This window comes from Vombatus ursinus, unplaced genomic scaffold (assembly GCF_900497805.2).
Source record: "Vombatus ursinus unplaced genomic scaffold, bare-nosed wombat genome assembly UNPS02009573.1, whole genome shotgun sequence".
NCBI classification, from domain to species: Eukaryota; Metazoa; Chordata; class Mammalia; order Diprotodontia; family Vombatidae; genus Vombatus; species Vombatus ursinus.
In genome coordinates this window covers 9,777,014-9,921,192 of record NW_020949351.1, presented here as the reverse complement: position 1 = coordinate 9,921,192, position 144,179 = coordinate 9,777,014, and the positions used below count along the sequence as shown (strand labels likewise).

Here is a 144,179-nt window from a genome sequence, read left to right as displayed (position 1 = left end):
AACTGTTCATTTAACTATTTACTCATTTTTTTTCAAATCTGGTCACCCTGAATGTGGTTCTAAAAAAGAAAGAATAAAAAACCTTCAAAAGATCCTTCTAGCTGAATAGTTTAATCCCATGGGAGGGTGAAGAAAAAAAAAGCAATGATTATTATACTAGAAAAGAATTATAAGAAAGGCAACTGCGCCATGTCAATTTCAACTGGCTCTCATATGAAAAAGGAAATCAATAATAATGGAAGCTTTGAATGTATAACCAAATACTACCACATGGTGTCCCTCTAACGTAAGGAATTAAAAACTGAAATGGTAAAACCTTTTGTGTTCCGATGGGAAAATCTCTATGAATCCTAAATTGTCCATAGATCAGATTTTTGAAGGTATAACAGAAGATGCTTTACTAAAAATGTGCTTTTACCATTTAGAAAACCTTCACAAAAACAAATGCTGTTGTTTTCATCTTTTGGTAGCATTCACAAATTTTAAAAATCTTAAAATAAATCTTAGATTATAATAAAACAGCATTCTTTAAATGTTTCAGTCATTCCGCAAATTGGAAAACTTGGGATGGAAAATCACTTTTATAAGATCTCAGTTTCCTTAACTATGAATAACTTTATATGTTTTTCCCCCAGTGGAATATGCATATTTTTCTCTGATTAAAACAATTGATTAATCTAAATATTCCTACCATTATTTTTACAAAAAGAGTAGAAACTTTCATCTCCCATACTTAGAAACTACATTTCTGTGGATGACTATATATAATTTTGAAAATTGATAGAGTTTACATTACAAAGATAGAAGAAATTCAGTTAAACCATGTAGGAAAATTATTTTCTTGTTGGGAGAAAATAAAAATAATCCCTTACAAATTTATTTATTAGTGCTAACAAGATAGTTCCCTCAAATAATAATTACCTCTGAGTAACTGTATCTCCTTAGAGTGATTATCAAAATCAATAAGGTTAGATCAAGAAATTTTAATGGTTACATCTTTAATACAATCTTTTAAAATTAATCCCATAGGAATTTTCCAACAATGAAATAATTTAGAAATTTAAGCTAACAAATGACTATGATTTTGAGGACATCTTTCACAAGAAGACAATATTTTAGAAAAATGTGCCAACAATAATGCCCCTCATCCGATATATTACCAAAAAAGTAACATGTTACAAATGAAATATCTACTTCCAATTTTCCTTCCTTCCTCCTCATTTTTACCTCCTTCAGGCCCAGATGAAGGTTGCTATTTCTTTTTTCTGACTTGGGATCTTTTCCTAATTCTACACAAAACACTGGTGGGCCTTACTGCGGAGAGTAAAGTTGGCCAACCAGTACTTTTCTCCTTCTGCTCCCTCCTCCCTGTTGGATAGGTGCAGGGCTAAATCCTTCCAAGGCCTTTCCTGTCTCATTCCTGGCACATCATTTAGAATGTGGTCTTTTCTACAGTAGCCTATTATTCCTGTATCTTTTGTCTCTGGAGAACCATTATTCACATCCTGTTAAAACAATTAGCTCATTTTTTTAGACTAGAACACAAAATGTGCTAGATGTTTGGGAACATCTATAATACGTGTATCTGTGTACATGCACAGATACGCTTGTGTATATACCTATATGTAAATATGTATTGTATATGTGTGTACACACATATATACATGTATTCACACACACACACACACACACACACACACACACACACACACCACTTCCACCCACATGACTTGCAATTTATAGGTGTGAAAACAATAGCATAATGGTAAAAGTTTAACACATGGTCCTGAGGGGAGAATTGTATATATTTATGTATGTATATATACACACATAAGTTTATTATAAATGTTACTAATAAAAAGGATGTACAATGAACAATTGACAAATAATAACATTGATACTTTTTACTGTAAATTCCATAGAGCCAATTGATTCTTATAAAATACTTTCCTTGATTTTTCACAACTCTTGTATCTTAGTCAACCTGTGGTTGCAATTTAACCATGATTTGACAAAGAAAGTTGCATCCCAAGCTGTTAAATTTTCCCCATAAATTTATTGTCATTAAATCTGATATGTAATCTACTGTTAAACTATTTCTCATTCTCATACAAATTGTATTCATTAAACTGATACCTCATTCACAAGTACTGATTGCAAAAGTACTCTTTTTTAGCTTTTTGTAAAATTACAAGGATTGGACCTTTATGTGATTCTTAATTATTATCTATAAAAATCCCCCCAAATAATTCCAAATCAATTTTATGTTTTAAAACTTCACTTAAATTATATATTTTTCCCACCAACTATCCATGGTGAAGTTAGTTGTTCTACATAAGGCCAACTAGATGGTTTTAATGAATCAAAATAATTAAAAATACTTTCATCATATCTTCTGTTGAATAAAATACATAAATTCATGTGTTGAATTATATTTTCTAGTAACATTCCTAGGAAAGACATTAAATGTATTATTTTTACTAAGTGGAATGTCCTTAATCTTGCATGACTTAAATCTTTAACTTGAGATTTAAGCTTTCTAATACCAATATTTAAATTTTTCAGAGTTCTTAAGATGTGTTTGATTAATTCTTGAACTTTTAAAATGTTATTTGGTCATCTTGACTGCAATGCAGTTGAAAGTAACGAAAATTTTTTAAGAATGTCAACCATCAAAGGAAAATCCTAAAAGAATGTTTTATCTAATCTCTTTGTTAAACCAGACTAAGAACAATGTGTGTGTGTGCTTGTGTGTGTGTGTGTGTGTGTGTGTGTGTGTGTGTTTGTATTATCCATGATAAGTGTGCCATACAGCAGTGGCAGCTCCTAAACTACATGCCACCCATCTCATTCTCCATTTTAATAATTTAATTTTCAAGTCTTTAGGCTACAGTTTCTAACTCAATTTGTTGTTGTTTTTTTTTCAGATTGGTAATAACTAGAGTAAATTTTTCCAAGAAATATTTTAAATGATTAGCTGTTTCCTGTCATATATTGAATTGTCAAATAATCATCAAAATCAATTACTTTAACTGTGCCAAATTATGATTTAAAAAAATTTATAACAACTTCATAGCTACTCCAGACTTTCTTCCCAGAATTGTTTTAGCAACATCAGGATAAAATGCAATTAAGTTTACTTTCAAATATTCATTATTAAAGTCACAGTCATTGAAAGTAGACAATAGTATACTCAAAATGTGCTCTGCTGTGTTTGATAACAAGTATTTTAAAGCAAAAATTAATATAAATGGTCCAATAGCTGATTGAACTGTGCATTGTGTTTAACAACTAGCTCACACTATTTCAGAAAATTTTTGCCATTGATACAAAATGCCTCCAGGAAACCATTGGTTAAAAGTACCAAACACAGTTAAGTATAATATCTAACATTATGTAAGTTCTTTTAAAGAGTTATAAAGTTCATGCAGTTCCTATTTTATGGAGTTCATATGAGATAAATGGTATTAAGAGTATCCCAGAGTTCTCAGGCAAAGAAATTCCTAATATTGAAGGGAAGTTTAGCTCTCTATCCTTATTTAAATTATACATATTTCTAACCCCTGGTCTCCATGTTTCAGGCAAAATCAGGGTACAGGAAAACTTTCAGGTAAAAGCAGCATGCAAGGTATATTACAGCATCTATTACCAGAGGTACCAGTAAGAAAATTTGGGGAAAGGGCAGACTCTTTTTGGACTTCCCTCAGTCCTTGAAAAGGTACATAATACTGGTAGCTTCAGTTGATGTCTTGTTTGAGATGCCTGCAGGGGTCCAATAGTCTCCCTTGATATCTCCTTTCTTGGCCACACCTCAGCCTTCTTTTCACTTTCTTCCTTCAGTATCTTCTTTGGCTTATTGCCTCCTTGAGGATGAATCTTTCTATCTCAGTTTAAGTCCCAGGTGGAGTTGCAGATCTGTCTCTCCCATTGCTGATGTTACTCAGTTCCTGTAGTCCCCACTTCTTCCTCTCTGTTTTCTGAAGATTGTTTGTGTCCCTTTAAGAACTCCCAGCTGTAGATGGCAGAGTAAAAGCAGTGACTTGCTTGAGCTCTCCCCCAAACCCCTCCAAATACCTGTAAAAAATGACTCTAAACAAATTCTAAAGCAGCAGAACCCACAAAAAGACAGAGTAAACAAATTTCCAGCCCAACACAACCTGGATGGTTGATTGGAAAAGCCTATTGCACTGGGCTGGGAGAGGAACACAGTTCAGCGTGGATGCACATGCAAACCAGTCCTCAGAGAAACTGGAGCAAGCCTCAGGGGACTGAATCACGGGCAGCTGCGGTGGTTTCCAGACATCTCAACCCACCAATGCCAAAGAGAACTTAGAAGGTCAGTAGGAAAAGTCTGTGACCACAGTGAGAGAGAAGCTCGGTCCCAGCGCCAGTCCTGGTGCAGCCCCGGGGCAGCAGCTGCTTCTAGAGCTTCCAGCCCACAGACTGAGGGGCAATTGAGTGACTGATCAGAGGGGGATTGCAGGAATCTCTTTGCTGGTGCTGAGGCAGGATTCTCTTGCTTTGCCTGTGCTTGGATCTGGATCACAGATCTGGGTGGTGGTCCTGGGGTGAGAAGGAGTGCTGGCACGCTGAAGATTGTAGTGGCATTAAAGAAAGCTTCCTTCTCACAGTTCCAAGGCAGAAAAGAGTGCTTGTGGTCCCTCATAGACCAGAGTACAGGCCAGAAAAGGAGTAAACACCTCGCCCTTGATATTACCACCTTGGAAGAAGTGAAAATTTACAGGTCCCTAGAAGTATCTCTGAAAATACCTGCACAAAACCCCCAAAGCTTGGGACAATGCATTATCCACACTGGAAGCAGACCCCTACCTTAACAAAGAGTTTATAACTCAAGTAATTGGCTGGGATCAATGAGCAAGCAGCTCAAAAAGAGTCAGACTATATTATCTTACTTTGGTGACAAAGAAGATCAAAACATAAAACCAGAAGAAGACAACAAAGCCATAACTCCTACATCCAAAGTCTCCAAGAAAAATATGAATTGGTCCCAGGCCATGGAAGAGCTCAAAAAGGATTTTGAGAAGCAAGTAAGAGAAGTAGAAGAAGAACTGAGAGTGATGCTAAAGGAGACCCAAAAAAATATTGAAGAAAATAACACCTTAAAAAATAGCCTAATTCAAATGGCAAAAAGAGGTCCAAAAAGCCAATGAGGAGAAGAATGCCCTGAAAAGCAAAATTGGCCAAATGGAAAAGGAAGTCAAAAAGCTTACTGAAGAAAATACTTCCTTAAAAATTAGAATGGAGAAATTGGAAGCTAGTGACAATTTGAGAAATCAAGGCACTGTAATACTAATACAAAAGAATGAAAAAAAAAAAAGAAGAGAATGTGAAATATCTCATTGGAAAAACAACTGACCTGGAAAATAGATCTAGGAGAGAGAACTTAAAAATTATTGGACTATCTGAAAGCCATGATCAAAAAAAGAGCCTAGACATAATTTTTCAAGAAATTCCCAAGGAAAACTGCTCTTATATTTTAGAAACAGAGGGCAAAATAGAAATGGAAAGAATGCACTGATCACCCTGAAAGAGATCCCCAAAGGAAAATTCCTAGGAATATTGTAGCCAAATTCCAGAATTCCCAGGTCAAGGAGAAAATATTGCAAGCAGCCAGAAAGAAACAATTTAAGTATTGTGGAAACACAATTAGGATAACACAAGATTTAGCAGCTTCTACATTAAGGGACCACAGGGCATGGACCACAGGATATTCTGGACAGCAAAGGAAATAGGACTACAACCAAGAATCACCTACCCAGCAAAACTGAATATAATTCTTCAGGTTAAAAAAATGGTTATTCAATGAAATAGGGGACTTTCAAGCATTCCTGAGGAAAAGACCAGAGCTGAATATAAAATTTGACTTTCAAATACAAGACTCAAGTGAAACATGGAAGAGGTAAACAGGAAAGAGGAATCATAAGAGACTTATTAAGGTTGAACTGTTTACATTCCTGCAAGGAAAGATGATATTTGTAACTCATGAGTCCTTTGTCAGTATTAGGGTAGTAGGAGGGAAAAAATTATATGTATGTATAGATAGATGGATAGATAGAGGAGGGCACAGGGTGAGTGGAAGATGAAGGGGTGATACCTGGAAAATAAAATTAAGGGGTGAGGGAGGATTATACTGGGAGAAGGAGAAAAGGAGAAGTAGAATGAGGGAAATTATCTCCCATGAAACAGACAAGAAAAAGCTTTTACAGTGGAGGCAAAATGGTGGAAGGTGAGAAGAATGAGTGAATCCTATTTTCATCAGATTTGGGTTAAGGAGAGAATAACATACACACACAATTGGGTATGGAAATCCATCTTACCCTACTGGAAAATAATAGGGGAAGGAGACAAGAGAGCAGGGGGTTGATAGAGGGGAGGGCAGATTGGGGGAGGGGATAATCAAAAGCAAATACTTCTGAGGAGGGACAGGGTCAAAAGAGAGAATAGAATAAATGGAGGTAGGATAGGATGGAGGGAAATATACTTAGTTTTTCACAACATGACTACTATGGAAGTGTTTTGCATGACTACAACCTGTATTGAGATGCTTGCCTTTTCAATGAGTGTGGGTGGGAAGAGAGGAAGGGAGAAAATTTGCAACCCAAAGTTTTAAAAACACATATTAAAAATAAAAATTTAAAATTTAAAAAAAAATTAGAATCAATTGGAAGCTAGTGACTTTATGAGAAATCAAGACATTGTAAAACAAAACCAAAAGAATGAAAAAATAGAAGACAATGTGAAATATCTTACTGGAAACACAACTGACCTGGAAAATAGATCCAGGAGAGAGAATTTAAAATTTTTTGGACTATCTGAAAGCTATGATCAAAAAAAGAGCCTAGACATCATCTTTCAAGAAATTACCAAGGAAAACTGCCCTGATATTTTAAAACCAGAGGGCAAAATAGAAATTGAAAGAATCCACCTATCACCTCCTGAAAGAAATCCCCAAAGGAAAACTCTTAGGAATATTGTAGCCAAATTCCAGAGTTCCCAGATCAAGGAGAACATATTGCAAGCAGCCATAAAGAAACAATTCAAGTATTGTGGAAACACAGTCAGGATAACACAAGATTTAGCAGCTTCTACAATAAGGGATCAAAAGGCTTGGAATATGATATTCTAGAGGGCAAAGGAGAAAGGATTACAACCAAAAATTACCTACACAGCAAAACTGAGTATAATCATTCAGGGGAAAAAATGGACATTCCGTGAAATACAGACTTTCAAGCATTCTTGAGAAAAAGATCAGAGCCGAATAGAAAATTTGACTTTCAAATACAAGACTCAAGAGAAACATGAAGAGGTAAACAGGAAAGAGAAATCATAAGGGATTTATTAAGGTTGAACTGTTTACATTCCTACATTGAAAGAAGATATTTGTAACTCATGAGACCTTTGTCAGTAATAAGGTAGTTGAAGGGAAAAAATTATATGTATGTATGTATGGATAGATAGATAGATAGATAGATAGATAGATAGATAGATAGATAGATAGATAGATAGATAGATAGATGACACAGGGTGAGTTGAAGATGAAGGGGTGATATCTGGAGAATAAAATTAAGGGGTAAGAGAGTATTATACTGGGAGAAGGTGAAAGGGAGAGGTAGAATGGGCTAAATTATCTCACATAAAACAGACAAGAAAAGGCTTTTACAATGCAGGGGAAATGGGGAAGGTAAGAGGGAATGAGTGAATCTTATTCTCACAGGATTTGGCTTAAGGAGGGAATAACATATACACTCAATTGGCTATGGAAATCTATCTCATCCTACAGGAAAATAGTGGAGGAAGGGGACAAGAGAGCAGGGGGATGATAGAGGAGAAGGTAGATTTGGGGAGGGGGTAATCAGAAGCAGACACTTCCTTTTTTTGGGGGGGGGCAATTGGGGTTAAGTGACTTGCCCAGGGTTACACAGCTAGTAAGTGTCAAGTGTTTGGTCTGAGGCCAATTTGAACTCAGGTCCTCCTGACTTCAGGGCTGGTGCTCTATCCACTGTGCCACCTATCTGCCTCAGAAGCAAACACTTCTAAGGAAGGACAGAGTCCAAAGAGAGAATGGAATAAATGGGGTGTGGGATAAGATTAAGGGAAATATACTTAGTTTTTCACAATATGACTACTATGGAAATGTTTTGGATGACTACACATGCATAACCTGTGTTGAGTTCCTTGCCTTTTCAGTAAGGGTGGTAGCGAGGGAGGAAGAGAGAAAATTTGGAACCCAAAGTTTTAAAAACAAATGTTAAAAAATTAAAAAAAAAAAGAATTCCCAGCTGTGTGTCATGTCCACTTTCTGGTTCAGGTAATGATAGAGCTAAGCAGCTAAAATGACTGAGAGGAATTATTTATCCCTCTCAACTACAATAAACAGGATACTAGACAATTCTGTAACACACTCTGCATGTAATGTTGACCTGAAAGTTGGTTAAAGAGGCAACAAGATAGGTGATTAAATAAATTCATATTGTTTATTCCCTTAAGTTAGTCACATGTACATGGAGCCAGAGCTTTTACTCTGATTGTCTCAAGCAATTTTAGGAGGATATTTAAATCCTGACTCAGGTTGTCTGTGTTATTCAAAAAAAAAATAGCCACCATTTTTTAACATATAGCATGAGAAAGGAAGTTTCTTAGTTGGATAGGTGGTAAATATAAAGACAGGAGAAGTAACAAAGTGTCCATTGGAATTATAGTCCCAGGATATCTTTGTTTCCCCTAAATAACATATGTCCATAGGATACCAAGATAAGAAAAGTCCCACTATTCAAGACAGTGTCTGGTCCCAGGCATCCTGTCCTTAGTGATCACAAACAGGAAGAATGCTGGTCAGTTTCATCTGGCCCTGTAATTGCTGACACAGGAAGGGGCATTTTTAGTTCACTCAGAGAGAAAAGATTAATTCAGATTTTTGGCCCTTCTTGAGGCTCAATTGATCTTAAATGATTATCAGTAAATAGGTACTAAAATAAAAACTCCCATACCTCCCACAGAAAGACACTTGTACAGGACATTGCTTTTCAGATAACAAAAAGAGCAGGGGTAGGGAACCTGCAATAAAGTCTAAGTTTTTTAAAAGCTGGATCTGCATCATTTTTGTATATGTATTCCTATTGCTTAGCACACAGTACCAGCAATAAATAAACTAGTGGTGACTAAATTAAAGTGAGTACAATAACTTAAAATTCACCCAAAAAACATTAACGTTACAGATATGGATAATCCTATTTTAAAGCTTATATAGTCATATTTTGACCACACAGAAAATAACACCAATTTGTTTTTTTTTTAAACTGAATGCCCTACCGACAATATTGTTTCACCAAAAGTATTTTTTTCCCGTAGAACAATTTACTAATTTCATATAGGGCATTGCTTTATGTTATCACACTAGAGTCTAAATGGCATGCAATAGTTATGTGGTTCTTTTGATTAATGATGATTATAAACATGGCTGCAGTTAAAATATTATGAGATCTAAAATATCTTTAAGTCAATTAAATGACTTTTTCATGTCATAATAAAATAGTTTATACAATTTAATACGTTCATCATTAGTGGAGGACTATTCAATATGCTTTACTCTAATCAACAATCTTAAATTTTAAAATTTCATTGTAATATCAGGTACCACAGGTTGTAAGTGGCAGGGTTGGAATTTGTACCCTTATCTACTTCTGCCATATCTAGCTTGCTTTCCACTGTCCTACATCATTCCATAAACATTTATTAAACACTTACAATATTCATTATCCAGTCAAATATTTCAAGAGATATAAAATTAAAGAAACTCTCCTTCTCTTCTACTTATAGTACTTATAATACATAGCATAGGAAAGGTTGTTTTGTTAGCAGTGTTAAGGATTCATTGGAAAGAGTAGAGACAGACAGACCTTTTAGGGGCTGTTGTAATAGTCTCATTTGTGGTGGTAAAAATAAAGAGAAAGGGATCATTGTGAGAGATGTTGAGGAGATGGGATTCACAGAAAATAATTGATTAGATAAGGGAACTGAGGAAGAGGGAAGAATCGACGTAACACAAATGTTATGAACATGGAAGATAGGGTTACTGATGGCAGAAATAGTGGTCACAAAAAAATAGAATTAGGAAGAAAGATAAGCTTCCTTTTGGCTTCTTGAGTTTGACTTGATAAGATTCGTGGATCTAAATATCAAAAGAGAAGTCAAGATTATATGTAGATTTGTTAGTCAGTAAATAAGACAGTCATGTATTTATTAAGTACATACTATGTCCTAGGCCCTGTGTATTAGATTTATTCTGCCTGACCTCACAACAATGGGCAATGGCTCAAAGTTGTAAATGCAGATGCATAACTTGGTATCAGGGAAAAACTTCCTAATAACTATTTCTATCAAAAATTGGGATAGACTTCTTTCCTCAGGAAACATTTAGTTCCCTCTTAATAGAGGAAAACAAAGACTAAATATCAAATGTAAGGTAGAGGGGATTGTTTTCAGAAATGGATTGGACTGGATAGCCTTTGAGGTCTCTGTGAGGTTCTATACTTAACGATTTGCAAATTAGGTTTATAAACCTATAACCTGTAACTGGCTCAAGTTGCAATCTTAAAAGGATACTCAAAAAATTTTTGTGGCTTATGCCCACAACTTGGGAAGTCCTGAGAACATCAGCATTAGATTCATGACCCATGTTGCCCAAAATGGTTGTCAGGAAATCCCTCCTTTTCTTCCATATAGAATAAAGCAAGTCTCAGCTGTTCTTTTATCTTGTAGAATGTATGATGATGATGATGATGATGATAATGATAAGGATTTTACTTCACACTTTATATATGTTTTACATATATGTTTAATTTATATATTTTACATGTATGTTTTTATTTTATATTAGTAACAGTGAAAGCATATTCAGGTTTATCTTTGGTGCATCTGATTCTCTATAGGACATGCATAGATACATATAGTAGGCCTCTCTCTAGGCCCATTCAGCACCTTTATTTCTTATCCTTATAGTTAATATATTCTCTTATATCTGGAAGCAGATTCCTTCTTGCATATGTAGCCCAAGAGCTTCCAAGGAATAAAGAGTGAAAGGCTGATTTCACTATACCACTATTAGATCAGTAGCATTAGGGAAATCATTTGACTTAAGAGTCTCAGTTTCCTCATCAGTAAGATACTAATAAAAATATCAGCTCTTATTACCTTGGAAATTTGCTATGAGGATCAAGTGAATTATTTTGTTATTGGTGAAACAACTTTAAAATCTTTAAAACTTTGTACTATATAACTGTATCAAAGAGTCTCTCCCAACCTGAAGAGCCCAGAGACACTTTAGGGAACTTTCACTGGTTTGGCTTTTTCTCTACACCCAGGTAGAATTTATGAATATAAGTATCTGGAATCCAAGTCTTGGATAAGTATTCACTAACTTCCCTTTCAAATGCTCAGGCTCACAAGACTCAAAATACTGAACTATTTTATCTTTTTATTGTTTAATTTTTTTTCAAATTAAAGGACACAGAAAGATCTCTCATCCAAATCCATACGGTCAAGAGGCCATCACAGTAGGAAACACTTTTTTCAGACACCTATAAAATCTTTATGACTTATAATAGTTCATGGTTAGAAACCAATCAATCACTAAGGATTATTAAGCTCTTGGAATAATGTTAGTGCATATGCCAAGTTTATAGAAAATATACAAACAGACCTCTAATTGCTCTCTGTACTTCAAAAAACACACTGCCCGGGTACTAAGGGACTTTCTCCCTTAGTACCCGGGCAGTGTGTTCTTTGATCATTATATCCCATTGAGCCTGGAGGATTTGGAGGGATACCCCTACTCTCTATTTCTGCTAATTGTTTCAAATCCTATGATACTCTAGGGCAATTTGAACACATTATGCAAATTACTCTTGGCCTGTTTTATGAAAGATTGCCAAGTAAGAAATGAGAGAATTGAGTTAGCCGCTTTGTATATAAGCACTTGCCTCAACTTCAACAACTGATAATCCTCCCTAGACGTGGTATAAATTTGTATTCTTGACCTTATTATCAATGTTTACATATTCTGCCAGTCATAATTTCCAAGTTTTTAAGGTTCAGTTAGTAGCAGAAGTTAATTTAAAATAATGTTATAAAATATCATTCTATTTATGATTATTAAAGTACAAAAAATTGAGTTTAGCACAGGGTGTGGGGAGGAAGGAACAGAGTGTTGGGGATTAAAGTTTATTTATTTCAATAACTAGGAGTTCAGGCTGGATCATTTATCAGTTAAAGTGGGCAGCAGCAAACAGTAAGGTGGAAAAGAAGATTAAAATAAATAACAGAGAAGATAGAGGCAAAAGCAGAAATGGCAACTAAATATAGCAGGAAAGGCACAAGAAGTTTAATTTGAACAGGAACTTTCAAGGCATTTCTTATTCATATAGGTAATAATGTTTTCCTATTTCTTCCCTTTTCTTTCTCCTTTCAGTTTCAGTTTACTTGCATAACCTTCCTTTGAGAAATAGGAAGAGCCACCAGACTGTGACAAACTTTGAAAACAATTAGGAAATGGTAGTAAGTTCTCATGAATGATTTATGAGGATCAAACTATTATCGTTAAAATATTATTTCTACATTTTAAGATTTATTTATGCTTTTTATTCTCTAGCACATGTTCAGTTTTTATAAATAGATCATGTGATAATGGGAAATATTTATATTCTTTAATATCCTAATTCAGAAATTATCAGAGATTTTTCCATTCTAATTTTTCTAATAGTGTTCATCTTTATATTTTCCTTTTTTGTTAAATATATTCTGTTGTAAGAAAGAAACTTTAAGTCTCCGCAATTATTGTGTTACTAACAATATCTTTTTTTTTAATTCCTCTAGCATTTCTTTAAGAGATTCATACACAATTCCATTTAGTGCCCTTATGTGTAATAATGATATTGGTTTACTGTCCATGGTACCTTTAGATATAATAAGGTTTCCATGTCTGTCCCTCTTCACATTATTAATTTTATTGTTATTACATCTGAAATCATGATTGCAGTTTCTGATTTGGGGGAACTTCCTAAAACATAATACATTTTTTCAGCCTCTCACTTTCATTCTGAATGTTATCCATTCTTTAAATATGTTTCTTATTTGTAGCAAACTGTTAGACTTTGTTTTCTTAACTATCCTTCTATTACTTTTCATTTTATTGGGGCTGTTCAATTTTAGGGTTATGATTAAATTTATGTTTTCATCCTTTAAATTCTATTACATTATTTCCCTCTTACAATTTAAATTGCAGCTTCTCCCCTGCAGTTTTGTTTATAGTAATCTATTCCTAGTTTTGTTTGGCAATTTCTCCTCAACCTTTTTAAGCTACCCAAAATTCCATGCCTCAGTTAAAATCATATATGATTCTTTGACAGACGTAACTACAGAGATAATTTTGTTCAAAGGCTTCTGTCTATTAAGGTGAAGTATAAATCTGGGATGTGTACTCATTTTAAGTGGTCACTATTTTCATCAAGGATGTCCTAAGCAAAATCTAAATGGAAGAGGGCCTGCCTATAGATGGCAAGGTTGTCTAAATACTTCTGTTTGTGTTTAGCATTGCGCTGAGTGGATCAAACCACAGACTACTAAAGACCAGCCCAAGTAATTGATTAAGAAATGTTTTTTTTTTCCAATTCATTCATGGCCAAAACCAACTAGAAGGACAAATATCTCAAAGCAGCTTAATTAAAAAAAAAAGTTGGCATTGATTATAACCATTATGAACAAATAAATTTTTCCACACTACTTGACAGAAAAAGTAAAAGTATTTCGGGATCTGTACATAACACTGTAGATTGTGGCTGATACCATATTAAATACTATACAGGGCTTCTTAAACTTTTCCCATTCATGAACCCTTTTCACATGTCAGCAGCATTCCTTGGTGCAGCATGGCCTGACAGCATGTGCAGTGCTAAGTGCACATGCACAAGACTGCAATAAAATTGCCTATGCAACACAGGCAAGCACTGCCAGAAACACCTCAGATTCATTATGCGTTTGATTTTTAATTAATTTTTGGTTGTTGTGTATTCAGAAACCTTTTACTGTTGCCAAATTTTTCACGACTCCATGCAGGGTCATGACCCATAGTTTAAGAAACCCAGCATATAGGAGGAAAAGTATAGCTTACAAAGAAAATTCCTAACGTATTAAAAACACCACCATGGCAGCAGAGGCTTGAGATTATTGCTGTAGACACATAGAAAGATATTGGAAAATTATATCATTATCTGGTTCATACAGTAAAAAACTTGAACATCATATTGCTTAATTGAAGGCAACAACAAAAAAAAAGTGTAGAAGTGCAATCTGGAAAACAAAAGTACATATGAAATTCTATACACTTTCCTCAATAACTGAAAATGAAAGCCAAAAGGTTAAGGCATGCAAGAAGGCAAAATAACACAAAGAACAACATAGAAAGTTCAATACCAACTTAAAAAAATATTATGGGGGCCTGAGAAGAAAAGAATTCAGAGGAAAAAGAGAAACACTTGAGAAGAATGGTGTGGAAAATGTCTCGTTTTCTCTAAAGACACAAAAACTGCAACATAATGAAAATGGAACTGGGATCAAATATGAAAAAGAAAGCTTGAATACTGCTGATATAATGAACAAAAACAGAATGATTATGTCAAGGGAGGTGACTAATCATTAGCTTCTGTGCAAAACTGGCAAGCAGAAGTAGCCCAGAGAAGATTCATAGACTGGTCAAATGCTGCCCAGTAGCACATTGATTACTTGCAAAGAACTTTAGCATGTTCCTCAGACATGAGCCTGATCCCACATAACTTAACAGAAGATACCCCATCTCTATTACAAAAACTGATGTTTCCAGTATAGGTCACCAAGATAGATAGATAGATAGATAGGTAGATAGATGGATGGATAGATAGATAGATAGACAGATGGATAGATAGATGGAGAGATACACATATACACATGTATGTGTGTATATGTATATAATATATGTATACACAGATAATATACATATATTTATATAAATACCTTAGGCAAAGTACTCACCTTTTGGAACAGTAAAACGCACTACAACTAATTTGAAAATTATTACAATATTAGCAAATATAGGGCCCATGCCCTGACAAAACCATAAAAGAATTAATAATTCCTCTTTAAAAAGGAAGGAGAATATTGACACAGTTTCTCAGGTCACATTAGAAATGGTTTTTAAATTTACAGAAAGTCATCTCACTAACAGAGACCACTTCATACAGCAATAGTAAAGTCTGACAATAGGTATACATCATTGGATTTATTGAATATAACTGATATTAATTGACCTCTGGATGGAGAATATGAATTGGCTAATATCCAAGAGCAGAACCAAAAGGCCTTCCATGGGTCAGAGTCACAGGAATTCTAGCACTGTGTCAAAAATAAGCATGGAAAAATGATTGAGTCATATAGTTTTGTTTATAGAAGTGGAGCGTTCCATGATAGTAATATAAAACCAAGTCATTGTCACCAGAAATTACAAAATAGTCATCCTTAAGAAGACCAGATTTATTTATTGGTGTACATTTTTACAAGGAAACAGCAGAAAGTATTCTCTGCAGGTTCAGAAATTTAGCACCTGCAGAATTCCTGGAAAGGCATGATTAAGTGGCTAGAATTTTATATATGAGAAGCATACTATGCCTCATACACAAAAAGATGATACATTCCCATACCACAAATACAAACCCCCAAATATCCTTGAGAATTCAGACAAATACTGTTCTGGAGTTCTGGAACAAAGGGGAAAAAAAAGACCTGTTGCCTCCAACTACGGGGGCAGAGGCATTGACCCATAAATAAGTAGTAACAACAATATATTTAATGTATACTATTGCGCCGCATGACTTCAAACCTTTAAACTATGTTGAATTAAGAACTTTCAAAACATAAAAACTTAGCCAAATTAATCAAGACCATGTGGGAACAGAATCATGTAGATATCATTGCTATAATCTGCTATTGGTGATGTCCCAAAAAGTTTTTAATAAATCTATAGAAGCTATGCTTACATCCTAACACTTTTATTAAATTATAAAAATTAGTCATTTTATTCACCATTGCAACATTAAACACAAAAGAACAACAGTAAAATAGTGACTTGTTCCAGGATCTTTTTTTTTCTCAATTCATTTGCATATAATATCAGAAGAATGACAATGATAATAATAATAACAACAGCATTAACAATTTCAACTGGCATTTATCTAGGTCTTTAAAACTTGTTGAAAGTTTGTGAGTATTAACTAATTTGAGCTTTCTAACAACCTGTGAAGTAGTAAAAATATCCCATTTTACAAAAAACGACTCAGAGCTATTAAGTGACTGGACCATCATCACACGGGCTGTATGCATCAGATGCAGGGTTTGAATCCAAGATTTTCTGAATCCAAAGCCAGAACTCAACACAAGATACAAGTTTCTGCCAGGTAGATTTATATGAGCCAATATATCTTCAACAAATTCAAATACTGGCTCTGTCACTAATTTCCTGTATGACTTTGGACAAATCATATCATCTTTTTGGGCCTCATTTCCTAATCTGAAAATGCTGAAAGGCAGCATAGTACAGTATAGAGGGCCCAAACTGGAGTTGGAAAGACTGGGATTGAAATCTTGCCCCTGATACATACTAATCCTGCTGAACATGGACAAGTAATTTCACTCTCTGCTTCAAGGCAATTTTCTAAGACTATAGGTAACTCCCTCACCTGGAGTTCTTTATGCTGATAAAACCACAAAAACAGATTTAAGAAAAATGCATTTCAGCACTCAATTTCTAAACTGTTTTCTATTTTTAATTTAAGCTCATAGAATTTGTAGTTAGAAAGAACCTTTGAGATTATCTAGCCCAACAATCTCATTTTAAAGATAAGGGAACTGAGGCTCAGATAGGTGATGTGACTCTCCCAAGATCATATAAGCTACTGGAGCCAGAATTTTCTTTAGTGTATTTATTTATTTATTTTAGTTTTCAACATTTTCTTTTATAAGATTCTGAGTTCCAAATTTTTTTTCTCCCTCCTCTCCTCTCCCTCTTCTCCAAAACAGCAAGCAATCAGATATAGCCTATACATGTACATTCATATCAAACATATTTCATATTAGTCATGTTGTGAAACAAGAATCAGAACAAAAGGGAAAAACCTCAAGAAAGAAATAAAAATTTAAAAGAGAAAAATGGTATGCTTCAATCTGCATTTAGCCTCCGTAGTTCTTTCTGTGGATGTGGATAGCATTTTTAATCATGAGTCTTTTGGAATTATCTCAGATCATTGTATTGCTGAAAAGAGCTGTCTATCAAAGTTGTCATCTCACAATGTTGCTGTTACTGTGTACAGTGTTCTCCTGGTTCTGCTCACTTCACTCAGCATTGTTCATGTAAGTCTTTCCAGGTTTTTCTGAAATCCACCTGCTCATCATTTCTTTTTTTTTTTAAGTGAGGCAATTGGGGTTAAGTGACTTGTCCCAGGTCACACAGCTAGTACGTGTTTGGTCTGAGGCCAGATTTGAACTCAGGTCCTCCTGACTTCAGGGTTGGTGCTCTATCCACTACACCACCTAGCTGCCCCTCATCATTTCTTATAGCACAATAATATTCCATTACATTCATATACCACAGCTTGTTCAGTCATTCCCCAATTGATGGGCATCCCCTCAATTTCCAATTCTTGACCACAAAAAGAGCTGCTATAAATATTTTTGTACATGTGGGTCCTTCTTCCCCCCTCTCTTTTTGATCTCTTTGGGATATAGATCTAGTAGTGGTATGACTGGATCAAAGGTTATGCACAGTTTTATAGCCCTTTGGGCATAGTTCCAAATTGCTCTCCAGAATGATTGAATCAGTTCACAAGTCCACCAAAAATGCATTAGTGTTCCAATTTTCCCATATCTTCTACAACATTTATTATTTTCCTTTTTTGTCATATTAGTCATTCTGATAGGTATGAGGTGGTGCCTAAGAGTAGCTTCAACTTGCATTTCTCTAATCAATAGTGATTTAGAGAATTTTTTCACATGACTAGAGATAGCTTTAATTTCTTCATCTGAAAACTGCCTGTTCATACCCCTTGATAATTTTATCAATTGGACAATGACTTGTATTCTTATAAATTCTTATAAATTTGACTTAGTTCTTGGAGCCAGACTTTTAACCCAGGTCCTTCATCTATAAACCCAGTGATCTTTCTACTAACTGTGAAATCCTCATATAAAAATTAATTTAACCTCATTTTGGGTAGTAGCCTGTCAATATGAATGGGAATAAATGGTTGGTCTTTCTTACAAAACTGTTTCATTGAGCAGAATCTTTAAACAACAACAAATTGTAGTGTTTAGGGGAAAACAGCCTAAACTTATAATGAACTTTGTTTCAGAGATTTGGGGAGTTGTTATGAACTCCAATTTTTTAATTTATTTTTCAAATTTAACAAAATCTTTTTTTTTCTTCTTCCTTCTATCCTCCTCATTGGGGGAAAAACTCCATATAAATGCTTAAGCAAATTCCTATATTGGACATGTTGAAAAACTTTGTCTGAATGTGCACCCTGAGTCTGTCATCTCTCTATCAGAAAATGAGTAGCATATTTCCTCATAATTTCTCTGGAATTGTATTTGGTCTGTGTGTTGATCAAAGTTCTTAAGTCTTTCAAAGTTGTCTTTACAATGTTGTATGTTTTGCTCACTTCATTACATACATGAGTTCATACAAGTTTTCTCAGATTTCTCCGAAATCATCCACTTCATCATTTCTTACTATCATGGACTTTGCGTTGAAGACATAGAAGATCCTGAGAGGAAGGGTTTTTTCCATTGCTATCTTTGTATCCCAGGGGGCCTAGTGCAGTGCCATCATATAAAAGACATTTTATTAAATGCTTGCTGCATTGTGAAACCCTGGGTACCTCTCTTGACCTGTAGAGTTGTGTACTGAGGAATAAAGTTCTGATAGAGTGGAATTCTTTGGCATATGAGGACCAAAGCCTGCAGAGTAGTTGTGTCTAGAGGGAACAGTGATATTTTCTTCTGGACTTAGAAGGGACTACGAGGATCTCCCAAGAGACAGACTGTATGAAGGAATGGGAGGAAGATGTGATTTGATTGATTTAAGGATGCATGAGTATTTTGAGGGATGGTAGGTTGAAACACTGTGAAAGATGGGAGTAAGACATAAAAGGCAACTGCAGGGGTTGAACCACCACTGGGTGGCCCAGAGCCACAGTCAGATTGGACATGTCTGGAGCTGAGGCAAGAGGCAGGTGTAATTGTTCATTAACTTTCTCTTGGGAGAGGACTGATTCTAATGGGGGCATTTGAGAGGACAGAAGCAAAGTTCTAAGCCTCTCTGTTCTTTAAAGTTACATTTATAATTTCTGGATAATTAGTTGTGAATTTGCCAGCTACATAAAGTGGCCAATTATAACTATTTTATCTCTGTGTTTTATTATTTGTCTAGGGGGAGTTACAAAAAGTGGAAAGAACAGTGATTGACATCTGTCAGAGAGTGAAAGAGACAGAAATGCAAACTACGTTCAAACTCCCAGAGGTGGGAGAAAGTCCTTCCATACCACTAATGGGGGCTCAGGAGCTAGAAAAGAGTAATATGTATACACACACACATATATAGTTATATATAGTAATATATATGTGCACACATATATAAGTAGTAATATATAGTAATATACTTATGCATACACATATATATACATATATACATATGCACACACATATATGAGTATATGTATATATATACATATATATATATTTATTGCATAAATGTTCCAAAGCAAAGTAAAAGCTAAATCCAAGGTACCACTCCCATCTTAGTTCAGAGGTTCTTCAGCTGTGTTCTATGAACTTCAGTGCTTTTTAAAAATATATATTTTGATAATTATTCAATATAATTGATTCCTTTGTAATATTATGTTTTTAAATTGATTTAAAACATTACTCTGAGAAGAGACTCAAAGGATTCATCAGAATGTCTAAGGGAGCCATGATAAATACATATGTATTTATACATACTTATATATGTGTATATGTATATAGATATATGTGTATACATAAATGCATATATGTATGGGTGTATACACCCATACATACATTTCCTTCTTAGGTAAAAGCTGAGAAAGGAATTATAATATTCACATTAATGAATATGATATGTATAATGAATATAGTAATAATTTCATTTTCTCAAGAGCTCACTCTCTGGCTCAGGAGTCAGAGTTCACAATGCAGTTTAAACTGATTAGTCAAAACTCTGACAACTCTTACAATCACTGGACCTTAAGAGAAGCGAATTAAAGATTGTAGAAACTGTTCCCATCACAGAACTCTGGTTCTGTGCTGTAGGGGAGGTGGTCACAACCCCAAAAGACTTGATTCCAGAATTGTTGTATTGTATTTGTGGGTTTCTCAGGGGAACCGCTAAATGATTATAATCTACTTTCCTCCTTCCTTCTCCACTTGTGATTTAAGTATATAACCTGTGCTTTTACTTCAACTAAGAAAACATTTCTCACTCTGAAAATGATTAATTAAACTACTTGATTACTGGCACTCCTGTCTCTAGGCCTCCTTTGTGCTGCATGGAGCATTCTCTGGTTAGAGACTGGCTCAGTAAAAATCCTGTTAAAAAAGCCAGTCAATTCATTCTCATCAGGTAGTGACTAAGAATTATTGAGTCTTGCTGTCTTTCCACTGTCCCCTCCATATCATCTTCCATGCACCCCCATCTCTTTGTTGGGGAAGTGCATAGTGACTAGAGAGTAGGTCTTCCCAGTAGAAGGTGAAAGAAAATGACTGGAAAAGATTGACTATACCATTACAAAGGTAGGGCCCTCTAAACTTTCCTCTTTCCCTTATATAGGCAACTCTCAGGGACACCTGGCTATAACTAAATTGAATTTAATTGAATGCCTCTAACTCATTATCCTGATAGAGCTAAGAAAGCTAAGCAAAAAAACAAAGCAAAAAAAGCATATGTACATGAGGAATGAAACCATGATCATCTGTATCTGGAATAATTCACTTTAACAAAATCTAGAAAGACACAAAGAGCTGGGGGAAAAAAGGTTTAGAAGGAAAATATATATTATGAAGGGCTTTCTTATCAGGCTAAACTAAAATAATTGGGCTAAAGAGAGTAAGGAATGAGATTGGTAACATTGTGTAAAGGAAAATTGAAGCTATCCCTGAACCAGGGACATATCTTAAAACTTGAAAGTTTGTGACTGGTACGTCTGAACCACAGTGAAAGAAATCCTCTTACAGTAAGTAGATCATTGATTTCTAGATTTGAGCATTTCAGTGGATGCATTCTTTTCCCACAGCAGTCTGATGTATTTTGTTACTCTATTTGTGATAACTTGGCATTCAATACTTTAAGGTACATTGCATTATTAAATCTTTTTCTAAACTGCTATGTACCTATTTTTATGCTCTACCAATTTAGCTCACTCTTAACACTGCTGCTGAGGCTGTTTGATTGATCCAGCTTCTGGGTGTTAAAAAGTGCCTACAGACAAGTTTTTTCTAGTAATTTGTCTTATCACCAAGTGTTACCTTTGTCTACCCAAAATCTCCCAGATAAGCTTCCCTAATTAAGGAAGACAGGCTTGTTTTTTGCTATCATAGTAACCACTATAATTTTTTTCTCCTCTTTGAAACTCTTTAGCAATATAAGGATTTTTTTTTTTGGCATAAAGTTACCTATTAAATAGGCTGGATGCTTTCAGTTCCTACCAAGCCTCATCTTAAAACCCTTATACTTTGCTTCCCCCCCCATTTATTATTGGTTCAATCCAATATTTGGAGATTTGTCCATTTGTCTTGATGCTTAGAACTAATTTAAGAATAAGGAAAAAATATCCTACAGAACTGATTTTTTTAGTCATATTATCTAAAAGTCAAAAATGGCCACACCTGGTGTAATAAGAGAATTTCTGGCTAAACTTGCTTACCACCATTTACTCGAGGGGCCAGCAAGTGTCTCTGGATCACAGAGTGTTTTGTTGGGGAGTAAAGTGTAAGAAGAATGGAAGTGAGGGAAGGGTCCAGGTTCACATATGTGAAATTGAATTGAAACTGAGGAGTGGAAGGATTGGAGGTCACAGTGAGGACAAAGAATAGGGTTAAAGGTTGCAAGTAGGAAGGAAAGGTGACATGACAACAAATTCATTATGTAAGGTAATTTCAGAGTTCAAGAAAGTTGATGTGGAACAATTGCAGGTGAAGGCAACATCAAAGGTATGATCATTTGTATGTATAGCTGAGGTGGGGCGGGGGTGGAATAAGTCATGAGAAATAAGTAAAGGATTACTGCATGAAGGTGATTCCCAGAGAGCCCAGAAGTGATTAGAGGGAGCAAGGATTATAAGACTATTGAGTTAGGAAGAATATGGATCAAAGTGCGAGGAGTATTGGAAATGGTGGCCAGAGAGGTTATATCAGCAGGAAGAAAAAAATCCAGGCCTCAATGAAATACAGAGAATGTAAGGAATGGGAAAGAAAAGAGATTTAAGATGAAAGTAGGCATATTACCTATGGAGCAGATATTCCAGAGAGCATGGTAGAACGGGTAGGTAGTTTTAGAATGGGAGGTTAGAGAGTATGGAAGGGAAAGCTGGGTTGAGAGGGTTGGGAATAAGGGAGCAGGTAGTAGGAGGCTTTGGAGAATGGTTTTTGAACAATGGCAACTGGGGATTCAGAATCACTGGATTGGGGAGGTAGTTTGTTAATCTTTCAGGAATGAGTTCTCTTAGTTTAGTTTTGTTTGTTTTTAAATGTCCCTAAGGGTTAGGTCTTAGGTGTTTGGCAGAAGTGAATATATAGAAGGGGGTATAGGTACCCACATGGGGGTAAAGCAAGGTGCAACTAATCAATCAATAAGCTTTTTTTTTTTTTAGGCAATTGGGGTTAAATGACTTGCCCAGGGTCACACAGTTAGTAAGTGTCATGTGTTTGGTCTGAGGTCAGATTTGAACTCAGGTCCTCCTGACTTCAGGGCCAGTGCTCTTTCCACTGTGCCACCTAGCTGCCCCTCAATAAGCATTTTTAAAGCATCTATTATGTGCCAGGAACTATGCTAAGTGTTGGGAATACAAAAAGAAGCAACAAGTAGTTTCTGCCCTTAAGGATCTCACAAACTAATGGAGATACATGCTCCACAGTCTGGAAAATTCTGTCTTAAGGATTTCCACTAGAACCTATCCCTGAAATTCAAGGCTTTATCTTAGAGTGTAGAAATTGAAGAGGGAAGGGAATAAGCATTTTTTTATAGCACCTACTATGTGCCAAGGACTTTGCTAAGTACTTTTTACAAATATTATTTCATTTGATAGTTACAACAGCTTTCCCAGCTAAGTATTATTTTATCCCCATTTTACGGTTGAGGAAAAAAGTTAAGTGATTTGTCCAAGATCTCACAGCTAGAAAGTCTGAGGCCAGAAACTTAGGTCCTTCTGATTTCAACCTCAGTACTCTATCTACCATATCACCAACTGCCTCTGACCAGTGGGGTTTACTGGAAAGATCAACAAACTTGGACTCCAAAGAACTAGTTTTGATTTTTGGCTCTTCATTTTACTCCTTGTGTGACCTTGGCAAATTCATTTAATCCCTATGGGCATCAGTCTCCTAATCTGCAAAATAACAGGGTGGACCTAGATGAATATTGAGTGCCCTCCAGCTTTAAATCTATGATCATATGAACCCTCACGTTTGGAGATATTTACTCCAACCTCAGTAGATATGACCTAAAAACCCAAGCATACATTTCAGGAATCTATTAATTAGTTTATTGTTAATCTATTAATTAGTTTAGGAATCTATTAATTAGCTACTTGATATAATTAACTTTTCTCTAAGTGGGTTCATTTACTAGGGAAGCAAGTCTTGAAATAAAACCTTTTCTTTCTTTAGCTACTCAGAACTCTATTCCAATTGCAAATCAAATCTTAATGACTATATTAAAAGACAGCAATCATTTGGTCCCACTCTATTCCCTTTACTCCTTTCTGTCCAATGAAAAAGAGATTGACTGTGAAGTAGTCCTGTGCCCATCTACCCTCCTGTTGTATTCTCTTTCCTTTTCCTTTTGGCTCTTTAATTATTCAAACAAAGAAAAGAAACACTATTACCAGTTTATCTGACTAAAATGAGTATGGTTCTAAAGGAAGATTTATAAAAGTGTTACTTTTTCTTTTGAGCAGCAAAATACCTTTTCAAAACATGGACTATATTTTATACTTTTGAAAAAGATACAGATTTTACAACCAGTGTCTCTGATAAGGCCTCATTTCTAAAATATATAGAGAATTGAGTCAAATTTATAAGAATACAAGTCATTCCCCAGTTGATAAATGGTCAAAGGATATGAACAGGCAGTTCTCAGAGGAAGAAACTAAAGCCATCTATTGTCATATGAAAAAATGTTCTAAATCACTATTGATTAGAGAAATGCAAATCAAAATGACTTTGAGGTACCACATCACACCTATCAGATTGGCTAACATGACAAAACAGGACTACGATAAATGTTGGAGAAGATGTAGGAAAATTGGAACACTAATGCATTGTTGGTAGAGTTGTGAAATGATCCAATCATTTTGGAGAGCAATTTGGAACTATGCTCAAAGGGCTATAAAATTGTGCACACCCTTTGACCCAGCAATGCCACTATTAGGTTTGTATCTAAAAGAGATCATAAAAATGGGAAAAGGACCCAAAAGTACAAAAATATTTACAGCAGCTCTTTTTGTGTTAGCAAAGAATTGGAAATGGAGGGAATGCCCATCAATTGGGGAATGGCTGAACAAGCTGTGGTATATAAATGTAATGAAATACTATTGTGCTATGAGAAATGATGAGCAGGCAGACTTCAAAAAAACCTGGAAAGACTTAACATGAACTGATGAAGTGAAATGAATAGAACCAGGAGATCCTTGTACTCAGTAACAGTCACATTGTATGATGACTGACTTTGATGGACTTGGCTCTTCACAGCAAAGCAAGAATCTAAGACAACTCCAAGACACTCATGAAAGAACTATGGAGTCCGAATGCAGATGGAAGCATACTATTTGCTCTTCTTTTCCTTTGTTGTTTTGTTTTATTGCTTCATTCTCATGGTTTCTCCTATTAGTTCTAATTGTTCTTTACATCATGACTAATGGGAAAATATGCTTAATATGAATGTATATATAGAGCCTGTATCAGATTGCACACCACCTTGGGGGTAGGGTAGAGAGGAGTGGGAGGGGGAGAAAATTTAAAACTCAAAATCTTATGGAAGGGAATGTTGAAAATTAAAAATAAAAAAGAAAAAGATAAAGAACTATTGTATCTACTAGTTCAATCTTGTTAAAATCTAGTTTAAACATAACCACCTTCATATATTTCCTCATTACACAATATCTTTTACAAAGTTCTTTGTTTTGTAACTTCTTCATGCACTTTTCATAGATTATAGTTAGTTATCTGTGTATATGTGATATCCCTCTACTATAAATACCTCTAGCTTTTCTTGTGGCAGTGAGTTACAGCTTACCTAGGCCCATCATATGGACCTCTCCATTGCCTTTCCAGTGATTCTCAGTTTCACTTCTTTGGAGACTGGTGCTCAATCACTCCTGGCCATATGATATCATCAAAAGAATCCTGAGGTTAAAAAGATGGGTATTTGTTTTGGAAAGAAACTTGGATCATTAAAAACACTATATAATTTTCCAGAAGTGATATAGTCTACTTTCCTCCTTTTCAATTCTGAAATCAGCTGACTATGGATCAAGCCAATAGGCATCCTTCATATGATTGATTGAAAAATAAAATGGGTTGGCAATGTGGCAAAAGCAAGGGAAAAGTAATGGACAGCAACAGAGATCTACTGTATCAACACAATGTTAAGAGAATTAGAGGAAGCCTTCCCATCCTTTATCTCTTGGGTAAAATCTCCATGGAAATTTTATAGAACATGTGTACTGATCAGGGCAGAGTAAAAAAAAAAAAAAAAGATAGTATTTCTTCACTGTTTCTGGAGTCGGCCTCTAGATGCCCAAGGTTACGTTAGACTTTTGGGTTGCTACATCTAACTCACTCACATTGAGCTTGCAATTTCAAGGTGGCTTGAAAGCCAGCTATGTCTTTATTTCCCATCAAGCTTAACTCCTCTGGACTTCATAATGTCCCTTTCTTCTCTCTCCCCTCCCTTTTCAGCTGCCTTTTATGTGTTGTCTTTTCTATTAGAAGGTAAGCTCTTTGAAGGCAGAGATTGTCTTCCTTACTGCATGTATTTGTATTTCCAGCATTTACCACAGTGCCCACCACACTGTAAAGTGTTTAAAAAATACTAGTTGACTGTCTAAAACCTCCAGATTTTTTCCAGGCAAACTGCTATCTAACCATGCCTCCACCATCCTGTACTGGTGAATTCTTTTTTTCCACTCTAGTCAGTCATTTGCTTCAAAACATATTATTGAAAATTGTGTAAAATGCTCCTTGATTCATTTGTACTGGCTTCTAACAATCCAGTTAGCAGTGATACTACCTCATTTGACTGAAAGATTTTAAACTCATTTTTGTATACTTCCTACAGTGCTAAGATTACCTTCTTAACAGTAAAAATAAAACAAGCAAAAGGCTTAGGACTTGATGCTTAGAAAATTACTTTCAAATATACTATTGTAGAATACCTAACCTAAGGAGTTGATAGGGCTATGCAGTGATAAGAGCACTACATTCATCTTCTGAAGACAATATTGCAATAGTATGTGAGGATAGCGCACAAGATTTAGAGACAAGATAGACCTAAGTTCAAATCCTGCTTCAGATACTCACTAGTTGTATGACTCTGGACAAGCTACTTAATTTGGCCTCAGTTTTCTCTCCTGCAAAATGGGGATAATGATAGCACCTATATCATGGAGTTGTGTTGAAGATTACATAACATATGTAAAGTACTTTGCAAACTTTAAAGCATTATATAAATGCTAGCTAGTAGTAACAGCAGTAATAATACTGAGTAGCAGCAGCAGCAGTAGTAGTGGTGGTGGTGGTGGTGGTGGTAATAGTAGTAGCAGTAGTAGTAGTAGTAGTAGTAGTAGTAGTAGTAGTAGTAGTAGTAGTAGTGGTAGAAGATATTGGACCAGAAATCTGAAGACCTAGATTCTTGGCCCTGTTGAGCCTGACCTGATGAGGCACTTAACTTATTTAAGTTTCATTTTCCTCTTTTCCAAAATGAGAAGCTTGTACTAAATCAGTTGTTCTCAATCATTTTTATCTCAGGACCTCTTTATCCTTTTAAAAATTATTGAAAACCTGCTAAAGAGCTTTTATTAAGGTGGGTAATGTCTATCTATATTTATAGTATTTAGAAATTAAAAACACCTTAGTTTTATTATGAAAAAGAATTAATGAGCTTGTGGACTTGGGTTGGACTTGTGGGTTGGAAATGAAGCAGGTTGAAGTTTCTTCGTTGACCATTAGTAGGATCAAGCCTGTAAGTGTTCAATCGGGGGAGAAAGGGAAATTGAATATCTAAAACTTAAAAAAAAAATAAAAGATATGCTCAGATGATGGGAACAAAGATATCCCTCATATCCAATCAGTTACCAAGTCCTGTCCATTTTACCTTTGTGACATCTCTGAAATTTAAAGCCCTCCTGTATTTCCAACCTTCTTACATTTTTCTCATCACCACATACCCTGAGAATCAGTGACACTGGCCTCCTTGCAGTTCCTTGCACTAGACACCATCGCTCTCTTGATTCTGGGCATTTTCACTGGCTGTCCTCCATGGCTGGAACTCTCTCCCTTCTCATCCCTGCCTCCTGACTTCTCTGGCTTCCAGAGTCCTAGCTAAAATCTACTTTCTGCAAAAAGCCTTTCTTGATACTCCTTCATGCTAGTGCTTTTCTTCTGTTGATTACCTTCAATTTATTCTTTCTATATCCTATTTGTATGTAATTGTTTACATGTTGTTTCCTCCATTAATCTTGTGCAGTTCTTGAGAGAAGGAAATATTTTTTGCCTTTCTTTGTATCTCTGCATTTAGCACAGTATGGGCCACATAGCAGGCTCTTAATACTTACTGAATTGCTCTTCCCTGTCACCATCCCCTTTAAATCCTATAACTTGCAAGAATAATCCCCAAATTCTGAAACAGTTTTAGAAAGAAATTTATTGTGTCCTTTGGTAGGAAGAGAGCTGGAAAGAAAGCATGGCTCCCTCTGCAAGTCTTTGTTAGATTACCTGATAAAGAGTTCAGACAAGGGTGTAAGGACATTTGCCTGATTGGCCTCATGTAGAGAATTGGTAGTCTCCAAGACACAGGAAGCCTGAGATGTACTTCAGCAGGTAAATCAATCTAATTTGGGGAACCCAAAACACAAGCTTTAGGTGGAACCCAAAACAAGACCCGAGTGGACTCAAAACAAGCACGGGGTGGGATCTAATAATTTCTTACAACCATCTAGCTTCTCTAGAGGGTCTCTGAGGTTAATTTGACTTCTACAGTAAGCTTTCTGGATTAGACAATTTTCTAGCCACATAAAGCTAGGTTCAAATAATATTAATGAATGATAAATAAATATTTTCTCCACAAACTGCAAACATTGCCATCTGCCCTGCAGCTGAGCCCTAAGGACTAATGGGCCTTTCCATCTTCTCCATAGCTTAATCTTTCTCTCTCTCTCTCTCTCTCTCTCTCTCTCTCTTTGTTTACTGTCTTCTCCAATTAGAGTATGACGTCCTTGAGAAAAGGAATTGTCTGGCTTCCCTATTTGTATCTCTGTGCTTAGCATAGTGCTTGGCACATATAGTATATTTAATAAATATATTTTTATTCATTCATATGTATATAGAAGAGATACATACTGGAGGTGAAAGAATTATGAGGGCATCTAGGAATTAATATTCATGTTATCCGAAAAGTAGAAGATACCAAAGTTGTGGGAAAAGCTGAAACCATAATACCATTTAGAGATTCTCTTATAACAAGATGTCTCCTATTCATACATTAAAATTAATCAAGATTCATTGAAAGATGGAACAGAGATAATCTTTTCTAATGACCATCTGTTGTAATTAATATCAGGCAGGGCATAAAACAGGGAAATGTGTTTTCACCAAATGCATTCACCATTGTCTTAAAAGAGTTCTGCCACAGATTTAAATTTGAAGACATATTCCTAGTGGATAGTGAGTTCATTCAGATACTCCGTTCTGCAGATGATACATGTTGTGCTGATTGCAGCATGCCTCTAGAACACTGAAAAGCCTTTTGGAAGATACCTGCAAACTCTCAAGAGTTTGGTCTAAACATCCACATAAGAAAAATGAAGTAGCTAAATAAAGTATATTGCTCAGATTATTACACACAACAGTTGGATGAACAACATTTAGAAACAGTTCATCAGTGTGCACACACATACCCACCTCTCACAGTATAAATGGACAAATTGTTGGGCCTAGAAATAAACAGGAAGAGAACAGTGAACAGGATTGCCTTTAGGAAATTGTGAAACTCTTTAATTCTTCCAAACTTCTCCCAGAAACAAAGGCCCATCTTTTCAATGTCAGTATTTTATAGGTACTGAATAGCTGTGTCTTAGAGTGTAACAATTTTCAAGGAATTAAAAATGAGTATCACACAAAGTGCAACAGAAAGGTTCATTTTGGGTATAACCTGGATGCAACAAATTAAAATTCAGGAACTTTGAAAAACTAGAATAAAGGATATCATCAGGGAAATACAGGAGTGAAAAGATGAGTCGGTCACATGGTATGAGTGAGGGGATAACAGGTGTACAGTCTGAGGGCTTCTGTGGTATCATCACAATGTCATTATGGATAAGTCATTTATTAAATGTTAGTGGTATGCCAGGCACTGGGCTAAGTGCTGGGGATTCATATACAAACAAAAGTCCCTTCCCTCAAGGAGCTTACATTCTAAAGATGAAGACAAGCTATAAAGAGGTGCTGGAGAGGAGTAGGAGAGAGGAGGGTACTGGAAGGTGGCATAGCAGATAGAGTACTAGCCCTTAAGTCAGGAAGACCTAAGTTCAAATATGAACTGACACTTACTAGCTGTGTGACCCTAGGCAAGTCACTTAATCCGGCTTGCTTCAGTTTCCTCATCAGTAAAATGAGCTGGAGAAAGAAATGGCAAACCACTACAGTATCTATGCCAAAAAAACCCCAGATGGGTTCACAAAGAGTTGCACATGATTGAACAAGGAGAAAGGAGAAGGAACTGCAACAATTGTCATAGAGTTTTGGTTTCTGATAGAAAAGAAAGCAGAATATTGCTACCTGTTCCATGCACACCGCATGGTGAAATTTTGGGAGGATAGTAAGAGTTTCACGGGATGATCAGGCAACGACAGTTAGTGATCTGTAAATTTGTATCATCATGGAGTGGGGGTAGAGAAATGGGGCATCCAAATTGATTAGACCATCGGTCCAGCTGAGTATAATTAAAGAAACATTCGGGGCCCGACATCACTGGGTACCAAACTCCACATGCCTCTGGACAAACAGATATCTATCCCGGCAAAGGGCCTATCTACTTCAATGCACCAAAGTGGCTCAAAACGTTTTAGTGTAATTAAACAGACTGATGAACGACAACTGCAATCGGGTTTAGTTATAAGCCTGTACAGCTGGGCTCGGGCTGTTCTGCTTTCTGGCCGCCTCTCTCAGCTCTTGTCCCGGGATCTACTTCCGCCGCCCAACACCCTGCCTGGACCCGGACTCAAAAAACAAGCTCCCGCACTCCCAGCGCCACGGGAGGGGCGGAGAGAGTGAGGGACACCAGGAGAACTGCGGAGCATGCGTAGAGGAAGTGTTCCACGCATGCTCAGAAGCCGGGGCAGCTTCCTGAGGCGGTTAACGGAGGCGTCGCTCACACCTTCACTCCTCTTCCGCGCAGTGACAGCTGAGCTTCCCCTTCCGGCAGCCGCTGCGGAGGCGGCGGTGGCCTTTCTTCCCAGCGTAGTTACCGGCTATCACCATTTCTTCCTTCAGAGGTCTCCATCTGCAGTGGTGACTATGGGAGCTGGAGGCGCTCGGCATCTCCTGCTCCTCTATGCGGCAGGTAAGCGCGGGCGCTGGTCTGGAGGGAGGCTTCGGGGCGGCGAGGGGACGGAGGACTGGGCTCGCCCCCGCCCTGGCCCAGCTGCCGAGAGCGGGGGCGGGGGGGGTTAGGGGATAGGAGGTGGGGGAGGGACAGGCGGTGGTGAAATATGGGGGAGGGGAGTAAGAGGAGAAGCGCGTGCGCGCGCGCTGGAAGCTGGGTTGCCATCCGGGGCGGGGGAGGGAGTAGTGTGGGGGGTGATTGCGCTACCCGACGTTCCGCAGTTGTCCTCCCCCCTTTTAGCCTAGGCCTCCCCTTTAGTGCACCCCTTCAGTCACCCAAGTGAAGCCAGGTGCCTTCTGAGCCCACCTGCCCATTATCTTTGCCTGAGATGCAGCCTCCAAAGAGAGGCCTTGTGATGTAATGGGAAGACCCCTGGGAGTGCCTACTTTTAAGTTTGGGATGTGTGATTGGGTATGTCACTTCGTTTCTCTGCCCTTGTTTCTCCCTCTGTAAAATACAGAAGTTGTATTGAATATTTTGTAATCACCCAGCCCTGCAGACTTCTCTCCGCTTCCCATGATTTGCATATGGTAGGAGCTTAATAAATATATTGCAATGAATTCCAGGGAGGATGAAGGCTCTTCATTTGGTTTAACATGGAGGGAGAAGAGTAGAAGGAATGAAGCTTCGGGTGGATCAGAATCCCCTGAGAGTGAGACCGGGCAATAAACAACCTGCCAACTTGAAGCAAATCTTCACCTTAGCTTCTTAAATGTTTAGCCTAGCCTTATAATGGGGAAAAGTTACTGTGGATGGGGCTAGGCAGGAATATATCTGAATTTGTATAAAATTAGATATTGCAGAGGAAAAGTGGCAGCATGCATCACTGAGTTGACTTGAACCTCAGGTAAAGCGATCCCATAAATATAGAGCTTTTGTTCTAGTACCCCAAATTATTTTCTTCCATTAAAAGAGGGAGAGATGTGACCATAAGTAGGGTGAAGGACTTTAGTAGTTAGGTAGTCAGAAAGAAGCCAGAAGAAAAATTGTATGGTAGAGAACAGCAGGTTGTATATTTTGGGGAAGAGAAACACTGGAAACCGCTGTCACTTATACACAAAAGAGATGCATAAATACAGTGTACAATGCCTTAAAAATATTTGTTGAATGGAATGAACTCACTCTGTATTTTAGTTGTATACTGCAGTAAATTAAGATTTCTGCTCATTGTGGGTGATGAAACTTTTTGCAAAGAATATTGTTTTGCCTTAAAATACAAAGCTAGTATATATATATATATATATATATTGTATTCCTCTTCTTTTTTTCAGTTGCTGTATTTGGTCAGACTTTGGATGCAGATGTTGTAGAAGAGTTAGATGAATCGTGAGTATATGGATATATGTATATACATATATACGTGATTTAAAAAATTACCTATTAGTTACTTCCTAACATTACCTGTTAGTACTTCCTGAATATTGGTACATTTATAACACTAGGCAATAGGTGCTTTTGGAAGGCAGGCATCATTGAATCAATAAGCATTAATTAAGTGCTTACTATGTGCTAAGTTCTGGGGATATAAAGAAAAGCAAAAGACAGTTCCTGCTTTCTAGAATCTCAAAATTTAATATGCAAGTTACTTCAAAGGAGGTTGAGATTGTCAAAGAATTAATTTTCTTAGTATCTTAAACATGAAGGTGAAAAAAACCTAACTTATGTTAATTGTAGAAAGATTGCATAATAAATTTGTTAAATGGTGATTTATTGAAGAAATTATTCCATTCTTTAAATGTAGACAGTGACTGTTCAGTGATATGTAGTTCTCAAATTACTAACCTTTTTGGAGCTCATAATAAGTTTTCTCCTAAAAATAGTATTATGGATTGTAGGATCATAAAAGCTTATTTAACTTCTAGTATAACTTAAGTATACTATTATTACTAGTATGACTACTAACCTCTGGGCCCTGTGTTACAGAAAGAGAGAAGAAGTTTCTGCTTTCTTTCCTAGAAGCAGGAACAGTACTCGACATATTTTAAGAAAATATCCCATTTATTTTCAGTATTTTCTCATGTTCTTTTATGCTACCCTAATCCCTGCAGCCCCTAATTACTTCTATTCCATCCCTTAATAACACACTAATAATATGGTACAAGTGCTTTCACTTAAATTAGCTAAATCTGAAGTTACTCCCTTCTATTCCTAACCACACCCCAGACATTCCTTTAATTTAGATTTTTGAAGAGAAGCAATCAGATTTGACTAGTTGTGTAGTGTATTAGAGTGCTAGAGCCAGAGTGTCTTTGTTTCAATTCCAGTTCTTCCATTCTTATACTTATGCCTTGATCATAGGCAAATCATTAATATCTCTGGGCCTCAGTTTCATCACCTTAAAATGAGGGAGTTGAGCTAGATTTTTTCTAAGGGCCCTTCCATCTCTAAAGCTGTCATCCTAGAATGATATTGGAAATAATAGGGAGTTACTGGAGTTTGAGTGAATCAGGTAATGACATAGTCAGTGGACAAGTATTTATTAAGTACCTTCTACACGTCTTGCACTGTGCTCAATGCTAGGATATAAATTAAACAAAAGATAGTCACAGCTCACAAGGAGCTCAGACTCTAATGAAGACAACATGAAGCAGCTATGTCAAAATAAAATATATACAAGATGAATTGGAGTTAATCAACAAAGAGAAGACACTAGCATTAAGGAGGGTCAGGAAAGACTTTTTGGAGAAAGTGGGATGTTAGCTGGGACTTGAATGAAACCAGAGATAGAGAATTCCAGGGATAGAGGACGGGTAGTGAAAAATCTTGGAGTCTGGAAATTGGATTGTCTTGTGTGAGGAACAGGAAGGAGGACAGTGTCACTGGAGCTCAGAATATGTGATGAAAAGGTAGGAAGAAGTTAAGTTCTGTCCAAAAGAATGTTTTATGTTTGATTTTGGAGGTGTTTGGGAGCACCTGGAGTTTATTGAATAAGGGAGTGAAATGATCAGACCAGCTCTTTAGGAAGACTGCTTTGAGTGTTGAGGGGGAGTGGACTGAAATGGGGAGAGACTTGACACAGGGAGACCAACCAGAAGACTATTGCGCTCTTCCAGATGTGAGGTGGTAAGGGTCTGCACCAGTTTTGTGACATTGTCAGAGGACTTCACGGTGAAGATGTCCGGAAGGTTAGTTAGTGATACAGATCTGGGATTCAGGAGAGACATGAGGGCTTAATAATCATCTGCATAAAGATGATAATTGAATCTGAAGATATCATCAAAAGAGAGAGTGTGGGGAGAGAAGCAGTGAGAGCCTCTGATAAAATCTTTGAACACATCTCTGATTTCCTCTCACTTGTTTCTTAGTTCATTATAGTCCATATTTCAAAATACTTAGTGCTTCACTGAAACTCAAAATTACCAATGATCTCTTCATTGTCTAATCCAGGGCTTCTGAAACTTTTTTCACTCATGACCCCTTCATCACTTCTTAAACTGTGATTTGAGACCCACAGTTTAAGAAGCTGTAGATGGCCTTTTCTCAATCCCCATCCTTTTTGAACCCTTTGAAGCATTTGATTCTGTTGGCTACTTTTTCCTCTCTGGGTTTACATGACACTTTTGTCTCTTGGTTTCCCTCCTACCTGTCTGACAACTGCTTTTCAATCTCCTTTACTGTTACTGGATCATCATTTATATCAGCCCTATAACTTTGGGTGTTCACTAAGGCCAAGGCTCAGTCCTAGGCACTCTTCTTTTCTCTTTCTATACTATTTTCTTACTTGATGATCTCACCACCTCCCAAGGGTTCTTTTTGCATAAATGTGGATATTGCTTCAGTTTTCCTCATTTATAATATGATGAGTTTGACTCCATGACCTCTTAGCACCCTTCTAACTCTAAATTTATGATCCTATGTTGCATTTAAATGTAATTAGCTTAATTTTATTAGAAGTTCTGATGTTACTAGTTTGTTTTTTTTCTTTTTCCAAAACACAGTTAGGAATTTTTATGCTTAAAAAGGTGGTTTTTTTTAAACTATCCTATCTTGACATATAAGCATTAATATTTTATGTTTTTTCCTTGATTATCTAAAATTAGATTTAATTTACTAACTATAAATGGCCTGTAGGTCAACTGGAACAAATTTTTAAAATGAAATGAAATACAATCAATGTTGATGTGAGCGATGGACAATCAGTGTGTTTGGATGGAAATTTGCATTTGGTTTCATGTCAACAGTAGGAAAGAATGGCTATTAGATCGATTCTCTTGTTTTTGCTGCTTTAGCAAAAATATGAAATGTTTCTCTTAAAAGTCAGATTTGCCGTCTTCCTTAAAGCCACTCTGGTAAATAATAAATTTGAATGTTAAATTTTGCTTTCATAAGTAGGCCTTTTGCTGTTTTTACTTATGTTTTTACAAGTCTTAAAAAATGTTGTTAGAGATAAAGGTTATTTCAGGGTCTTGAAAGACAGTTCATTTTAATATCACTTTGCTGATGTGATTATAGTAGGTTTTATTGACTCATCTTGTAAAAATTAATGTTTTTACAAGTCCTGCTTTAAGTCAGTCTATTTAATAAAGTTGTCCTTTTGGTAAGTTATTTTTGTCCATTAACTCCTTGTTTAGTCTCCAAGTATTCTAAAAGAACTTCATATGCACACACATTTTCAAAGTATGTTGCCACATTACCTTAGTTAATGAAGTAAATGCATTCAGTAATGGCATTTAGTTAACCCAAATTTGGCTACTTGAGATATATTTAATGTAAGAGGCATAGTGATAATTTCCAGGACTTCAAAAAAAGGAAATTAATATAATTTTAAACCCCATTATTTTTTCCATTGAAAATTAGGACATTTGCCCTCCTCTGGTATTGTAGAATTTCTATAGTTCAGTGACAGTAACTCAGCAGTTGTATTTGCTATTATCTATTCCCTTTCATAGGTTAAAGACAGTGACCCATGAGTTTCATCTGTCCTGTCTATTCCTTTCCTTTCACAAATAAAATTTCTACCCTAGGTAAGGCCCTCTTGTGTGGACTATTGGAGTAGCCTCCTTATTGGTTTCCGTGCCTCCAATTTCTTTACTCTTGGTTCCATCATCTACACTGATAGAAAATTGACATTTCTCTCCTTTATATACTCTACATTTTAGCCAAGCTCGTTTGTGTATTTTTTCTAATATCTACATCATTCTACCTCTTGCTCAGTGCCTTTATACAAGTGGTACTCCATATCTGGAATATACTTGGTTTTCATCTTGGCATCTTAGAATCCCTAGCTGATTTCCGAGTAGAAGTGAGGTGTCATCTCCTGCACTGGGTTTTTCCTGATATTTCTAGTTAATAGTATTTTCCCCTCTTGAAATTACTGTGTATTTCTTGTGTACATGTTGAGCCCTCTTCTTCCGCCAAACATATAAGGTCCTTGAGATATGGACTGCTTCATTTATGTTCTTCTATACCTGTGCCTAATATGGTACTTGTCACATAGTAGGTACTTAATGAGGACTTGAATTAAATTTAACTAGTCAAGGGCATTCTTCTTTTACTTTCTTCCTCCTCATCTTGGATATTGACATCCTATTGGACATTTTTATTGTATCCTTTCTCACCAAAAAAGTCATTCTCCTTAAGAATTGAGCTTCCTTGCTTTCTGTCAGCCATCGTTATCTGTTATTCTAGGCAGCTAGATGGTGTAGTGGATATAGAACTTGAGAAGCCCTAATACCAATTCAAATCCAGCCTTAGACACTTAACTGTGTGACCCTGGGCAAGTCACTTAACATATCACAACTTGTTCAGCATTCCCCAATTCATGGGCATGCCCTCAGTTTACCCATATATAAAATGGGAATAAAAATAGTTGCATTTACTTCCTAGGGTTGTTGTGAGGATCAAATGATATCTTATTTGCAAACTTTAAAGTATTATATAAATGATAGCTATTATTATTACTGTATGGCTTAACAAAATATTTTTATTGTCCTTAGCTTTCTTTGACAGCATTATTTACTTTTGAGCTTTGGCATTCTTAACACTATTTGGCTGGGACTGGAGGTGGGGGCAGGAGCGGCATGCCAGGTTTTTGCATTCATTATTTCTTTCCTACATTTCAATCTTTTATGCTTCTTAAACATTTTATTGGTGTCTTGTGTTTTTATTTTATATTCATTTTCAAATGCTTCCTTTTCCTTCCTCTACCCAATAAGCCATTTCCTGTAAAAATGATTAAAAAAAAGAGAACAAGATAGTTCATCAAAATCAACCAACACATTGATTTTATCTGGCAGTATTTACAGTAGTAGAATTTTGATTCCCCATCTATAGACTTATAATTCTTTAATGAAAGGTGGATGGAGTTTTCTAGGGACTAAGTTTGGCCATTATAATTATAAGGCATTCAGTTTTGTTTTGTTCTTTCTAATTATATTTGGTTGTAGTAGTTTATGATTATTTTCTTTTTTAAAATTTTTATTGGTATCTTTTGTCTTTTGCATCTTCATTTCCAAATATAACCTTCATCTCTTCCTCACACAGAGACTATGTTCCTTATGGCAAACAAAAGCGAGAAAATAAAGCAGTTTAACAAAGCTAATCAACAATCAACTGAGTTTGAAAATATTTGCAGTACTCATAACTATAATTCCCTATGACTACAAAAAAGGCTGAAAGGTGCATTTTTCATCTCCTCAGAGCCAAGTTAGCTCATTAAAATTTCACTGCTTTAAGTTTTGATTTCTTTTTCTATGTACACACAACCATGTAAAGCATTTTGCAAATTGTAAACTGTTATATAAATTTTAGCTGTTGGTATAATTGTTTTCTTGGTTCTGCATGTGTCAGTGTGCATCAGTTCATGTGTTTGCATATTTGTTGTTTCTTATGACACAGTAATAATTCCATTACATTTATGTACAACAGTTTGTTTAGCCATTGTATGACTGATGTTTATCTACTTAGTTTCCAGTTCTTTGCAACTACAAAAAGTGCTGTTATGTATCAAGTATTTTGGTATATATGAAACTTCTATTTTTATCTTTGACCTCCTTGATGTGTATGCCTGGCAATGGGATCCCTGGACCAAAGGCTATGGGTATCTTAGTCATTCTTGAAGCACAGTTGCTATTTACTTTCTAGAATGATTTGACCACTTCATAACTCTACCAACGTGACTTTCTTTTTTGTGTGTGTGCTGCAGTTTGAAAAAAAAAAGCCTAAATAAAATGAGCATTTATTTACAGAATAGAATAGAAAAGGAAATTGTATGTGAAACTGTGAAACTTTAATATGCAAAGATTGCTTTTCCTTTTAGGTATAAAACATTGAACATGTAATTTTCAGAACCATCTGCATGTCTGTTTCTTTCTGACCTTTGTTCTGTTACTTTTTGTGCTTTAAAAAATTCTTCAATTATTCTTTTCTTATTTTTTGGCAATACTACCACTATCTCCCCTTTTCTTTTCTCCTGCCCCCAAGGTGAAAAAAAAGAAAGAAGGAAAAAAGAGCAAAACCTTAGTAACAAATGTCTATAGGCAAGCACATCAAATTTCCATTTTGGCTATGCCTGAAAATTTTTCTCATTCTGTTTGTCTATTTTCAACAATCTCTCTAACATTGACTATTTTCAGGTCTTCTTTTGAAAACTATTCTTGCTTTGACCACTTATCCATTGGAGAATGGTTCTTGTTTTTATATATGTGTGTGGAGAGAGAGAGAGAAAGACTGACACTGACTCTGTGTGTGTGTGTGTGTGTGTGTGTATGTTTGTATAAAATATATGTATGTATGTATGATGTCCCCAAAGCCTTAATACAGTATTAAGCTATTAAAGCTTAAATCTGCACTCAGATTTTGGGACTGTGTGTGTGTGTGTGTGTGTGTGTGTGTGTGTGTGTGTGAGATATAGGCTATCAGATCATTATCAGAGACATTTGTTGCAAAGATGGCTATTTTTGATAAAAACATTTTATATTTATATTTATATAACTTTTATGCGTGTCTTAACTCACAGGTACTATATACTTTTTGTAAATATTTCAAATATAATTTCTCTTTCTGTCTCTTTCTCCAGGGTTTTGTGGGAAATGCTAAGGATTTATTTTATACTCAATTTTACTGAATCTATTTGTCTTGATTATTTTTTTGTTGATTCTCTGGCGTTCTCTAAAGAACCCATCATATTGCCTTCATATGGAATTAATTTTGCTTTCTCTTTGCTTCTTTCTCATATTTTTTCCCCTTTTTTTGCTGTAGCTGTCATCTCTTTAACTATATCAAATAATAATAATGGAGACAATATGTATTCTTACCTTACCCTGGATCTAATTTTCTTGTATTTCTCCATTGCAAATAATATGAGATGGAGTGTCAATAGGTATCCTTGCCTTACTCTGGATCTAAGCTTCTCATATTTCTCCATTGCAAATAATATGAGATGGAATGTCGTGAATGAGGAATGGGGAGAAGGCCAGTTTATATGGATCAGAGTGTAGAAAGGCGACTAATGTCTAGTAAGCCTGGAAAAATAGATTGGGGCTGTCATGTAATAGGATTTTAAACATAATCACAGGTGTTTATATTTTATCCTAGAGATAATAGGAAACCATGCAATTTGGTTGTTTAGAGGAGTCATGCAGTCATGTCTGTGAGGAAAATTACTGGCAAAAGCATGTAGGATGTATTGCAGCGGTAAGAGATTTGATGCACAGAGACTAATTAGGAGGCTAATAACAATAATCTGGGCATCGAAGGGCTATAAAAATGTGCATACCCTTTGACCTAGCAATAGCACTTCTAGGGTTGTACCCCAAAGAGATCATAAAAATAGGAAAAGGACCCACATGTACAAAAATATTGATAGAAGCTCTTTCTGTGGTAGCAAAGAATTGGAAATTGAGGGCATGCCCATGAATTGGGGAATGCTGAACAAGTTGTGATATGTGAATGTAATGGAATACTGTTGTGCTATAAGAAATGATGAGCAAGTGGACTTCAGAAAAACCTGGAAAGACTTGTATGGTCTGATGCTGGGTGAAGTGAACGGAATGAGGAGAACGTTTTGCACAGTAACAGCCACATTGTGCTATGACTAACTTTGATGGACTTAGCTCTTTTCAGCAATGTAAGGATTTAAGACATCTTTCAAAGCCTCATGATGGAAAACGCTATCCACATCCAGAGAAAGAACTGTGGAGTGTGAATGCAGATGGAAGCATACTATTTGCTCTTTTTTTTTCCTTCTGTTTTGTTTTATTTCTTCTTTCTTGTGGTTCCTCCTGTTGGTTCTAATTCTTCTTTACAACATGAGTAATGTGAAAATATGTTTAATAGGAATGTATACGTAAACCTGTATCAGATTGCATGCTGTCGTGGGGAAGGAGGGGGAGAAAATTTAAAACTCAAAAGCTTATGCAAGCGAACATTGAAAACTCAAAGTAAATTAATTTATTAAAAAAAAAAAACAGTAATCTGGGCATGACATCAGAGCCTGCAGTAAGTAGGTAGCTGTATGAGTAGAGAGGATGAGTCAGATGTGGAAGATGTTGTAGTGGTAGAAGTGGCAAGATTTGGCAACTGATTGGTTGTGTGAGGTGATAGAGAATGATTAGAGAATAATTGTAATGGAGCTGGCAAGATAGAAACAGGAAATTTTGGTAGAAGGTAGGTTTTAGGGGGATGTATGGCATTTAAGAAGCCTTTGGGACATCAGGCTAGAAATATTCATCAGGCATTTGGTGATAGAGTACTGAAGGTTTGTGGAGACAGTGGGGCTAGATATGTAGATCTAAGAGTCATTTGTATAGAGGTGATAGTTAAATTGCTGGGTGCTGATAAAGTTACTGAGAGAGTCTAGAGAGACAGAAGAGGGCCCAGGACAGAACCTTGGGGAGCACCATTAGTTGAGGGGGCATAATATGGGTAAAGAATCAGCAAAGAATATAAAGAACGGATCAGACAGTAGAGGGAAGTGAACCAGGGGAGAGAGTAGTGTCACAAAAACCAGAGAGGAAAGAGTATTCAGGAGAAGAGGTTATTCAGCACTGTCATATGCAGCAGTTAGGTGGAGAAGTATTAGAGCTGAGAAAAGACCATCCAATTTAACAATTAAGAGATCGTTTTTAAATTTGGAAAGAGCAGTTTCAATTGTATTATTAAGTTAAATCCAGATTGCAAAGGGAGTGAAAGGAGAGGAATTAGAGATTTAACAAATGCAGACAGCTTTTTCTAGGAGTTAGGCTGGGAAAAGAAAAGAAGAAATAGGACAGTAACTTGTAGGTTTAGTAGCATCTACCATAATAGGTAGAGTTTTTAAGGATGAGGGAAGCCTGATATCGTTGAAGACAACAAAGAAGAAACTATTCGATGCAGAGAGGTTGAAGATACAAGAGAGAAGGGAATGATCAAGTATATATTGTAATAGGCAAGATAGGAGGGGATGGCATCCAAGTATGCAAATAGGGAGTTTGTTCATTATAAGAAAGGATGCTTTATTATCACAGACTAGAGGAAAGGAGGAGAGATTATAAGGTGATGTCAAGGGGTTCTGAGGTAAAGAGAATGGGAGAAGGTGGGGGTCACATTGAATGGCTTCAGTTTTTTCAGTAAAATAAAAGACAAGGTTGTCAGTTCAGAAGGGAGAGGGGAAGAGAGTATAGAGGGTGAGGAGGAAAGAGAATGTTTGGAATACCTTTTGTAGGGAGTGAAATAGCGTATCAGTTAGGGAGGAATAAAAACATTTCTTTGCTGTAGTAAGGTCCCAGTTGACCTTGGATAACATGAATTGTAATGTACCTAGTTAGCATGATTGGAGTATTTCCTCCAGCTTTGTTGAGCAGCTCAATAGGAATGGAGGAAATTAAGATGGAAGTACTCCAGCCCTGTAGTTTTACAAAGAGAAGAACAGCAATAGGAAAAACAGTCAAAGGATTCAAGAGCAGTAGAGAGTTGAAATGGCTAACTACTGATTGATATTCAAGAGAGGTGAGAGTGAACTCAATGTAAGGGTAAAATGCCACTGACTAATTATGCCAGGGATAAGAGGAGAAAGAAGAGAAACCAAAGGGATAATGTAGTAATGGGTTGCAGGTAGAGAGTATTATAATGCGTTATAGTGTAGGTAGTAATATAGTATGATTTCCATATATAGAATGTATAAATATATATTTATCAGAGTTTTTTAGTTTTCTCCTTTGGGAAAAATGTATTATAAAATTCTAATTTGAACACATCCATAAATCAGATGTATTTTTTTTTTCTCTTTTAGATTTAAAGACAATCGGAAAAATAGCATTTGGCTTGTAGATGTGAGTATATGACTTCGTAGCAGGTTTTCTTTTGGTTAATACTTTCTGTGTTACTTTCTGCCATTTTTTTCCTCCCTGAAAGAAATGATAGGGGACTTTTGAGTTTTTTATCTGAGTAATGCTTAAGTGTGTTGAATCAGTACTTGTATAGACTAATAAAGTAGAATAACCTGAGAATTATACCTAATTTTTCCTAATAGTGCTGACCTCAGAGTCAGTGCCAGGAAATCAATTTATTAGGTAAAACCATTTTATAATGTGGCCCTTTTGATACATCATTGCTAAACCCTCCTTGGATGAGGTCCACGGTAGGTCTGTCTTATACTGAACTCAACTTTGTAATAAAAGTGTCATAGTGAGATTATAGTATAATTTACTTATATACCAGACCTCCATTTGTCTCAACCTTAGCAAAGAGGGTTAGAATAAATCAACAAAGTCCACTAATGAGCCCAGACCTAATTTTTGTCACTTGTTTATAACCAAACAGTTTAGTCTCTTTCTTACTGAGTATTTTGTTAGAGCTGCAAATGATGAGCAAAATTGAATTAATTTGAGTTTTATCTTACCTTCCTTTCCTCACTTTCAGGTCAGGGGATAAGTTTAAATCTTATGGCATGGAAGGGCTACGGACAATTTATTATGGCTCTTCAACAGGTGGACCTGGCCAAGACCCCAGCCAGCTGGTGGCAGAAAAGGTCAGGTCCCTACCTGGTTGGGTGGTCAATGGATATTTATTTAAACAGGCCAGCTTTTTCCAGTTTCAAAACAGAAGCCCTGGAAGTTCCCCTATAGATATGGGGGGAAAGTCAGGGAAGCCCCTAGCAGTGTGGGGATATAATGAGAAATCTAATCTGAAGAAAAGAGCTGTAATTATCATCAACTATTAGTTTTCTTTTTGTATTAATTTGACCCCAGTGAATATAAAATATGAGCATATTCACTTGGGATTAATGACATCTGCACTATAGTGTAAAAACAGGTATCTGTTTTAAATGAACCTGGTATGATAATTTTTGAACATTTATGGAATACAAATTAACAACAGGTAATTTAGTCAGAATGGAATTCTTGATAGTTCAGAGGCCCTTTAAAAAATCAGTGTAATATTTTGCTAATGGTTGCTTTGACATTAGAATCACTGACTTTTTAAAAAAGTTTTGTTGCTTAATTCTAGTTCTATGCGCCATGGTGTGCACACTGCAGAAGATTGGAACCAGTTTGGAATGAAGTTGGTTTAGAAATGAAAAGGCTACGGTCTCCAGTTAAAGTTGGAAAGATGGATGCTACTTCCTATACTAGTAAGCCTTCCTTCTCTAGATATTTTAATGTGCTTATTATCAGGAATATTGATATTATACTTTATACACAACAATAATAACTCACAGTGGTGACAGATTAAGCAGTATCATTGTCTTTACCCTGGAATCTTCTTATACAATTAATATGTTAGTAATTTCTGAGATTATTTTTACATTAAATCAATTCAGTTTGTCTTATTAAACTACTGTTTGTTGAATCTTGTGTTAGACACTTTGGGGTTACAGAGGGTAAGGCATAGTTTCCATTCTCAAGCTGCTTGCAATTTAACTTAAAGAGGTAGAATTTCTTGTGAAACAATTTGAGAACAGTTAAATGTTCGACTGTGAGATCTTAGCTATAAGTAGAGTAGAAGTTCAGAGCAGGAGATCTCAAAGAAGGTTTGATGAAGAATTGAGATTTGAGCTATTTCTTAAAATGATTTAAATAAATAAGAGAGGAATGAAAGTATTCCAGGTAGGGAAAATAGCTGAGCATAGGCACAGAATTAAAATGAACATAAGGTACATACCTAATCTGTTCTATTGATTGAATTCTCTTGTTTTTGATTTAGTACCAAACAGTTTCGATGATTTCTGGTTTGTTTTATAGTTTGAGATCTGGTACTGCTGTATCTCTTTTGATTGCACTATTTTCCCAGAATTACCTTGTTTCCTGACTTTTTTTCCTTCCAGATAGGTGTTACTATTTTTTTCCTAGCTACCTAAAATAATATTTTCATAGTTTCCCATGGTGCTGGATGAGTAAATTAATTTAGATATTAGTGTCATTTAAAAAATTATGCTAGCAAGTCCTAATCATGGCCAATTAATACTTCAGTTATTCTGCCTTTATCTTCTGTAAGGAGTGTTTTGTAGTTATATTTATGTAATTCCTTTGTGTGTTCTGTGGGTAAACTTGTAGGTATTTTGAATGTTCTCTTATTATTTTGAATGGAATTTCTCTTTCTTTCTTTTCCAGATAAGTTTTATTGTTAATATATGGAAATACTGATGATTTTTATGGATTTGTTTTTTATTCTGTACATTTTAAATGTTATTGTTTCACTTAATTTTAATTGAATTTTAATTAAAATTCTTTATTTTGACCATCATATCATCCTCATAAAATGATGGTTTTGTTTCCTTTTTGCCAGTGCTTTTCCCTTGAATTTATTTTTCTCATCTTAAGGCTATAGCTACTTTTAGGCAGCTAGCTGATGCTGGGTCTGGGGTTTGCCTTAGTTTCCTCATCTGTAAAATATACTAGAGAAGGAAATGGCAAACCACTTCAGCATCTTTGCCAGGAGAACCCCAGATGGGATCACAAAGAATCAGATATGGCTGAAATGACTGAATAACAACAGTTACCTTTTTTAGAACTATGTCAAATAATAGTGGTAATAATGGTTATCCTTGCTTTATTTGTGCTCTTACTGGAAAACCCTCTAGTTTTTCTCCTTTTTTATATTCTTTTTAATTTTTTTATTCTGAACTTAAACACCAAATCAAATGGGCATTATTATATATAGTAGAATATAAAAAAGAGGATTACACATGAAACTGTTAGAACTCTTATGTAGAATTTAATTTTCTTTTTATGTACATAAGTTCAGCCTGTAGCTTTCAAAGCTGTCTTGTTTGTTTCCTTTAGCCTTCCTTCTGTTCTCTTCTTTACATTTAAAAAAAAAAAAGATGCCTCGCTCTCTTTCTCCACCCCTCTTTCTCCACCCCCTCTTCTATCCATCATCTTTCTGGCAAGAGGTGGGTAGCATGCTTCATCAGTCTTTTAGAATCATAGCCACTCAGTGAATTAATTAGAATTCTCAAGTCTTACAAAGTTGTTTTTTCTTTATAATGTTGTTATTGGTATAAATTATTCTCTTGTTTCTTCTCGTTTTACTCTGTATCAGTCCATTCGGATCTTCCCAGTTTTCTCTGAAAATGTTTATTTCTTTATTTCTCATAATATAATATTCTGTTATATTCATTTCACAACATTTTTGCATCTATTCCCCTATTGATGGGCACTATCTTAATTTCCAATTCTTTGTTATTAAAAAAATTACTATAAATATTATTGTATGTTTGGTCCTTTTCCTCCTCTTTTGATTTCTTTGAGTTATAAGCTTGGTAATCTTATCACTAGGTCAGAGGCTTTTCACAATTTAGTACTTTTTTTTACATAGTTGCAAATTGCCTTCCAGAATGGCTTAACATGTTTACAGCTTCACCACTATTGCAATAGTGTGCTTGTTTTCCTTCAGCCTCTACAAGTTGTCATCCTTTTTTGTCATCTTTGACAACATGTTGCATATGGAGTAGAAGCATAAAGTTGCTTTGATTTGTATTTCTCTAGTTAGGAGTGATTTGGAACATCTTTCCATATGGCTGTTGATTGCTTGCATTTTTTCCTTTGAAAACTGCCTATTAATATTCTTTGACCATTTATCAGTCTTGAAGAATGTCTCTTGTTTTTATAAATTGGAAAATCAATTCCTTATGTATGTTGGATATGAGACCCATATTTGAGAAACTTGGTGTAAAAAAGTTTCCTCATTTAATGATTTCCCTTCTAACTTGAGCTGCATTGTTTGTTTGTGCAGAAACTTTTATGTCATTAAAATTATCCATTTTATATTCTCTGATCTTCTTTATCCTTTGTTTAGTAATGAACTCTTCCCCTATCCATAAATCCAAGAGTTAATTTCTTTCTTTCTCCTCTGATTTGCTTATGATGTCACCTTTTACATTTAAGTCAGATATACATTTGGATCTTCTTGTGGTATATGGTGTAAGGCCTTAAACCATACCTAATTTGTCAGACTACTTTCATTTTCCAGCATTTTTGGTGAAATGAATCCTTATTTCGTATGTGGCCAATGTTTGCAAACGTGGCATACACAATCGAGAAACACATATACCACTTTATGTTCCCATTCAGTAATCTCCAGTGATGTAGCATATTAAATTTTCCAAAAATATTTGTTTTGTTAAACTTCTTTCTTGTTTATCTTGTCAGATTTTTCTAGGAATAAAAGGGATACATTGAAATTCTTCCATTATTATAATTTGTTGTTTATTTTCTGCTGTATTCATTTATCTCTTAATTATTTAGATGGTATGTCTTTTGGTACATAAATATTTAGTATTAATCTTGATTATTTTAAAGATAATATAATTTCTCTGTATATCTCTTTTGAATTGTGTCTATCTTAACTGTTATGTTGTCTGAGATCCTGATTACTATTCCTGGTTTTTGAGTTCACCTGAGTTATAATAGAGTATGTTCTAGCTTCTTATTTTAACTATATGAGAACCTTTGTTTCAGGTATATTTCCTGTAACAATATATTGTTGGATTCTGCTTTCTAGTCCATTCTGCTATCCTTGTCCCTTTTATTGACAACCTTATCCCATTCACTCTTACGGTTATCATAGTCATAGTAGCAATAATACAGTGCTTTAAGGTTTGCAAAATATTTCACATACATTACCTCATTTGATACTTGAAGCAGCCTTGTAGTAGGTGCAGTTTTATCCTGATAATACAGATGAAGAAACAGGCTGAGAGAGTTTATGTTACTTGCTTAAGAGCATACAACTGGTAATTCTCTGAGACAGGATTTGAGTTTGTTTTCCTGTGTCCAAGTCCGGTTCTGTATTCTTTACTCCACCTAGTTGATTTATCATTTTTAGTTATGCATTTCCCTCCATGATGTGTCTTTTTGTACTTTTTCCTCTCTTTGTCTCTTGTCTCCTTCTTTACAAAAAAAGGTGGTGCAAAAGGATAGTGCTTTAACAATGTTGAACTACAAAAAATTTGATCTGTTTTATTTATGACTAATTCTTCCATTACATAATTTACCCTCTTAATCTACTTATCCCCTTTTCTTGTCACTCTTATTTTTATTTCTCTGAAGAGTTTAATGTATTCCTACACCAAACTGTGTCTAGACGTCTTTTGTGCTGTTCATATGTGAGTTTCATGTGATTCCCATTCTTCCACCCTTCCTCTGTGTTTGTATATTGTTCATCTTATTTGACCCTACTATGTGAGACATTAAGTTCCCTCCCCTTTTTCTTCCATAGTAAATTCTCTTTGCACTCCTACCCTCTTTTTTTTTTAATTCTCTTAAGAAGATCAAAACAAAATTACATCAGTTCAGGCCTCTGTATTATTTAACTCTCTCTGTGACCCTTGAAGATAGTGGGCTGCCTAAATGCTGGACTGACTCAGCACTGGTTTGGGTCTGTCTCCTGCTGTGACTTGTGCAAGATTACCTGAGCATTATGTTTCCTGGGAGCTGAATCCAGTCTGTTGCCAAGTATTGTCAATTTTACTTTCATAACGTCTCTCATATAAGCCACCTTGTCTGCATTGATACAGCCACCATCTTATAGGGCCTTATCACCTTGTATCTGTACTATCAAAATAGCCTGTTGGTCTCCCTGCCTCCAGCCTCTCGCTACTCCAGACCATCCTGCGTTCAGATGTCAAATTGATCTTCCTAAAGCACAGGTCTGTCCATGTTATTCACCCTTCTTACCCACCCTCCTTCATTCAGTAAACTCCAGTGGCTCCCAGTTGCCTTCGGGATAAAATATAAAATCCTCTGTCTGGTATTCATAGTCCTTCATAAACTGGCTACCTCTAACCTTTCTAATCTTCTTGTACCTCACCCCCACACACTCTGAGATCTAGTAACACTGGCCTCTTTTCTGTTCCTTGCACAAAAAACTCTGTCTCTAGATTCTGGTCATTTTCACTGGCTATCTCCATGCCTGGTACTCTTTCCCTCCTCATCTTCATCTCCAGGCTTCCTTCAAGTCGTAGCTAAAAATCTCATCTTTTCCAAGTCTCTTTCCTGATCTTCTTTAATACCAGGGCCTTTCCTTTGTTGTTTATCTCCAATTTATCTTATGTGTTTGTGTGTGTACGTTTGTGTCTATCTGTATGTTTATATCTTAATTTGACACGTCTCCCCCATTAGATTGTGAGCTTATTGAGAGCATGAATTATCTTTTGCCTTTCTTTTGTTTCTCTAGCACTTTGCACAGTGCCTGCCATGTAGTAGATGCTTAATGAATGCTTGACTGACTGACCTCTACCTCCTAGAGTTCCTTACTTCTTTCAAGACTAAGCTCACGCGCTGCCGTCTGCATAAAGTCTTTCCTGATCTTCTCAATCACTAGTGATTTCTCTCTTTAAATTACCTTGTATTTTATTTACACACACACACACACACACACACATACACACACACACACAGGCCCTCAATATAACAATGGTCACTGTTGAGCAAGTAAGTCCCAAGAGCCCTGGAAATAGCAGTGCTCCCCGGAACACAGGCAGTTCTTTAAGCCTAGCCCCTACAGCCAGTATCCAGGGAGGCAAAACCTGTGGAGAAGCAGCTCACATTCTCACCAACAATTACCACTACCGTTAGGACAGGCAAGCCATCCTAGTTAAAACAGCAAGTCATCCTGAGGGAGAGACAAATAGGGGAGACAGGCCTAGGACTTAAACCCCAAGAACTCCAGGACATGGAGTGTCCCTTAGACCAGGGCTTCTTAAGCTTTTTCCATTTGTGACCCCTTCAGCACTTATTTAAATGTGAGTCGTGACCCGACAGTTCAAGAAACGCAGCCCTAGACCACCTGTCCCACCTTCAGCCCTGAATTCACCCCCATCATGTGAGAGAGAAATCTTAGTCGAGAAGGGGCCCACAATCCTTACCACAGAACCTACCATCAGTTGCTGGCCAACTATCTTTGATTATCAGGTAAGCTCTAAGAGCCGCCAGAATAGCAGTACTCTTCTCCCCTCCCTTCCCAAGAGCGCCAATTGTACTCCTGGCCTTGTAGCCATCATCTGGGTACCTCCTCACCCTCACCTCCTTAGAGTTACAGCAGCTGAAGGCTTGGAAAAAGAATTTTGTCACCAAATTCCTTGATACTTTCAAATTATTCAAATTTAGAAATCAACATGATTTTATTTTATTATTAATTTATTTAATTTTAGTTTTCAACATTTACTTCCATAAGATTTTGAGTTTTATATCTGATGGGCTTTACCTATACATTCATGTTAAGCATATTTTCCCATTAGTCATAATGTAAAGAATAATTAGAAGTAATGAGAGGAACCACGGGAATGAAGCAATAAAACAAAACAACAAAGGAAAAAGTAGAGCAAATAATATGCTTCCACCTGCATTCAGACTCCATATTTCTTTCTCTGGGTGTGGATAGCAATTTCCATGATGAATCTTTTGGAGTTGTCTTAGATTCTTGTGTTGTTGTGAAGAGCCAAGTCTATCAAAGTCAGTCATCCCATAATGTGACTGTCAATATGATTTTATCAATGAAACAACATTAATGAAGATGCTTTTTTGTGTGCTTTGCTGCTGTACTTATAAGGACCACTGGACCTTTCCATCTGACTTACAGCCTAAACCTCTGATACATATTGTCTCCTTCTACTAGAAATGTGACCTCCTGGAGAATATGGATTGTTTTGCCTCCATTCTTCCAGTGTTTAACACCTGCTTTGCATGTTGTAGCACTAAAATGCTTTCTCTTTTATGCTGTGTGTGTGGTGTGAAAGAAGTAGGGTAATAATCTATTGCTGGAAGAGACCTCAGAGGACAAATAGTCCAAAATCATCATCATATAATTGAGGAAGCTTAGGTACGTGCAGGGAGGTAGAGTGACTTGACTAAGATCACAAATCCTACCACTTATGTCATAGGCTCCAGAACTTGTGATCTTTCCATTGTACCCATCCTGTCTTCCTTTATGTCCCTGGTATACATCTAACATACTCATAGTAATGAATTTTTTAAGTATAATTGCTGTAGACTTGGATGGCATTTTATTTAAATTTTTTGCCTCAATATTCATTAGTGATATTAGTCTATAATTCTTTCTGTACTTTTTCTGTAATTTTAGGTTTTAGGAATAATTTTGATTCATGAAAAGAGTTTGTAAAGTTCTTTTTTAGTTATTGAGAACAATTTGTTTAGCTTAGGTATTAATTATTTTTTCAACTGAAAAACTAGACAAAGGGAATGTATTTCCCGCATTGATAATTCCTTTATATTGTGTTCATTTTCACTATATATATATATTTCATGTATATATATAATTCCTTTATAATGTGTTCATTTTCAATGTTCAAGTTTGAGTTGTTTCATGTCACTAGTTCACATTCTATTAATTTGACTGTTTTATGTTTGAGTGGGTAAAAATCCATTTTCTTTAATGTCTGTTTTGTTATCACAGAGTTATGTATATTTAGTGCTGGTAATTTTAAATATATGTTGTCGTTACGAATTTACCTTGTTTGTTTATGTTTTTTGGTAATTTTTTTTTTCAAGTGAGCTAGAACCTTATCATATTTGTTAGTCTTTAATGTTGGAGGGATGTGGAAAAACAGGTACATTAATGCACTACTGATGAAGCTGAAAATTGGTTCAGGCATTCTGGAAAGCAATTTGGAACCATGTTCGAAAAGTTATGAAGTGGTTCTTGCCATTCCTTAGCCTATACCCCAAAGAGATCAAAGAAGGAAGAAAGGGATGATTTACATCTCTATTTATGTCTCTATAACTCCATCTCCAATATGTGTGTGTGTGTGTGTGTGTGTGTACACGTACACACACACACACACACACCTGGGAAGACTTGTATGAACTGACACATATAAAGTGAGCAGAATAAGGAGAGTATAGTAACACCATTGTAAAGGTAAACAGCTTTAAAAAACTAAAGAATTCTGATCAACAAGATGACAACTGTTATTCCAAAGGGATCTCCAAAGGAAGCTTCTAAGAGATGAAGCATACTTCTTATCTCTTGACAGAAAGGTGGTGTATTCAGGATGCAGAATGAGATTTTTTTTGGACATGGCCAATGTGAGGATTTATTTTGCTCACCCATTTATATTTGTTAAGAGGATTCCACCCTTTCCCCCCATGGAAGGGGTGAAGTAGAGAAAAAAATAGATTTTTGTTAATTGAAATATATTTGATTTAAAAAATTTTTGTTAGTCTTTCCAAAATAAAAACCAACTCGTTTTGCTTATCATTTCTCTTGTCTTGTTTTACAGTTCATATTTCCTTAATTATCAGAATTTCTTCTGTGCTCATTTTAGGTTCATTTATTGATTTTTCTGGTTTTAAAATTGTATATTCAATTCATTAATTCACCTTTAAAAATTTTGTTAATGTGTGATTTCAAAGATACCATGTTTCTTCTGATGAACACTTTAGTTCTCTAAAGCAATTTTTTAAAAAGTGTATACTCATTTCAACATATTAGTTCCAAAGATGTCTCACTTGTCTGTTTTGCTCAGCCTCCTTTTAAGCATTTTATTTAAGTGTTTCATTGATGCTCTTTTCTTTCTTCCTTTTTTAGGGGGGAAGAAGGGGATCATTATTATCATTTGGTCCCATTCTTCTTCTGACTTCTTCCCATCTCCTCTACCAAAAAAAACCAAAAAACCAAACCACAAAAAATCAACAACAATCCCTGCCATGCAACAAATTAGCATAGTCAGAAAAAAATCTATACATTGGTCACATCCAAAAATGTATGTGTCATTTTGCATTTCTTTGCCATCCCTCTCTCTGTCAAGAGATATGGGGATCATTATTCATCATTGGTCCATAAGAGTCTTGGTTGGTGATTGCATTGTTCAGAGTTCTTAAGCATTTCAAATTTGTTTTTCCTTACAATGTTGCAATCATTGTAGAAATTGTTATTGTTTTCCTCAGCCCATTGTGCATCAGTTCATACAATTTTTTTCAGTTTCCTCTGGATCATTCCCTTTTGTCATTTTATGTTAATATTTCTTTACATTCATGTACCACATTTTCTTTTATCTCTTTGGGGCATGTTCCTAGAATGATATCTGGTGTCACTGGGTTAAGGGGTATGCATAGTGTTCTAGGTTGGGCCTGACTTGGTTTAGTTCCATTGTGGTTTAGCTTAATATTAGAACAAAATTAGATACTCATAGATCATTTAGAAGTCAACAACAGGTGCTTTACTTAGCCATGGGAATGTAAGAATATTCAAAAAAAAATATGTATTGAGGATGCACCAAGTTCCTTCAGCTGATCGAAGCTCCCTTTTCCTCAGTTGCCCAAGAGCTTTGCTTGGCTGCTTTGTACTCAAGTAACCAGAAAGTGATGTCAGCAGTATGAACATTTAGTCTCCTGAGCCAATTAAGTCTCAAGAATGGTTTCAGTATCTTGCCTAACTTACATAGGGAGAGGGTAAGGATGTTACTAGAGTAGGATAGGATATTAATTCTACCACTTTATGGTGACTTTTATGGATATAGTTCCAAATTACTTTTTATAATGGTAAACCAGTTCATAGCCTCACCAACAGTGAATTAGTATGCCTGTACTCCCAAGGAATTGTTTGTTACCTTTGCTTTTTTATTTTTCTGCATCATCTTTGTGAGTCTGTTGTGTGTGAGAAAAAACCTCAGTTATTTTCTTTTTTCTGCGGGTGGGGGTGGAGGTGGCAAGGGGTTAAGTGACTTGCCCAATGGCACAAAGCTAGTGAGTGTCTGAGGCCTCATTTGAACTTGGGTCCTCCTGACTCCAAGGCTGTGCTCTATCCACTGCGCTGCCTATCTGCCCCCAGAGTTGTTTTAATTTGCATTTCTCTTATTAATGATTAAGAAGAAAAATATTACTGAAAATCATGTGAAAAAATGCATTTTTTCACATGATTTTCAGTAATATTTTTCTTCTTTTGAGAACTAGCTGTTCATATCCTTGCACCATTTATCTATTATAGTTATATATGTATGTTATAGATGTGTATGTATGCGTGTTAAGCCTATACCGTGTGCCTGGTGTTGCTGGGTTCTGAGAATATAGTACAAAGAATGGAGCAATCCCTACTTTCAAGGAGTTTACATTCTTGTAATGTCTGAGTTTATTGCTTGTATTTCTAGTGTTAATTACTGTTTTTATTATGTTTTAATCTGTAAAGGATGTGTTTATTATTTCAGTTAGTACGCAAGAATTTATTAAGTGCCACTATCTTACAGGTATAGGATACAAAGAAAGACAAAAGAGTCTGTGCTATCAGAAGGCTTGTGAAAGCTTCTGGTGGAGATGGATTTTAGTTGAGACTTGAAAGAAGCCAGAAGGTGGAGATGAGGAGGGAGGAGAGCATTCCTGGCATGGGAGATAGCCAGAAAAAATGCCCACAGTGTCTTATTCATGGAACAGCAAGGAGTTTAGTGCCACTGAATAGAAGGGTATGTGTAGGCCATAAAGTGTAAGAAGACTAGAAAAGTGGAAGTGGGAGTAGGTTCTGATGGACTTTGAACACCAAGCAGAGGATTTTGTATTTGATCTTGAAGGTGATAGGGAACCACTAGAGATTATTTATTATGGGGGAGACATAACTGGACCTATCTATGCTTTAGGAAAATCACTTTGGGAACTGAATGGAGAATGGCCTGAAGTGGGGAGAGATTTGTGGCTGTCAGACAAACTAGCGGGTAATTGAAATAGTCCAGTGAGAGGTTATGAGGGCCTGTGCCAGGGTGGTGGCTATATTAGAGAAAAGAAGAAGATATATTGGAGAGATGTTGCAGTGGTGAAATCAACAGACCTTGGCAACAGATTAGATATGGTGGGTGAAAAATAGTGAGGAAGCAAGGGTGACAGTGAACCTGGTGGACTAGTGCTGCCCTCTACAGTAATAGGAAAATTTGGAAGGGGGAAAGATCTAAGGGGAAAGATACTGTTTAGTTTTAGACACGTTGAATTTAAGATATCTATTGGACAGTCAGTTTAGGAAGTCTGAAAGGCAGTTGTTGGCAGAGTTTAGTCTATAGTCTCCAGCTGGGACACTTTTCTAGATTCATCCTTCACTATTCATTCATCCACCATTTTTCGGTTCATAATTATTTTCTTCCCTCTTTGCTTCTTTGTTTTTTGCTATCTTGTCTTTTTTTCTATACTCCAATCTCCTTCAGAGTCATCACACTGGAAATCAGTCTTGCAAGACTGCACTTGATGGTTGATCATATTTGCATTTAGACTGGAGTTTTTTCTCCTCCCTGATTAGGCCAACACCTAAATCCTTTCTTACACTAATAGCCCCTACCTAGCAGGGTTGTTGTGAGGTTCAAAGGAGATCATAGATGTAAAGTGTTTTGCACATCTTAAAGTATGATATAAAATGTTAACTATCCCTACTGATACTATTACCACAGTTTGTAGCTAACACTGGAGTAAAGAAGCTCGTTACTGTAGTCAGCTGTATGGGTGTGCTGTTCTTTAACTTCACTGTTCTTGACTGACTCCAGAAGACGATACTGGGATCTCAAGACTGCAGCCTAAAGAATACTGCCATAAAACCAGATGAGTGGCATGTTCAAGTACTTTTTGAAGGATGACTTTCCTTTGTGTTAACCTCCTTGATGTTAGATGGCTTTGGGGCTTGCCTTCAGCATGGGACACTGTGAGAATATCCTGGGTGAGTCATGGTAGGTCCTCATTACTGTTCAGAAATGAACTTTAGGCTACCCTTTATTTTTGAATCCCTTGTATTTGTCTTTTCCTCCCAGTTATGTTTTGTGAAGCTTTACTCTTGGATTATTGCCACTTTTCATTCCCTCTTCTATTCAAGTGCACCTAAGTAGATCTAAAAAACCAATCACAAAATGAAGATGATGATTGGGCCCGCTACAAATTTATGTTAATGTAATCTCAACTAGGCCTTCACTGCAGCAAGACAAGGCAGTCATCCTACTTCTCTCTGATTGATTTGCTGTCTCTCACCTTACTACAGCTGTGTATCATATCACCACAAAAGCTGGAGAACTTGATTCATACTTCACTAATAAAATTAAGGTGAATAACTGATTCCCCCTTCTTTTTTCATGTCTCATACATCTCCCACTGCCTTCTCCAATGGAGAAATGGCCCTTCTCTTTCCTGAGGCCAATCTTTTATATTTACCCTGGATCTCATTCTCTGTCGCAGATAGCCCTTATTATCTCCATTTCCTTTCTAGGTTCTTCTATAGTGTCGCTTGTCTACCTCTTTGTCCTAGTCGTGGCCCCTCCCCACCCCAACATGTTTCCTTGTATACATTTAGAAATAAGTCTTTTACTGGACTCTCTGTTACCAGTCTGTTGCTGTCTTTGCCTTCTGCATTTATTCACTCTTCATGCATTTCAGTCATCTGAGATGTTTGAGAAGCAAATAATCTTCAGTTTTTTTTTTTTGTCTAAAACCATTTCAAAATCTTCTTTATTGAATGTTCATCTTTTTTCACGTATAGTTAAGCTCAGATTTGCAGGGTAGGTCATCCTGGGCTGCATCTTGAGTTTCATTGTTCTTCAGAGCACATTGTTCCATTCTTTCTTAAAATTTCTAATCAGCACAGATAGTTTTGTGTTATTGGAATGTTCTTTCCTTTATATTTGAAGGTTTTCTTCTCAATGACTTGTAGAACTTGTTTCTGAATTGAATTGTTAAATTTAACCTCTATGTGTCTCAGGCTTACAGCCTGGAATTTTTTGTTATTGTCATTTTGTTTTGCTTTTTCTGGAAGCACTCTGAATTCTTTCAATTGGAATTTCATTTTCTGTATTCAGAAGTTCAGGGCAATTCTCTTTTGTTGTTTCTTTATGACTCTTTTTGGTTTGTTTTTTGTTTTTGTTTTTTAATTTTGACCTGACATGTTCTCCTGGGAGACTGTGATCCTTAGGGTTGTTTCTACATATCTTTTCTTCACGTTCAGTATCTTTTGTTTGCATAATGAGCATATTTTCTTTTAATGTTATTTTTTTGTGTGTTTGTTTGTTTCCTTTTTAGATTACCCCTCACAGTGCAAATGTTTTGCATTCCCAATATATTGTTCTTTCTTTTGTTTCTTTAGTGAGGCTTACCATTGCAGATTCTAATTTTTTCTATTCTGTTAATTATTTTTGCTTTGCAGCCCATAAATTCTGCACTTATAATTCTCTTTTCTCTTTTGAATCACTGAGGGACAGTGTATTGTGATCCCATTTTCTCCTCAAATTCTCCAGGGTCCTCTGTCTCTTCAAGTGTTGGATAGTTTTCCTTTGTTTTCCAATGTTTATTCATGGATGACTGAATTTGTTTAGCAGATTTGAAGCCCATAGTTCCTTCTGTTGTTAGTGTTTTTCTTGTTGATTTATCTGCTTATTTTTAAGGTCTTTTGAGTTTTCTTCTTCCTGAAATCTTGGATAATTTTAAGTTACCTTGTACCCTCATTTTCTCCTATTGCTCACTTTCTGACTCTCTTCCTTTTGGTTGTGGTTTCCTTGGGGGCTAGGTCTCAAATCACTTTAAGTCTCTTCTCCTGCTGGGCAGTTCATGTTTCACTGACTTAGCTGTCTGCCCCCAAATAACTTTCAGGTGCTCAAAACTGGCCCCACTGGTTGCTGTGCTGTTTTCCTCAGGCTTGGTGGAGTGCTGCAAAGTGTTTCTGTCCTGTTCTCCTATCCCTCTCCCTCTATTCTTTAATTCTTTGGCCCAACACCAGCAATTTGGAGCTTTACATTATTGTTGCCATAGGGTTGTAGCCCCAGGCAGGCTTTTGCTCTCGTGGGTCTGTGCCTGCCTGGTAGCATTCCTTAGCCTGGAGCCTGGGTCTTCAAGAGACTGGAAAGAGAAGGGGGGTGGGGAGACTGGAATGTGGGGTGGGGGTTTATTGTAAGCCTGTGTTGTGTCCTTGAGTGTGTTAGCAGAGCCTCATTGTTAAGGAGATGAGGGAGGGCTTCTGAGTGAGCTCAAGGTTAGTCCTATAATAATGAAGTGGTATTAGATAATTCTAATAATTAGATAATTAGATAATAAGATAATTCAAAGTGATCAAAGTAGTCTCTGATACCTTGTTTGACCAAAGTCTATTTCCAAACCATCACCACTGTTTTTGTTTGTTTGTTTGTTTGTTTTGCCAGGCAGTGAAGTTAAGTGACTTGCCCAGGGTCACACAGCTATAAAATGTTATGTGTCTGAGGCCGGATTTGAACTCAGGGCCTCTTGAATCCAGGGCCAGTGCTCTATCCACTGCGCCACTTAGCTGCCCCCATCACCACTATTTTGGTCAAAAATAAGTACTGTCAGATTCCCATAGTCTAGTGAACCTTTAATTGCAAAGGTCTCTAAATTACATAGTCTTCCACATTGCTTTTTTCTTCCTACTCCCTGAATTTGGGGAGGTGTTAGAATTTTCTCAGGAAATGCAGGTAGTTTTAATTAATCTTTATTACAGAAACATTACAGAAAATTGTTACTTAAGACAGTTAATTTGACAGCGGAGTGGAGGATGGGCTGGAAGAGGGAGAAAACTTGAGGCAGGGAGTCCAACCAAAAGGGTGTTTTGGTAGTCCAGATGTGAAGTGAATGACAGTCTGCACCATGGTGGTGTCAGAGGAGAGAGGTTATGAAGGTAAAAATTATGGGACTTGACAGCAGATTGGATGTGGGGATTAAGAGTGAAGGATTGAGGTTGACCTTTAGGTTGCAAGCCTGAGTGACTGAGTGAATCTTACCATTCTCTCACACTATCTTATTTCTCTCTTCCTCTTCTCAGTTAAGTTGGTAGAAAAAGCTGTCTATAGTCATCTTCACGCTAGTGAAAACTGGTGTGCAGTAGTTAGGATGAGAGGATGCTTTGCAGGGTGGGGGAAACAATAATGAGTATAGTTTTGGACACCTTGAGTTTAAGATGTCTATGGGATATCCACTTGGAGAAGCAAGACTAGACTTGGTCGGGAGAGAGGTTAGGACATATAGAACTGAGAATCTGGACGTACATATAAGAGAATCTTCTGCATAGACCTGGTAGTTGGACCATTGCAAGCTGATGAGAGCTGATAGTTGGGCCCCTGTAAGGTGATGAGAGTGAAATAATAAAAGAGGGACCAAGACAGAGCCCTGAGGGGATGCCCACTATTAGCAGGTATGACCTGTTTGAAGATCCAGCGAAGGGGACTGAGAAACAAAACAAGGAGGAGAACCAATGCAGAGTAGTGTCACAGAAACCTAGAGAGAATGAAGTATTAAGGACAAGAGGGTGATCTAGTTTCAAATGTAGAGAGGTCAAGAAGGATGAGGATGGATAAAAAGTTGTTAGATTTAACAATTAAGATATCAGTAAGTCCCAAAGACTGTCAACTAAGGAATTGTGATTCCTTAATACCCATACCAATAAAATTACAAATTCTTAGATAAGTATAAAATAAGTGATTTGTTTTTGTTTATATCAGTGTGACCCATTTTGCTTTAACATTTTAAAATTCATGAACACAAATATAAAGTAATTTAAATATATAATTCCCATTTACTCATTTGTTGCCTACTTATTAGTTAATAAACATTTATCAAGTTATTAATATTTATCAGGCACTGTGCTAAGCATTGAGGATACCAAAATTAAAAAAAAAGGCTAAAGCAGATGAGGGTGGAGTTCCTTGTGTAACTTCAGGTACTCAGAAGTGGAAAGGGGCTAGTCCTAGCTTTATCAGTTCCCTGCTCTCAAGAAATACATCAACTACTTCAGAACTTTAAGGATCAGGGGTATTCTCTCTTCTTATAATAATTCAGAGTTGTAAGTACTGTCATAGTTTTTTAAAATAGCATCACATCTGTGCCTTGATGAGGCTTTTGGATTAGGACTTTGATGGAGGATTGCTATATAAAGAAGATTAAATTTATTTATTGTTCTTTTAATTTTCCAGGCATTGCTTCAGAGTTTGGAGTTAGAGGATATCCAACTATTAAGCTGTAAGTTGAGAGTCAAATGTGGTTGTTAAATGTGCATTTTTATCACTCTGCTTGCTGTAGCACTTTACCTTGGAAAGTGTGTTTCTTAGTAAATCGTGAGACAGAGGGACTTTTATTCAGCAACTATTTCTAAAATATAACCAATACTAATAGCATGTTATGATTTACAGAAAACTTTCTTGACAAAATTTTTGAAAATTAGATAATGAAAGTAGTATTGCTCATATTTTATGGATTATTGTGCTGAGGCTCAAAGAGATTTATGGAATTTGCCTGTCACAGAGCTAAATATCATCAGAGCCAAGATTTAAGCCCATATTTATTTCTCTGAGTCTTATGTTTCAGTGCAGCATATTTTTAGATCCAGCTTGGCACGGCAGGGTATACTATCACATCATGATACTTAAAAAAAAAAAAAGAAAGAAAGAAAGAAAGAAGTGAATATATTTCTTAATTACAAACCAGGGCCTGTGGTTTAGTGAAAAGAACACTGTACCTGGAATCAGAAGACTTATGTTTCAGTCCTGCCTTTCCTACTTATTTTTTATGTGTCCTATATCAATGTCACTTAACTTTGAAGTACCTCAGTTTCTTATCTATAAAGTGAGGATAATAGTGATTTTACTACCTGCCTCTTAGCATTGTTGTAAGAACTACTTGAGATAATACATGACAAGTGATTTGTAGAATATAAAATGCTAAATATGAGCTATTATGATGATTGGAAATTAAATGCTTAAAGGAAATACTACCTTGACTTAACTTTGGAATTTTGTGTTTAAATAAAAACTGTTCATCTGGATTAATCAAAATGTGAGTTAAATAATACTTTGTATTTGTTGATCAAGCTTAACGTAGGCCACCAGAACTGAAACATATCCTCTGGGACCTGTAGAGAATTAATTACATCATTTTAAAAAATCTCTTTCTTAGACTTCTTTGCTGTAAATTTATTTTATTGCTTAAAGAAGGACAATATACAATAAAGCAATTTCATTTTAATTGATTTAGCAATTTTCATTGCTATAATTTTTAAAAAGGAAGAGAATAGTCTGCAAACTATAGATCAGTAAGTTTGTCTGTAATTTCTTGGAACATTCTAGGACACATGATTAAAAAGGTGGATGGCAAACATCTATAAAGTGAAGTCATGATAGATTCATCAACACCAGGTCATGCCACACTAATTTAATTTCCTTCTTGACAGGATTACTAAACAACCAGTAGAAGAGAGGAGTGATGCAGATATATAGTTTATTTGTATTTGAACAAAAGCTTTTTGTATGTCATGTAATTCTTTTGTAAAAGATGTATTTGTGTGTGTGTGTGTGTGTGTGTGTGTATAAAAAGTGAGAGATTGAGATTTAACAGTAATATAATAAGAGGGATTCAGAATTAGTTGGATGCAAAACTGTTAACTTCCCACTTCCTCAGTCTATCTCAGTTCCCCTGATCTACTCCTCCATTTCACTTCAGCTGTGTAACAGAAATGGCCCTGTCCTTGATCTTGCCAAAACCTACAAAGTGTCCTACTTCTATGTTCACAAATTATGAAACTCCTTTATTTGGTAAGTCTGTTATCATGATATAATTCCTTACCCTTTAAGTACTTTGCATCTCTCACTGTGACCTCCATTCCTTCATCCCTTAGTTCTTTCCCAGGCTATCTGTTCTTTGTTGTCCTTATCTTCTGTTTCCTTCCTTGCTGCCTACAAACATTCCCAAGTTTCAGCCATCATTAAAAAGAAACAAAAACAACTCTAACTTCATCTGACCATCCCCACATCCTATATATCTTTTCTCCCCTTCTAGGCAAAAGTCCTTGAGAAAACTTTTTCTAATAGGACCTTCTATTTCCTCTACTCTCTCTTCTTAACCACCTATAGTCTGGTTTCTTACTCTACCCTTCAATTGAAACTGAGCTCTCCAAAGTAACCGATGATCTTTTAATTGTCACATTTAATGACTTCAGTCCTCAGCCTTCTTGACCTCTCTTTAGCACGACACTAATAATTGCCCTCTCCTTCTAGATGTTCTCTCTTAAGGTTTTCCTGACACTGCTTTCTACTTATCTGACTGCTCTTTGTCTCCTTTGTTTGTTGTTCATCTATGTCATACTTCCTAACTTTGGATTTCTCATAAGACTGCTCTGGGCCTTTTTCTTTTTTTCCCTGTGTTATCTTACTTGATCTCATCAGTTCCCATGGTAGATTCAATTAACATTTCTATGTAGATGATTTCCAGATCTTTATATCCAACCCAGTTCTTTCTCCTGAGTTCTCGTCTTAAATCACCACTCATGTCTTTTGGATATTTCAAACTGTTGGACCCTAGGCATCTCAAATTTAACACGTTTAAAACAGATCTTATCTTTCCCCCAAAACCTTGCCCTCATAACAGCTTTCTCATGATTTAGTGTATCATCATTATCATTATCCCAGTCACTCAGTTTTACAACCTTGAATTCACACTCTCCTTCAAATCACATATACAACCCATTGCCAATTCTTGTCATTTACTGTCAGAACTTCTCAACCATGTGTTTCTTTTTCTCTCTTCACATAACCACTACTCTAGTTCAGGCCTTCATCCCCTTTCATCTAGACTTTAGAAGTAGCCTTCTAACTTGTGTGTTCTTCTTGTCTCTCCCCAGACCAGTCCATCCTCAGATAACAAAGTGATTTTTCTGAAGTACGGGTTTTCTAAATCCCTTCATGTCCCCAACTCATTAAATTCTGTTGTCTGTTTCCTACATTATTATATGAGGTCTTCTATTTGCCTTCTCAAGTAGGTTTACCTTTCTGGTCTTCTTAAACTTTACTCACCTTCCTGTACTCTCTGATGTAGCCTGCATGTTTTGCCTCACACATGACACTCCACTTAACATGCCTTTGATTTTTTTTTTTTACTGGATGTCCAGAATGCTCTCCCTCCTCACTGCTTCCTCCTTCCTTTGCCTGGTTTTTTTCAAGATCTGGCACAAATCCTACCTTTTGCAGGCCTTTTTCGGTGCCCCTCGCCTTCCCCTTGTATCATCTCTCCCTCCCCTCCCCCCAAAGCATGTTCCTTCCCCTCTAAGATTATCTTCTGTCTGCCTTGTACTTCTCCTTGGCATCTGTGCCTAGTATCCCTGTGCCTTTTCACATTTTTATCAACAATTTGTGTTTCATATGCTCATCATTTTCAAAGAAGACAAAGCTAGGAGGGCTAGGTAACTCTGTATTAGAGTCAGGATCCAACAAGAAACTAGAGGATTGGACTGAATCTAGTTGGATGGAATTTTGTAGAAATGAATATGAAATCTTATTCTTGGGTACAAAAAAATAAGCTTCACTAATATATACTGGGAGAGTCATGGATGGATGGCAGTTTATTTGAAAAAGATCTGCCAGTTTTAGCAGACTGCAAGCTTGTTGTGAGTCAGCATTGTAATTTTGCAGCCAAAAAAAGCTAATATGATCTTGGGAAGCATAACTTTGAGGAATAGGAGATGATAATCCTGTTGTACTCTTGTCTTAACAGATCTTATCTGTAATTTTATATTCGATTCTGCATGCATGGTTTATAAAGGACGTTGTTGACCTGTAGTTTCCAGAAGAGGGTAAGAAGGATAGTGAAGGGCCTTGAGTTTAAGTCATATTAGGATCATTGGAAGGAACTGGACATGTTTAGCCTGGAGAAGAAAAGTCTCAGGGGAAGTGATAGTCATTTTCAACTCTTGGCCCAGTTCCTTGTATTATCTATACCAGGTATACATATTATTAGACAAGCTCTATGGGGTGGCCATTCAGATTTATACTGAAATTTGGGCAATAGGCAGTCTTCGTTGATTGATTACAGAGCTCTTCCTGGAGGTCCTTCAAAGTCTTTGGGTTTGATGAAATCAGCTGATGTCATTCACAGACCAGAGCATCCAGATAACCTCACCATCTATAGAGTAATTCCCTCTCCCCATCCACCTAGAATCTGTGCTGAATCTCCTTCATCACAGTGTTGAATACTTTAGGGGTGCATATATCTTCCTGTTTTATGCTTTGTCCGATGTTTATTATCAGAGGGTATTTCTCATGATAAATCTTCCATGAAATCTTGAAAGATCTTGTTGTATGGATGGGAGACAACTTATTGTAAAAGAGTAAAGCCAAATGCTTCTTTTTTTTTTGTAATTAAAAAAAGTAATCACAATGGTATCTGATATTTTCTACATCTTTTAGTCAATTATGAGATGGTAAAAATTTTGTCCTTTGTTAAATATCATTTGGGAAAGCCCACTTGTTTAATGATACCTTCATCAAGGATATCTTCACTTAGTGTATATATCCCTCATAGAGATTTTGTATAGATAGGAAAATACATATGTATACATCTGCATAGATATGTATATGTGTGTGTGTGTGTGTGTGTGTGTGTGTGTATACACACATATATATATGTCTCTACCTGTAGAGGTAAATGTGTATTTGTAAACTTCTTTCTTCTTTCCTTCCTATCATATATTCCGTAGATGTCTATATGTATTTAGTTAGATCTGCCTTATTGGCAGGAAGACAGAACCCTAGGATACATGTGAGAGAGGTGCCCTTACTCCCAAACCCAACAAGGGAGGGACAGGCAAGGACCCCCTCCCCCCAACCTCAGAATGATTTGTAGTCTTACTTGCCTTAGTGGCACACACTATCTACCCTCTCTCCAGTGAGGAAAGCCATAAAGAAAGGGTAGAGGTATGGACAGGGGAGTGAGGGCTTGATTTGCAGATGACACTGTCTTTTCCCTGTTTCCCTTTTTTAAATATGTGTGTGGGTGTGTATATACATACACATATGTATGTATGTTTGTATACACACAGTTGTATGGATGTATATTTTATATATAAATGACTATATACATAGATACAGATATATATTTATATACACACACATACTTTTCCCTCCCATGTATGCAAAAATCTTTTATGAGGTACCTGTACACTAATTTGTTTGGAATATATTTTTCTTTGCAATTTGGTTGAGCTGTTCTTCTAAATTCAGTTGCTATTTAATGTATGCCCCTGTAACTGTTACTTCTAATATATTACCTTTGTATTTGTATTTTGGAAACTAGCTTTTTTTTTGTTTGTTTTTTTCTTAAGTGAGGCAATTGGGGTTAAATGACTTGCCCAAGGTCACACAGCTAGTACATGTCAAGTGTTTGGTTTGAGGCCGGATTTGAACTCAGGTCCTCCTGACTTCAGGGCCGGTGCTCTATCTACTGCGCCACCTAGGTGCCCCCGGAAACTAGCTTTTCTTAACTACAATCAAATAACAATTTCTAATTAACAAATCAAAACCATATTCAAATATTGAAGTAATCAGAAACCCAAATCAATCTTTTCTTTTTCTTTTGAAGATTAAAAAATGACCTGGCATATAACTACCGAGGGCCCAGAACTAGAGATGATATCATTGAGTTTGCTCATAGAGTATCTGGGTAAGTATTTGTTCTTCCTTGAAAATAATTTAATGTAATAGGGTCCAGTGTGGAGAATTGAAGTATTAAAGATATTGATTACTTCAAACATTTTTGTGTTTTAATTGTATAAATACAATTTACATTTCTTTTTGAAAACATAAGTTTATGTAGCAGAGATGTAAGATACAGATGAGTTACAGAAAAATACTGTTTTGGAGGGGTCCTTAAATCATTAACTTTGTTTTTCACACAGTCCTGAAAAAATATGTTTAAAATGTCATTATATATAGTCATTAGTGTATTTCCTTTCATTGTAATTTCAATTATATACTTCAACATAAAACATAATAAATGAAAAAGTGATAAAAGCTATCTTAGTAATCCTGCCTTTATTTTTAATGAGCATATCCCATTTATCACTATAGTTTTTATTTATTTAATATTTTCAAGAAAAGTTAGGTGGACAGATTTCATTTAATCTTTTCTCACTTAAAATATATTATGTAAAAAAATGTACCCCACATTTAATTCTCATATTATTTAGAGAGACCATTGATTCCACAACCTTAAACACTGATTTCTCTTTGCCTAGACACTAAAAAAGCAAAAACAAAACCGACCCAGTAACCCTTTGGAAATGTGGCTAAAACAGTTTCTTTCAAATGGAATTTTTCATATAAGGTGTAAAGATGCTTTATTAAAAGTGTGTTAGGACCATAATAGGGCACAATGATGGCATAACATTATTGACATTTCACTTAGTTTAATACCTCATTGCAGAATTTTGAAGTTTTGAGGTTTGTTTGGTGCTAACTTGTTGATAGGGTCACAGACACTCTGGAAATCAACTTTTCAAGGTGGTCCGAATTTTTTTCTTTTTTGTTGCATCCAGAATGGCTGCAACTGAAGCATGTGCAGTGTGAGACCTCATGTATGTAAGTCGATCATTGACATTTATTAAATGTGTTAATGTTGAATTTCATAAAAGTACTATTCAGAAAGCAAAAGTGATCAAAATTTGACCATGAATTGTGAAAGTCAATACATAAAGTTTGATCTTATTCTCTGATTCAACATTCATCAAATACTGAGCACCTGCTATTTGGAGAGCACTATGCAAGGTCCTCAGGGACATTCAGACTTTAAATGAGATACAGTGCTTATGCTCATGGAGCTAACAGTACAGTAGATGGACATATAAGACATAATTATAATACCCACAATGCGTGCTTAATTTTGAGAGTTGTAAAGTATTATGTGAAGTCTAAGATTAAAGATTATGTAACCTTAGATGTACAGAGGTTGTGGGGTAGAGGATGGATGAGGCAAGACTTTATTGAAAAGATAGACCTTAGGGAAGGAGAGAAGGGAATAAGCATTTATATAGCATCTACTGTGTTCCAGGCACTGTGCTAAGCACTTTATAAATGTTTAAAGACATTTGAAATGCGAAGAAGGAAAGAAGGGACATTACAGAAGTAGGGATGCAGAAGGGCAAATGATAGAGCACAAGGTAGACAATATTTCATTTTGGTTGAAGCAAAGAGTATGGAAGGAATATTATATCTAGCAGTTAGATATGACTTTAAGGTTTGCAAATATTATCTCCTTTATCCTCTCAACAAGCCTGAGAGGTCAGTACTATTATTATCATCTCCATTTTGCGATGAGAAAATTGAGAAAAAACAGAGTTTAAGTGACTTGCCCAGGGCCACACAGTAACTCTTTAAGGCAGATTTGAACTCAGATCTTCTTGACTCCAGGTCTAGTGTTCTATTTACTATGCCATCTAGCTGCTGATGGCTGGAAAATGAGAGTTTTTGCAGATTTTTAAGACCTTGAATATTAGTCAAAGGAATTAGAACCTTTTTGAATATGTAGTATGGAACCCCTGAATATTTTTTTAGTAGAGATTTAGACTTAACAAATTCAATTCAATTAATTATCTATGAAGGGCTAACCATATGTTACACTTCTCAAAGAAGCTAAAAATATGAAAATGAAATACTCTGTTATCAGACAAGTTTATATTCTCTTAGAATGCATAAAAAATTAGTCTAACAGTGTGATTAATTGAAGGATTGGGGATAGAAAAAAAAAGAAGTGGGAAGAGCCACTCATCACCTTTTATAAGAGTGTAGTTAGGTGATAATTAAGACCTGTCTCAGAGTGTTGACAGTGGGTGTAGTGAGGAGGGCACAGAAGCAAGAGATTTTACAGAGGTAGAAATGGCAGGATTTGATAAATGATTGGACGTGAAAGGCAAAGGAAAGGGAAGAATCAAAGTTATCCGAGAATGAATGGTGGTTCCGGTGGGGGAAAAAAATGGAAGTCAGAAGGATGGACATCTGTAATGGGAAAAATACTAACTATGCTTTGTTTTTGACATGTTGAATTTAGGTTGTGCTAGAAAATCAAGGTGGTAAGATGTAGGCATATTTAGAATTGTAGCGCAGAAGGAAGTTCAGAAAAAGAAATTTCGGTCTTCTTAGGTGATATCAAGCTGTGGGAACAAGAAAGATTGCTACTTTCAATGACCCCACAGTATAATGGAGAAGGCAACATGTAAACAGCAATGTACAACTGAGATACATACAGAGCAAGTTAGAGATAATCAACAGAGGGAAAGGTTCTGGCACTAATGGGGATCAGGAAAGAATTCTTGAAGAAGGTAGGATTTTAGCTGAAACTTTAAGGAAGCTAGGAGACATAGATGAAGAGAGAGAGAGAATTCCAGACATAGAAGATTGCTAGTGAAGATACCTGTGGACAAGAATTATCTTCTGCAAGGAAGAGCCACTGTCACTGGGTCTCAGGGTATATGGAGGTGAGTAAGGTGTAAGAAGACTGGATAGGAAGGAGGATAGGGATATGAAGGGTTTTAAAAGCAAAATAGAGAATTTTATATTTGATATATACTATTATTATTATTATTATTATAATTATTTGATAATTTTGATCCTGGTGGTCATAGGGAACCACTAGAGTTTATTGAGTAGGGGGATGTGTCATGATCAGGCTTGTACTTTAGGAAGCTCACTTTGACAGCTGAGTGAAGGATGTATGGGAGTGGGGAAAAACTTGAGGTAGAGACACAAACCAGAAGACTATGGGCAGTACTGTAGGGATGAGATGATGAGGAAATATATCAGCATGGTAGCAACAACAGAAGAGAGAAGGGGGCATATATGAGGGCTGTTATGAAGTACAATTGATAGGATTTTTCAGCAGATTGGATTTTGGGGAGGGGTGAAAAAATGTGAGGAATTGTAGATGACCCCTAAGTTTTGAACCTGGAAAACTGGCAGGTTGTTAGAATGAGAAGAAAGGAAGTGGAGGTACCAAATGGATTTTTTACAAGGTATATCTGGCAGGTAACATGAGCATGTTTATAGGCAGTAGTATGGAGTATAGCAAGTAGATGGGGAGAGCCTGAAGATTAGCAAGAGTATCATTGATAGAAGAGACCATCTGCTGCAGAAGACTGAATTGAATGGAATCATTTGTACATACAGAAGGATTTTCCTTCTCAAAAACAGAGGCTACCTGACTCCGAGTTGTGATACTTGGGTTCCTATCTGTGTGATCATGAACTACTCACCTAATCTTTCAGCCTTAATTTCTTCAGAATAAAAAAATGATATGATAATACTTGCAACAACTCACAGGGTTGTTATGAGTAAAGTTCTTTGCAAACCTCAAATCATTTTATAAATTTGATTTTATTATTAAGATTCACTAGAGGGGAGCTGAATGTTGGTATAGACCTGTTTAAGAGGGAGTATAGTTGGGGAACTTAGCCTTAATTAGGAATAGGGCTGCCACTTACAGAATAAAGAGAAAAGAATGAACAAATAGTGCTGATAAGTTTTGAGGAAGGGAGAAAAAAGTAGGTTAATGATCTGAAAGGATATATAATTTTAGCAAGCTAAACACTTATATTTTGGTAACTTTTGGCTGTAGGGTTTAGGGAACTGGAAGGTAGAGACATTCAGATATTTTAGGACAATTACTCAGGAAACTGTTTTTCAGTATAGCCTGACACTATCTCAGCAGTTTCCTTGCTCTTAATTCCCTCGTTATATTTTCCTCACTGCAATAATTTTAATTTTTTTTATTCAGTAGGTGATTACATAAACATTTAAAAATAAAATCAACTAGGCTTATGAGGAATTTTTTTTCCCCGAAAAGATATGATATTGGGATCTTGGTAGGTTTTTTGTTGATGTTTGTTTTACAAATTTCTATTGAATGTAATAAGAGATTTTTCTGATGCAACTGCTAATGAAAGTATTGCAACCAAAATTTCAAGATTAATTTCTGTAGTTGCATCATTGTCCAGCTAATTGTTAAAGAGATAAAAATAGAATACAGAGTAACGCAATACTTCACTTAGAGAACTGCCTATTTTTTAAACCATCAAATTTTAAAGAACATTTTGTCTTTCTAAAACTTGTGGATGGGGAAGTTTCAAATAATACATTACTGGTTATATAGTTTATGTATAATAAAATAGTCAGGTCTTTTGGATATACTCATAATTTTCCTTTTTTCCTAAAAACATTTAAATAATTTAGTCAATTTCATAATGTTTTAATGTCAGTTTTTACACAAAGCATAAGTCCATTAGTACGACATTTTAACATGAATAAATTTAATATGAATAAATGAATAAAAATAAATTTAATATGAAATTTTAAGAAATAAGATTTATTTTAAATGTTACATTGTATCTGCCTAAGATAATATTTGAATAAAGATACAATTAAATAAAATACATATAAGCAGGAATAAAATTAAAGAACAATAAAAGATTTAAAACATTTAATTACTTTTGAAGCAATTATCTTAAATGAAGGGTATAGTTTAAATTAAATCACATTGGTTCTACTTGCTTAATATTCCCCATATATCTATTCAAACTTTTATGGCCTTTGTATTACGGTAGTCCTCTTTAGAATCAGTAAGACTTGGAATAATTATTATCTGATGTTAATAACAATGTTATTAAAATTCAATCAAGTGAGCTCTTAAAATTTTAGTACTATAAGTGACCTATTTTAATTTTAGAATATATAACAGTATAGTTATTTCACTTCCCTTTTTACTTGTTTTTATTTTAACATTTATTTAAAATAATGATGTTTAATTTTGGCTATCAAATTAACTAAAACAGTAATATATTTCAGAATGTTTGTCTAAAATTTTTTAAAACTCTTGTTGACATTTTGAATAGGTTAGAATAGATTTCCTTTATTTTTGTAAGTATAAAGTCCTTAATTATGTTATTTATAGTTCACCCTTGTATACATACGTACTTATATGTATGTATACACACATATATACACATATTGGGTGATAGGAAACTTTAAAAATATATGTCAGATGACTTTTTTGATTTGTTATTTTTTAAGATGGAGACATTAAAATATTTTAAGCCTTGGATAATTGTGAAGCAGTATAACATGCACATCATATTAATATAAATGTATAACCATGATTTATAAGTTGGACAGTGGGTCTTATTTTAAATTTAAAAGAAAAATTGCCTTTTTAAATACAGGGCTCTAATCCGTCCACTTCCAAGTCAACAGATGTTTGAACATGTGAAGAAGAGGCATCGTGTATTGTTTCTTTATGTTGGAGGAGAGTCACCTTTAAAGGTTTGAAATGAAGATAAATTTTGAATACCAAGTTAAAATTTTTGTTGTGTTTTAAGTAAGCCATAGTTCCTATAGCATATCAAATTCTAAATATTTGTGCAAGAAACCTTGATTCCAGATATTTTGAAAAATATATATAATTTATATATATATAGGCATTTTCTCAAATATTAGAAGCTAATTTCTTACTTTACCTTTTTGTTATATCTGAAAATAAATTTTGTAATTATTTAACAGCATACATATTTTCCAAGGTCATAGATCTTTAACTGAAAATTATCTTAAGGGCAAACTAATATAATCCCCTTATTCTTCAGATGAGGGGAATTGAGGCTCAGGGAGGTTAAGTGCCTTGCCAAAGATCACACAGATGTTAATCATCAAAAGTAGGATTTGAACCCTAGTATTTGACTACAGAGTTCTTTACTCCTGTTGTTTGACTCAGTGTACCACAAAGCACTCCCTTTTTGTGATTAGTATTTAGCAAAGTTCGATCTTGTCAGTTAATAATATGCTTAACCCATAACTATTTTAATTCATTCAGCAATATATTTTCTTACTTTCAATTATTTCTGGCATTTGCTTATCTTAGAAATGAGGAAACAGGTGAGAGATGCCAAACTTCCCCTACGTAGGTATGAGTGGTATTTTTTTTTCTAGACTTAAAGTTTTATTGGTATAGGGAATTCAGTGAGGAAATTCTCTCTAACAGTGAAGGTCAGCAGTTGTTCTCCAGTTGATAATCTTGTTGCCTGAGGCACTGAGAGGTTAAATAAACTCTCCCAGGATCAAACAGCCACTTTATATCAGAGGACATACTTGAATCTAGCCCTGTATGGCTAAAGCTGACTTTCTGTCTGCTATTCCACTGTTGTCTTGATTAAATGTATACCTTATTAGAAAAAATAACATAGGTAATGAAGGGGTGCATTGTGTTTTAAATTGATGTATTCCATGAGGAAATGGAGGAAATAGATTAGGGAAATTTAATAGAAAACATTTGAGTTAAGATTATGAATACGGAAACAAAAGCCATTTTGTCATTGGAGTATACTGCTGGCCATTTTAGCAAGAGAAGAATTAGAGGAAGAGTTAGGGATACATATAACCCTGGCCCCGGGGCAGTTGGGATGGGGGACTTCAATTGATATATGCTAGAGCCGTCCCCCCTGCCTAAAGTAGAATAATCAGTCAATGAATAGGCACTTACTAAGCACTTAATTCTGTGACAGGTGCTACATTAGACACTGGAGATACAAAGTTCCTGTCATCAAAAATTTATTTTCTATTAAGGGAGACAAAATACAAGTATATACAGAACATACATAAAGCAGATGCAGGGTAATCTTGAGAGAAAGAAAAGGCCTTAGTAGCTGAGGAGACCAGGAAAAACTTCATACAGAAGATGTCTCTTCAATTGAGTGTTCAAGGAAACCATGACTTCCAAGAGCTGTGGAAGTGAGGAGAGACAATGCAAAGCATCTGAGATGGGAGTTTGCTTGTCAGGAGCAAGAAGGCCAGCATGGCTGTAAAATACAGTATGTAGTAGGAGTATTGAGTAAAAAGGGAGAAAAGGTAAGTTGCATTCAAGTTATGATTTAAATGCCAGTCAGAAGTGCTTATATTTGATATTACAGGGATAGCTAGGGAGCCACTGAAATTTATTAGTGCTTATTTGTATATTTGGGAGGGAAATGATACAGATCTGTTCTTCCCCTGCTTTAAGAAGTTCACTTTGGAAGCTATGTGGAGGATGGATTAGAATGAGGAACAGACATGAAATGGATAGAACAATTAGGAAGCTGTTCCAGTGGTCTAGGTGCAATGTAAGAACCTAAACTCAGGTGGTGCCTGTGAAAGTGCCGAGAAGGGGTCTGTATGCAAGAGATAGTACGGTAAAAACTACAGGACTTGGCAAAAGACTGATTTTGTGAGAAGAGTGAGAGTGAGGAGTAGAAGATGACACCAAGATTATAAACGTGAATTACTGAAAGGACAGTGATACTTTTGACAAAAACAGGGAAGAAGAAAGGCTTTCTGGGAAAAATAATAGGGACTGTTTTTTGTTTTTTGGTTTTTTTTTTTTTAATTTTGTTTGTGTACATGTTAAGTTTGAGATATCTGTGAACCATCATTTTTGAAATGTCAGTAGGTGGTTGGGACTGGGACTGAAGAGAGTGGCCAGGAGCTAATACTTTATATAGTTTGCCCTAATGATATCTGTCCCTTTCAGAAGGTGAAGGAACCAGTGAGGGTAACTGATGTTTTAGAACTGACACTCACCAGCAAGGAACAGTAGTTTGATTAGGTAGAAGAAGTAAGATTGATTATTCCATTTCAGAATTTGTGATAGGGAAGAAAAGCAAAGGCTTAGTCTGGTTCGTATTCTAGTTGTAAGTAGTGCAGATTTCAAAAGGTTCACAATTCAATCTCTTAAAATTCTACAGAGAATTTCAGCTTGGAAAGGATGAAAAGCTCTCAAGAACAAAATCTCAACACAAAGAAAAAAGATTATTTTAGGGGGAAAAAGCTGTTTAAATAAACTGGAAATTTGAGGATTTGTTGACCAACATAGATGTTTAGAAATTGTTCACAGTCGACGAAAGCAAGGTTTTATCCTGTAGGTAGCAGAGGAACATGGAATAGTGTCAGAAGCATTAAAGCTCAGAATGAGCTGAGGGCCACAAAAAATGGTGTTTTGTTTTGTTTGTTTTTTGTTTCAGATGTAGGGGAATAAAAGGAAGGATAGGACTGCTCCTTGGGGGAAGAAGTAATGATTATAGCTCATGATGGGAAGAATCAAGAACTATTTAACATGTTTTCTGTTCTAAGGAGAATAATCTTTGGATTTGAAAGGAAAGACCAAAGAAGGTGAATAGTGAGTCCACAATGCAAAGAAGTAAGCTGATATTAAGGGAGATGAATTCAAGACACTGGACCCAAACAGTTAGTTCCAGGCCAAAGCCTTTGGCAGATATGATTTTTGAACTGTTATTAGTGGTCTTTGAAAGATTGTAGAGATGAAGAGAGGTGTTGTAGAATTAGAAGGATAAATTTTGTTCTAATTTCCAGACAAGAAGGATTACAAGAAGAATGTGAGTCTATAAACTAGAGGCAAATGAACTTGATTTTAATTCCTAACAAAATTTTAAAACATTTCATTAAATTGGTAGTTATTGAACATTTATAAATGAAAGTAGTTTCAAAAATAGGTTATCTCAGAGTAATATTTTCTTTTTTAACAGGATTATTAGACTAATTCATAAGAGGAATGCTGTAAATCCAGTTTACCGAGATTTTAGAAAAGCATCTGAAAAAATTTCTTACAGTATTCTTGGAGAGAATAAATGGAGAGATGTAAATTTAAAAAGAAACTATAGTTTGATGGATTCTCAACTAGTTAAATATCTGTACATCTCTAATTGATGTTCCCTTGGGATCTATGCTTGGTCCTGTATGGTGTAGCTTTAATATATATGGAGGGGTTTGACTAGCTGACCTTTTATGTTTTTTCTACTTCTAATTTTATGATCATGAACAATATTTAAGTTTGTTCAGTTAAGTACTAGAGGGCAGAACTAGCCTAGTAGTAATGTGTGGAAGAGTCAGAGAGGTAGATATCAGTTCTTTTAAAAGAACATCTTCCTGTCAATTAGAGATATCCAAAAGTGGAGTGCCATGGGAGGTATCACATCTCTCTGATCAAAGACTGACTGGTTAACTACTTGTTAGTTATGCTGTAAAGGAATTGCGTCTCAGGTACAAGTTGAATTGGATAAACTCCAGAATTCTTTGAAATTCTGACCATTTGTGAATTAAATATGACCTCACTAGAATACATGTGTGAGTTATATATAAAGGATTGTATGAGATTGGGGAAGGTTTCAAAAACAAAGTGAAGGAGTTTGTTTGAGTCTTAACATTTGTACAAGATTGTTTATTTTTTTTTTGTGAGGCATTTGGGGTTAAGTGATTTGCCCAGAGTCACACAGCTAGTAAGTGTTTTGTGTCTGAGTCCGCATTTGAACTGAGGTCCTCCTGACTCTAGGGCTGGTGCTGTATCCACTGTGCCACCTAGCTGCCCCAAGATTGTTTATTCTTGATCAGAGGAATTACATAATAAAAATGGTAATTTAGAAAGGCTTGTCTGACATTCATATATAGGGTAGATTAGAAATTATAGAGATACTGAAAATGGGAAATGAGGAGTATTTTTTTCAGTAATTTAGTTTGCAAAGTAATGGTGGTATGGGATTTTTGTTTCTGTGCAAATGAAGGGAAAAGATTTAATTTTACTGCAAACATTTCAAAGGGAAGCATGATAAATCTTGTTGACAGAATACAAGAAATAAAGGAGGAGTCGGATAATTCCATAATTTCAAACTTAGATGACTAAGAGAATAGTGGCAATGGTGTCATTGATAAAAAAGGAAAAAAAAGTTTAAGGGGTTCCTTATTTGTTGGAAGGGAGAGGTGAGAGTGAGTTTAGTGATGGTAGAATTGATTTTGAGGTAGAGCAGATTCAGGAAGTAGCTGAAAATATAGGACAGTATCCAGAATTGAGTGTGGAGGGGAAACAACAAAATTCCAAAGGTCATTATGGGGTACCCAGAGTTGGAAGGTAAGAAGGTAAAGGGAAGCTTTGATAGGGTGCCAAAAAAGATCAGTCCATGATAGAAGAACCAGGAAACATTCTATTATTTCAATCTCAAAAGAATATTTTAAGCATGAATAGGTATTTGACTAAGAAATAAAACTGGTTGAGAAGGACTTGGGAATTATTAATAATTTTTGAGATAAAATTTTTGGGAGAGTGGTGAGGTTAGAAAGCAGATTTCATGGAAATTAAATGGTAAAATAGAAAGGGTAGTGAAATCCAGTAAAACGGTTTTTTTTTTCTTTTTTCATGTCTCTTGGTATTCTCATTTAAATTGTAACTTGAAAACATAAAATTAATCTAAATGGAGCATACTTCACAGTTCTCCTTGGATAGTGAAATTAATGTGGTTTGTTTGCTATGTCCAAGGGCTGGCCATAGGAAACATCATTTCAGTAGTTTGCTTGACCATCTTAAATTGTGTTCATCATGAGCACAAGCCAAAAAGAATACTATGAATATAATTGCAACTTATATTCCTACATCTGATGCAAAGGATGAGGAGGTAAAGAAATTCTTAAAATACCTTGACAAGATACTCCAAACTTAAGTCAAATGTTCTCAGTCCTTGGTGACTGAAGTAGAAAGATCTCAGTGGGGAAATTGGTGAAGAATGCATCGGAATATATGACTCAAGATAGAAAGAGGCCAGCAGCCTGTGAACTGCAGAAACCTCACATCTTGGTACCATGAATGTTTTATTCAAGAAAAGAAAGAGAAGACACTGGACATGGTGAACACTGAATGGTATTAATACAATAAAAGAATTTGACTATCATAACAGACAGGAAGTAGCTGGCTAGCGATATGGTCATCATATCAGAATAACCTATCTTTGTGGTCTGACTTGTTAAAACAAAGGTCAAAATTGACACCTGACTAGGAGAAAAGTAAAAAGCTTGAGAATAAGATAGTTTGTGCAAGTATAACTCCAGCCTATTTAAACAAACTATTAACTCCAGAAAACAGATAAAGGAAAAGACATCAAAAACAATTATCTCCATGTTCTACAGAACTTTAAATGACATGAGGGAAGCTCTATGAGAAGGCAGCCAGAGTGCCCAAAAACCATCTCAGACCTCTTTGCTGGATGGAGAAACATGTTAGTCAAGGGCAACAGGGGTTAAAAATACGTTATTTTCAGAATCTTATTGAGCAAGATGGTTAAAGTTTATGAGCAGTTCTATGATCACTGGAAAAGAGGTTGGGCCAGTCATATGGTAAGAATTAGAGATATTTGATAAGTAGTAACTTCATTGGCCTCCAAAAAATGATGAGATCTAGAGGACATCTTGCAGTACTTTTTGTGGGCATCCCATGAGTAGTTCAAAAGAACAGGGATAAAAGTTGTGGCACTATTGGAGCCAGTGCCCACATTTAATGAGATCACAGATCAGAATATGTCAATAATATCTGATTTGATGATGCTTTAAGGTTTTAAGTTTATGCCTTTTAATAGAGTTATTTTTTGAAAAGCAATGCACGATAAATTGTGATGTATAAATTTGTGGGAGTTGTGGCTGATCTATGATCCTAAGTTTATAGCAAAGCGTGCCCAACAGTTTGGCTGTGAAGGACTACTATGAAGGTGAGGCCATTCATGGGACCATGAATGTAGGAGACAACTTCTTTACAGGTGAATCAATTCCCCAGAAAACTAAAACATTGATTATCTATGTATTTGTTTATCTAGAATTCTAGAATCATGTGGGTGATAGCTTTGTGATGGTTACTATACTTCCACTTCATTTTAAATCATTCATGAATCTCTGTCACCTTTCCCTGTTTTAGATTATTGGATTGAATTTGTCCTCAGTTCTGAGCTAAGTAAATAATAGTCTCTGAATATTTAACTGAAATACTGATTTTGAATTTGAAAATGGGATTAAAGTGAGGTAAATTTGGTATGTGTTTTATGAATTGTTAAAGTCATTTGAATAATTCAATTGTTTTAATTTTTTTTAAGTGTCATTTTGGATTGAGTACTTTGAGATCCTCCTACCCTAAATAATATACTAAAATGAGTAATTAAAAGTAATCGGTTGGTAGACCTAATTACACTTTAATTTCAGTGTAATTTATAATAGTGATACCTTGTAACATACTGGTGTACATAACAATTAACGTGTGTATGTATATATATGTATATATACACATATGCACACAAACAAATATGAAACCGGCTCATTTTTTTTTTCCATTTTCAAATGTTTCTACAGGAGAAATACATAGAAGTAGCTTCAGAATTAATTGTTTATACCTACTTCTTTTCGGCCTCAGAAGAGGTTATACCTGAGGTATGTGACTTTCAAATGCGTTTTATAACAATTTTGTAAGTTTATTTGAGATATGATTTTATATTTAATGTTATTTGACATATTTAATAAAATTATAAAAAAAAACTTGACCTGCTAACTAATTGTAATATAGTTATCCCTTCCACATCATGACTTTTTCTATTGTGGTTTCGATATAGCACACATCATCATAAGAAATTACTGTAGTATTTCATATTTTAAAAATTTCTTTTTTATGCATTATTTTTACTTAATATTGACCAAACATAGCCTGTGAACAAATACTTAACAAAATTTTAGAGTAAGGTACTGTAAACAACCTATAAAAAGAAAAAATTCAGACTTCTTCTCTGGCATGAAGGGAGGGCCAAAAATTTTTATGCAGATTTTCCATATCGCCAAGGGTTGGGTGAGGGGGGTTGAGGGATACCATCCCCCTAAACCCTACGATATAGAAGGGATAACTGTATAGCTGGTTGTTCATAGCTATCAGGATAGATGATTGTGAACTACAACTAGTAAATATTAATGGAAATAACATTTAGGTAATAGAGGTACTGTTTTACTTTTTTTTTTTTTTTTTTTTTTTTGCTTCAAAATAACAGAAACATTGATTTTTGTTAGACCGAATTCTTAAATTGTATTATGAATAAAGTTATCCTGATCATTGAGATGTTTTAACTACCCTTTAGTTTCTGGGTGGTAGTTTCCTAGAGTGCATTCTTGTTTATCAAAAACTTATACTCCACACTTAACTTTCTATTTGCTGTGCAATTCTTTGTGCTAAAATTACTTTACCTTGTAAGCATATGGCTATTCATAGCATTAGGCAAGAACAAACAGAAGAGTTTTGTGAAATAAGAGGAAGGGAACAAGCATTAATAAAACCCCTGCTATGTGCCAGAGACTTTGTTAACCTAAACACTTTACAAATATTATCAAATTTGATCATCACAACAACTCTTGAAGGTAGGTGCTATAATGTCACCACTTTACAGTTGAGGAAAGTGAGGCAGGCAGAGGTTAAGTGACCTGTCCAGAGTCACACAGCTATTAAATATCTGAGGACAGATTTGAACTCAGATCTTTCTGAATGCAAGGCCAACACTTTTATCTACTATACCACCTAGCTGTCTCTCTAGAACTTTTAAGTTCTAGAACTGCAATGACCTACAGCTAAAGAAGCACAGGCATTATATTTAATATTAGAACACTAGAATCTATGAAAGAATAAAGCTTTATGCTTGATGTATTTTGTTGTTATTGATTCCTAGGCCTTCTTCCCTTCTATCTGTATGTGTCTTGATTTGTTTGCCTCTGGGTTTTGGATTTCTTTTTTCCTTTAAATTTTTTAAAGTTGAATGGAACATAATTGAGACCAATGTTTAATTTCATTATGCAAAGGCAGTTAACTGAAAAGTGAAATATTAAGAACATTTAACAAAGATCTGAAGTTTGAAACCCAAACATGATAAATGAAAATACAGCAAGATATGGCATAACTCATTAGAAATATGATTAACTTTAACCACCATGTCTGCATCAGAACTACCAACACATTGCCATTCTCAACAAATCAAGTATTGTTAGTTTTTTTTTTAATTTTCCCATTCAATTTTTGTTGACTCTCTGTACCTTATACAGAAGTATATACATATACATAATGGATTAAGAGAGATTATTTGGAAAGCTCTTTGAAAATAGGCCAATAAGTTTAATATGAAAAAAGTACAGAGAGAAAAATTGTTGATATAAAATTAGACATGATGAATTTATTTGTGATTTGAGACTCAGAACTTATATCCACGCATCTATATTAGGAATTATCACATTTTCAGTGGAAACAGTATGTGAGACAAATATTCATATCATGTTAACTCATAGTTTTTACTTTCCAACTAATTTAGTTTTTTGTCCAGACTTGTTATTTTATCACTTTTTTTCTGGGTAAGGAAACTGTCTACCAAAGCAAATCAGCAACTATTCTACAATTTATAGCTTAAGAAAGTTGCTTGAGGACACTGAAAGGTAAGTGACTTTCCCAAGGTCGTGTAACCAATATGTGTCAGATGGAATTCAAACCCAGGCATTCCTGACACCACGTACAACTCTCAGTCCTCTATGCATGTTTGCTCTCAAGTTGAGGAATTATAATATTTTTCAACTTTTCAAATTTTTATTTTATGACTTATTTGAAGGATATCACATTTTAATACTCTAACAGAAATTTAACTGTTATAAATATTTGCAGTATACTTTCAGAAAAGTTCAGTTAAATATTAAGCACTTGCTATGTGCAAACCAATGTGCTTGATGTTGAGGCTGTAAAGATGAAAAAGCAATGCCACTTTTCTACTCAAGGAGCCTTACAATCATCTAGGGAGGAGATAAACACACAGAGAATTAAAATAGAGTGTGATGGTCAAAGGGGAAGATCTAGACAAAGTAGTTTAGGCACATTTGAAAGACTCTTTTTTTCTGTAGAAGAACGTAGTTACAATTTTATAATAACACTATGAGGGAAATAGTGTTTGTTCTGAATAAAATTACCCTACCTATCAACTTTGTTGAAAGATAAAAGTAAGGATAATTTTTTCCTGTTAGTTACTGATGTTCTTCATAACTGTCTTGATGATAGGCTTAATCCTAGAAGTGCTATTGAAAATTCTTAGGGGCTGCAGGTTCAATTCTGTTACAATCAGGTTTTTATACAGGTTTCTTTGAAGTGAAATTTTTGTTATTCTTTTATTATGCAGGACAGATAGAATAGATGAATCTTTGGGCCTCCTTTTACTCTGAAAAGCAAAAATTGAGAAGATGTGCTAGGCATAAAATAGATTCTTAATAATCAAGCCGATTGCTTGATTGAAATTTATAAATTCTTGTAAGGAATAGAATGAAATGTAGCATAAGAGATCATTTCTTAAAACTAGAAAGAGGTATAGAACCCTACAGTCAGAATAAGAAGGGACTTTGAATGTGATGTGTCCAATCTTCTTTGCCGTTCAGCTCAGTCCCCCCTCCCCAAAAAACAAAAAACAAATAAACTAAAAAACCTTTAACAGTATCCCTGGCAGGCAATAATCTTGACAGAGAATGTAATGCCTCATAAAACCTTTAACAGTATCCCTGGCAGGCAATAATCTTGACAGAGAATGTAATGCCTCATAAATCCATGTATTTTGCTCAGTTCTGGTTATTCTTTTTATGAGCTGAAGTCTGCTTCCCTATAACTTCTATCCATTAGTTCTATCCTCAGAGCTTTTAAAATAGGCACCTAATGAATACTTATTTAATTGAAGTGAGCTACATGAAGTAAGGGAAATGTAATCCTCTTCCATACAATGTCCCTTCATATATTTGAAGACAGCTGTTAAGTCTCCCTTTACAGGCTAAATATCCCCAATTGTTTTCTTTTTTTTGTTTTGTTTTGTTTTATTTATTTATTTATTTTTTTTGGTGAGGCAGTCGGGGTTAAGTGACTTGCCCAAGGTCACACAGCTAGTATGTGTCAAGTGTAAATATCCCCAATTCTTAAGACCTTTCCTCAGTTATGAAATTTTGCATCCTCTTTATCCTAGACTCCCTTGGATTTGCTCCAGTTTATTAATGGGCTTCTTAAAATGTGATATACAAAACAACACAATGATGTGGTTGAGTGCAAAGTAAAATCATGTGTAAGGTAGATTGCAGTGGGAAAAGAAAATCTGTATTATTAAAATAATCTAAACATGAGGGGATGATCTGTTGATAGAAGAGGTAGATACATATACATACATGTTACCTTTGCATCTGGTGATACAGGGTGTTGCTACAGAAACAAATAAAAGGAGTGATCTAATTCCTTTTCTTTTTTGGGGGGGGTGGAGGGGTAGGGAACGATATAAGTAAAGTTTTCCCATTCTTTTTAGTTTCTTAGGTAAGTGAGGGGGAGGTTCACTAGCCTTGATGAAAGTTTGTTGGTCCATATGAGTTCTTACTTATATCCAGGCCAGAAGAATCACCATCCATTTAGTGAAACTAGTCTCCCCCTACTCTTTTGCACTTCCTTTTTCTCAGTTTTAAGAAAAAAAGATGATACCCCTATCCTGACCTTCCTAAAGAGATAAGAAGTAATCTGTTCACACTTTCTAGTCTGGCTATGCTCCCTATACATAATAATTTTTAGTAGAGGTTGTTTTTTTGATTATTATTTCCACTTAAGGAAATGTTTAAACCTTTATGTTACTGAAGCAGAGGTCTTCTTAATGTAGATGTTAGTTATTAGATGGATGACTTTCTGATTATCCATTTAATGTTTTGTAACATTTTCATTTAACGAGTTGACTAAGCTTTATTTCTCTAAAGCCCTTCTGTTCTGTTTAGTTATTCATCTTAATTTCTTTTAACTGAAATTTGTTTCTTCTCCATAGAAAATTCCTAAGAATTTTTTAAAGTCCACATTAAAATTTATATTAACCAGATAAAATCTAAAATTTAGATTGGCCTAGATCCAGTTTTTGACCAGGCTTCTGCTTCCGTCAAAATACACAATACACATATACTGCCCTGCCCTCCCCCCACACACACACAGTGTTACAGTTGTAATCACATGTCCAATCTTTTGCCAGAACTTGTGTTTTGGAATGTCACTTCCTCCCATCCATGTAGCCGTTTGCTTGGTAAAGATCTTCATTGCTTTTTGCCAGGACTATTACCATAGCCTTTTGGTTGTTTTCCCTGCCTAGTCTCTTCTCTAATACACTCTTTTCCTCTCCACTCAGCTACCAAAGTGATTTTCCTAAAATAGAGATATGCCAATGTCACCTTCTCTACTCAGTATACTGTAGTGGGGCTGTATTATTTCCAGGATCAAAAATAATTGTCTTCAAAGTTCTTTACAACCTGACCCCTGCTTACCTTTCCAGCAACAATGAGCTTCTTGGTGTTCCAAGATGTGTTGCACATGTCTCCATGCATTTATGCTGTCTATCTTCCTTGTTTGGAATGTGTTTCTGCCATCTGGCTTCCTTCAAGATTCAGTGCCAGTTCCTCCTGCTGGAGAAGGGCTTTCTTGATCCCCTTCCCTGTTCTAGTGCCTTCCTTCTGAGATTACTTTCCATTTACATAGAGTATATATAGTTTTTGAATGTGATCTCTTCCATTAGAACATGGACTTTTCAAGGGCAAGTACCATATATCTTCAACACCATGCACTGTATGTGGCACTTAGTAAGTACTTAATAAATTATTGTGAGTGGTTACTCACAATGCCACTGACTAACCACACTCTGTTTTCCCAGTGCCCTTATATAGGAAAGTATCAATTTGTAAAACAGATTTTTAAGTGACCATTCTCACTGCAAAAGTTATTATAAAGGTTCTTTAAATAAGAAATTCCACTAATGAATTTAACTCACATTCAGTTTAACTCACTAAAGAAACCCATTGCATTAATCTTATAAAACTGACTCCACAAAATGTCTTTTTAGTACTACTTACTATATTGTATAAATATGAATTTTTTTGTAAAATCTGTAAAATTCTAGTTTCCCTTGGTTGTTTAAATACTAGTTATTTATTTAAATATAATTCTAGAATTATTTTAAAGGTAGTTGTTTTTACATAAGCCACTAACTAGTTAGAAAGTGATACTATGAAAGTATAATTATTGACAAAAGATTTATATCATTTAAAAAGATTATTAATATCTTTAGTTTTCATATCACCTTCACTTCCTAATAAACTCCAGCACAAAATAAAAAAGAAAGTAGGAGAAGAAAAGCTATTCAGAGAAACTAACAATAAATTCAACCAAGTATAACATTATATGTAGTATTCTACACCCAGAGTCCCTCACACACTTACATTTTTACTTTGTGGCCAACCTTGGTCATTATAATTATACTGTGTTCACTTTCAGTTTTATATTATTTGCCCTTTCCATTTTCATTGGCATAGTTGTCATTGTTTTTCTAGTATGACTTAATTAACTTTTTATTAGTTCACACATCTTTCAATGAGTTTCTGTATTCTTTATATCCATCACTTCTTGCAGTGCAATATATATTCCATTTCATTCATATCTAACGATATGTTTAGTTTTTTTCCTCAGCTAGATTTTCAGTTTTTTTTTTTTTCTGCTATAAAAACTGCTGTTCTTTCTCTCTCTATCTACTTGGAGTCAGGAAGATCTGAGTTCAGATCCTCTAGTCTGACACCTACTAAGTCCATAATTCTGGGCAAGTCATTTAATCTCTCTCTGCCTCAGTTTTCCTCATTTGAGAATCAAATAAGATGTATAATGCTTTGTAGACCTTAAAGTGGTATTTAAGTGTTAACATTGTTGTTGCTGTTGTTATTATTTATTAACAAAATTCCTAATGTCTTTATAGAATGACTGGACCAATTCACAGCTCCATTCACAGTGTATTTGTTGCCTGTCTTTCTATGGCCACATCATAGACTATTTCCACTAAAAATGTTTAATAATGAACAGATTAGTAAGGTGGGAAGTTAGACTGGGTGACAAGTTGTTCATAGAATTTAATTAATTTTCTTTTGTGGTGTCTTTTTATATTTTATAACAAGATCTCTGAATATCTGTGAAATAAACAATAGTTACAAGTTGAAAGTTTTTTCCAATGATTAAGGCATTGAAATTTGTTTTTTGCAGTATGTAACCCTGAATGAGATGCCTGCTGTGCTTGTTTTCAAAGATGAAACTTACTTTGTATATGATGGTAAGTACATAATGACTCATGTAGTTTATAACACAATTTGATTAGAATAAAAATTTATTTAGTAAATATAAATATTCTTCAGTGTCCCAGTAATTTGAATGGTCGTAAGATACAAATTCCATTTTGTTCATGCAAGATACAGATCACAGGTATCTTCAATGGAATTGTAGATTGAATCAAAATTTAATTGTATTAAAAATTTTAGTAGTAATTTCTACTTATTGATCCTCTAAATATTATTTTTATAAAATATTCATATACATAGGGGCACTAAAAATGACAGTAGTTGGTGTCACATAGAGCTGCAACTAGAAAAGGAGTAGGGGAGTTAAAATTGTCGAGTGATTGACTTCAGAAGGAAACTATGCCATAGTATATGATTAAGTTAATTGCATAGCTCTATCAACTTTTACTACTAAAGCTTTGTTTGAAGCTATTGTGAAAATTCAAATTAAAAAATTTGTTACATGACTTATTTGATGGTGATAGCTTAATATGGATGTTGACGTATGTTTTTCATATGAATAAAAAAGATTAATTATAAAATTCATGAGGTATGCATCTTCAGATTTTCTTTTTCCTTTTAAACTTATTTGAACGACCACAAAATGATAAATTGGTAATCAAAAATGCATCTGAAATTAAATTTTTTTCCACAAGAGTTTTTTATCATTTTTTTTTTGGCAGAAAGAGGGTTGATAAGTTTGTGTTCAAATCTTTTGAACCTAGTTTTTCCTAGTGGCTACCTACATGAGTTCTCTCTGTCCCACTTTTTCTTCTTTAATTCATATACAGTTTTTTTTCCCCCATCTAAAATACTATTTTGAATTTTGCAAATACTCTATAAATAACTAAATTTAAAATTTTCTGTAGGTTGTTGCTTTCAATGATAGCCTGCTACCAGAGACCTTTTATGAAGTTTGAGCATGTCTTCATTGAGTGATCAGTCTTTAGAGAACAGCATTGTATGATGATTTGGGAACAAGCCTTTGAGTTAGGAAGATCTAGGTTCAAGGCATGTTCCTAACGTGTTAGCTTTGTGACTATTGACAAATCACTTAACCTATAAGTACTCTAAGCAACTCTGTGATAGAAGTTAGAAGAGTTGCTGATCTGCACTGGTAGAAAGATTTTTCACACCAGAAGTACCCTATATGGATGAAATCATAAGACTGGATCACCCCACCTCCAAAAAAAACCCCACACTCTCATTTACTTATTTTTTAATACCCTTTTAGATTATTCCCCCAACTTGAAGTTGCTGCATAGATTCCTCCAGGAAAGGATTGCCTCAGGTACAAGCCATTAGTTGGGTCCACACTCCTAAAATCAGAGCTCACAAGCCTTCACTGATGTTTTTGCCTTTGATAATCAACCAGGAGACAATTTGCTTGAAACAAAGGCATTTACTGAAATGGTACAATAAGAAAGGTAGCAAGAAAATACCTCCCCCAATTACACATACTACATTACTGAAATCCGTGGAGTCGATAAGTGGAGAGGTACACAATCAAAGGCCTTTTACTGCTGAATCTCCCAAGGTCTTATAAAATCCCTTATACTATTCCTCATGCTTCTCTGCTAGGCCCCTGAAACTGCTTCTAGCCAGTGTGTGTCTCCAAAAATTCTTTGTCATGATTTCCACTGTCTCTAGCTTGGTTGTTGTTGTAGTTCAGTCATTTAGTTGTGTCCCGATTCTTCATGATCCCATGGACCATAGCACGCCAGGCCTTTCTATACCCCACTATCTCTCAAAGTCTGTCCACACTCATGTTTGTTATTTCCCTCCCTTTTTCCTGTTGACTTCAATCTTTCCCAACATATCAAGATCTTTTCCAGTGAGTCCTGTCTTCGCATTATGTGACCATAGTATTTAAGCTTCAGTTTCAGTATTTGATCTTCCAGAATAGCCTGAATTAATTTCTTAATCAGTATTGAATGATTTGATCTCTTTGCTGTCCAAGGGACCCTTAAAAGTCTTTTCCAGCACCACAATTTGAAAGTGTCAATTCTGTGGTGCTTAGCTTTCCTTATAGTCCAACTCTCTTAGCCATCCTTTGCATCTGGAAAAACCATAGCTTTGACTGTATGGACTTTCATTGGCAAGATGATGTTTCTGCTTTTTTGTGTGCTGTCCAGATTTGCCATAGCTGTCCTTCCAAGGAGCAAACATTTTTTAATTTCATGGCTGTAGTTGCCATCTGCATGAACTTTGAGCCCAAGAATATAAAATCTGATACTACTTCCATTTTTTCTCCCTTTATTTGCCAGGAAGTGACGATACCAGTTGCCAGGATCTTAGTGTTTTTTGATATTAAGCTTCAAGCCAGCTTTTACACTTTCCTCTTTTACTCTCATCAAGAAGCTTCTTAATTTCTCTTTACTTTCTACCATTAGAGTAGTATCATCTACATATTTGAGATGGTTATTTCTCCTGGCAACCTTAATCCAGCCTGACAAAAGCATGATGTACTTTGCATATAACTTAAATAAATAAGATGACAATGTACAGCCTTGTTTTACTCCTTTTCTAATCTTAAACCAGTCAGTTGTTCCATGTTCAGTTCTGTTTCTTCTTGGTATGGATATAGGTACTTCAGGAGCTGATGATCTGGTACTCTCATCTCTTTGAGGACTTGTCACATTTTGTTGTAATCCACACAGTCAAAGGCTTTAGTGTAGTCAGTAAAGCAGAAGTAGATGTTTTTTTTCTGGAATTCCCTTCCTTTCTTCATAATCCACCAAATGTTGGCAATTTGGGCTCTAGTTCCTTCGCCTCTTCAAAAACCGTCCTGCTCTTCTGGTAGTTCTCGGTTCACATATTACTGAAGCCTAGCTTTCAGAATCTTAAGCATAACCTTGCTGACATTTGAAATGAGCACAGTTGTTTGGTAATTTGAATATTTCTTGGTTTTGCCCTTTAGTATTGGGACGTAAACTGATCTTTTCCAATCTAGTAGCCCCTTTTAGTTTTCCAAATTTTCTGGCATATTGAGTGTGACATTTTAATATTATCATATTTTAGGATTTTAAATAGCTTGGCTGAAATTCCATCATTTCCTTTACCCTTATTGTTAGCAGTACTTCCTAAGGCCCACTTGACTTCATTCTCCATGATGTTTGGCTCTAGATCAGTAATCACAACTTCATGGTTAATGGTTATGTTAAGATCTTTCTTGTATAGTTCTTCTGGATATTCTTGCCTTCTCTTCTTAATCTCTTCTGTTAAGTCTCTGCCATTTTGGTCTTTTATCATACTTTTTTCCACATGAAATGTTCCCTGGATATCTCAAATTTTCTTGAAGAGATCTTTTATCTTCCCCTTTCTATTGTTTTCTTCTATACTTTGTATTGCTTATTTAAGAAAACTTGATTTCTCCTTACTATTCTCTGGAATTCTGCTTTCAGTTGCATATATCTTTCCCTTTCTCCTTTCCCTTTTGTTTTTCTTCTTTCCTCAGCCATTTGTAAAGACTCATCAGACAGCCATTTTGCTTTCTTGCTTTTCTTTTTTCTTTGGAATATCTTTTGTTGCTGCCTCCTGTACAGTATTGAGAACCTCTGTCTATAGTTGTTAAGGCACTCTGTCTATCCGATCTAATCCCTTAAATGTTTTCATCACATCTACTTCAATAAGGGATGTTAAAGGTCATACCTCTATGGTCTAATGATTTTCCCTGCTTTCTTCAATTTAAGTGAATTTTGTACTAAGGAGTTAATGATCTAAGCCACAATCAACTCCAGATCATGTTTTAATTGACTTTATAGAGCTTTTCCACCTTTGACTGCAAAATATATAATCAGTTTAATTTCTGTATTGACCATCTAGTGACATCCATGTGTAAAGTCACCTTTTGGCTTGTTGATAAAAGAGGGTTTGCTATGACCAGTGAGTTATCTTGACAAAACTCAGGTGAAATCCTTGGTTAATCTACTGCTCTTCACTTTGGGAAAGGGCTAGAACCTGTACACTGTGATCAGAAGGAATCTTGGCTTTGGGTCCTGTAATTGCCTGAATAGGATCATACTTTCATGCTTCATATTCCTGACTCCTCTCACTCACTGCACTTGACTCCACAGCTCAGTCCTTTTGCATGGATGCTGTGATGTGCTTCATTCTCAAGACTGTTGGAGGAGGAAAGAAAAATCCTCTTCCTCCGCTTGCTGTACTCTCCAAAAGGTGCAAAAGAAAAGACAAGATTAAACTCTTGTTTCATGGGTGCATCTTGCATTTTGAGGCCAACAAGGGGATATTAGATCCTTGTTCCAGTCAGTTGCTGGAATTTCCTTATTTTTCTTCTGTTACCTTTACCCAACATTGGACTAATGCCTTATAACTTCATCAGAGTAATTGAAGAGCTTTCTGCTTTGTTGTCTTATTGTTTAGGTAGTCCCTTTACAATCTTTTCATATTGTTTACATGTGTTCCTAAATACCTTATTTACTTTTTTCCCCCTCATTTTTATCCAACTATTTTTAATCATATTTTCTGAATATTATCTCTCATGTTTGTTAAAAGTAGACTTGAGAAAAAAAAATTTTCCTCAATATCTTCTCTCTTTTGTGGTTGAAGAATGTGACTTTTTTTGATATTTGTATGAAAGTATCCTTGCATTATATTTTACTGTTAGGATTGGGAAAATGAAGAAAAGGATTTTTTATCAGTTACTATGCTTTATTTTTTTTGTTAGATTTTATTTGGAGAATTAAAATGAAGCTCTTAAAAGTTTCTATTAATTCCTGTTTTTATTTTTTAATTACTTTTCCATTATTTGTTTTGAGACTTTGAATTTTTTTCTCTGTTTAAGCACTTTTTTTTGGTAAATTTTATTTAGTATTTTGTTTTTCCCCAGTTACATGTAAAAACAGTTTTCTAACATTTTTTTCTCTTTTTTTTTTTTGTGAGGCATTCGGGGTTAAGTGACTTGCCCAGGGTCATACAGCTAGTGAGTGTCAAGTGTCTGAGGCTGGATTTGAACTCGGGGCCTCCTGACTCCAGTGCTGGAGCTCTATCTACTGCACTACCTAGCTGACCCTTTAACATTCATTTTTAAAACTTTGAGATCCAAATTCTCTGCTTTCCTACCTCTACCCCACCCTTCCCCATTGAAAAGGCAAACAATTTGATAAAGGTGATACATGTGTAGTCATGCAATACATTTCCATAATAGATATGTTGTGAAAGAAAACCTTTTTCTTGCCTCTTTTATGTGAGATGATTTACTCCATTCTACCTCTCCCTTTCTCTTTCTCCCAGTACATTCCTCTCTTTCCCCTTAATTTTATTTTTTAGATATCATCCTTTCATTTTCAGCTCACACCTGTATACTCCTTCTAAACTGCTCTAATAATGAGAAAGTTTTTAGGAGTTCCAAGTATCATCTTCCTCTGTAGGAATGTAAACAGTTTAACCTTGTTAAGACTCTTATGAGTTCCCTTTCCTGTTTATCTTTTTATGCTTCTCTTGAGTCTTGTATTTGAAAGTCACATTTTCTTTTCAGCTCTGGTCTTTTCATTAAGAATACTTGAAAGTACTATATTTCATTGAATGTCCATTTTTCCCCCTGAAGGATTATACTCGGTTTTACTAGGCAGGTGATTTTGGGTTGTAATCCTAGCTCCCTTGCCCTCTGGAATATCACATTCCAAGCCCTTTGTTCTTTAACATAGCGGAAGCTGCTAAATCTTGTGTTATTCTAACTGGCTCCATGATACTTGATTTTTTTTTTTCCTGGCTGCTTGCAGTATTTTCTCCTTGACCTGGAGTTCTGGAATTTGGCTATAATTTGGTGGATTCTTTCAATTTCTATTTTACCTTCTGCTTCTAGAATAATAGGGCAGTTTTCCTTGATAATTTCTTGAAAGATAATGTCTAGGCTTTTTTTTTTAATGATGGCTTCCAGGTAGTCCAATATTTTTAAAATTATATTTCTTGGATCTATTTTCCAGTCAGTTGTATTTCCAGTGAGATATTTCACATTGTCTTTTATTTTTTCATTCTTTTGGTTTTGTTTTATTGTTTTTTGATTTCCCATAAAGTCACAGCTTCCATTTACTCAATTCTAATTTTTAAAGAATTATTTTCTTTGGTGAGGTTTTGTACTTCCTTTCCATTTGTCCAGTTCTGCTTTTTAAGGCATTCGTCTGCTCATTGCCTTTTTGGACCTGTTTTACCATTTGGCATAGCCTGTTTTTTAAGGCGTTATTTTGTTCAGTATTTTTGTGTGTATCCTTTACCAAGTTGTTGGCTTGTTTTTCATGATTTTCTTGCATTGCTCTCATTTCTCTTCCCAATTTTTCCTCTTCCTCTCTCACTTGATTTGCAAAATCCTTTTTGAACTCTTCCATGGCCTGAGACCACAAATTCATATTTTTCTTGGAAGCTTTAGATGTAGGAGTTCTGGCTTTGTTGTCTTCTTCTGAGTGTGTGTTTTGATGTTTCTGGTCACTATAGTCACTTTTTATAGTCAAGAGTTTTTTTTTTTGTCTGTTGTTTGCTTATTTTCCCAGCCTGTTACTTGACTTTTATAATTGTTAAAGTAGGGCTCTGCTTCCAGGGTGGAGGGTGCACTGTCCCAAGCTTAAGGGGATATGTGCAGCTGTTATCAGATATACTTCTAGGGACCTCTGAGTTTTCAATTCTTCCGAAGTGGTATGATCTAAGAAGAGGTGTGTTTACTGCTCTCCTGGCCTGTGCTTTGGTTTGTGAGTGACCACCCGCAGTCTTTTTTGCCCTGAAATTCTGAGGATGATCCGCCTTCCACTGTGGCTGCAAGCTCTGGTGTGCTAGTCCTTCTCATCACCCTGGTACTGCCACCCAGGACTGCAACTCGGATTCAAGTATGGGCAAAGCAACAGAGTCCTAAGCCCAGTGCCAGCAAGGAGAACCATGTAATCTCCTTCTGACCAGTTGTTCAACCCCCTTACCATCTGTGAACTAAGAGCTCTAGAAACAGCTGCTGCCACTGCTGATTCAATCACTCACATAGGCTCTTTTTGTGTGCTGATGCTGGGTCTGTGCTGGTGTAGCCTGTGCTGCAGTGTGCTCCACTCTTACCTGGTACAGCAGACCTTTCCTTCTGACATTCTAAGTTGTCTTTGGCATCTGTGGGATGAGACATCTGGAAACAAACACTGCTGCCACTGATTCAGTCACCTGGTTTGCTGGGGCCAGGTCTATACTGATGCATCCTATACTAGACTGTGCTTCTTTCTCACTCTGGTGCAACACACCTTTCCTGCTGACCTTCTATGTTGTCATGGGCTGGAAATTTTTTTCATTCTGTCTTTTTATAGGTTCTGCCACTCTAGAATTTGTTTAGAGTCATTATTCAAAAGTATTTGGAGGGGTTTGAGGGAGAGCTTAGGTGAGTTCCTGCCTTTACTCTGCCATCTTGGCTCCACCTTGAATTTAATAGTTATATCCTATCTGTATGAAACTATGCTAAAAAATAATTTACATTCTTAGATAATTCATCTTGCACTTGAAGTAATGGTGTATGTGTTAATATAAAAATATATTGAAATCTAATTTATATTAACAAAGATTATAGTTTTCTTTAAAATATATATCAAATTATATATTTGTTGAATACAAAGTAATAATGGTTGTCCTTCATTCTTGAAAAGGCCCAAAATGACATCACTATATTGTAGTCAAAGGTACATTGTATCAGACTGTGGCTGATCAGATCAGTACAAATTCAGATGGCTCTACCACATGTTGAGCACAAATGGTGTGTATGAACATTTGGAGTGGAGATGTCTCTAAATTTGCACATCGTGTTTCTTTTGGGCTACTGCAATTCTGCTTCACTCTTCCAGCACAGTGCCTTCTTTGTTATGGGTATGCATACTGTATGGTCTTCACCAGTGTCTCCCATATCACGCAGTCAGTTACGGAGTTCTTCAAAGGGACCTTGAGAGTGTCTTGTTTCGCTTCTTGTGAACTCCATGAGATTGCTTGCCTTGTGTGATTTCTCCATAAAATAGTCTTTTAGGCAGACATGCATTTGGCATTTGACCAACGTGGCCAGCCCGTCAGAGTTGCATTCTCTAAAGCAGAGTTTAACTGGTTGGCAAGTTCAGCTTGAGAAAGGACGTCAGTGTGCAGTATCTTATCTTGCCAGGTGATCTTCATAATTTTCCTAAGACAATTCAAATGGAAGCAATTCATATTCCAGGCATGGTGTTGGTATGCTGTCCAAGTTTCACAGCTAAGCAATAATGAGGTCAGCACAACAGCTCTGTAGATCTTCAGTTTGGTAGGCAGTCTAATACCTCTTCTGTTCCACACTTTCCTTCAGAGCTTCCCAAACACTGAGGTAGCTCTGGCAATGCATGTCTCAACCTCATATCATCTGTGTGTACATCCCTGGAAAGTATACTGCCAGTGTAAGTGAATTTGTCGCCAGTATTCAAAATTTCTTCATTAGCTGTAACTGATGGTTTTTTACATATGGATGGTGTGGTGCTGGTTGGCAGAGAACCTCTGTATTCTTGGTTTTAATTGCTAAGCCAAAATTAGCACAAGCAGAATCGATCCATGCTTTGTTTCATCTCACTTCAGAGGTTACATTGAATGTAGTCATCTGCAAACAAAAAATCATGTACCTCCTCTTTTCTGCTTTAGTCTTGGCTTGTAGCCTTTTTAGGTTAAATAATTTACCATCAGTAAGGTAGCTCGACCTTGATGCCATTTTCCTCTTCGTTGAAGGCAGCTTACAGCATCTTGCTAAAAAGCATGGGAGCAAGTGCACAGTCTTATTTCATTCCTTTGGTGAATGGTAAAGCACGAGAGCATTGTCCATTATCCAGAACCCGGGCAATCATGCCATCATGAAATTGACATATAATACTGAAGAATTTCTCTTCGCCACCAAATTTTGCCATAATTTTCCATAAGCCTGCCTGACTGGCAGTATCAAAGGCCTTGGTCAGATCAGTATGTCCTCCTCGCATATCTACTGGAGTTATCAGGTAGCTAACACCACATTGACTGTTGTTGGCCCTTTCTGAAGCCACATTGGGTCTCAGGTAGATGACCATTTTCCAGGTGAAGGATCAGCCTATTAAGGAAGATTCTGGCAAGAATCTTGCCAGCAATGACTAAGAGAGAGAACCCTTCACCCTCCCCCATCTCCCCCATCTCCCCCAGCCCCATAATTGAACAATTTATTTCCTTTACCTTTTTAGAGACGGACAATAGAGGCATCCTTGAGCTCCTGGCCTCTTGCCATATAGCCCAAAAAATTTCATTCAGCTTTTGTGTGAACACTGGACCCCTTGCTTTATAAATCTCAGCTGGAATAGAATCAACACCAAGTGCTTTGCCACATGAGAGGAGCCAAATGACATTCAAAACCTCTTCAGTTGGAAATTTGGCCAGAGAATAATTGACTTCAAGCTAAAGTGTATAATCAATGGCTTCAGCATTGTTTGATGACAGTCTGTTGAGAACACTATTAAATTGTTCAGCCCATCTCTAGGATCATGTCCTTATCACTAATCAATGTGGCTCCATCAGCATTTAATAGTTGAGATGCCCCTATGGGTCTTTGGCCCATAAATAAGCATCACAAAAATGCTTTGGATTGTTACTGTCAGTGTAAAACTTAATTTTGTCGGCCTTCTTATTGAGCTAGGAATCCTGCATCTCTCTAAGCTTCACTTGTACTTTACTTTTGATGGAATTAATGCTGCCTTCTTAGAGACTGATGAATTATCCTGCTTGTAAACCCTGTGGAGTCCTCATTTTTCATTTAGCAGCTTCTGAATTTCTTCATAATTTTCATCAAACCAATCTTGATATTTGTGACTGTTCTGGCACAGATGAGTAAATGCAGTGATGTACATCAAACCTCTGAAAGCTGCTCATTCTTTTTGTGCTCCACTGTTGCCAGTCATGTGTTAAACTGGGTGTGGCTGCTAAGCATGTTACAGCTTCTTGGAGCCACAGGTGAGTATTGGGAGAATCAAGTGGACACCAAAGGTGGAAGATAGGCTTGGAAGAGGTAATCGTCTTCTCTGAACACACCCTACACATGAAGTAATATTATTTTTTTGAACACATAAATAGAATGAAACTTATGATGTAGTGCCCAGTTTTTATTTCCTTTCATATTGTGTGTCCTGTTTAGTGCAAGTGCTGAATATCCTCTTGTACCATTGTTATGATATTAATGAGTTAGTTTTATAGTCATGAATGTTAAAGTTTAAACTGCTAAATTTTACAGTAAGAGTACCCCAAAATTAAATTTTTTTTTATTTATTTATTTTTAGGCAATTAAGGTTAAGTGACTTGCCCAGGGTCACACAGGTAGTAAGTGTTAAGTGTTTGGTCTGAGGCCAGATTTGAATTCAGGTCCTCCTGACTTCAAAGAGCCAGTTCTCTATCCACTGCACCACCTAGCTGCCCCCAAAGATTAAAATTTTAAAAGAAGAATTAATTTCTTAAAATGAGGAACAAACTATATTTACTTTAAAGGATGTGATTGTGACTGTTAAATTCACATTGACAACACAAATAATTGAAAAGTAACTACAAATAGAAGATCAAAATCTCATAGAAACTTTGAAAACACTTTATTTAAAAATATATGTACATTTTAAACATCTCTCTTTTTACAGTTAACACAGTTATGTTTTACATATGTCTCTTAAAATGTATTCCTTTCTTCCTTGTTTCAAACAATTGCTAGTCCTATACTTCATTAGGATTTAATTATTTTTATTTGCATTAAGAAACATTTAAATTAAAGTCAGAAAAAATAAACTGTTATACATGAAAGATTTAGAAATAAGACTTACCTTAAGATTAATAAATAGCAATGTTTGATATTTCTGGTGCATTAACAAATTTGATTTGTCTTTTTTGGCATTGAGATTTGTCTTTACTCTTGCCGTCTACTTAAAAATGAAATATTCTGCCTGGGTGTGTTATATATATATATTTACCAAAAATTCCATGAAGTTGTAGATTTTGTTATTGCCCCTAAATTTGATTGGTAATGGAAAGAAATTGACAATTTTAATTTCAGTAGATAATGGAAAAATGAGGAGAAAAATTTTTTGTGCTTAAATAATACATTTATAGAAATACATCTTTGAAGATTTCTTTCCATTGTCTTTCCATGTTAAAGAACCATTTTACCAAAGCTTATAAGGAATTTAATATCTATGAAGATTGACTTTTTTCTAACATTTAATTTTATTTATTTAATTTAAATTTATTTGTTGAACTTTAGTAATGGTGGTGAATAACAGTTAATATAGGATAATAAATCTTGAGCTAAAAGAGACCATAAAGACCATCTAGTCCAACCCCTCATTTTGGTTGAGGAAATTGATGTCCAAAGAGGTGACTACTATTCATTAAAATATACTTTTTAAAAAAATGAACAAATTCTTCAAATTGTCTTGAGATTATAATCTAAATACTAAATATATTCTGTAGAGTACTCACTTTTTGTTGTTTTTGGAGTGATAGTGAAATAACTGAGACTGAAAATAAAATAAAACATTCCTAGTAAACCATTTTGACTTAAGAATTAAAGTCCTCTACAGCAGAAGTGTCAGATGTGCAGCCCATAGCACTCCTGGTTTAAGGCCTGAACCACAGTACAATGTAATTGGGAACTATTTTAAAAAAATTCGAATACCGTAAAACATAGATAATATGGTATTTTGAAACTAAGTCAATATGCAACCTGAAAGAATCATTACCTACAGATTGGTGACCCCAATTTCTATTTTGAGTTTGATACTGCTGCCCTTAAGCTCTCTTCCTGGGCTTTCTTCTCTTTATTTTTTCTTTTTGTAATTTCATCTATTCTTTATGCTTAGTTGTCATATCTATGTTAATGACTCCCAAATCTGTATCTGTAGCTTTGATCTCTCCATTAAATACATTGCCACACACTTGATACACATTTCCACCTGATAATTCCGTTAGGATCTCAAACACAAATTGTCCAAAGCTGAGTATTACATTTTTATCCCTAATTCTTTCCCTTCTTCCAGCCTCACTATTTTTGTTGTTGGTACCACCCTTCCCAATTAGCCAGATTCATAGTCTTATTTGGACTTTTCTTCACCTCACACTGTAAGTCTAATCATTTGCCAAGTCTTCCTCAGCCCCTTTACTGTCCGTCTCCATTACCGCTCACAACTATCAGTCCTAGATCCGGACTCCTTACCTCTTGACTGGACTATTGCAGTAGTTTCCTGTTATAGTTTAACTGCTTCCAGTTCTTCCCACCTATAACCCATTTTCTGTGCAGCTACCAAAATAAACTTTATAAAGCACAGGTCTGTGTCATTCTGTTTTAAAACCTTTAGTAGACTCCTTTGACTGATTGGGTAATAGATAAACTCTTCAGCAGAGTATAAGGCACTCTGTAGTTGAACTTCAACCTACTTTTGTAACCTTGTTTCACAACAATCCCAATCACTTGCTCTATGTTTCAGTCAAATTTGCTGAATAGATTTTACTTGGATTTTATGTTCTGTCTCATGTTCCTGTTTAAACAGCATTTTGATGAGGCCAGGGTTAGGCAGGAAGTTGATGTTACCCTCAGTTCCCAGAGAAGACTCTAAACTGCCACTCATTTGTGTCCCCCCCCCATTCCTCGGTCTTGCTTGTATCATCCTTCAAGGATCATCTCAAGAACCACTTCCTGTGTACCCTTCTCTGATCCCCTCAATTAAGTATTTATTTAATTTGTTTAAATTTTCCTAACATACTTTATATCACTGTCCATATTACTTTATACTTTTTTATATTTGCCTATATATGTGGTATTTGACTTCTTCCCTCTCTCAAAGCATGGAAGCTCCTTGAGAGTAGATATCTTTTTAAAATATATGTATACCCAATACTTACCCAGTGTCTTAGACATAGTAAATTTTTAGAAAATGTTTGTTGACTTACTGAGGAGGTGATTCATAATTGATATTATGGGGTGGAGACAAGATGGGAGTAAAAGCAGTGACTTGCTTGAGCTCTCCCCCAAACCCTTCCAAATACCTATAAAAAATGACTCTAAACAAATTCTAAAGCAGTAGAACCCACAAAAAGACAGAGTGAAACAAATTTCCAGCCCAAGACAATCTGGATGGTTGATTGGGAAGGTCTGTCATGCTGGGCTAGAAGAGGAGTGAGTTCTGTGTGGGCGGGCAGGCCTCAGCAAACCTGGAGCATGCTACAGAGGACTGAATCGTGGGCAGCTGTGGTGGTTTCCAGACTTCTCAGCCCATGAATGCCAAAGACAACTTAGAAGCTCAGTAGGAAAAGTCTGTGTCTGCGGTGGTGAGAGAGAAGCACGGGGTCCCAGCCCCAGTCCCCAAGCTCAGCCCTGAGGCGGTGGCTGCTTCCAGAGCTTCTGGCCCACAGACTGAGAGGGAATCGAGTGGCTGATCAGAGAGGGATTGCAGGGATCTCTTTGCCGGTGTTGAGGAAGTATTCTCTTGCTTTACCTGTGCTTGGATCTGGGTCACAGTTCTGGGTGGTGTTCCTGGGGCAAGGAGGAGCACTGGCATCGTGAAGCTTGTAGTGGCGGTGGAGAGGAAATCCTCCTCACAGTTCCAAGACAGAAAAGAGTGCTCATTGACCAGAACACAGGCCAGGAAAGGAGTAAACACCTTGCCCTTGATCATAGCACCGTGGAAGAACCAAAAATTAGAGGTGCTTTGAAGTATCTCTGAAAACAGTTGCACAAAACCCCAAAAGCTTGGGACAGTATGTTCTCCACACTGGAAACAGACCCCTACCTTAACAAAGAGTTTAAACTCAAGTAATTGGCTGGGATCATGAACAAGCAGAGCAAAAAGAGACCATAGAATCTTTCTTTGATGACAAGATCAAAACATAAAAGAAGAAGAAGACAACAAAGTCAAAGCTCCTACATCCAAAGCCTCCAAGAAAGGTATGAATTGGTCCCAGGCCATGGAAGAGCTCAAAAAGGATTTTGAGAAGCAAATAAGAGAAGTAGAGGAAAAACTAGAAAGAGAAATGAGAGTGATGCAAGAAAATCTTGAAAAACAAGTCAACAGCTTTCTAAAGGAGACCCAAAAAAATACTGAAGAAAATAACACTGTAAAAAATAGCTTAACCCAAATGGCAAAAGAGGTCCAAAAAGCCAGTGAGGAGAAGAATGCCATATAAAGCAAAATTGGCCAAATGGAAAAGGAAGTCCTAAAGCTTACTGAAGAAAATACTTCCTTAAAAATTAGAATGGAGGGGCAGCTAGGTGGTGCAGTGGATAGAGCCCCAGCCCTGGGTTCAGGAAGACCTGAGTTCAAATCCAGCCTCAGACACATCACACTTACTAGCTCTGTGACCCTGGGAAAGTCACATAACCCCATTGCCTAGCCAAAACAAAAAACAAACAAAAAAAAATTAGAATGGAGCAGTTGGAAGCTAATGACTTGATGAGAAATCAAGACACTGTAAAACAAATCCAAAAGAATGAAAAAATGGAAAACAATGTGAAATAACTCATTGGAAAAACAACTGATCTGGAAAATAGATCCAGGAGAGAGAATTTAAAAATTATTGGACTATCTGAAAGCCAAGATCCAAAAAAAGAGCCTAGACATCATCTTTCAAAAAATTATCAAGGAAAACAGCCCTGATATTTTAAAACCAGAGGGCAAAATACAAATTGAAAGAATCCACCCATCACCTCCTGAAAGAGATCCCCAAAGGAAAACTCCTAGGAATATTGTAGCCAAATGCCAGAGTTCCCAGGTCAAGGAGAAAATATTGCAGGCAGCCAGAAAGAAACAATTCAAGTATTGTGGAAACACAGTCAGGATAACACAAGATTTAGCAGCTTCTACATTAAGGGACTGGAGGGCATGGAATATAATATTCTGGAGGACAAAGGAGATAGGATTACAACCAAGGATCACCTCCCAGCAAAACTGAGTATAATCCTTCAGGGTAAAAAATGGTCATGCAGTGAAATAGGGGATTTTGAAGCATTCTTGGTGAAAAGATCAGAGCTGAATAGAAAGTTTGACTTTCAAATATAAGACTCAAGTGAAACATGGAAGAGGTAAACAGGAAAGAGAAATCATAAGAGACTTATTAAGGGTGAACTGTTTACATTCCTTCATGGAAAGATGATATTTGTAACTCATGAGCCCTTGGTCAGTATTAGGGTAGTTGGAGGGAAAAAAAATTATATGTATGTGTGTGTGTGTGTGTGTATGTATGTGTGTGTATATATATATATATATATATACATACAAATATATATGTATGGATAGAGGGCACAGGGTGAGTTGAAGATGAAGGGGTGATATCGGGAGAATAAAATTGAGGGATGAGAGAGGATTATACTGGCAGAAGGAGAAAGTGAGAGATAGAATGGGATAAATTATCTCACATGAAATAAGACAAGAAAAGACTTTTACAGTGGAGGGGAAACAGGGAAGGTGAGAGGGAATGAGTGAATCTTATTCTCATAGGATTTGACTTAAGGAGGGAATAACCCTCAATTGGGTATGGAAATCTATCTTACCCTACAAGAAAATGGGGGGGTGGAGGGGACAAGAGAGCAGGGGGATGATAGAGGGGAGGGCAGAAGGGGGGAGGGGATAATCAGAAGTGAGCACTTTCAAGGAGGGACGTGGTCAAAAAGAGAATAGAATAAATGGAGGGCAGCATAGGATGAAGGGAAATATACTTAGTTTTCCACAGCCTAACTACTATGGAAGTGTTTTGCATGAGTACAGATGTATAACCTGTATCAAGTTGCTTGCCTTTTCAATGAGGGTGGGTGGGGAGGGAAAAAGGGAGAAAATTTGTAACCCAAAGTTTTAAAAACATGTTAAAAAAATTGTTTTCACATGCAACTGGGAAATAGGAAATACAGGAAATGGGGTATAGAAATCTTTCCTGCCCTACAGGAAAACAGAAGGGGAAGGGAATAAGGGGGGAGGGGGAGAGATAGCAGGGAGGGCAGATTAGGAGAAGGGGTATATAGAATGCATGCCATCTTGGGGTGGGGGGAGGGATGAGATGGGGAGAAAATTTGGAACTCAAAATCTTGTGGAAGTGAATGTTGAAAATTAAAAATAAATTTAAAAATAAAATAAAAAATAGATACAGTAAATAAAAAAAAATTGATATTACGTACTTGGACTTTTCTTTGCTATCACATTAATTGTGTGTATGGGGGAATTGAAGTTCTTTATCGCCTTCATTTCTGTACAGATCCTTTCTTCTCCCCTACCCAGCAAATTTTCTCTTTTAGTAAAGAATAGGGAAAAAAAAGGAAAAATAGTTCAGTAAAATTAACTAATGCATTGCTGAGTTTGACAGTATATCCAGTGTTCCACACTTTTATGTCTTCACTTCTGCAAAGGAAAAAGAAAGGTACATTTTTTAATACCTGTTTCAGGTTGAAGCTTAGTCATTATAGCTGCACAGTTTCATTTTTATTGTTGTTTCCATTTACATTGTTTTTTATTGTATAAGTTGTTTTCTGGTTCTACACATTTCATTTTGCATCATTTCATTCTCTTCCCAGGATTATGTGAATTCTTATCCATTGTTTCGTATATAGCATCTCACATAGGCTTTCTAGAATTCAGTTGAAGTTATTTGTATAGTGCTCTGCATTGCTGAAATGGTGGAATGTTGTCATTGCTAAAGAATTACCAGTTTTAGTTGTGATATAATTTAGTTTCTTAACAGGAGCTAAATGAGTGGTTAAAATTATTTTTTTTTTAGTAAATGTAAAAAGGATATTGATCCTTAATAAATGAAATATTTTTTGCTTTTATTTTGGTTATGCTTTCAGGAGGTAAATAATTAAAAGTACATTTGATTACTTTAAAAATTTTTTGCATTAATGGATATCCTGAGTAAGAATATATTTTGAGATCTGTATTTTGGTAAGTATGATAAGATGTTTTTTCACATTATTTTATCTGTTTACTTTTTAAATTTTCATGTCAAAAGTATTAAAACTTGATATATAGACTAAGTCTTGGTTTACAGGAATTTAACATTTTTGTAAAAAATAGTATAATTTTTAATTTTTGTTCACCCCCACCATTTTTTTTAAGAGTATGAAGATGGCGATCTTAAATCATGGGTCAACAGAGAGAGATTTCAGAATTATCTTACTGTGGATGGCTTTACCCTCTATGAACTTACAGACACAGGTAAAGTATCATTGTAGCATATTTTTGATTGATTTAATGATTCTGAAGAAGTTATCTATAAAGGAAAATTTGTTAAATATTAATTTACTTTTAGTTTTCAACATTTACTTCCATAAGCTTTTGAGTTTTAAATTTTCTCCCCCTCCCTCCCCACTTCCCTAAGACAGCATGCAATCTGGTATAAGCTCTACATATACATTCCTATTAAACATATTTTAACGTTAGTAATGTTGTAAAGAAAAATCAGAACCAATAGTTTCAGTAGATGTCTTAGATCCTTGCATTGCTGAGAAGAGGTAAGTCTATCAAAGTCAGTCATGGCACAGTGTGTCTGTTACTGTGCACAACGTTCTCCTGGTTCTGTTCACTTCACTCGGCATCAGTCCATACAAGTCTTTCCAGGTTTTTTCTGAACTCTGCCTGCTCATCATTTCTTATAGCACAGTAGTATTCTGTTACATTCATATACCACAGTTTGTTCAGCCATTCTCCAATTGATGGGCATTCCCTCAATTTTTAATTCTTTGCCCCCACGAAAAAAAGCTGCTAGAAATGTTTTTGTATATGTGGGTCCTTTTCCCACTTTTATGATCTCTTTGGGATACGGCCCTAGAAGTGCTATTGCTGGGTCGAAGAGTATGCACATTTTTATAGCCCTTTGGGCCCTCTGCCTTCTTTTACTGCAACTCTTTCTCTCAGGCTTGATGCTTTAGGAAAACTTCCGTAGAATTAGATCTGTACTAATGCGGAATGGCCTTTCTCTAGAGGTAGCACGTTTCCTTTCGCTAGAGACCTTCAGGTGGAGGATGTACAACTATTATCCAATTATGTCATAGAATGGGTGTTATTCAGGTATGAGTTGGACCAAATGACCTCTGAGGTCCCTTCCAACTCTGAGAATTTGTGATTTTGCTCCTGTCCTCGTAACTAGTCTTCAGCCTTCTGCTTTTTTTTTTTCCTCTAAGATGACACCCTTACTCATTTTATTCAACTTAGAGCTATATGCTGATCATACCCATATTTATATCATCAATCAGGACTTCTTGCCTGAATTCTAATTTCATATTTCCAGCTATGAGTCAAATGACCTGGAAAATGAGGTATTTGGGATATTGGATCTTTAAGGTAATTTCTAACTCTTAAATCTTGTGACACTAGGAAAATGGTTTTATTTTTCTACCCTTTGACATGTAAACATGAAAAAAAAAAGTACTACAAAGTAGAGTACAAAGTAGCTTGATTATCTTTCATATACACTAAATAAAATGGATTCAGAAAGGATATATCAGTATAGTGTAGCATATATTTTGCAGAAGGTTAGTGGAAGAATGGAGATGCATCCTAGTATAGTGAGAAAAAACATTAACTGGCTTTGGAGTCTGAAGAACTTGTATATAACTGTAGATTGCAGCATTTATTTACTACGTGACTTTGGGCAAATTGCTACCATATTTTTTCTGAGTCTTAGTTTCCTTATCTGCAAAATGAACTTAATAGTTTTTACATTACCTACCTAATGAGATTGTTGTGAAGAAGTCCTAAAATGGTATAAATGCCACCTATTTCTATATTGAGCTTGACTTGGAAGAAATTATTTAAATTGGAGAAGTGAATGAAAAGGTGCTCCATGTGACATAAATAGTATAAGAACTTGAGGGAAATTTTGGAAAATTCTTTTCATATTTGTGTTCTACCTAGTGGTTAAGTAAATGTTAATTATTTTGGCTGTATTTGTGTATTATTGTTGAAGGGGAATGGTATTATGATTACGGACTTAAGTTTAGCATGGTATCTGGTGACTTTGCCATGAAAGAATTTAAGCTGAGTAGTACATAGGTAACTCGTTAGCTCAGCATTTCTTTTTTCTGTGTTGTTTTTCTATGACACCCCTATGTTATACTGGAAATAGTGCATGGTTTCTTATGTTTTAATTTGCATCTTAATGGTTTTATTATTATGTTTTTTGTCCACTAACAGTTTTAATTTTCTTTTGCATTATTATGTACTTGACAAACATCATCATCATCATCATCACACACACACACACACACACACACAAATACAAACACACATACAGAGAGGTAAAGAAGTACAGAAAAAGAGGATTGCATATGAAACCATAAATAGTATATTTATCTTGATGTTGTTTTAGTAAAATGTATGACAAATTCAGTTTAGTGGTTCCAAAACTGTTGTGGTAGTTTTGTGTCCACTTCTGAACTTTATTCTGCTCTTGCCTGTGCATTTTAAATGTTTCACTGGCCTCCCTCTCTCCCTCCCTCCCTTCTTCTTCCTTTTCTTCCTTCCTTCCTTCTTTCCTAAAACTCTAGTCTAGTAACTAGTATTTATATAGCTTTTTAGGGTTTACAAAATACTTTATACAATTAAATTCCTTTTGATTCTTACAACAACCATAGAAGATAGGTGCTCTTATTATCTTCATTTTACAGATAAGGCAACTAATTGAAATTAAGTGACTTGATCAGGGTCATAGAGCTAATAAGTGTCCAAGGCTGGATTTGACATCAGGTCTTTCTAGTTCAAGGTTCAGTACTCTGTCCAATGTGTGGAATAGCTTTCTGCCACTACCTCTTTTTTCCACATAACTTTTCTGCTTTAAAAAAATAAAAAGTCCTCTCATAGTAAAATTTTACTGGTCTAAAATTTAAGGAAAAAAATAATATTTCATGTACTTGCTTGAAATGAAATTTTTTGCCTTAGATAATTATGTCTCACTTGAATCAAACAAGTTTCATTTGGATTTTAGGAATACTACTTAACTGATTTCCTAATTCACTAGATATAAAAAGTGTGTCATAAGTAATAAAGTTGCATCAGTTATTTACAGAGAATTTTGATGAATTTAGAACTTTCTTTTTATTTCAGGAAAACTTATTGTCATAGCAGTTATTGATGGGAAAAATGCAACAGTTGAGCATACCAGGTATGATATTCATGAAAGATACAATTCTTAAAACAATTAAAACTTTAAAATAGTAGGGCTCAGCTTCAGTTTTATAACTACATATCTTTAGATATATTTAATATTTTGTTCTTTTCTTTCTCTTGTTAGTGTACCACTTGTAGCACATAGATAAACAAGTTATGAGAAAACTAAAACAGAAAATGATGTTATCTTCATGGTCATACACCTTTTTGGTCATGGATTCGTGAACAGAATCAAATGTACCTATTCCAATGAACACTTTCTTTCTTCAGAGCTTGAGAGATTGTATTGTTACTTTAAATGACAACACCTACAGTGTTCTGAGTCTCTAAAAAGCTTGTTGTTCAGCTTGGATATTTCTAGCTACATGATCTTTTGAGTAGGCCTTATGCTCTGCCTCTAATGCTGGTATTCAGTAAGATTAAGAAAAACTTAGCTGGTACCTCTCCTTCTCCCATACTAACTGAATATAAATTCTGTTCTCTTTAGATGGAGAATCAGAATGGAACTATGATTACCTTATAGGTTGGGGTCTATAGGCATTCATCAATTCCAGAAATTTGGATATGACCTGGCTTCTTAACCGGAAACCTCCAGTATTTGCTGGGTTTTTGAAAAAACCTTTCATTTCCAAAAATGTTGGTTTCTAGAAAGCAATCTCATTATTTTTCTCTGTATTTATGATCTGCAGCTTATATAAATTTATGAGATCTCTAAGCCTCAAGTTCCTTTTGTTGGCATTTTCCCACAATTGGTGAAGTAGACCTTTTCCTAGCAACCTTACTCTTAGTTATAATGAAAGTGTTCCCTTACACATCCCATTCTAGGCACTAATTCACTGCCCAGTTGTTCTTATTACTCCTTCCTATTTAAGAATAGTGGGCCTTTCCCTTTGAAAACCATGTAATGGGTCAGATTTTTATCTATTGAAAGGAGAATAAAACTGGGAAAAGTCCTATAACTGGTAAATCCTTAGTGTCTTGAGGCATGGACTTTGTGAGAGAATGTTTTTATGTTCTGTGGAAGTAAATAGTTATTAATTAACTTGTTAGCATTGCAGTCTGCATACTGCTATTTGTGTGTAGGTTTCATTCTTACCTTGACTATCTTTTGTTTTTAACCAGTTGAAACAAATTAATCACTGTGTTAACCTCTTAGTGGATAAAAAAAGGGAGAAAAAGTTTTCTTCCTTAGTAATTCCTGTTTTTAAACTAGGGGGAAAGTGTCTCACTAACTTTGTTTCTATTTTGACAAAAACAAAAATGGATCCTCTTAGTCAGTGGGATCATCTCAAGATTTATTTGTTATGTATATGTTGTGCTTTGTAAAGAGATATAGGGCAACCCTTTCTTAGAAGCAGATTTTCCCCTGATACTCCTCTGCTTAACTCCAGGAAAATGGTTACGTGACTAATACTGCACTGGCTGTCCCCACAGAGCACTGACTAGATCGCTGTGAAAGAATTTAATATCTCTCTCCCACAACTTTGAGCTGCACTTGGAGGAGAGGCCATGAGCAAAAAAGCTAACAGACCCAAGGCTGACTCCTTGCTGCAAAAGGCCTATGAGAAAGAGGAAACCAAACATCTCAGGCCAACCAATATGTTGCTTGTTATACCCAAGGACAATGTGATCATGATCTCAGGAATTTAAAAATTATTTCACCTTCTATTTGTTGCTTTATAGCATATAGAGCTTTTTTACAGTATATTATTTTACTTTATCCCCTTCATAGTCCTGTGAGGAAAGTGGAACAATTATTTGTATTCTCATTTTATAAATTAAGTATATTACCCAAGTCATATCAACTGACAGAGTCAGGAATCTGAGTCTTGATGTTCCTAATCAAGTGGCCTCTTTACTGTACCATTCTGTGTCTCTGAATGCAGATCAGAGATACAACACAAAATAAGGGATAGATAAACTATTGGATGACAAAATTAGCAAAGAAAGATGTCAGAAGGCTAGAATGTAAAATTGTAATTCAAGTTTTAAAAATCAATACTTATAAGTATAGGATGAGGGAGGGATGACTAGGTAATTCTAATGAAACAGAACTTGTGCGCTATTAATATTAGTGAATATTGTTACATAGAGACCCAATCACCCCCTATTCTCTCCCCCCCCCAAAAAAAACCTAATATGATGTTAGGCAAACATTGATAAATAGAGGCATGGCTTCTAGAATGAAGGAGGTGTCCTACTATCTTAGATATGCTCCCTTTCACTATCCTTCTATCAAAAATTTACTTTTAAGGGACAAGTTCTTTTCTTACACTTTAGGATGTTCTCCCTGAAAAGGTAGTCACTAAGATGATACAGGAATACTTAGAAATAGAGTTTCCCACTAAAAGAACCTTCTTGACTTTTATTCATGTATGTATCAACTTCCAGAAAAACCTAATTAAAAAAGTGAAAACAATTCACAGTGTACTATCTGTGAACATTAGCTTCTTTGACCATGATACTTTTAAAGTAGATTTGAGACTGCTATATTTTAAATGTTTATTTTTCAACAGATTACAGGAAGTTATTCAGGAAGTAGCTAAAGATTATAGAGATCGTTTTCACAGGTAGGTTACAAACTTTTAGTTGGCTCTTTTTTCTTTTTTTACATTTATTTTAATCTATTAGTTTGTTACAAAACAAATTTGCATTTTCCCATTTGAATCAAATAATTGAGAAAAATTGGTAATTGCTACATTTTGATGTGAATTAGCTGGATTTTGAAAAACTATTATTAGAATTGCTCACAGTAAAAACAAAATAATTGAATTAGAAATAAGACTATCTAGTTGTTAGGCATTAAATTTTAGCTATATATTAGTCCGTATTCCATTCTTTGTTTTAACAAAGTGCATCAAATGCAGTTTGATGTTTATAATACTTATTAATCATCCTTTTTCTAGTCTGATATTTTTTAGTGATATAAGTCTTTCTCCATTGTACTGACATTGATATTTAATTGAAAACTCTTCCAGTTATAATAATTAGCACTATGTTGTATTTATGATTACTGCATCTTTCAGAAGTTTTATGCCTGTAAATCAAGTGTTAAGTAAATATGTGTATTAAGTAAAATCATGTTTTCTTTATTAAAGTATGAATCAATTCAAGTACAAAGAACTTATTACGTAAATCTCTCCAAATAAATCAGTAACTTAGCAAATAAATTAGTCACATTCTGTTTCCTAAAACATGCTATTTTTGGTGTCCAATAGAATCATGGAATTTAGTACTCAAAAGGATCTTAGAGATCATATTGTCCAATTCCACTTTCAGTACTAGTGGTTGGGAGATCACTGTAATAGGATAGAGTTTTCTTTCCCTATGCATTTTTTTTTCATTTCCTGAAGATCCAATCAGGCTTACTCTGTAACAAAAAAAATTTCTCTTTTTTCTTAAACTAAGGGCAATATTTTGCCTCTGTTGCTTTTTGGAGTTTATATTAATCTTAAAAGTTAGGAGTACAACCAAGATTGCTCAAAGCCCTCAGTCAGAAAAATCCCTAATGCAATTAATAGTTAAATGTTCACTATTTAGGTCTTCATAAGACCAAACTAACCCTACTGGTATAATTGTTTTCTTGTAATGTCCTTAATGTTCAATCTTTTTTTATATTAGGAGAGATTTTCAGTTTGGACACATAGATGGAAGTGACTATGTAAACAACATGCTGATGGAGTAAGTAAACTGGTATATTAACTTTATGATCGTTTGATAGCTGCTATCTGACTGCAGAATGAAAATATGTGATTTATTCAAATAGTAAGCATTATGTTTAAAAATGATGTTTTTTGTACCTATAAGTATGGTTTGAAAGAAATTTGAGATTAAAATTAAACTGTTCACATATCTTAAGTTTATTTTTTTTTAGAATATCCGTAGCCATTTTAAAATTAGGTAATTAAAGGAATGTTAGTGCATCCTACAGTTTTTAATGGAATTATATTATTCCAGTCGCTGGTCTAATATGTTTCTTAATTATCTGAGTTGTTTTATGATTTCACTAAATAATTGATTATATGTTCGGTAGGTATTAAACTATCCAGTTTATCTAGATGTTTTGTTCTTTAAATTGTAGCTTATAATTTGTGTAAATGCATACATTTTCTTCTGATTGAGAAGCCAAAGAAATCACCCTTTGTAAAATGACATAGTAGGACCTCTGTAGTTTCTCTTACTAGGTAATGGAAACAGAGATACTTTTGAATAATTCAGATTTTTATGATCCAAATATTTCCTAATTCTGATGACCCAAATATATGAAGTTTTATTGTCATCTCACTCTAGCACGTAACAAAAAAGATCCTACATGTGGGAAGAATGTAGTGATTTTAGTATTCTAAATTGTACCAGTTAAAAGTATAGTCCCGCATAATAAATTTCTACTAACTTTTATTAAGAGAAAATCTAGTTGTCTTGACAGTACTCTCTTGCTATCAAGAAGCAATAATAATAATAATAATAAGGATAATAATAATAGCTTTAAGGTTTACAAAGCTCTTTAAAAATATTATTTCATTTGTTCCTTGCAACAGCCCTGGCATGTGGCTGTTATTATCATCCCCATTTTAGTGTTGAGGAAACTGAGGCAGACAGAGGTTTAGTGACTTGCCCAAGGTCACAGAGCTAGTAACTCTTTGAAGATGATTTTGAATTCAGTTCTTCCCAGCTCCAAGTCCAGAACTGTATCTGTTATGCCACCTAGCCATCACTGTGAGAAGTACTGTATTGATAGTAGTGGTAGCTTTAAAACAACCACCACCAAAATAATACTATTTTTACCTTACTGATTAATGCTGTAGTTTCAAACCTTTTTGTTAACATACATTTTTTATTCTATTTTGAAAAGCAAGGTAGACTAAATAAAATACTGTAATATTATTCTCACCTTTCTTTTAGTCTCTCCCCTCAAATATTTTCTATTTTCTCTTAAGAAGGGTATTTTTTTTTAAATGTCTGAAAACCTTTTGTGGTGATGTAAATAACGGAAATTTAGCTGATGCCCTTTTTCACCATTTCACTTATATTGTCAGATTTTTTTGGCATATAGTTGGGCAAAATAGTTCCTAATTATTTTAATTTCCTCTTCATTGGTGGTGAATTCACCCTTTTCATTTTTGATACTGGTAATTTGGTTTTCTTCTTTCTTTTTTTAAATCAAATTAAACAGAGGTTTATCTTTTATTGTTTTTTTTTCATAAGCCCAGCTCTTGTTTTTATTTATTAGTTCAATAATTTTCTTACTTTAAATTTTATTAATCTCTCCTTTGATTTTCAGAATATCTAATTTGGTGTTTAATTGGGTATTTTTAATTTGTTCTTTTTCTGTTTTTTTTAGTTGCATGCCCAGTTCATTGATCTCCTCATTCTCTTTTTTATTTATGTAAGCATTTAGATAAAATTTCCCATAAGTACTGTTTTACTTATGTTTTAAAATGTTGCCTCATTATTGTCATTCTTTTTGATGAAATTATTGTTTCTATGATTTTTTTCTTTGATTTCTTTAGGATTAGATTATTTAGTTCTCAATTTTTAGTCTGTCTTTCTATGGCCCTTTATTACACATAATTTTTATTGTATCATGATCTGAAAAGGATGCATTTAATACCTTTCTGCATTGGATGATGAGTTTTTTATGCCCAGGCACATGGTCAGCTTTTGTGTAGTTGCAATGTACTACTGAGAAAAAAATATATTCCTTTCTATACCCAAATATTCCTTTCTATACCCATTCAATTTTCTCCAGAAGTCTGTCATTTCTTTTCTAAAATTTTGTTCACCTCTTTAACTTCATTCTTGTTTATGTTATGGTTGCATTTATCTAGTTTTGAGAGGGGAAGGTTGAGGTCCCCCACTAGTACAGTTTTGCTGTTTCTCCTTGTAACTCACTTAACTTCTCCAAGAATTTGGATGCTATGCCACTTGGTGCATACATGTTTAGTATTGATATTACTTCATTGTCTATGGTACCTTTGAGCAAGATGTAGTTTCCTTCCTTAACTCATGTAATGAGATCTTTTTCTGCTTTTGCTTTGTCTGAGATCAGGATTGCTACTCTTTTTTTTACCTTTACTCTGTGTGCCTCTGCTTCAGATGTGTTTCTTGTAAACAACATATCATAGGATTCTGATTTTTAATCCACTCTGGTGTCCGTTTTGTGGGGGAGTTCATCCTATTCACATTCACAGATATGATTACTAATTGTTTTTTTCTCTCCATCCTATTTCCCTCATGTTTATATTTCTCTCTCCTTTCTCCCTTTCCCTCCTCACCAGTGTTTTGCTTCTGATCACAACCTTCCTAAATCTGCCCTCCCTTCTATCAGCCCCATTCTCTTTTCTTTCCCCTTTCCCCTACTGCTTCTGCCTTACCTTCTGTCCTCCTTCCTATCCACACTACTTTCTTTCCTCTTTCTCCTCATACTTTCATATAGGGTAAGAGATTTCTATATTCAACAGAATGTGTATGTTATTTCCTCTTTGAGCCAAATCCGATGAGAGTAAGGTTCAAAAAATGCTCACCCCCTTCCCTTCTTTCCCTCTATTATAATAGGTCTTTTATACCTCTTCATGTGATGAAATTTACCCTATTCTGCCTCCCCTTTTCCTCTTCTCCCAGTACAATCCTTTTTCATCACCCCTTTTTTTTTTTAATTTTATTACGTCAAAGTCATTTTATACCCACACCTTCTCTCTATGTATACCCCTTCTAACTAACCTAGTATAGATACAATTCTCAAGAGTTACAAGTATCATCTTCTCATGTAGGGATGTAAACGGTTTAACCTTATTGAATAAAATGTTTCTTTTTTCTTTGCTGCTTACCTGTTTTTGCTTCTCTTGAGTCTTGTATTTGGAGATAAAATTTTCTGTTCAGCTCTGGTCTTTTCATTAGGAATGATTGAAAGTCACCTATTTCATTAAATGTACTTCTTTTCCCCTGACAGATTCAGTTTTGCTGGGTAGTTGATCCTTGGTTGTAATTCAAGCTCCTTTGCCTTCTGGAATATCATATTCCAAGCCTTCAGATCCTTTACTGCTTGAAGTATTTTTCTCTTTGATCTGAAAATTCTGGAATTTGGCAACAATATTCCTTGGAGTTCTCATTTTTGGGATCTTTTTCAGGATGTGGATTCTTTCAATGACTGTTTTACCCTCTGATTCTAGGATATCAGGGCAGTTTTCTTTGATAATTTCTTGAAAAATGCTATCTAGGCCCTTTTTTTATCATGGCTTCAGGTAGTCCAATAATTCTTAATTTATCTGCCCTGGTTATATGTTTTAGGTCAATTCTTTTTCCAGATATTTTACCTTTTTTTTTCTATTTTTTTCATTCTTTTTATTTTGTTTGATTCTTGGTGTCTCAGAGTCATTAGCTTTCACTTCCCAATTCTAATTTTTAAGGAATTATTTTCTTCAGTTAGCTTTTGTACCTCCCTTTGCATTTGGTGAACTCTACTTTTTAAGAAGTTGTTTTCTTCAGTGAAGGTTTTTTTTTCCCATTGGGCCAATTGTATTTTTTAAGAAATTGCACTGGGACCCAAGATCAATCTGAAGAAAGAAAAAATTCAGAAAAAAATAGAAGAAATGGGATTTCATAGATTCAAACAAAATGAACACTAATTCCAAAAGACATTAATAAAAAATACTAAGCAATTCATACTAATAACAAAGGCTGAGATTTTTGTATTTTAAAGTTTACCAAGATCTCTCTCTCTCTGCATATATATGAGTAGGTTTGTATGTTTATATGCGTATGTATATTTGTTTGAGTTTCATACCAACCCTTTGAAATAGGAATTACAAATATTATTGCTATTATATCGATGAGGAAATTGAAGCTCACAAAGGTTGTGATTTGCATTTAATAATAATCATAGATTGAGGCAAAATTTGAGTCTAAGTCTCACTTTACTCCAAGTCTAATATTCTTTACCCTACACCATGCTCTTTGGGGTATTTAGAAGATAGTTTTCAAGTGAGAAGATTAGAAAATTTATTTGTTTTTTTTTTTTTTGATTTTGGTGAAGAATGGAGCATCAATGATTTATCCTTCCATAGATTATTATATAGATGATAATGTGATCATTTGATGCTGTGCAAAATGAAAGCATTTCTATGTTAAAATCAAAATTTTAATATAAAAGGAAATTTTATATGTAACTTGTAGGATTTGTTTTATAATTACGTCTCGTATGTGTATATTAGCTGTTTTCATGATGCAAGACTTTTGGGGTAAGTCAATAAAAAAAATCTCACAGATGATTCACATTAGGAATGCTTACATTAGGGTGGTTATGAGAGTCAAATAAGATATTTGTAAATCACTTAGCACAGTGCCTGGCCTATATGAGATGCTACATATACATACATATATCTGTGTATGTGTATGTATGTATATACACATATACATGCTCGCCATTATTGTTGTTATTATTAGTATTGTAATTCACATGCTTGCAAAAGCAACATTATCTGGAAATACTTCAAGATTAAATAATCTTTAAAAATCCTTCTGGTAATTGAAATAGTATTTTTAAAGCTGAAACAGTACTTAAACCTTAACTAGTTTGATGCCATGATTAGGTCTGTATAAGTTGCTGGTGTTATAATTATTATATATGTAAGGAAATTGGGACCCAGAGAGGTAAAATGATGTCCTCAAGTTCAAGTGGCCTTTTGATGGGATACTGGAAGCACCTTCATTGTAGTTGTCACTTCAAATTCCTGGGATGTCTCTTTATTTACATTTTTCCCAGTGATTTCATCAACTACTGTGGATTCAATTGTTATGCCTGTGCAGACTTCCAAATCTATATGTTTAACCATAATCTTTTTTCCTTATCCTCATTCTCATAGTTCTAGCTCTGTGCTAGGCATTTCCAACCTACTTGTCCCATAGGCATCTCATACTCAGACTGGAAGCTCACTGACATCAGAGACTTTTTAATTTTTGTTTTTATGTCTTTAGCACTTGGTCCTTTTTGTTTTGGACCCTAACTTGTTTTATTGGTATAGGGAACTCCCAGTGAGGAGATTCTGCAATACAAATCTGCACGTTTTGTAACTTGCAAGACTTTCGAAATAATTGGGACACTGTTAGATTAAATAATTTACCCAGAACAACACAACCAGAATGTGTCAGAAGTGTGGTATTTGAATACAAAGTTTTCTGACGCCCAGGCCAGATTTCTACCCCTTCTGCCATTCTGCATTTTATCTGACACATAGTAGGTGCTTATTAAATGCTTCTTGAAATAAATTGAACTAAGCATGTCAAAAATGAAATTCATTATCCTTGCCCCAAACCCATGGCCAGGTAGATGGCACAATGGATAGAGCATTGGGTCTGGAGTCAGGAAGACTTCTCATACTGAGTTCAAATCTTGCCTTAGACACTTACTAGCTATGTGAACCTGGACAAATCACTTACACCTATTTGCCTTAGTTTCTTCATCTGTTCAATGAACTGGAGAAGGAAATGACAAACCATTCCAGTATCTTTGCCAATGAAACCCCCAAAGGAGTCACATAGAGTTGGACAGACTGAAAAACAACTAAACGACAAAAAGCCATACACCTCGTACAACTTTTCAATTTTTATCAAAGGCATCATCATCCTTCTAATTATCCTGATTCAGACCATCTTCATCATTGTCAGTTTTTCACTCATCCTTTATTCTTCTTTCCTGAGTAATTGCCACATCATATAAGTTGTACTTCCACCATAGCTCTTTCATCTTCCCTCTTCATTCATGTAGCCACTGCCCTAGTTCAAAACCTCATTTACTTTTTGCTGGACTATTGCAATAGATACTTAATTCACCTCTGTGCCTTGTCTTGTTCCACTGCAATCTATCTTCCACACAACTGACAAAATGATTTTAAAATATTGATCTAACCACAATACTTCCCTGTTCAAAGAAGCTCCAGTGACTCCCTATTGCTGCTCATAAAATGTACATAAGTTCCTGTGGTTGCCCTTCATAGCATAGCTCTCACCTGCTTTCAGAAAGTTTTTTTTCCCATATTACTTCCCTTCATGCATCCTAAATTCCAAATATATTGGCCTGTTTGCTGTTCTGTGAACTCAGAAACACGCATTTATTTCTTAGAGTCATTTGGTGGCTGCAGATAAAAGTGTATTGGCTTTCAATCGTACATGCAAAATCCGTACAGTTGAAAGTATACTGACTCCAGACCCAGAGGACTTAAATTCAAATTAAGCCTCTTAACATTTAATACCTTTTTTTGGGGGGGGGGGTTAATCCCTTCATCTCCCTGAAACTCGGTTCCTTTTTTACAAAATCACTTCCCGTCCTGCATCATTGAAACTCGGAAGTATTTTCTTTGCAGTAGTTGTTCATTATTAATGCTACCATTTTGCATTCTCAGTATCTCTTGTTAAATTGAACTGGAAAAAAAAGTAGTGGAAACTACTTTTCTCCTTACAAATCATATCATTTAGGGCAAAGGAAGAAGGAGTAAAATTGTCTTGTATGGAAGTAAAATTGTTGTTTAGTCGTGTCCAAATCTTCATATCTCCATTTGGTTTTCTTGGCAAAGATACTTGAATGGTTTGCCATTTCCTTCTCCAGATCATTTTACAGTTAAGGAAACTGAGGCAAACAAGGTTAAGTGACTTGCCTAGAGTGACATACTTAGTGTCTGAGGCCTGATTTGATTTCAGAAAGGTGAATCTTCCTCACTACAGGACTGGCACTGTATCCACAGCACCTAGCAACCAGAAGTAAAATGATTCAGTAAAAATTGTTTAGGTGTTATAAAATTATTAATTTGACTTAATTGGGAAATATTGAAGTTGAATTAGTTTAAAAGTTTAGTTATGTAATATTTTGAAAAAACTACTGTTTCTTTTTATAAGTACATGGTGCAGCTAAAGTGAGACTAAATGAACCAGCTCTAAGGGAATACATACAATTTTGCAATTAATATGTTTAATAAAGATTAAAAGTATGTTGGAGTTCTGTTTCCAGGAAACCTCTGAAAGTCAGAAAATATAACCACAGGAGATACCCTGGAACAGCTGAACTAGCAGAAAGATGGGGTACAGCAGTCCTGTAGCCCAGGAGGCTTGAGGGATTAATGGGAAAGGACCCTCTTGCCCTGGGGGAAAGGGGGTAGAACAGAATGGGAGACCTCCCAGCAAGCTTACGAAAGGCCCTGCCTCAGCATTCCAGGGGGAGATCCTGAACCCCAGATGGTGGAGAAGGCAAGCACCAACACCAGGATCCCTGAGTACCTCAGTACAGGCAGGCGAACCAGTGGAAATGGACTCAGAAAACCACCACATGTCATGGCATTCTCCAGTAGCCAAGTCTCCAGGTGCCTAAACAAAACTCTGGGAAGCACAACTCCAAGAGGATGAAAAATAGATGAAAACGTGTAATACCTCATTGGTAAAACAACTGACCTGGAAAATAGATCCAAGAGAGACAATTTAAAATTACTAGTCTACCTGAAAATCACGATGAAAAAAAGAGCCTGGACAGTATCTTTCAGGAAATCATCAAGGAAAACTGCCCTGAGGTCCTAGAACCAGAGGGTAAAATAGCCATAGAAAGAATCCACTGATCACCTCCTTAAAGAGATTCCAAATTGAAAATGCCAAGGAATGTACTAGCCAAATTCCAAAATTACCAGGTCAAAGAGAAAATACTGCAAGCAGCCAGAAAGAAACAATTTAATATCATGGAACCACAGTCAGGCCTACTGAGGACCTTGCAGCTTGTATATTAAAAGATCATAGGGCGTGGAATATGATATTCTGTAAGGCAAAGGAGCTTGGATTACAACGAAGGATCAGTTACCCAGTGAAAATGAGCATGATCTTTCAGAGGAGGAGATGGGCATTCAATGAAATAGGGGACTTCCAAACCTTCCTGATAAAAAGACCAGAGCTCAACAGAAAATTTGATCTTCAAATATAAGACTCAAGAGAGACATAAAAAGCTAAACAGGACAGAAAAAAACAACAACATGTTATTAATAAGAGCAAGCTGTTTATATCCCTACAAGGGAAAATAATACTTGTAACTCTTGAGAAGTGTATTGTTATTACACCATTTTAAAGGGGTATACATAGAGGGGGTGGATATGAGTTGACTTTGATGTCATGATAAAAAAATCTAATCAAATGGGTTAATTGGATCTAAGTAAGTGGATTAATCTGATCTAACTAAGGGAATGTACTGGGAGAAAAGGAAAAGAGGAAACAGAGAAGGGTAAATTACAGTACAGGAAAAAGCACAAAAACCTATTACAGTAGAGGGAAAGAAGGGAGGGAGATGAGCATTGTTTGAACCGTACTGTCATCAGATTTGGCTCAGGGAGGGAATTATATAATCAGTCAGGTATAGAACTCTAACTTGCCCTATAGGCAGTAGGAGGGGAAAGGGGAAAGAAAAGGAAGGGTGGATAGAAGGGAGGGAAGAAGTAGTAAGAGTAAAGGGGAAGAAAAGAAAGGAGGGGCTGAAGGAGGTGATAGTCAAAAGCAAAACACTAGTGAGGAGGGAAAAGGAGAAAGGAGAAAGAAAAGCATAAACAGGAGGGAAAGACACAGATAGTAATCATAACCGTGAATGTGAATGGGATTAACTCTCCCATAAAAGGGAAGCAGATAGCAGAATGGATTAAAAACCATAATTCTACAATATGTTTGAAACAGAGGGACACACACAGGGTAAAGGTAAAAGGCTGGAGTAGAATATATTATGCTTCAGCTGAAGTGAAACAAGCAGGGATAGCAATCCTGATCTCAGACAATGCAAAAGCAAAAAAGAGATCTTATCAAAAGACATGAAGGAAACTACATCCTGCTAAAAGACTATAGATGATGAAGTAATATCATTACTAAACATATATGCACCAAATGGTATAGCATCCAGATTCTTAGAGGAGAAGTTCGGGGAGTTACAGGAAGAAATAGACAGCAAAACTATTCTAGTGGGGGACCTCAGTCTCCCCTTTTCTGAAACAGATAAATCTAACCACAAAATAAAGAAGTTAAGGAGGTGAATAAAATATTAGAAAAGGTAGATTTGGTAGACCTCTTGAGAAAATTGGATGGGAATAGAAAGGAATATACTTGTTTTCTCGGCAATACATGGCACATACACAAAAATTGACCATATACTAGGGCATAAAAACCTCACAGTCCAGTGCAGAAAGGCAGAAATATTAAATGCATCCTTTTCAGATCATGATGCAATAAAAATTATATGCAATAAAGGGCCATGGAAAGAGAGACTAAAAAATAATTGGAAACTAAGTAATCTTTAAAAAATGAATGGGTCAAACAACAAATCATAGAAACAACTTCATTCAAGAGAATGACAATAATGAGACAACATACCAAAACTTAGCGGATGCAGCAAAAGCACTTCTTAGGGGAAGTTTTATATTTCTAAATGCTTACATAAATAAAATAGAAAAAGAAGAGATCAATGAATTGGGCATACGGCTAAAAAAAAAAACGAATGCAGGGGAAGGTGACCTAACCACAGGAGATCTGAAATTGTACTATAAAACAGCAATCATCAAAACTACTTGGTACTGGCTAAGAAAGGATCAGTGGAATAGGTTAGGTATGCAAGACACAGTAGTCAATGACTATAGTAATCTGCTATTTGATAAACCCAAAGACCCCAGCTTCTGGGATAAGAATTCACTATTTGATAAAAACTGCTAGGAAAACTGGAAAAGAGTGTGGCAGAAACTAGGAATAGACCAAAATCTCATACCATATACCAAAATAAAGTCAAAATGGGTTCATGATTTAGATATAAAGGCTGATACAATAAGCACACTGGGAGAGCAGGGAATAGTTTACCTCTCAGATTAATGGAGAACAGAAGAATTTATGACCAAACAGGAGATAGAGAACATTATGAAATGCAAAATGGATAATTTTGATTACATTAAATTGAAAAGTTTTTGCACAAAGTCAGTGCAACAAAGATTAGGAGGCAAGTAGAAAACTGGGAAAGAATTTTCACAACCAATGTGTCTGATAAGGGCCTCATTTCTAAAATATATAGAGAATTAAGCCAAATTAATAGGAATTCAAGTCATTCCCCAATTGATAAATGATCAAAGGATATGAGTAGGCAGTTTTCAGGTGAAGAAATTAAAGCCATCTATAGTCATATGAGAAAATGCTCTAAATCACTATTGATTAGAGAAATGCAGATCAAAACGACTCTGAGGTACCACATCTCACCTGTCAGATTGACCAACATGACAAAAAAGGAAAATAATAATTGTTGGAGAAGATGTGGGAAAATTGGAACATTAATGCATTGCTGGTGGAGTTGTGAAATGATCCAGCCATTTTGGAGAGCAATTTGGAACAATGCCCAAAGGGCTATAAAAATGTGCATACCCTTTGTTTTTTGACCCAGCAATAGCACTTCTGGGGCTATATCCCAAAGAGATCATAAAAATGGGGAAAGGACCCACATGTACAAAAATATTTGTAGCAGCTGTTTCTGTGGTGGCAAAGAAGTGGAAATTGAAGGGATGCCCATTAATTGGGAAATGGCTGAACAAATTGTGGTATATGAATGTAATGGAATGCTATTGTACTATAAGAAATAATGAGCAGGAGGACTTCAGAAAAACCTGGAAAGACTTGTATGGACTGATGCTGAGTGAAGGGAGCAGAACCAGGAGAACATTGTACACAGTAACCGCCATGTTGTGCCGTGACTAACTTTGATAGACTTAGCTCTTCTCACCAATGCAAGGATCTGTGACATCTCCAAAGGTCTCATGATGGGAAATGCTATCTACATCCAAAGAAAGAACTATGGAGTTTGAATGCATATTGAAACATATTATTTGCTCTTTTTTTTTCTTCTGTTTTGTTTCTTGTGATTCCTTTTATTGGTTCTAATTCTACCTTACAACATGACTAATGTAAAAATATGTTTAATAGGAATGTCTATGTAGAGCCTATATCAGCTTGCATGCCATCTTGGGGAGGGAGGGGGAGAATAATTTAAAACTCAAAAGCTTATGGAAATGATTGTTGATAGATGAAAATAAATTAATTAGTAAAAATAAAAAAGTATGTTATTTCAAGTACTTCAAGATGCAATTCTCAAAAAATTTCTTTTTCCTTGTTATTCCTAATCTTTAAGCACTTGAATGAGTCTCAGTTATGCTTCTTAATATTTTTGTATCATCAGATTTGAATTAATTAAACTTAAAAGTTTCAGGTAATAATCTTTGTCCTATTTTTAGTTAATTAAAATAGTTCCTTCAGGACAGAGGAGGGGAATAATTTTTCACTTTGCATTTCAAATACGTTTCCATTTTATCTTTATATTTAAGGTAAAAATCTTTTTGAGTTAGTATTTTTTTGAGTAATTTTCATGTTCACTGAAATAAACTTGTCAGATTTATATTATGATACATAAATCTTAGTAAACTAGCAGGAGAGACTAAGACTTCTTGCTATGTTTCTTAAGTAAAGTTGAATAGGCAGTTTATCCAGATGTCAATTAATTGTGTATATAGAGCAATTTGTGAAACTGTAAGTTACTCAATTTTGAAGGCAATTTGAAATAAATATTATGTATTTATCAGAAGTAAAAGTCCTAAATTATATTTGCCTTAAATCTAAAATTTATAAGTACCTAAGACTATATGTTTGGTTTTCAGCTAAAACCTTAGTGATAGGATGCTTGCTAATATATATTGAAAAGTATTTAGTGCTGAAGTTTGAAAGTTGAAAACATAATATTGAAATGCAGACATTACCTACTTAAAAGTAATAGGATATACTTTTTGGTAATTATAGTTACCTAAATATAGCATATATAACCTTAGTACTTAGTTTTAGGAGAAGCTTTGGGATGTAGTGAATGGCAAGCTGGTCTTGGATCCAAGAATACCTCAGTTCAGGTCTCTCCTCTGATACATCTGAATGACCCTGAGTGAGTCCATATGACTGCTTCATGCAGCTCTCTTAAGACTAATTTGCAGACAATTTGCCTACTTGCACTAAAACATGGAGTTTCTCCAAATGAGAGTTGCCTATGATGCCAGTGGAATCACAAGTCTGCTCCCTATATCTGTTTACTAAGTTTTAGTTCATATAAGTATTCTGTGAATTTCTGTATTTTGACCTCTTTCTTTTTCATGTTTTTAGTGAATTGAGTGTTCCAACTGTAGTTGCAATAAATACTTCAAACCATCAGTATTTTCTGCCATCTAGACATATTGAGAGTCCTGATGATGTGATGCAGTTCATTAATGATATTTTGGATGGCACAATAGAAGTAAGTAGCTCAATTCAATTTAAATAAAACTCTAAAGCTGTTTGGTCAGTCTTTCTAAAGAGTATGATAAAACAAAATGCCAAATACCACCTTTTTCTTAAGCCTCATCCTGTAGCATTTGAAACTGAAATCTGCCCCTGCTTCTCAATGTTGTGTCTTCTTTTGGCTTCCATGACACTTTATTCTCATATTTCACCTGATTTTCTGATTATTCCATTTTTTTCATTTTTCTTCTCACAAAAAAGAACTCACTTAGAAGGAATCTCAGAAGTTACTTATTCCGTTCCAAACCCAAGAGACTCAGTAACAAATAGATATCTAGCTCTTATGCATGAGAACCTCCAATATTAGGTAATCGTCTACCTGCCCTAGGCATCTACTTTTAGATAGGTTAAGATGGAAATTTGTCTTTACATCAAGCTAAGTATTATTTCTATTTCTGTCTTCTGGCTAAATTTAAGAAATTTAATCTGTCTACCACTGAACTGACCTTTACATATTTCAAGGCACTGATGCCCTTGCCAAATCTTCTCTTCTCCAGACTAAGAACCAAGTTCTTTTAACGAGTCATTATTTGCATGATCTTCTGACCTCTGAACGTCCTGATTTCCTTCTTCTAAACAAGCTTTAGGTTTTTTATCATTTGAAAGTATCTTCTAGTAACAATTATTATATGATGTAAAGAGAAATAAATAAAAAGATTAGCACTCTGTGTCTCTTTAACTTATATTTTGTCTGAAATTTCAGGCCCGGGGTGGTGATGGAATTTTGCAGAGATTGAAAAGAATATGTTATGATGTCAGGACTACTATTGTGGTAAGATTTGGGGGGGAGTAAATAATGATGAAAGATAAATAGATTTTTGTGATTCATCCAGAGTACAACCTCATAACAGTAAAATCTCAAAGCACAAATGAGAAGAAGAAGATGTATTTTTGGTTTTTCTGTTTTTCTTTTTCTAGCAGCAAAAATCCTTTTATTTTTTCTCTTAATAGTATTCTATTTTTTTTTTATTACATGTAAAGATAGTTTTCAACATTCATTTTTGTAAGATTTTAAGTTCCAAATTTTTCTCCCACTTTCTCTTCCCTCCCCTTTCCCCAAGATAGCAAGCAATCTGATATAGATTATACGCGTACAATCTTGTTAAACATACTTGCACATTAGTTGTGTTGTGCAAGAAGAAAAAGAACAAAAGGGAAAAACCATGAAAAAGAGAAAACAAAAGAAAGTGAAAATAGTATGCTTTGGTCTGCATTCAGACTCCATAGTTCTTCTTTGGATGTGGATAGCAATTTCCGTCATGAGTGTTTTGGAATTTTCTTGGATGATTATATTGCTGAGAAGAGCTCAGTCTACCATAGTTGATCATTGCATATTGTTGCTGTTGATGTTTCCTGGTTCTGCTCATTTCACTCTGCATCAGTTCATGTAAGTCTTTCCAGGTTTTTTTGAAGTCTACCTGTTCATCATTTTTATAGCACAATAGTAATCCATTTCATTCGTATACCACAACTTTTCCAGCCATTCTCCAATTGATGGGCATCCCCTCAAATTCCAGTTCTTGGCTACCACAAAAATAGCAGCTACAAATATTTTTGGACATGTAGGTCATTTTCCCTTTTTTATGATCTCTTTGGAATACAGACTTAGTGGTGGTGTTGCTGGATCAAAGGGTATGCAGAGTTTTATAGCCCTTTGGATATAGTTCCAGCATGGTTGGATCAGTTCACAAGTCCACCAACAATGCATTAGGATTCCAGTTTTCCCACATCATCTCTAACATTTATCATTTTCCTATTCTGGCATATTAACCAATCTGATTGGTGAGAAGTGGTACCTCAGAGTTGTCTTAATTTGCATTTCTCTAATCAGTAGTGATTTAGAGCATTATTTTTTTCATATGGCTAGGGATAGCTTTAATTTCTTTCTCTGAAAACTGCCTACTCATATCCTTTGACCACTTATCAATTGGGGAATGACTTGTATTATAATTTTGACTCAGAAATGAGGCCTTTATCAAAAACACTGGCAATAAAATTCATTTCCCAGCTTTCTGCTTTCCTTCTACCTTTGGTTGTATTGGTTTTGTTTGTGTAAACCCTTTTTAATTTAATATAATCAAAATTATCCACTTTACGTTTTATGATGTTCTCTATTTCTTGTTTGGTCACAAATTCTTTCCTTCTCTAGAGCTGACAGGTAAACAATTCCTTGCTCACCTAATCTGCTTGTGGTATTACTCTTTATGTCTAAATCATGTACCCATTTTGACCTTTTCTTGGTATATGGTGTGAGATGTTGGTCTATGTCTAGTTTCTGCTATACTGTTTTCCAGTTTTCATAGCACTTTTTGTCAAATAATGAGTTCTTATCCCAGAAGCTGGAGTCTTTGGGTTTATCAAACAGTAGATTAGAATAGTCATTGATGACTATGTCTTGTGTACCTAACTTATTCTACTGATTCACCACTTTACTTCTTGGCCAGTACCAAATAGTTTTGATGATTGCTGCTTTATAATACAGTTTTAGATCTGGTATGGCTAGGCCACCTTCCTTTCCATTTTTTTTTCATTCCCTTGATATTCTTGATCTTTTGTTCTTCCAGATGAATGTTGTTATTTTTTTCTAGCTCTGTAAAATAATTTTTGGTAGTTTGGTATGACACTGAACTAGTAAATTTAGGTAGAATTGTCATTTTTTTTTAAGAATTGTAATTTTTATTATGTTAGGTTGGCTTACCAGTGAACAAATGATATTTTTCCATTTGTTTAGATCTGACTTTAATAGTGTGAAAAGTGTTTTGTAATTGTGTTCATATTCCTGGGTTTTTCTTTGACAGGTAGACTCCTAAATATTTTATATTGTCTAAATATTTTATATTGTTATTTTAAATGGAATTTCACTTTCTATCTCTTGCTGCTGGGCTTTTTTGGTAATAAGATGTATTTTGAATTAACCAGACTTAAACCATTTAGTGGGCAGCTAGTTGGCACACTGGATAGCATGCTAGTCCTGAATACAGGAAGACTCATCTTCTTGAGGTCAAATCTGGCCTCAGACACTTAACTAGCTGTGTAACCTTGGGTAATTCACTTAACCCTATTTGCCTCAGTTCATCTTCTGTAAAATGAGCTGGAGAAAGAAATGGCAAACCACTCCAGTATCTTTACCAAGAAAACACCACATAGGGTCACAAAGAGTTGGACTAAAAAGAATAAACAACAACGAACTATTCCATATTTTTTATTAACAAATAATCAAGTCTTATGGAAAATAGTAGTTGCTTCTAAGGATTTGTGTAAGGAAATGAGTTAATGCAATTCAATGTTAGCTAATTAAAAGTAGTATATAAAGTCATTCATATTATCTAGTCATCTATATAAATATGAGACTTTCATCTAATTCCTATGGTTAATGCAGAGGTAGTTAATTTGAAATGCAAGGTGGAAAATTATTCTCTTGCTATGTCTTTTTTTTTTTTTTTTAAGGCAATTGGGGTTAAGTGACTTGCCCAGAGTCACACAACTAGTAAGTGTCAAGTGTTTGGTCTGAGGCTGGATTTGAACTCAGGTCCTCCTGACTTCAGGGCTGCTGCTCTATCCACTGTGCCACCTAGCTGCCCCTCTCTTGCTATGTCTTGAAGGAATTTTTTAATTAACTTGCAATACGTAAAATGTCCTAAGAAATAAGTGGACTGATAGACTACTATTACTTGTTTGTTGTACGAATGGGTAAAATTGTAACCGTCATTTGCAGCCTCTACCTCTGCAAAAATGTAAACCAAATAATTTTTAAATTAATTTCAAAGGAGTGAAGGGTTCAGTATTGTTGAATGCTATAAATGTCAAGAATACCTAGCTACTTCAGTTTTCAGCGATCTGTAAGAGTCATTTTCCATACAGTAGCAAGGATAGATAGAATAAAGTTAAAGAGTAAATGGGTAGAAGAAACCAAGACCATGAAGAGTAATGGGTGGATTGCATTGAATTAAAGTAAATATAAATAAATTAAAGGATTGTCAAGTAGCACTGGGGGAAAGCACCAAGTTCAAGATCTTAGAGGTAGATGATATAAGTTCCTTGACAGCAAAGAGTAAAATATGTTATCCTTATATCCTCTATGCCTTACATAGGCCTTGTATGTATTATACTCTAAATGTATGTTGAATTGGAGTATTACTATATGAGGTTGAGATTTGGCCAAAATATAGTTGAGGATTAGTGAATTAGAAGAGCTGATAAAACTGTCAGACCATGGTATCAAATGGATGTTTAAGGGAAAGGTGATAAGAGACATGAACAACTTGGTAAAGGTAACAATCAATCCTGAATGGTGGTTATTGGATACTTTGGAGATTGTAGCATAATCTGATGAGATGGACTTCAGATAGTTAGTAGATGGAGTGCTGTTGGCAGATCATTGTTCTGGAAAGTGGCACAGTTCAGCAGGAAGTAGATGAACCTTCCTCCTCTTCCACGCCTATGGGGATTTAGAGAAAGGAGAGTAGTGGAAAGAAACTGGGTTTTGGTCCAAGCTGGAAATTTAGTAAAATAAGAAAGCATGGCACTGTGGGAAGGGATAATAGGGAAACCCATTCCATTAGATTAAGGGTGAAATGGGATGTGTGACTAACAGATTGAAATGAGATTTTAAAAAGATATGACAGACTGGAGGAATTTTTGCCTGGAGCAGCAAATACAGATAACAGAGGTGAATAAGTCAGTGCATTGGAAGGGAAATGAGAAACACTTGTTAGTCATATTAATTGGAAAAATTGGTGGAAATGAGATTTTAAAGTGAGCAAAGAGAGAGAAACTAGCAGAGAAATTATGGAGGCAGAAAAGGACCTAATAATTGTAAAAGTTGGCATTTCTGTAAGCAAAGGTTGCCAAACTTATTTGGCCTACTGCCCCCTTTAAAAAAATTACTCAGTGCCCCTCTGTGGTTAGGTTAACCCTTATTTTTATTTAATGGCCCCCAATTGCACCCAAGGCTACTATTTCCTCCCTCCTTCCTCACCCCTCCCTGCCATTGTTCCAGCGCCCCCCCCCACAGGCATGGTATCTCACACTTTGGGGACTCTTGCAAAGGTTTTGAGAGTACATTACATGATTTATCTAATTCATGCCTCAGAAGGTTTATAGTTGTCTCCATTTTATAGATAAGGACACTGAGACCTGAAGGAGTTAAGTGATTATTCCAGAGAGTAAGAAGAGCTAGAATTTGAACTTGGGTTATCTGACTCCGTAACTATTCTCACACCATAATTCCTTTGTTCTAAGCATAGTATTCGGTTGTCAGTATCCAAAAATGTTCCTTTTAGATTACTCTGAGAATCTAAATTTAATAAATAATGATAAAATCCAAATTGAAGGAAATCTATTAAACAAACCAATAGGCATTTACTTAAATACCTTCTTTGTGCCAGGCACTATGCCATGTGTTGAGAATACAGAGACAAAAATGAAATAACTCTTGGGCATAGGTAGCTAATGTTATTAAGGGAGACAACATGTGTATATAAAAAGTAGACAGACAATAAATACCAATAATTTGCAAAAGTATGCTCTAGCAGGTGGGACATCAGGAAAGGCTTTATGAAAGGCAGTGTGTAAGCTGAGCTTTGAAGCAAAAAGGGATTCTGAGAAGCAGAGGTGAGGATCTAATTCATTCTAGGTATGGGTTAGGGTGAAGGAGGGACAGCCAGTAGAATGTTAAGAAAATGTGAGGTGGAGTCATCAATGAGAAAGAGCAAGAAAGCCAATTTAGCTGGACCTTAGACTATGTAAAGGGAAGTAATGTATAATATACTGTAAAGGTAAATGGTTCCATAATGTGAAGGTCTTTAAATGCTGAAAGAGTTTATATTTGATCCCTAGAAGTAATAGGGATCTACAAGTTTATTCAGCAGAGGAGTGACGTGGTCAGATTTGTATTTTAGGAATATCACTAAGGCATTTGTAAATAGGAATGGATTGGCATAGGGAGAGACATGAGGCAAAGAGGTCAATTAGGTGACTTTTGCAATAGTACAGCTGAGATAGGATGATAGCCTGAAGTAGGGTCAAAATCAGTCTCTCATAGATAAGGGGATAGATGAGAGAGTTGAATGAATGGATAAAACATTTAAGTTCTTAATATGTGCAGAGCACTGTGGTGAGCCCTGGGAATACAAATAGAAAAGAAAGACAGTTCCTACTCTTAAGAAACTCATTCTAATGAGGGAGACAGCACACATGGGGAAAGTTTTAGCTCCAAGTTATGTGGAAAGGGCCCTTGATTTTTAGGTTACCACAACAATGCAGATGGTAGTGCCACTTCTTTCATGTCATTTCCAGTGATAAAGTCCTATCAGTTTCTGATAATGAACTATTGACATGCCTGGGCCTTTAATGGCAAGAGATACTGTGCAAATAGGATTCACAATACTTGGAAACTGATTGGATCCTGTGGGGTAAGAAAGAGTAAGAAGTTGAGAAGGACTCCATGGTTCAAACCAGGGTGACTGGAAGGATGTTGGTTTTCTTGATGGAAATAGGTTTGGAAGAGGAGTAGGTTTTGAGGGAAGGATATTGAATTCCATTTTGGGCATGTTGACTTTGATATGCCAACAGTGATCTCGTTAAAATTGTCCAGTAGAATGGTTGGTGATGGAGGGAGTAGTACTTAAGGCAGAATAGGGCTAGTTATGTTGGTCTAGAATTAATTTGCATTGATCTCTGTACAGACCATGGAAGGTGATAAGGTCACCAAATGAGATAGTGTAGTGAGAGAAAAGGGACCAGGAGAGAGTCTTGGGGTATATCCACCATTAGGGGGTACAATATGATTGCTGATCCAAAGAAAACTGTGAAGTAGCAGTTAATGTTTAGGAGGACTACCAAGAGAGAACAGTGTCACAAAACACAGAGAAGAAAGAATTATCATTCAGTGTTGATTTTTGTCCAAAGTGCTCAAAATACAAATAGACAAAGTAAAAGTCTGTACTCTAAAGTTTATATAATAATTGGAGAGCCATTATATAAAAGAAAGTTCAGATGCAGAACAAATGGAAGGGCCAGGGTGCGGTGACCCAGGCATTTTTAGATACTACCAGTGAGCCAAGATGATAGTGTCTGGAAGTTTACAGGGTGAGAGACAAGATAGAATTTAAGTCCTGAAGAACCTTAGGATGCAGTGGCAGGGCAAATAGTAAGACCTAGTCCTCATCCATCTTACTAGAATTACTAGGTTTAGTGATTCCCATCTTGTCCAAGCAGTGTGAGCACTAAAGCAGATCAAATGTGTTCTGGGTGGCCCCATTGCCCCTGGTGGTAAAATCTTTCTGCCCTCTGTCCCAGATAGGAAGAAAATAGTAAACCAAGCTGTTTGCTATTGTGTTTTGTTAATGTATACAGTAGATAGCTGCATTGAGATAGATCAAATGAAGAGCAAATCAAACTTAATATATGTGCTATTTTAACTGTTTCTTAGAAAAAAATTAAACCCCCAGGTTTTATGTCTTTATACTTTTTGTTTTACTACTGTTTTGTTACCACAGATATGGAATTTTTTTTTTAAATTTAAGTTGTTATATGTTGACAGTATGAAGTAAAAATATAGATGTGTTGATTTTTATATCAGCACTGTAGGTGAAAACTTATAGTTTTTAAGTGACAAAAAATTTAAATAGAACTGAGTTTTCATTCTTTTTTTCTACAGTCTGTATTCAGAAGCTCACCATTTTTGGGCTGTTTTCTCTTTGGCCTGCCACTGGGTGTCATCAGCATCATGTGTTATGGAATCTACACGGCTGACACAGATGTAGCTTATACAGAAGAACGAATTGAAGTGTCTAAACAGGAAACTGAAACTAGGGATGTAAGAGATGAAGGCAATGAGGAAGAAAAGAAGGAAGAAAACAATGGGAATTCTCTGGTACTTTCAGATGCAGAGCAGGAACCCAAAGATATATTGGAAAAGAAAAATGACTGAGTCTTCTGTGATTTAGGTTATTTGATAGGATTTCTAATTAAAAAAAAAAACTTATTTATTGAATTTAGCCATTTAATCATGATCTTTGCCGAGGAAAACTTCTGATCTGTATTTTGCTAATATTGAATCCATGGACTAAAATCTTCCCATATTTTGGGGAAAAGGTGGCTCATATGTATAAGAAATGAAATATTTATCAATCTTTTTTTTAAGCAGTCTTCAAAGTTTACTATTGATAAAAACATCATAGTAAGAAACTAAATCAATTTGTATATTCCTTTATCTGAATATTATCTGACAAAGTTGAGGTTCTGGGGCAGAATATTTTCATCTGTCAGTCAGAAGACACGTTTTCACTTAGAACTATAATAACACTCCCAATTACATTTTTGAAAACAATTAAAAGTAGGTGTTTATTCTGGCCGTTTCAAAGACAGGTACTTTGAATGTGTAAGACTTGTAATGATTTCTCCCATATGTAACAATTCATGTCATTCAGGCTTTGGTAGATAAAAATAATTTGACTTTACATAGCATGTCAGTTTTATTTTAGTGGTTAAAAGGAGAACAGATTTTACTTTTTTGCTTTATCATAAAATCTGTGTATAGGTGTACCCCAAACCCCAAATCAGCAACCCTATACTTGCTTAACCCTATGTCTTAAGTGAAATTACTTAAAGAAATATTTTTAAATCAAAGTTGTTAGATTCGCAGTTATGCCATGAAAATGTACACTTCACCGTATAGGCTGTATTTAGGTAACAGTGTTTTTAAAGTTGTTGACATAAGCTTATTATGACAGGTTATGTAACATTATAAAACAAAAACTCAATGTAAAAAGCTATCTATTAAGGTCATCTTCTACACCTCTCCCCATTGTCCCTATCCTTTCATTTTATATGCTTATTTAAATACTGCACTAAATCTATACAGAGTGATATCTACAAATTTTTATTTTTACATGACAGTGTATTTATTTTAGTTTGGGTTTATATTTTATCATTTTTATTTTAGCTACCATATGAACAGTAAACTCTTAGTTGTTTGTGTATTTAATCATAAAATCAAGTTATCCCATATAATGTATTTTTCTTTAGTAGTCAATTATAAAAATGATTTCTAATTCAAGCCCAGGATACTAAAAGTGTAAGTTTTCTTATTTTCTGTTCCCAGGGAGCTAACCTTTGATTAGCACTGATGCCATGAGGATCACCATAGAAACTAAACTTAAATTCTTGATTTTACAATCACTGAGGCAATATTAAGATCAATTTCATTATGATCCCTTGGGCTTATATTTTTTAATGTTTCTTATTGTAGCACTCATTCTTTAAATACATGCCAGCTTCATTACTTTTTATAATGAAACAAATATGCTATGGCGCTGAATTATTATATTCCTAAATTAAATTTCAACTAGTACAGATATACTGTGTATAACTTATTGGCAAATTCTGTTTCAAGTAGTACTGATTCATCCTCTTTTGGACATGGATGTTACCTTTCTTATTATATAACACTTGAATTTACGGCCACAGTACGGCCACAGTGCAAAGTTTAGAAAATTACCAATACCTACATTGAGAGTCAGTGTAAGGTGTGAATGCTAAACAAACATGGATATGAAGAAATTGTTATAGAAAAGATCATTGATTTCTTTTGACTATGTATCTTTGTCAGATTTCGTCATCAGCATGATTTTGGACCTTGAAAATCAAGTATCTATCTATACAATCTCAACCTAAAACGAATGACCTCAGGAAAAATTACAGCTTATTTTATATACACAGAATAACTTAGTGATCTTACTATGTATTCTGAAGGTTCATGTTTATGATAGAGTGTTTTGGATCTTCATTTCTTTTCTCAACTCTATAACTTTACCCCAAATTGTTCTTTGTTCTGCTTTCCATTTTTATTTTAAAATTTCCACATCAGGGAGACTTTAATCTTAGTGATTCAGGAATAGAAGACTCCATTATCCTTTTAAAAAACTAAGTCTTTTTTAAACTTCAGAGTAGAATTTATAAAAAGATGTTATGTCATCTGCCAACTGATTTAATATAATTCTTGTTTGTTTATTCTTATGCTTTTCTTCAATAATCCCTTTGCCCTTGAAAAATTGTAGCAAAATTATGTGATCAGAAAAAATATTTAAAAGTGAAACTCCTTATTTGTTTTTTTTTAGAAGAACATAGCTACCAGTGGTTCAAGGGGTGCATCATGTTAAAATGAAATAACTGCAATATGAAAAATTATGTGGTAATTTGGATTTCTGCTTCCGCTTTAACTTAGGGTTTTTTTGTTTCTGTTTTTTTTTTTTATTCAAGCATAATTTTGAGTATGCCATATGGAATTCAGGAGTATTGCAGATGCCTGCTGCTAGTAAACTGGTGCCCAGCTAATATTTAAAATAACAGTTTTTTTAGCATTTTCAAAGAGACATTGGGTTAATGGTTTTCTCTGCCTATATGCCTCTCCCCAAATTCTCTTTGTTTTTCACATTATTTCTTTCTACAGCTAATAGAGCCTAAAACTTCATCGAGGAGTCTTCTGATAAGAGTTTCTGTCTCAGAGTTTCTGTATTCTCTCTAACAGATAGTACTTGCTGGCACCTGCTGTGGAAATAATATACCACATATCTGGTGGGCTGTCCAGTTTAAGGTTGCAGAAAGGCCTATGTCTCACTCAGGTACAGATGAGTTGTTAAAATAACCAGCTCTGCTGTTTTAAAAAAAAATAACAATTTAAATGCACTCACATTCTCATCAGTACTTCATCCCAGAATTGCATTTCTGTGGAGTGAAGAGCAAAAAATCACATACATATTCTTAATATCTTGATATTGTTGTAATAGTATGCGAAAAGACTGGTTTGTGACTTAATTTGTGAGATTGGTTTTGGCATTTTATTTTTATATATATATTTTTTCCTGAAAGAAATTAGATGTCTAAGTCCAAGAGAGGGCAAAAAATAATTTTCTATTACTTTACCTTGGACTAATTATGTAAGGGTTTCTGAAAATCTAACATACTGAATTTATGATATGCTGCCTTATGGCACTGTGTGTAAACCTTTGTTTTTCTACAATAAATTAATTGAAAAAATGTTTAGTTGTAATGTAGTTTTATTCAAAATATAGTAATATTCTACTTAGGATTGGGTAGTTGTTTATAAAATAGAAATGAAATAGGGCACAGAGGTTCCTATTACACTGTAGCCCCCCCAACCTTTGTTCTGTGAATCTGTTGGCATCTTGATGCAACCTACATACCCAGCTGCAAGCTGCTCCTTTTTTTTTTCTTTTTAAGCAACTATTTTTGTTAGTTTTTGTTAGAGTTGACATTAAGAATGTCATTTTTCGTCTCTAAGATTAAAAAATGGGTCTTGGTAAGTATAAATTTGCACCAATGATCTCTAGTTTGAGTAATAAGTCCTTACTTCCTTTAAGAAGCACAGACTGCCCCCACATATTTTTTAAAACCATTGGATGTTCCAGACTCCACTTTATATAATATTTTCATCATGTGACTTGATAAAGTATGCTCATTGATTTGTTCTCCCTCTTATTTAGAACTGTTATAATGGATATTGATCATGGATAAGTGCGAAATCATTAGAAATGTAAACCACTGTTAGTAAACAAATCTGAACCCCAATTTATACTTTGTTGACTAGAAGTTAAAAGACCACCTTAAACCCATAAATTTCTTTTTTTTTCTTTTTTTTCTTTTTAGGCAATTGGGGTTAAGTGACTTGCCCAGAGTCACACAGCTAGTAAGTGTCAAGTGTTTGGTCTGAGGCTGGATTTGAGCTCAGGTCCTCCTGACTCCAGACCCGGTGCTCTATCCACTGTGCCACCTAGCTGCCCCCATAAATTTCTTAATTATAACTGTGAACTTTAAAACTAAATGCTTGTGAAAAATCTTAATAGTTTATGCTTCAAATGATAAAATTGGGAAGAAATATGTAAAATCATTTACATTATCTAACATGATTATTGGATTATGTTATAGAAAAGCTAAAGTTTTGGACAGCATGACAGATATGACAAGGGCTTATGTTATACTTGGTATATATTAATCATTTGGTAATAAAAAAACAAATGGCTCACAATGAAAAAATAATATAAAGCTTAAAACTGATCGTGTGTTTTATTATTCTCATCTGCCCTGCTGGGTATGATTACTGATGGTCTAGGGAATGGGGAAGGGAATAAGCATTTATACAGTGCCTACTATGTGCCAGGTTGTCCTAAACACTTTAATAAATATCTCATTTGATCCTCACAGAAGTGAGTTAGGAATGCTGTTACTATTTCCATTTTACAGATGAGGAAACCTGAGGCACAAGTAGTTTTAAGTGCTCATATGGTGTCTTAGACCAGATTTGAATTTGGGTATTCCTGACTACAGGCTCAGTACTCTATCCATTGTGCCATCAGTTGCCTCCATTCTACCTCATTTTTAATTTAGTGAGTTGTTAAAATGAGTTGTTAAATATTTTAATAGTAGTGAACTATATATTTTAATAGTAGCATTATAGAGAGAAACAGGTATTTCCCCCCTTCTCACTGGAACTGGTTTTGGATTTCCATTTTTCACAGATCCACTATACTCTGGACTTTTCTACCCTTAACTCCTCCCAGCAGTCATTGTGGTCATGCCTTTCACCTCGTGGCCCTATTCTAAATTGTGAATTCCTGCCTGAGACTACCATTTCATGAAATGCCCAGTCCATCCATGCTTACTTTTCCCAGTGACTCTTTATTCACCACAAAACTACTTTTTTTTTTTAAGAGTAAATCTTTAGGGTGAAAATAGAGGATAAAGGACTGATTTAGGAAACTCCTAAATGAGCAAACTCCCTCTTCAAATGCAGCCTAAAGATTTGTCCAGAAGACTACTGAGAGGTTGCACAGCCAGTATGTGTCAGCAGTCATTTCATCCTGGTGATGCCTCTCATCCTGTGTCCTTCTCTTCTAAATTGTGATTTCCGTCCTGAAACTACCATTTCAAGAAATGCCCAGGCTATACATGGTTACTTCCCCCAGTTGCAATTCTTATTCTGGATTTATCTACCTCCCCTTACAGTCTTGCCTCTTTGAGCGTACCTTTCCTCTCTCTTCCTCTTTTATGGTAAAACAAAGCTTCTTGAGAGTAGAGACTGTCTCTTTTGCTTATCTTTTTATTCCCAGTACTTAGTATAGTGCCTGGCACATAATAACCACTTTATCTGTCTGTCAGTCTGGTTCTGATGTGGGCTTTATCTGCTAATACAAGTGGTGTTAAATAGAGATGGGAGTGACTAGTTCATACAAAAGGATCCCTGTGGGCTACACATTGATTTAGTTTTAAAATGTAAAATTATCTATATTGTTTTTTATTTTGTTAAATATTTCCCAGTTATATTTAAATCTGGTTTGAGCTATAGTGTAGTGTTGAGGAGTGTTTGATGCCTCTGTCATACACCATGCTGCTTCTCCAGGTTAGCATTCGCAGAGATGCAATGAATAGTTTAGATGGTTCTATAGCTATTAATGAATCTTTATGCCCTTATGACCTGAAAGACATTGGAAACCCAAAAGCGCCAAAGTAAACCATACTTTAAGATACCAGTTTAAAAATGTACATTAAATGTCAAGTGATATGAATGTTTGATTTTGAGTAAATTTTAAGTTTATATATGTATAATACATTTATTTGAACTATAATATCATGGATTTATATTCAATAAAACTAGGAAGAAAACTACTCTGAATGAAAAAAGTCTTGAGTTTCCGATTATAGTATGAAAATAGAATTTTATTATTTTTCAAATGTAATATATACAACAATTTGAACTCATTGCTTAATAGATTGTCCAACAGAGCTCCTTGGTGTCTTTTATTGAATCAACAAGACTTGTTTATATTTGAGATAGAGATTGCTTTATATGAAAATGAGTGGTGCTAAAATCCTTTAAAATCCTTTTGAAATTCTTGTAACATTATTTGAAATATTAATTTTCTTAGGGAATCCATTGCAGAGTAAATGTAATATATTATGTAGCACAGCTCCAAGTCAAATGATCACAAATTCTGAATTAGTGGAATGTACCTTAATCAAATTTTGTATAGTTTTAAACTCTTGTAGGATGTCACAATGCAAATATGAAAATTAGTACAGGGCTTCATTAAGAAGGCCATGGTGTTCAGGCGGAACAACTGAAGGCATTACATTTAGCAATCAGATTAGTACAGCTATAGAATGTTCATTCTAGGTCTCAATAATTCCGGCTACCTCTTTCTTTAGAAAATTGGCACTTAAATTTCCTTGAAATTAAAGTCATTCTAACTGTTGGATTAAAAGTTAATGGAATAAAATGAAATGTTCTTTCATGGAAAGCATATTGGAATTGAGAGATCTCTTATTAGTCATTAGGTGATATGTTTTTAGTGAATGAACCAAGATACCTTTCCTTTTCCTTGTTTACTATTTTAGTAGTTTCACATTTAATGAAACCAGTTCCATATTGATTAATTTCACCATCCATGTTCTTTATTCTTTAATAGATTATATAATAGAGAATGAACTCACTTTATATTATATAAGTCAGAAATTGTTTGGGGCTACTCTAAGTTTTTGCACAAAAGCAAATCTCAACTTTAGTAGATTATTTTGATTGACTTAGAGACTCAACCACATTATACATATAAGACTTTGAATTACGTACTAAGAACAACCATATAAACACTGTGTGTAAATACGTTTTATCATAACAATTAGTTTTTTTTAGCTTAGTCATTATTTTAAATGAATATCTTTGATACATAGGTGAGAGGCAAAATTGAAAGCTTGATATATGGATCAAACAATATGAATGTTATATGGCATTTTAAGGTATTTTGTTATATCAGGAACAGAAAAGGAATATCATGAGAGACAATGCCAAACTTTGTAAACATTCTTTTTTACTTTTCAGTTAATGAGACCATTTTTCTAGTGTTTCTCACGGAATTGTGAGAACAACACTTTGTAAACTAAAGGAAAGTTATTACTATTTTTACTTGACTAATTGTTCCTTAGGTAAGAGATTTTATAGAACATAAAGATATTTGGAGGAAGAGTTATCATAAAGATCAAACTATTATGATCTTTTAAAATGTGAACATAGTATTTTTGAAAATTTTCTTAATAAAATATATATTTGCCTGGTTATCACTTTACCTTATAAAAATATCTAGGACAAGGTCTTGGTGTCAAGAATTATGAGAATATACTAATTTAAGTCAACAGCATTGTGTATTATGGCTATTAAATATAATCAAATTTGTAAGCTTTTCTTACAGTATTTGGTATATTTTAAATAATTATTAGAGAGAAAACTTTCAGTGCTCTGCAGTAAAATTGTATTTTATGTTCATTCCTTCTGAGTATCCAGAGGTCAAGTACCATACAAGTATGCACAGTACTATTTTAATAGCCTTATTGTGGAACCTGTAGTGTGCAAATGTGTTAGTACAGCAGTAATGGCTTTAGGAAAACTATTTCTATTCTTGTAAACAAGAAAGTAGGTTATATCCAGCCAGGCTCATTTATCTCTACTTTTACTTCCACTACCATTCATCCAAAGATGGGACATGGCTAAGTTGCTTTGAACCTACTTTTGGTGCAGAAGTCAGTTATAGTTTATCTGCCTAAGTTTCAGAATACACGAAGCATCTTAATTTAAAAAAAAATACTTAAAATATGAAATATGAAATTCTCTACCACGCTGTCCACTAAATATTGTTGGACAAAAATCTCAGAAACAAGAGCAGCTAGGTGGTGCAGTGGATAGAGTACCGGCCCTGGATTCAGGAGGACCTAAGTTCAAATCTGGCCTCAGACACATAACACTTAACTAGCTGTGTAACCCTGGCAAGTTACTTAACCCCACTGCCTAACCACAAAAAAAAAAAAAATCTCAGCAACATCTCTAGCATCTGAGAGTAGTTAAGCTCCATAAACTATCCTTTAGTGATCAGGTGTGATTCTTAAGTAAGTAATTGGACTTTGTGATCAGGTGCAGATCTTCCATTAGGCAAGCAAATTTGATAACTGAATTGTAGAAGGTTAAAGCAAGAAAGAGAAGTCTAATCTTAGACCTCAATAGAGAGAAGCTGGCCTTTTAAATTTGAGACAGACTTCAGATAATTGGAATACAAATTATAAAAAGTTCTACACTTTGAATTCTACTTGGAGAAGAATAATCTATAGGAGAGACTTTGGCATCTAGTCAATTGAAAAAAGGAGTAAATTTCTACTTTTAGCTAATAGTTGTTTTTATTTACCACAAATTTCAACAGGTAATACATGTCTAATGTAGGTATGTATATTACCTACTTGTATAATGTTAGGTCATTTTCTTAACCTCTCTGGGCCCTGTTTTCCTAGTTTATAAAAGGCAAAAAAATGTTCTAGATAATCAGAGGCCCTTTTTCACTCTAAATTCTGAGATTCAACTGATAATCAAATTATGTTTACTATTGCTCTTATGAATGGCATGACATCTGTTGTCCAGTGTTTCCAGAATCCTTGTAAGCAGAAGCTCTTTTTCCCCCAGCCACCATCACTCATCATTCGTGCCCATTCATGTCAGTCATATCCCTCCTGTGTCTCTGTCCCACTCTGCCCTGCCTTTCTAGTGTGGCTTCTAAATAACTCCCCTGTCCTATTGTTAAACTGTCACTTTAGACCTGTACCCCCTCTAAGAAATTGCTTCATGTGTTTATATTTAATTTGTTGTCCCACTCTCCCCCCAAAAATAGAATTGTAAGCTCTTGAAGTCAGGAACTGTTTCTATTTTTGTCTTTGTGCCCTCTTGTTAATAATAATAGCAATTAGCATTTATGTACAGTGCTTTTAAGGTTTGCAAAGCATTTAACAAATATCTCATTGGATCTTCATATCAACCTTGGGGAGAAGGTATTATTATCTCCATTTCACAGATGAAGAAACAGAGGTTATACAACATATAGGAGGCTGAATTTAAACTCAGATCTTCCTGATTCCAGGTCTAATGCTGTATCTACCTATCTACTTCCTACAAAAGTATTTAGTAAATATGAGTTAAATTGAATTTCTTGTAGGAAGTTTGACTATGGGAAAAATAGGCAACCTAATCTGAAAGAAGACTTTCTGAATTGAAAGAAATTAGTTGAAGGATGTATTCCTGTCCTACTTCATACTCATGGAATTTACCATTCAATAGAGGATATAACACAGGTAATAAGTACAAAATAATATATAATTGTGTCTGAAAGGTACAAGTTGTGCCATTTGAGTAGAAAAATCTATTTGCTAATGGAGAATTAAGGAAGTTTTCTACTGGAAGTGGCATTTAAGTTGGACAGGTAATAATTAAACAAGTTGAGAGCCTTCCAGGCAAGGATTAAGAAGCTAATAAATCAGTTTGGTTGGAATACAAGAGTGTATGACAAAGGAGAAATAATAAGTAAAGACTGAAAAGAGAGTAGGCACCAGGTTGTGGAAGGCCTTAAATGCCAGGCAATGAAGCTTGAACTTGGTGGGCAAAAAAAGGAGTCCTTTAGGCATTTTGAGCAGATCAGTGAAAGCTAAATCTATGTGTAGCTTTTCTGGAGTCTTTTCCTCTCCCTGCCCAGACTTAAGAGAATGGCCTGAGGAACAAAAGACAACCAGGAGATGGGATTAGAAATTGGAGCAAGGAAGAAAGGAGAAAAAAAAGAGGAAAGACAGGGAGAAGAGCATCTGAGCTGCTGTAGAGTATTCCATCAAATGCTCAGGGAGGAGGACAATCCATATTCTGTCTTGTGTGAGTTTTCTGAGAAAATGGAACCTTCCAGGTACCCTATAGGAATATTAAGGAGAGGTAAAGTAGTTAGAAAACAATACCCCTCCCTCAGATGTTATTCTTAAAGAGACTGTCGTTCTAAGGAGTTAAGGGGTTACCATGTCAGATGTAACAAAACAAGTGGGAGCTTAATTCTCCAGACCTGAACCATGGCTTTGTCACTACAAATATGGGCTCAGACTTCTGTAAAGTTTGAAATGATCAGTTAGTCTTTTGTTATCAGTGTGGGCACATTCTCAGTGCACCTAAGAAAAGAACAAACCTTTGGAAAACTAGGAACTTGAGCCTCTTTGATAGTTGTTTAATACTGAAGGGACTGGGAGCAGGAGCTATCCTGACTATGTGGGGACAGTAGGCTCTATTCTGATGACTCTGGTACAGCCTATTGCTCCAACATTCATAGTGTCACAAACTGAGATCCTAGTGTTAGATATTCTTGACAGGAGGATCTCATATGACTCATCTGTCACTCTGTGAGCACAAACTGATCAATACATTGAAAAAGTCTGAGAACACATGCAATTTTCCACACCCATAATGATGTTAATAATGAACATTCTTGCTTTACCTATAATCTGATTGGAAATGCCTCTAGTTTATTTCCATTACGTATGTTGTTGATTTTTTATATAGATAGATATTATGTCAAGTTAGGTCAGTTTATTCTTATGTTTTTCCTGTTTTTGTTTTGTTTTCAGTTCAAATGGGTTTTGTATTTTGTCAAAGTATTTCCATTTGTTGATATCATACGGTTTTGATGTTACTAGTGATCTAGTTTTTCACTTTGATGTTAACTGATATTAAATCACATTTGTGTTTCTGATATGAATCCTACCTACTCATAATGTATTTTTTTTGATGTGTAGTAGCACAGTTTTCATATCAATATTTCTTGGGGATATTGGTCTTTAGATTTCTTTCTCTGCTTTGTCTTTCCCTAGTTTAGGTATATCAATACCATAGGAGGAATTTGGGGTGTCTCTTCTTTTGCAAGCAGTTTTTATAATATCAGAATTAATAGTTCTTTAATTGTTGAATAGAATTCATTTATAAACACTTCTAGTCCTTTGTTTTTCTTTTTCTCCCTTTGGGAGTTTAATTATGGCTTGTTCCATTTCTTTTTATGAAATTATGTTATTTCAATTATTGATTACTTATTCTATAAATCTAGATAGTTTATTATTTGCAAACATTCATTTCATTTGAATCATCAATTTTGTAGACATTTGTTGCAAGATAGTTTATTGTGATTTCCTTTATTTCTTTTTCCTATATGTTATTATTTCTTCTTTTTCATTTTTGATAATGGAAATATGGTTTTCTTTTTTTTTTCTTTTTTTCTTTTTTAAAGAATATTGGCTAATGGTTTATCTGGTTAATTTTTTTTAACCAACTTCTCATTTAATTGATAAATTCGTTGTGTTTTTAACTTTTAAAATTTGTAAATCTCTTTTTCGATTTTCAGAGTTCCTTTAGTAGAGGTTTTTTATTGTGGTTTTCTAGGGGTTTTTTTTCAGTTTAGTTTCATGACTAATTTATTGAGGTATTCTTTGTCTTATTTGTTCATGTGAATGTTTAGAAATATAAATATTCTCCTTTGGATGGTATGGGCTAGAACCCCAAAAGTTTTGTTGTATTGTTTTATTTTGTGCTTCTCATTGATGAAATTTTCTATTGTTTCTATGATTTATTTTTTGACCCATAATATGATTAAGTTATTTAATCTTCAATCAAGTATAATGGTTTCATCTAAGACTCTTTAAGTTAGAGCCATTGGTTTCCTCACCACTCCACCTCTCCAAAAATCACCTTGGTCTAATACTCTGGGCCAATTCTACCATAATTAAGGTTTGGGGAGGAGGAGTGGGGTTGAAAACCTGGTAGAACTCAATCTTTAAACAGTTGGTGTGAGTTACTCCTTTACCAAAGGATAGAATTGAGAGTAGAGCCAAGGCTTCCCACCCCAAACCTCCACAATGGATGAGTGGGGACAGAACTGGAGGAATCATGGAAAAGTTGCATCCCAGCATCTGACAGAACATTTAGTAGGGCAGGAGAAAGTATTTTATATTTTTCAGGGCTGGCAAGTAGCCATAAACTTGAACCTCCCCCCCACAATAACCATTGTCTCCCTTCTCTCTGCTGCATCTACCCCACAGTGTTATTGCTGGATCCCTCACATACATAAATGTTTCTCCCAAGTCCTGTTGGCAGCTAAGCTCTCTCTCCTATTTTCGTTGCCCTCAATCCTTGGCGGAGGTTCCAGAGAAGCCCTGGAAGAGGTTGCCACACCCTGCTTATTGTAAGACCTCACCCAACATCAAAAGGAAGAGGGAAAGATGACAGCTAGGATTGAGCCTAGTGGAGAGGGAGTGCCCAGAGGGTGAATAGCATCATATCTCCCCTTCCTTGCAACCAAACTCAACGGGGCACAGTAGCTTAAATCCTTTCTAATTAGCAATAAAGAATAGTTAAAATGGGAAATTATCTTCCTGTATTTCTCCTTTCAACAGTTAAACTTGTACAAAAAAAAAGTCTATTCTTCTTGCCTTTTCCTCTCCTGTTACTCATTTTCATCCTGTTGCAGTGTAACTTCTTACCACTCTACAGTAATAGCTCTCTAAGGTTACCAAAGTCTCTCAATTGCTCAATCTGATGGCCTTTTCTTGTCTTCATCTTTCTTGGACTTTCTATAACTTTTGACTATTGATCACTCTCCTCTCCTAGATACTCTCTTCTCCCTCAGCTTTTGTATCACTGCTATTTTCTGCATCCCATCCTACCTATCTGACTGATTCTTCACTTTGCCAGATTATCCTTTCTATCTCCTCCCTCCCCCAATGGGAGTATTCCTCAGGGCCCTGTCCTGGCCCTTCCTTTCTTCTCCTGAATTATCACAATCATCCCATAATTAGTAACTTTGCCTGAAATCTCTCCCTATTCTGAAACATCCTCCAGACAGCTCCAAAGTGATTTTCGTAAAACACAGATCTGATCCTGTTATTCCTGACTCAATAAACTCCAGTGGATGTAGAAGCAAATATAATCCTTTCTTTCTGGCATTTCAAACTGTTCACCTGGCCCCACGCTGCCTATGATCTTGCCCGTTTCTATGGGGCGTATACTCTAGCCCCTTGCCAAAAGATACAAGAGGCATAGTTTTGCCTTGTTTGTTCCTTGGTTTCCATGACTGGGGGTCATATTGAAGATGACCAGTGACCAAGCCAGGAAATATTGCCCCCTCAGAAAATTGTAAGAAGTATAGAAATATTCCACCCTTTTTTTGACAGTGCTGTTTTGAGACTGTCAATTCTCCGTTGGATTACCAACCAAGATGGGGAAGAGGATTTCTTTCTTCTCCATCACCCTCCACACCCACCCAGCAGCAATGGTGTCTACAAGCACATGGAAATAAGAGTTTGCCAAATACTGTACCTCAAGTCCATAAGTACTTCTTTTGCAATTTATGTTTCTTTAAGCACAGATTCTTGAACAGTGCTTCTGAGATACAGATGCTTCAAGCCTTGGTAGCTGTCTTGCAAATCTGAGACATTCTGAGCTACTGAGTAAGAGTTGTCAGAAAAGAAGTACTTCCTATTTCTATGTTGCTCCTCAGAGGAGAAGATGATCACTGATTCAGGTCATCATCCTGAATTTATAAGGACTAAAGGGACATGCCTAGATGTACTGTTCCAACCAGGAATCTACCTGCCCCACTGATTGATTCCCTCTAAACAGCTTTAGCTTCTGAAAGACAGATGTAAATCTTAGTTCATTGCTGGGGATTTTGTGATATGAGGATATCCAAAGGCTAATACAGAAGTCTAGGGCTAGAGATAGTGTCCTCATGGCGCAATCTATGCACATTTATTGAGTATGTTATACAGACTGCACATAATGCTAGGAATACAAAGAAGTAAGAGGCACAGTCTCCTCAAGTTGCTAAAGGAAGGCAGGACAAATACATAAATTGAAAAATCATGACATACAGTTAGTGACAAATAAGCGGTACATTGTTGATATGATTGCACTTAGGGACAGAAGAGGTTAGAGTGATGCAATATTGGCATCCATAGTTATCTTGCTGGAAACAGCTCAATTCAGTTTACTAGAGGATAACTCAAGAATTGATGTAAAAGCTAGAATCTTTTGCTATTCCTTTGTTTTATTTTGGGGTTGTGTAGGCCCATGTGTTCTAGCACTGAAGTTTTATTTAATGGGTAATGAATCATTATACTACATATATGGAAAGTAACACTTTGTGACTAGGGGACAAAGACTTGAACAAGCCAGTCAACAATATCAGTTGATTCTAAAATGCATTTTCAGATGCTAAACTGTATCTGTTAAATGCTTCTGTCTTCATTTTTCATTACCAGTAGAGCCAAATATTTTTTGAAGCACTTATGAAAACTCTGCATAACCCACATTTTTCTCAAATATCTGTCTTAGTCAGTGGAAAATATAGCCCAGAGGAAAATTTTTTTTTAGTTGAATTCATTGGCTAACTTAACTGACAGCATAAAAAGTAAATACATACATACATACATACATACATATGTCAGCAAAATTTCAAGGAAAAAATTGCATTAAAATACATCACATTAGACTGTATACAATTAAAATAGGTCAACAATAGTGAAACAAATTATAATTTTGTGCTAGTCTTTTTAAATGTTCTTACCTACCCTATCATATAGGTATACCTGGCTACTTTTTGAAGATACTTAATATATTGACAATTCAGAAAGTGTATAAAGAAAGTTCTGGAACAAATCAAATCCATATATGTTTCTTGGCATTTTTATTCACTTGTTCAAGATCAAGTTGTTGATGACTTTTTTAACATGAGAAGGAAAGAGAACCTTTGAACCATGACATATCTAACAAAATAAAAATTTTATTTCGTTTCACATAGTTGAACTTGGTAAAGATGGGTAGTGAAAGTATACTTAGGATGAAAGTGCAACCAATCAAGGTCACATTGATGGCTGAATTACTGGCTTGCACAATCATGGACAAGTTTCTGCTCTATAATTGCTCCTGATATACTGATAAGCTTAGCATGCATGTTTGACAACTGAATCAAAGCTGAGCCATCCTCTTTGCATAAAAATACCTTTTTCTTTATGGAAAAGGCACATACTATGTGTAAAGAATAGAGAATACTACATTCAAAACTGGAATATTGAGTGAAGGTAAATAGATCTCTTAATGGAAAAGGTAAATTAATAAGAAGTTATTTGTTATGTATTTTTCATGCACTTGTTAATAAGATGACATGATGCAGAAGGATATTTTAACAGTTTCAGGCAAGAGTTGCATTGGCAAGTAGGTTTATAAGGTACCTTAGAGGCCATATAGTCCAACCCACTCATTGTATAAATGAAGAAGCTATGGCCCAGGAGACTGTCACTTGCCTAAGATCACATGGGTAATTAACATGACAGGTAGATTTTGAACCCAAGTTCTCTAACTCTTAATTCAGTTATCTTTTCCCACTATCATGGTTGAGTTTAGTGAAATCAGCTTGTAGTCTTAATATCCAAGCCAAACCCATAAGCA

At 35.3% G+C, this 144,179-nt stretch overlaps 1 protein-coding gene across 3 annotated transcripts; it reads left to right on the top strand.

Moving 5' to 3' along the window:
- The first annotated feature begins 30,952 nt into the window (after nucleotides 1-30,952).
- Nucleotides 30,953-131,868, top strand: TMX3 (thioredoxin related transmembrane protein 3). 3 transcript variants are annotated; one of them, XM_027852416.1, is made up of 16 exons: nucleotides 30,953-31,168; nucleotides 32,482-32,536; nucleotides 42,420-42,459; nucleotides 43,637-43,760; nucleotides 59,514-59,559; nucleotides 64,945-65,025; nucleotides 70,571-70,670; nucleotides 77,547-77,624; nucleotides 84,280-84,346; nucleotides 101,426-101,524; nucleotides 104,411-104,468; nucleotides 106,990-107,043; nucleotides 108,095-108,154; nucleotides 120,653-120,782; nucleotides 121,530-121,598; nucleotides 128,487-131,868. In XM_027852416.1, the coding sequence occupies exons 1-16, from the start codon at nucleotides 31,123-31,125 to the stop codon at nucleotides 128,757-128,759; spliced, it is 1,380 nt and encodes a 459-aa protein (XP_027708217.1). In that variant the 5' UTR covers nucleotides 30,953-31,122; the 3' UTR covers nucleotides 128,760-131,868. The 3 variants fall into 3 exon arrangements, with proteins under 3 accessions (XP_027708217.1, XP_027708219.1, XP_027708218.1); XM_027852417.1 differs by lacking the exon at nucleotides 30,953-31,168 and adding an exon at nucleotides 43,049-43,157 and having other exon boundaries at nucleotides 32,484-32,536; XM_027852418.1 differs by lacking the exons at nucleotides 120,653-120,782; nucleotides 121,530-121,598 and having other exon boundaries at nucleotides 128,487-128,693.
- The last annotated feature ends 12,311 nt before the right edge of the window (nucleotides 131,869-144,179 follow it).

Coding starts and splice junctions, on each gene's coding strand:
- TMX3 (XM_027852416.1), top strand. CDS start 31,123: ATGGGAGCTGGAGGCGCTCGGCATCTCCTGCTCCTCTATGCGGCAG. Junction 70,671..77,546: donor GAGGAGAGTCACCTTTAAAG/GTTTGAAATGAA, acceptor ATGTTTCTACAG/GAGAAATACATAGAAGTAGC. Junction 107,044..108,094: donor TATAGAGATCGTTTTCACAG/GTAGGTTACAAA, acceptor TTTTTATATTAG/GAGAGATTTTCAGTTTGGAC.